The sequence below is a fragment of the Podarcis bocagei genome (assembly GCF_964188305.1).
Source record: "Podarcis bocagei genome assembly, chromosome: 2".
NCBI lineage: Eukaryota > Metazoa > Chordata > Lepidosauria > Squamata > Lacertidae > Podarcis > Podarcis bocagei.
In genome coordinates this window covers 111,449,664-111,560,166 of record NC_138126.1, presented here as the reverse complement: position 1 = coordinate 111,560,166, position 110,503 = coordinate 111,449,664, and the positions used below count along the sequence as shown (strand labels likewise).

The 110,503-nt window shown below is 44.6% G+C and overlaps 3 protein-coding genes and 1 long non-coding RNA gene across 5 annotated transcripts; 1 reads left to right on the top strand and 3 right to left on the bottom strand.

Moving 5' to 3' along the window:
- Positions 1–10,175: 10,175 nt before the first annotated feature.
- GDF11 (growth differentiation factor 11) lies at positions 10,176–59,861 on the bottom strand. 2 transcript variants are annotated; one of them, XR_014004712.1, is made up of 4 exons: positions 46,097–53,472; positions 23,611–23,984; positions 19,215–21,827; positions 10,176–19,167 (listed from the first exon to the last, which is right to left on the bottom strand). XR_014004712.1 is itself a non-coding variant. In XM_081181479.1 (4 exons), the coding sequence occupies exons 2-4, from the start codon at positions 46,497–46,499 to the stop codon at positions 21,447–21,449; spliced, it is 1,158 nt and encodes a 385-aa protein (XP_081037605.1). In that variant the 5' UTR covers positions 46,500–50,289; positions 58,981–59,861; the 3' UTR covers positions 10,176–21,446. The 2 variants fall into 2 exon arrangements, 1 of the variants encoding a protein (XP_081037605.1); XM_081181479.1 differs by adding an exon at positions 58,981–59,861 and having other exon boundaries at positions 10,176–21,827; positions 46,097–50,289.
- A 6,264-nt stretch (positions 59,862–66,125) lies between these two features.
- On the bottom strand, positions 66,126–68,611 carry LOC308580271. The gene is made up of 2 exons (XR_014004770.1): positions 68,394–68,611; positions 66,126–68,069 (listed from the first exon to the last, which is right to left on the bottom strand). It is a non-coding gene; the product is annotated as an uncharacterized lncRNA (long non-coding RNA).
- Positions 68,612–69,361: 750 nt separating this feature from the next.
- Positions 69,362–80,746, bottom strand: DNAJC14 (DnaJ heat shock protein family (Hsp40) member C14). The gene is made up of 7 exons (XM_081181341.1): positions 80,588–80,746; positions 78,803–80,285; positions 76,961–77,067; positions 73,673–73,792; positions 73,025–73,185; positions 72,127–72,223; positions 69,362–70,863 (listed from the first exon to the last, which is right to left on the bottom strand). The coding sequence occupies exons 2-7, from the start codon at positions 80,213–80,215 to the stop codon at positions 70,626–70,628; spliced, it is 2,136 nt and encodes a 711-aa protein (XP_081037467.1). The 5' UTR covers positions 80,216–80,285; positions 80,588–80,746; the 3' UTR covers positions 69,362–70,625.
- Positions 80,747–91,799: 11,053 nt separating this feature from the next.
- On the top strand, positions 91,800–110,291 carry LOC308580169 (transmembrane protein 198-like). Its single transcript, XM_081181496.1, has 5 exons — positions 91,800–91,998; positions 99,705–99,942; positions 103,115–103,690; positions 107,491–107,639; positions 108,691–110,291. The coding sequence occupies exons 2-5, from the start codon at positions 99,762–99,764 to the stop codon at positions 108,835–108,837; spliced, it is 1,053 nt and encodes a 350-aa protein (XP_081037622.1). The 5' UTR covers positions 91,800–91,998; positions 99,705–99,761; the 3' UTR covers positions 108,838–110,291.
- Positions 110,292–110,503: the final 212 nt, after the last annotated feature.

The following is a 110,503-nucleotide window of genomic DNA, read 5'->3' as shown; positions in this document are numbered from 1 at the left end:
TTTTGTTGATGTTTAGGGTGCCACGAGATTCTTAGGTTTTGCTGCAAGAAACTAACATGGCTACCCATCTGGAAATAGTTACTAGTTAAGTTCCTAAAGAAAGGTCCAGATAATATTTATATAATTGTACAGTCTTATCTAGCAAAGCTTAATTGTTGTGGTTGGGACGGATCTTGTCCTTGCTATATCGTTTGCAGAGAAATAAATCTCAAAGAGGCATTTATCTTTGTGCATCCACCTTCATATTTATTCTTAGCTCAACAAAAACAAAACTAGGGCCCGGAGTGATCACATCTTATTTTTTCTTTTTCACATTAATTCATTCAAATAATTACTCCCTCCTAGTTCTGTACTCAATTGCTAATTCCCACTCCACACAAGGGTGCTGTAAGGAGGGGTGCTATTGACTCTTAACTATTCATTAACCACTCTAGTGGTAGAGTATAAAAGGACAGTTACGGCATTAATCTACATTAATTAATTTTGGGTGTGCACTCCTAATAATTTGTCTAAGGGACATACACCAGTTTTGAGGCAAAAAAGGCAATGGCCTCGATTCTCACACTGAATTGGCTTTGGTGTGCAGTATTCATATTGTCTACTTTGTGTTTCACAGAAGTATTAAAATGCCTGTAAATCATGGCAGCAGCTGCTAGAAAACAAACATCCTGTTTTGGTCAGGTATCGCCAAATGGAAATCTAGTTGCCTACATTAACTCAAACACTTGTGTAGATAGAATCCAAGAAATATTCAGCCTGGAGCAAATTCTGGTAACTGCTGCAATCTTGCCACGCATTTAAGGATAGTATTGCTACTGTAACGGTTCATTCTTCCGTAAGTTTCATTCTTGTTCATTAAAAAAAAAGGAGGAAAGTGAAGGCCTGGGAATTAAATGCAGGCCTCTCTGTACAGCCCTTGGGACTCTCTGCAATCTGCACCCTATTTTCCAATGCGACACCCATCAGTGGCCTTGATGCATACCCTCTTCAACTGTTCTTGCCTGGCAGGAAGTTATTCTTGAACTGACTATGCACCCTTACTTGTCTGAATAGATGGGGGTGTAGAAACCTCTGACTTTTGCATGGCTGGAATGTAGTCTACTGTACAAAGGGAAGAGCTGTGTCCCTTGCTGTACCCATCTTATTTGCCCCTGGCTCTGTCCATAAATAGTGTGCTGCCTCGAGAAGGCTGCTCAGGAGGGATTGTGGCCCTTGGGCTGCGAAAGCTTCTCCACTCTGCTGATTTAAAGAGTTTTTGTCCCACTCTCCAGCCAAAAATAGCTCCCAGAGCAGTTTATGAATATCAATATTAAGACAGTCCCAGGGCTGATGCTTACAATCTGAAAGAATGTAAAAGGAAAATTGGGAGAGAGAAGGAAAAAAGCAAACTCATGCACTAGTTCTTTAGTTACACAGTTCTTATAACAACCAGCTGGAACAGAAAACAGTACAAGGAGATGATGAGCCAAAAATTACTTATCTCTCAGCTGGGCCAATTTAATGGCTCTGCTTCCAACCTCTACCTCTGTCTACTGTGTTCCATCTTTGGACAGAATTGCTTTTGTCAGGTAGCAGTTGATGGAGGGAAGAACCTAATAGCTGCTTCTAATCCAGTGGTTAGGATTATTATTGGCCTACAACTCCCTAGCTAGCAGAACCAGTGGTCCGGGATGATGGGAATTGTAGTCTCAAAACAGCTGGAGGGCCGACTTTGAGGAAGCCTGTGCTAACATTTGTTAATTCTGCTGTAACTGCTGCTTCTAAATCAGAGGAGGCAATTTTACTGTTTCTCCATTACAGGACATAGATGAATGAATATACAAGCATCTTTTTCTATCCCTTTATTATACTGAACCAAAGGCCCATTGGTGGCAGTTGTTTTCTTTAATTGAGAACGAAATGGGAGGTATTCAGCTAAGTTTTACTCAGAGTAGGGCAATAGTAAAAAGGTAAAGGGACCCCTGACCATTAGGTCCAGTCGTGACCGACACTGGGGCTGCGGCGCTCATCTCGCTTTACCGGCTGAGGGAGCCGGCGTACAGCTTCCGGGGCATGTGGCCAGCATGACTAAGCCGCTTCTGGCAAACCAGAGCAGCACACGGAAACGCCGTTTACCTTCCCGCCTATTTATCTACTTGCACTTTGACGTGCTTTCAAACTGCTAGGTTGGCAGGAGCAGGGACCAAGCAATGGGAGCTCACCCCGTTGGGGGGATTCGAACCGCCAACCTTCTGATCAGCAAGTCCTAGGCTCTGTGGTTTAACCCACAGCGCCACCCGCGTCCCAATAGTCATGTTCATTAATTTCAAAGTTAGGTCCATTAATTTCAGTGGATCTACTCTGAGTAAAATTTAGTTGAAACAGAACAGCTGCAGTCCAGGTTAACTATTGGAAATAAAAGATAAATGTAAATATGCACAGAAAACATGACTAGCTGATTTAAAGGATGGTTTGAGATCTTATTATAGGTCCATCTACACTTTGCCCATGCCCCCCATTTCAGTGCTTTAAATAAAAATACTTTTTGGAATACGTTGCTTATCAGTCATATCTACTGTCCTATAATAGTAGTATAGTCATAACTCCTGTTCCCCACCTCCTTTACTTACCTAGCCACCTTCTGTACCCTTCAAGGGTAACTGTCCCTCCGTATTTATTCTCCCTGCCTTGTGCCCCACTCCTGCATTGGGAGAAGGGTTTTATTAGAGAGGACACTATCTTTTTGAGGGTATGCATTTCCCCTTCTTCAGCAAAGGGGTGGGTGGGGGTGAAATCATTCTAATCAAACTGTGTTTAAAACACTACCTAATTTATTTTTCCTCTCTAAGCTGGGGGCTGCTCGTGACTAATTTGAGCTGAATAGGCAGATAGAAAAAGCATCAGGCATACAATGAGCGGCAGAAAGTGTGGGAAAACTAGCGAAAGAAAGGGATGGCCGAGCCTTGCAGCGTGAGAGCTAAGGAAGGCCGTGTAGCACCCAAATTCAGCATGAAGTCACTTTTCAACAGTAGACGCTTGGGCTCTAAATGCAAGTAGGACTATAGGTCAGGGAGGGGGAAAATGGAAATTTGTGTTAAGTTTGCACAATGTAAACGGGAGAAGGGATCTTGTGTGTGCGTGCGTGCGTGCATCCCTTCACAAAGAAATACAAACACATGTTCTTCCCAATTGCAATGTCCTCTTCTCCCCAGTGGCCTCTTGCCCCTGAGCCCTCTGTGGGTGGGTTTGAAAATCTTTCTCCTGTTTAAATTCAGGAAAATAAGAAAACAAAGGGAGAGGGGGAGCCTGGAAGTGTGTGCCAGTGAGGAGTTAATAAAGAGAAATGTGTCGTCCTCCCTGCCCCCAGTCCCGCTGCTCTTTTAAATATTTATAGAGACACAGCGAAATTTTATTTCTAGAGGCGGGGAAATCAAGTGACCTCTCACCTGAAGCTCTGACCTCTTGAAACTCAGATTATTTCCCCTCTGCCAGGGGAGGAGTTAGAGAGGATTGGTCAGTTTCATGCCAGCTGTGAGATGAACTGTTTCCTTGTGCTCAGAGTTGTCATTTCTCTTTAATGTCAGCCACTTTCCACATTGCCTCTACTGATCCCAAGAAACAGAATGGTTGCTTTAGTTTAAAATGGTCTGGTTATTTCCACATCAAATTTCTCCTGGAATAGGCACTAGTATTGTTAATTACACCATGCTCGCATCTCTACCGATGCATTTAACAAATTGGGGTAAATACTATAAGTACTCTATAGAAGCAATGTCGTTTGGTTTTACTACACCTGGTACCATATCATTTAAGGTGTCCAGAAGATGCATTATGTGATCTATCCGTGATAGAAAGGCCTTTGGTTTTGGGTAGCTGACACATACAAGTTTTCGGGGTATCAATATCAAATTCTATCCTTTTCCCTGGACCAAGGTTTGCCAGGCAACTGAGTTACCCTGTAATATGTCACAATCAATGTTATGGATCATATCTTCTCTAATATCTATACTTCCAGATGTTTTCCTTCCAGGGTTCAGGGGTGCTCCTTCTATTGCTTAATTTGTTTTGATACCCCGCTCCTGGATTTATTCCTCAGATAGTAACTGGATCTCTGTTGTGTTTAGTCCCTGCTTCGGGATTTCTTCCTCAGATATTAACTGGATCTCTGTTGTGTTTGGTCCCACTTTGCTTTCTTCTTTGTTTGTGGGGCAAGTTCGTTTGGGCCAGTTGTGGATGTTGTTGGAATCAATTTATACAGTTTCTGCCACTGTTTTTTTCTAACACAACGGTGGGGTAAATAGTGTTTTTGTATTATCACTCATTAACAAGGTGATAAGGGGATGTCATCCACAAATGTACGTTAGCTTTGGGAATGAATATTAGACAACGGAGGAAAATATCCAGCGCTCTGCAAGAATTAAGGCAGAGTTCATAAGTGTGCTGGATATGACCATATATGTTACTTTTGAGAGTTGGAAGGGGTCCTGTGGGTCAACTAGTCCAACCCCATGCATTGCAGGGATCTCAAGTAGATCATGAAAATGATACAAGTCTCACCCTGAAGTCAACAAAACACTGGTTAGTACACATAATCATGCCTACCATGAGACCACAATGAGGGCCATTTTGCAGCCTGTGTTTGCCTTCCTTAGCAGCTGCCCAGCAGAGCTACTTCAAATGATCAAGAGATGACTGGTTCCCATTGCGGTGGAGGGACCTCTGGAACATTTGAAGACCCCCTGTGCCAGCTGACTGCACATTTTGAGGATAACGTCCCTTGACTTCAGAGTGACTTTGACTCTGCCGTTGTTGCAGTTTCAACCAGGTCCTAAGCTGAATCCCTGGCGTCTCCACCTCCATCGTTCTGCCCGGACACTGAGGTCCAGCGCCGAGGGCCTTCTGGCAGTCCCCTCGCTGCGAGAATCCAAGTTGCAGGGAACCAGGCAGAGGGCTTTCTCAGTAGTGGCACCCGCCCTGTGGAACACCCTCCCACCAGATGTCAAAGAGAAAAATAACTACCAAACTTTTAGAAGACATCTGAAGGCAGCCCTGTTTAGGGAAGCCTTTAATGTTTAATAGGTTATTGTATTTTAGTGTTTTGTTGGAAGCCGCCCAGAGTGGCTGGGGAAACCCAGCCAGATGGGCGGGGTATAAATAATAAATTATTATTATTATTATCATCATCATCATCTCCAGTTTTAAAAAGGATCAGCTGGCAGATCCTAAATTGTGGGCCACAAATTCAGGTGCTTCTGTGCTGCTGTTTGAAGGCATTTATTAAATTTATATACCGCCCTTCCTCCCAAAGGAGTCCAGGACATACCTCGAATGGGAAGCAGATGGCTTCAGAGACCCCCCCCCCCTTTTCTGTGCGTGCTTCCTGGCCACATTATCTCCCATGAGCAAGTCAGGTGGAAGCCAGTCATGCTTTCTTGCTCCGTGTTTTAATTACTGTGGGCATTTGTACGAGGGCAGACTTGTTATGCGGCAGCAAAGTGGAAGGCTAGAAAGCCTATATTATGTCATAGCTGGCACAAGTTTTGACCCTGGTTTGTGGGTGGCCGTCAGCACGAGGCATAGCCATCACTATCACTGTTCTCATTTGTCCAGTCTTTCCTCAGATTGTGCTCCTATCTATCCCCCATATCCATACAGACACTCTCTCCCTTTAAATTAGGTCAGCTAGTCACCAAGCAGAAGCAGGTGATACAGACATGACCAGAACAATAGCAATTGCTCATTAAACTTTCAACATCTCCCTTCACAACAAACATGCACACCCAAGCAGAAACTTTTCGGTCCTGATAGTCTTGCTATCACCACATTAGATGCTTTCTTCCAAGTGAGGAGCATAAAATTAGTTCCAGAGGCATGATTGTATAAGTTCAGGTCCTATCTGGAAAGCCACTCTTGGCTATATTACTTTCTTCTGAGGAAGGTGTTGCATTGTGGAAAGCATGATGGGAAGAAAGCACCTAGTGTTGACAATTTGTACTGGGAGTAGCAGGATTGGTGCTTAAAGTTATAGGCAGATGCAATCCATCCATTTGTGCATCTAAATAATGTGTATAAAACATCTCGGAATTAAGAAATAATTTTTCCTGGCCAAACTGTCAGAGCAGCCTCACCTCCAATGTGTTCCCCAGTGTGCTTAAACCCATATGCAACCCCTAAAAGTGGCAATGGGTCCAAGCACGGCAGAAGTTGGTTCTTGGGAATATTTCAGGGGAAAATGGCACTGGCTTGATATATAGAGAGCATCAAGTTTCAGTCAGTAGGTTTTCCAAACCTTTCATTTATTTGCTACTAAACAAGACATCTTGTCATGAGACTTAACCTATATGTATACAATCTGAGCTAAAAGTTGCGGGTGTTGCTGTTGGCACTCTTATATTCCTGAGTAGTGTGTATTTGTTTTTTGAGTCAAGTATTTTCGGATTTACTTCCAACATTCACCTTCATCAAGAAACCTGCCCCTCCAAGTTCTGCCCATCATTTTAGAGGAGTCTTTTTTGTGCATTTGATTTTAGCTGCAGTGTTTCCATGATACTAGAGGGGGGGAATTAAATCCCCCCTCTTTTCTCTTGCTGAAGGTTGTGAATTCTCCTTTTTTTCAATCAATTCCAATGGAATCTGCAGGGTCCATGTGTGCCGCTCACCCATAACAATACATTCCAATAGGGTGTTCCCATTTTATCAGCCCTTCAAGCTGCTGAATTCTTAGGAAATGCAGAGCTTTAGCCAGTTGTTTCCTACCCACAGTAAAGAAATCACTGGCAAGTAAGCTGCACAAACTGAAAATGCAAGTGCGGTTGACAGAGATTCACATTAAAAATATGTGAGATCTTAAATAAAAGGTTTCCATTATTGAGTTAGAAAGAAAAGCACACAACTAATGGAATAGAGACAAAATTTAGGATAGAGATGAAACATTGGAGAGTTAGTTTTAAAATATTTTTGTTAAGATTGGTGAACCTTTAGGAGTGGACTTGTACAACATCTAACATACATTAATAAATGAGAAGATGGGGAAACTGCAGAAAAAGCACAAAAAGGTGCCTCTAAGGGAGCATGGACTAGGAAGCTGCCAAGAGTCCATATGTTAGTGGTTCACGAAAACTTAAACATTGCCTTACTTGATCAGATGAAAGACCTGTATATTCAGCATTCTGACTCCAATGGCAGTCAGGCAGTTGCCTTAGGAAGATTCATAAGCAGGGCATGGTGGTGATAGCATATATTGTTGCTTGTCCCAGCATCTGGTAATTAGAAGATGCTATCTCTGAACACATGGGTAATAAATAATAGATAAATCTGTCCTCTGTGAATTTGCACTTATCCTCTACAAACATATTTGAACCAAACAATTACTTACAGGAGCTAGTACCGTGTTGTGTACTGGATTATTATTTATATGTTGCAGCTGGAAGGAACATTTGTAAAATTCACATGGAGATTGTCTTGGAAATTCCTTCCTCTGAGGACTAGTTTTAGCAGTGTTATTTAATGTCTGTGGAATATCTTTTGGAAAGGCTCTGTAGATTGTATACATTGGTTTGGATGTAATCTGCATGTGTGTTCTAAAGTGTCCTGGAAATTCTGTGGATGCAAAATATCACATGAAGAAGGCTCTCCAGAATATCTGATTGAGGAAGAGCAAGCATTTTGAACTAAGTTGTTTGAGGAAACCTAAGAGTGGGACGTGGGTGGTGCTGTGGTCTAAACCACTGAGCCTAGGGCTTGCCGGTTGGAAGGTCAGCGGTTCAAATCCCCGCGACAGGGTGTGGTCCCGCTTCTCGGTCCCTGCTCTGCCAACCAAGCAGTTTGAAAGCACGTGCAAGTAGATAAATAGGTATTGCTCCAGCAGGAAGGTAAACGGCGTTTCCGTGTGCCTCTCTGGTTCGCCAGAAGTGGCTTAGTCATGCTGGCCACATGACCTGTACGCCGGCTCCCTCGGCCAATAAAACAAGATGAGCGCCGCAACCCCAGAGTCATCTGCGAGTGGACCCAATGGTCAGGGGTCCCTTTACCTTTTACCTAAGAGTCAGCTTAATGAAGTTGGCTGATTTGAGCTGCTTAGAGATTGGGACATATTTATTTGGTCATACACAGGTGCTTAATGAAATAAACCTGTGTTTTCAGAGCCTTCCTTATCTTGAACTGCCACAACTACTTCCCTCTATCCTGTTTTACCAAGCAACTTCAGTTCGCCAAGCCCTTTCACCCAGACAACACATGTAGCCAGCAAGCTAGAGTTGCTCTGATCGGTTTCATGTCCATATGTGTATATATTCACACCACTTCCTCTGATTGGGGCAATGTAATTAGCTCTTACATTCTCAGCATACCTGTCACCTCCTAATGAGGGCTCCATAAAACAGCATCCCATGATCCAGTTTCCTGCAGCACTTCTGGCCAGTTGTAAATCTCAGCTTTTACAATTTTGGGACAGCAAAACAGATGGAATAACTTTTTTGTTTGTGAGTCTGCCTTTCGGGACAGTATTTTATTTCCTTTGTATAATCTGCATTCTTTACATAAAATAAATGAGTAAAGATAAATAATAAAAGTAAAATTATCAGTGCTTTACTAGATCCTGCACAGCACTCAGACATGCACAGTTCTGTCCAGGACCTTGCCTTCATGGTTACAGGGATAAAGGTAAAATGCTGAAGGAGAGAAGAAGGGTGTGGATTATTGCACCAAATAGGATACATCCTTCCTCTATGTATGTCATTGTGAAGAATCACGTAGCGTTAGGGCTAAGGCAGTGATTATTAGATGTGTATATTTCCTGATCCAAGGACATAAACCCACCACACTTGCCAAACATGTTTTGTTTGACTTGGATTGGGATCTTCCTGATTTGGACAGAACAGTCAGAAGAGTGCAGTTCTATTCAGTCCTGTGTTTAGCAAAGTGTTGGGGTTAGGCAAAGGTTCGTTTGCCTAGTAAGAATCATTCAAATGTCACATTGAAAGGTATTTGAAAGGCATTGGGGGGGCGGAGTTCTTTTTGTTCTGGTGCCTTCCTTTAGGGTTACACAGGCTGGATCAAAATGAATGGGAAGGATAAGTTAACACTGGCGTGATCGGTAGTGACTTTAAGTGTGAAGCATTAAGGGTTATTTGGGAGAGCTGTTTTTCCCTGTTTGTTTATTTTTATACTGCCGCCCCCCCCCCCCATTTTTGACAATGTTGTCTGGTTCTTTATTGAGATGGCACCAGGTCAGCAACTGGAATGCCCATCTTCCATTTCAATCTGAACTTTTCAGTGTGTCAGTCTTTCTTGAGAACGCTACACTCTGCTTTCTTTTCTAGGAACAGCTACAACCCTGTGTTTTATTAATAATGCTTGCTTTAGCTTGCACTGTGCTGTCTCTGTCTAGAATGCAGGACTTGATTATTTTGGGGTCTGGTTGTGCATTCTCCATGTGAAAGTGATGGCTTATTAGTGATTGTACATTCTGTGGGAAGAAAGGACAGGTGGACTTGCTGACATTCTAACCATCTCCACAACTTGGATGAGAGAACTAAATGAATTGCTGCCGCTCTTTCCCAAGTTTCAGTGTTTGTCACAAAACATGAGAAAATGGTGCCAGATGAACGAGCGCTAACTAAATCTCATCAGTGGAGCAATTTACCATCAATAAATTTAGATGCTGTGGCGGTAGAAGCATTTTCAAAGGTGACTGCTTTAAATCACTTAGTGGTTGTATTAAACACCTTAAATCACTTATAATAGTGATCGTATTAAACAGCTGGTGCCAGCAAGGATAATCTGCATATAAATACAGGCTTTCCACAGCATCCTTTTTTGGATTGCATCTCTTGCACACAACCCACTACTTAGGGCTGCACATAACCTTGATTGCCACTCTTAGAGCTGACAGCCTTGACAATCATCCATTTGTACAGGGGAATGGACTGAAGTCAGCTCCCCTTTTCTCTCCCAGCAGGTGATCAGCGCACTCTCAGAGTTTGACACCACCATCTGTCCAGCAGGCCCATGCACGGCAATCCTTGTGCATGATAGCCTATGTATAGCTCATTGCTCTGGACTAGAGTATGTGATTTAGAGCTGTAGAACGGATGCAAAGTAGATCTAAAAAAATAATAGTCATGGGCTAAATGGTATTAGAATATTATTTTAATAAGGCATTGACCCATTTTGATTTTTGCGACACATGCCAGATAAGCACTTAGGAATGATGGAAATGCTATTTAAGTTATATACATATAGTGCTTAAATGGTAGGTTAGGTTTTTTTCCCCTGTGACAGCCTTACCCAATGTGGTGTCCTCTGGATGTTTTGGCATACAGCTCTTTTGATTCCAGACTACTGGATAGTTGTTGTCCAAACCATCAGGAGAGTACATTAGGGAAGGATGACCTAGAGAATCAAAACTAATTCAGTTTCAGTTTAGGTTCCAATCCTCAGTGGGTTTTTCTTTTAGAGTTTATCAACAAAAATGAGAAACTCTGATTTCCATCCTCCGTCCACCTTTAATGTGATCAGAGTTCCTTTCTCTCTCACAATGCAATCCTGTGCATGTTTACTTGGAAATGTCCTGTTGTGTTTTTGTCATAAGTGTGTTCAGGATTGCAGCCTTAATCTGGGAACAAGGACTAGGAGGAAACAATTGCGAAAGGCTTCTTTGGAATATTTCTCAGTTATATAGTTTGATGATTCAGTGTTAGGGCATGTAAGAAAAAAATGAGAGGCATTAGGGAACATTTTTTGATCCTGTCCAAGAATTCGCTAGGGGCTAGGAATCATAAGGCTGTTTTTAAAAAATAAGGTTAGGTCCCCTGTGTTCTGACTGCAAGCGTGCTTTAGCATAATCAGATTGCTCCAGCGATATGAATGGTATGGTGCCCAGTAAGATGGTGTTGGAGAGTAAACAAGGGAAACTGAGAGCTAAGACCTTTGGACTCTTTGTTTCTTGCTGTTAAAAAAAAACTTAATGGGGAGAAACAAGTTGCCAGGAATATGGAATAATGGAATATGGAATAGCGAAGGTTTCAAAATAAGGTGTGTCTCCTTCTTCCAGCATCCTTGTAGCTACCGGCATATCAAGAATCATATCAACGCCAGCTCTCCAAGGGAAGTATAACGTATGGTTCTGGGAACCCAGATACATAGTTCCAGCCTTGCACATGTGTTCAAACTTTCTATTCTAATATTTTCCTTCTTAGGAATAGAACCAAAGATATCCCAAAGTATAATAACTCAGCCTCAAATTGTACATAATGGCTTTGCTGGACACTCAAATACAGGGATTTTTGAGCTATAAACTTTTTAAGATTTAAAACTCTGCCAGTGCATTAAAAGAAGAAAATGCTTTTTGCTATATATATTTATTGTACAAAAAAAATCTTAAAAAGGACAAAGAGAAATTGGAACAGAAGCAATGGTTATGATATACTGGACAGACTAAAGCCAGTTACAGAACAAATTTAGTTCATACAACACAGAAGAGAAATATAGCCAAGGCAATCCATATTTGTGTTTGCTTTCCTCTAATTTTCTTTTTCTAAGATGTATGTGAAATAACAGCTGTTACAAGATCCAGTTGTTCTGACCCCAGTTCCTCATAAATGAGTGCCATCTTAATTTAATTTTTGTGTTTTCAGTCAGTAACCCCTATGGGGCAGGAGAGATTAGAAAATATGTGCAATGGTGGATTTTTGGCAAAGCGAACAGCTAGGAGCTTGTTCAACTGAGAGAGGAATACTGTTTTCATGGTAAAAGGTCTGTGACATAATTCTTAACTAACTCTAAATTTGTTAAGTGAAACAGACCATAACTGTGTCAATTTGATAAATGGCAATGAAACCATGTAAAAAAACAGCATCAAAAATAGGGTATGATATGGCATGATTTTTGAAGGCAGCAAAATGCCAGCAGAATTAGATTGGTTTCTTTTTTCCAATAAATAGTTACAGTGGTACCTTGGTTTACGAACTTAATCCGTTCCGGAAGCCCGTTCTTAAACCCAAAGCATTCTTAAACCAAGGCGTGCTTTCCCATAGCAGCGGGGGACTCAATTTACAAATGGAACACACTCAACAGGAAGCGAAACATGTTCTGCTTCCAAGGCAAAGTTCACAAACCAAAACACCTACTTCCGGGTTTGCAGCTTTCTTAATCCAAGTTGTTCATAAACTAAGCTGTTCTTAAACCAAGGTACCACTGTACTGAAAAATTTACAGAGTAGTCCTAACACTCAGATCCACTGGCTGGAGGGGATAGGATTAGGCAGAGGTGCCTCTTTATCAGCAAAGAAGCACTCTACTTATAGGCAGATCACCATTCCCATGGAATGCAGCATGGACATTGCAGAGTGGGGATGGGTTGGGGTGAATTTGAGTCTACTAGGTTAAAGTCCCCTTCATTCTCTTGAGAGAGGCCCAACGATCAGGTTCTTTCCACCTATGTCATCCTAAAGCTGGTATAAATAATTTCCCCCCACTGGAATCAATGGGCGGGGTTTAAAAAAAAATCTACCACTTCACACCCCACCCCACTTAGAGTAACTGTCAGTCATTTCTGTGCCTTTACGTTTTCCTCATTTCTGGATTCTGTAATTAAGTCTCATACTACTGGTATAAAAGATATCCCTGTTCCACAGATGATACCGAGATAAAGCTAATTTGCCTCAAAGTTACACCAAAATTGGTGCTGAAGCTCACAGAAGAGTTAAATAGTTTTAAGAGCAAGCCCTTTAGTACTAAGTATTATGCCATCCATTCTCCTGTTGACACATTCTTGACTCGCAGGCAACAGCAAAAAACTGTCTTTCTAGGACTCCTCTTTTCCCCATAAATGAGGCACAATCTGTAATTGTGCTAAAAGTCTAACTTCAGCCTCTTCTCCCAGACTTAATTATTTGGCATGGGTTCTTCTCGCTCGTCCATGACAACTTGGGGGAAACTAAAGCTAGCTGGACATTGGTTGACTAATTCTAAACTATTAAAGATCTTCAGAAAGATTTGATAGCAAGAAGAAGTACATAAATGGCCGGTAGGTGTTTATTTAACTAAGAAATCAGCTAGTGAGTTAGTTTGCCCTATGAGCATTGTATTCAGTGGCATGGCAGTAACAAGACACTTTGTGGCTTGGAAGTCAGATATAACAATGTGTGGTTGCTGAGATTGCAGAACTACGCAGTGTATTGCCTTCGGCAGGAAAGGATTCGACACCAAGATTCATATGCACTAATCTTCACACACAGCCATTACAAAAAGAGAAAGCACAGACATAAAAGTATCTCTTCTTGAGCTCTAGGGTGTGTCACAAAAGGGAAATCCCATCCTAGTCTCTTTAAATTTTCTTTAACCTTCTATAGTGCAAATGGTACCTTAGCCCAAAGCAGTCTTTCAATACAGACAATTTTTACAGTGAACATTCAGCATTTTTAAGTCCAGATGCTTTGCTTCACTCCTGCAAAGTCTCTGAGGCCTCCTCAAATGTCCTGATAGGATGGCCTCTTGCTTCCAAAGTGAACTGGTATCCCTTTTGTAGAGAAAGGCAGCCATTCAAGATGTTGGTGGATAGGTGTGAATGGGACACAAACTGCCCCAATACAACAGAAGTCCCTGTTGATTAACACCAGCCATGGACCTAAAACCAACTTGCACCTCTTGGGGAAACTAAAATGACTATATGGCACGATGCAGGCTATAGTGGCATTAGCTTTCCTCTCAGAATCCCAGTTTCCCCTCATTGGCAGTCAGTCTCAAGACAGCCAATGGGTTTCCATCTGGAAAGGTTGAGATGACAGCTATGCACGTCCCACATGTAGGACTGGAGTGAAAAGCTCTGAACTCTTATTTTTTTATATTTTAATTTTTTTATATATTTTTACATTTTTATTTTGTTGTTCAAGTGCTGTGTTTGGTCATGTGATCAAAACAAACAAACAAAAACAATCTTAACCAGTGAATGGCCTTTTGGTCATGTGATTTAAAAAATACTTTGCCTGTGTCACTTGTCATCCTCAAACTCGTTTCTTCATTTCATACCCACAGGCACATGCGCTCACATGCTCACACTCGCGCTCACACTCACTCATACACCCCTATGACATTTATGCACAGTAACATCAACAAAAAAGTTAATAATAATAATATACTTGTAGGACTGATATTTACATGCATACATCCAAAAATAGCCATGCCTGTTTGCCTTTTGTGAGTCAAATTACCCAAAGCAAAATACTATCCCATCAAAGGAGCCACTAGTAGCAGGTGAATTGGAATTATCTTTCTAGTTTAGCACCATTGGGCAGTAGAAGGGTAGGGTGGAGAATCAAACCACCCAAATCCCAGAAAGAAAACATCCACGTTTCAGGTGAGACCTGCCCATCTATTTTGTGTACCGTACTTAATGGGTAGGCTGCATTAGTGTTTAACAGGAAAAGAACGGTAAAATGGACTGTATCATTGCAGTCCTAAGCGCACTTACCCCAAGGTAAGCATTGCTGAACATAGCAGGGCTTATTTCTGAAAAAGCGTTCGTGGGATCAGGTTGCATGCCTCTCAAAACAATCCTTAATGGCATTTGTTCTACTGGGACTTTTATCTCCACATGTGAGATTCAGGAATAGATTCTCCATCACTCTTAAGTTTTCTTCACTAACCAGAAACTCTCTTATCAGGAATGGGAGCCTTTGGCCCTCCAGGTGTTGATGGACTACAGCTCCCATCATCCTTTACCATGCTTTCTGGGGCTGTTAAGAACCAGGAGTCCAACTATATGTGGAGGGCCCTGGGGTCCCTATGTCTGCTCTATATTAATGAGGTACGCATTAACCAAAACACAATGAACTGGTAAAAATTAATAGAGAGGTTATGAAAAAAAGTTCTCCAGTTATCAGCCATTCCCTCAACAATCCCTTCTGACCATAGTCTCTGTGATGTACAAATGCATCTAATGAGCTACTTGTAGGCATATCCCAATACAGTGATTCCATCCCAATACAATTAATTGCATATTCTGTGTTAACTCTAAACTTCAGCTAATCATTTTGAATGTCTGCTGTTATAACAAGTTTAAAAAATGTGTCCTGTTTCTCTACTGACTATGCAAGCAAGTCACAGCAATGAACTGTTTTTTGGAAAACTACACTGCATTCAAAAATAGACATTTGGAGATGTCCCACTGGAAGAAGCCCAACTCCTAGGGATCCAATTTGACCACGATCATCTCAGTTTTCCACAATGATGTGTCTATATCCTTCCACCCCCTACAGCTGAGCAAAGCCACCAACAGGAAATTATATTTAATGAAAAATAGTTTTGTCGTACACTTCCCCCCTCTGCGTCTCGCAACAGGGAAGAGTTGTGTAGTGCAAAGTATGTGGCCCTGTGCCATAGCAGTTCAACTAAGAACAACTTCTTAAAGCAAGATTAAAATTAAGTATCTGATAACATAACAGCAAAATAAACCCTGGCTGGTCTTGGCAGATTTCAAACTGGGTTCTAGGAAGAAGCATTTTTGTGGAACATTTGTTGCGACGGTCCTCTCTGAATGGAGATTTTGTGTAATAATATCTGCTAGATATTAGATAGCTGAGTGAGGTAATATGCCACATCAGTGAGGATTATCACATTGATTCATGCTTTTCCTATCACAGATTAACAGTCATCTGCATGTTATTGTCAAATTCCTTTTTCAATTCAAACATTCTGATTTCAGTCCCAGAAACAAAACTCAAGCCTGCTTATTGATTTTAAAACAAACTGCACAACTATCTTCCTACTCTGTTTTTATAGAATAGTGCCAGATATAACAGTCTGAGAGTATGACACTGCTAACCTGAAATCTCACTTCTATACACTTCCCTCTTTTCAGCTTCCAACCACGATTCCTTCTAAAACAATAACAGAACACATAACTCTGTTTTATGCATGACATAAAACCAGTGATGTGCCACTGCAACTGAATCTGAACTCATGTTCTACTTCTTTTTATACTTCCAGAAGCAGAGAGGCAAGGGGCTGGAAGACAAGAGTTGTAACAGGATACTAGCTAGAATTGCCTCCTGTATACTGTAAGACCAGTTCAAGATCCCCTTTGCTTTCTAAGCATGCATAGATACTGTACACTTATGCACTTTAGAAAGCAAACATGAAAGTTGCATCCTTTGGACAAAAAGTAACACTGCGTTTCTCAAACCCCTAGTCCTTTATCAAAGCCAGTGTTATACATGTGTGTGTTATATATCTGTAACTTGGCTCTCTAGGAAGCACACCCTCATTAAATTAGTAAAGCATGCTGTTGCCAGTCTGAATTGGATTTTCATGGTTCAGGTACATCAAGTCTGTTGGACTGAGGAGGCTGCAGGCACAGTCCTCCTGAATCTGTTAAGAATATGGGTTCTGCAACACTGTCCTGATTGTCAAATTGACCTTGTTGCCAGAGTGGGTAATGATAACAGTGGTGTTTGCATACCTAAGTGCTGGCTGGGGAGGAACAATAGAGATCCAGTAAGAAAAGCAACTGTATTTCAACTAACGTTAGAAGAGGAATAATGTCAAATGTTCTTTGTATTAAGGAATGGACTAGATGGGGAAAGAGACCAGTGCCTGATTATTTCTTTTCCTTTAAAAGTCATCTTCCTTTTCTGTACCTCTTCGCCAATCTCTAGTGGAGGGCCTTAGCTCCTTAACTCACAAGCTGATCAATATGCTATCTATCTATCTCCCTCCCTCCCTCTCTCTCTCTCTCTCTCTCTCTCTATATATATATATATATATATATATATCCTGCTGTTATGCAAAGAAGAAGTGTCATCCCTTAAAGATCACTTGGTAAAGTCAATGGCATCAATCAAGGAATCCCATCTCGCATCTTTTCTTTGAACCACCTGCTCCTATGCGCTTTCCCAGTTCAAGGAGAGATCCTACAAAGCTAATATTTTCCAAAGGGAAAAGCAGAGGCATGAAGTAGAGGTAACTGTGCTTGATTAAAGTATTGCTGAACAAGTGACTTCTTTAGTACATCTGGCAAAGGCCCACAGCAATGGAATCCTTCAGAGAAAAAACAAGAACAAATGAAATCGATCATCGTTTTCCATTGCATCAAAAGGACTGGTGACATTTCTTCAAATACCAGATTCTCTTCAGACTTCCAGAGAAAGCTGTTCCGATCAATCACAACAATTAGAGATTTATGTCTTTTGATTTCTCAGGAACTGGAGAGAAAAAAGAATGGCATTGCTCTACATCACCATGTAGCAACTGCTCAGATTCCCCATTAATAAAAAATACCAATTCCACTCATGTCAAATTGCTGGGATATATTTTTGTTAGATAAATCTCACAGTAAAAAAACATGTAGTAAGTACACTTCTCTTCCCTCAGCTTTTTATTCTAAATACAGTATATTTTAATATGAAACTAGCAAGATATGTCCTTCATATTTCTGATATTCTCTTTTGTGATGCTTGGTGGCACACTATGAAGGAAACTATAATTTAGTTTCTGTTGTTTTTAATCTAATGATCCAACCCAAAATACAAGCTGCAGAAAAAGGAAATGAAGGTAACAAATATAACATATTGAGAACTTAAATGCTTTGCAGTCACCTTAAAGAATCCAAGTGACCCCAAACCGTTGAGGATTCCTGGCTTAAATCCTGTCATGGGCTTCCATCTGCAGAGCTGCTGTCCTGTATATACTTAAGCTAGCTAGTTCATTTGCACAAAGTTAAGTTAATGTAATTTAGCATAAGAAAAGGTAAGTTTGAGTGCTTTGAAAAAGAGTGAAGCGCTTCAGTCTATAAGTGCTAGAGAGGGGTAGTGTAGCGCAAAAAAGAGCTGATCTCTGTGCAACCTTGAGCAAGGGACTGTTCCCTTTTTTGGATTTTAGGGTTTAAACCCATGAGAAGTGCTAAGATTTTGCTTAGCTAGGGCAGCATTGAACTCCCTAGCAACAGGGTAAGAGGCAGGGTAGGGAGTTAAGATTTTCCACAGCGTCTCATCCTATGCACCTTCATCCAAGCCTTCATTCAAAGTTTGCCCAACATTCTGGTACCCTGTAACTTCAGATCAGGAAGGCAAAGATTCCATAGTATGTATCGACCTACAAAAGGACCAAAATTTGTCCATACAAGAATTGAACTGGGTGGTGATGTACACAGCTTCTTTAATACAATAAGTGCTAGATTTTGAAAGGTGGTAATCTGTAGGATGAATTAGTTCCTGGTGGTCTAATCTGATTCTTTATCCATCCAAAAAAAAAGCAACTTCAGGAGAAGTCGAGTGACATAGTTTAGCTGCTTTCATGCAATAGAACAGCTGTAATTCTGGCAAACAAGTTGATGGGTGGCTCAAAAGAGTCTTGCTAAAAAATTTGAACAAACACTTGGCTCCAGGGTCTGCTACAGACTCCCCTCCAGTCCATCACCCCCACACCCAGGTTCCAGACCCATGACAGAAATTTCTGAAGGGTTGCATCATGCCACACAGCAGCTCGCTAGACAGCCCAAGCAGAGAAGTGGAGAAACAAGCCCTAAAGCAGCAGGAACAGCTGAACTCTGGAGAAACAGGGATTCTGATTTCATACTGTCATGAAAATAGCAGAAGGGAAGCAAAGACGCCACAATGGTATGAGTAGTCTGAGCCTGACTGTTCCAGTTTGGCGCAATAAGGCATTGTCTACTTCAGAGAGAATTCTCATTTGCTCTTTCCCCTTCCTTCATTAAGCAACTGCAAATTCTGCACCTCAGATTTATTGGAGAAATTATGAACAGCCTGCAGAAGCAAACTCTTGCATGAATAGAATTCATACTTTGACCTCACAAATTGAGGTGCGTAAGTCTACTTTCCAAATGCCATAAATAACCTGGGGCCACCTACTCACTATAAGAGCTTTCCTACACCTAACATTTTCCCTATTTGAATATAGAAATACTTCTGCAAGAAAAAAAGTTCACTATATATGCCATTTCATCTGCCTAAGTGCTTCAGCTTTTGAGAACAATATTTCAATGGCTCCTTCAATCTATAATTTGGCTGCTTAATTGAACAAGTGAGTCCCCCCAAACAGACTACATTCAAACTTTAGTCCCATCACAGATGGAAAATTTACAGGGAATGGTTGAATTGTGGTGACTATCAGACAGCAACAATTTCTAATTCACATAGGATGTGAACCACTAACTAATGGGTTGCTCTGTTGGCTCCAAATTGCAGTATAGCATTAGTCACTTGGGTTGAAAATCCACACTGGAATCAATACCTTGACTCCACATTTAGAGCCATTATAGGTAACACCACAATTACCAAGACCTTATACTCCCCTAAGAGCTTCTCCTATTTAAACTTTTATATCCTCCTTTGATTCTAAGAATCGTAAGCCATGGATATGAAATCCATTATAACCCAACATCTTCCCAAGGCTGTCGACTCGAAGGAGGCCAGTGACAATATCTGCAACCAATTTGGCATTATCAAGTAACTTACATCTGTCTGGGGACATCAGTGTAGAGGCTTCAGCAGGCATTCTATCTGACCCTTCTATGCCAGTTTCTAAACCTAGAAATCAAGCTCAAATATGGCATTTGCTAAATGCCCAGTGTTTGGCCAGTGTTTCATTATCTGAAGAGCAATGATCTGTTCAATATACTGTTGAAAAAAAGTAACACCAACTCTAGATTAAATACATTCTGTGGCATAAAAACAATTAGAGACCATTGCATCTCTTTTTGTGAGTTAATGTATAATTTCCCTATGTTATCCTGGGCTTTGTTGCCTCAAATAGTAGGAAGCAGAATTGCACTGTGTTTCTTGGTTAGGGAAAGGAAGGTCACACTGTAGTTTCATGGAAGGCTATAGACAGGTTAAGGATCTACATAAGTGCATTTTAAAATAAAAAGAGCATTGATACAACAGTGAAGGTGAAGAGGAGCCAGACACAGCAACGCACTCATGCGACTGCTGTGTTATTAAAAACTGCCTAACACCAACAAGCCATTTTTCCCAGACATGGGGAACTTGCAGCCCCTAAGATGCTATTAGACTTCACATCCCATCAGCCTCAGCTGACATGACCAATTGTCAAGGATGATAGGAGTGGTGGCCCAACATCATCTTGGAGGGACATGGGCTCCCCATTCCTGCTCTAGCCATTAGAAACAATTCTTGCAAGTAGCCAAATCATATGTGTGTGTCTAGTTCAGTTAGCAAAGAAAACCATTAGTTCTATATATACATTGGGTGGGTGGGTGGGGGCCTTCATCACTGAAACATTAAACAAAAGTTATGCTTAAAGGAAAGCTCCAATGCAGAGAATGATTCAATAAATAAAGGAAATATTTCTCCTCTACTGCATCTTTGACAGACTCCTACCCTGCAAGTGAAAACCCTTGGTGGTATAAGTCAAATTATGCCAGAGGAGTAAAAGGGGACAGAGATCCTTTGTCCTCACAAAAACAAGACTCTTTTCCCCACTACTTCAAAAATGAACTTAGGTTAAGTACATGTTAAGCTAACAGCAACTTTGAATTCAATGAGTTGAGTTTACAGTTTCCTAAGGACACTAACACTGAAGGATATCAACTTTGAAGTGGATAGTGTCAATCTGCATGAGGGATACTGAAACTAAGGAGGTGGACTTACACCCAAGGCAGATGGAATTAAATTTTTCCTCTGATTGGACAGCTCCTCCAACACCCATCTAAGTCTATGGACTACACTTCTACTTCATCACCTTGGAACTATGCATCAGAGAAAAACATGGCAAGTGGACTCTGGTTTCTGTTTCTTGGGCATCTCCTAACTTTTAAGGGAGTCTGTCTCACAAAAGGCAGGCAGGTCAGCAACCCTCAAAGTCCCACATCATATTCACCCTCCCACCCACCCCCCCAAAATGCCAAATATTCCCCAAGCTGGCTGGTCCCTTTCTCTGTCTTTCTTCATCTTAATACAAAATATTTACCTCTTTTTCCCCTCTTTATCTCTATAGCTCCATACAACATTTTATTTAACTTAACAATCACAATCTAGGAAGCTTTCACTGTTTGTAAACGGGTTGAAGAGCCTCTCTCTTTCTGATGAACTTTTCCCACTTTGTAATCATTTTACTCTCAGATTGAGAGAGAAAGGGGGTTGGGAAGAAAAACAATACCAGTAAAAGTAAAGCTTGAGCAATGATGGGTCAAACAAAGGGTTTTGGAAGAGAAGAGGTCATTTCAGATCTGCCTCAGCGAGGAAAGTATTGATCCAAGCCAACTCATTCACTCTCCAGTAACGTGACGTCTGTTTTGATTATTGCACAGTGCATGATGTCACTTCAGAGATTTTCAATACAATTCTATCCATCTTGTTCTTTTCCCACAATTATTTTCTCTTCAGAAATGTTTTAAAATGATCAGGAATGGATTCATCAGTGTCAGGATGCATCATCGAAGCAGGAATCCAGGGAAATCATGAGGAAGGAGTGACAGGACAGGCAGAGGGTTTAAGAGCATCCACACCTGTCAACAACCATGCCAGGGATTTTGCCATAGATTATCTGCTGTTTGTCATTGAAGTACAGCATGTTGATGGGGGACATCTTGGTGGGTGTGCAGCAAGGCCCGGCTGAGCCCCGGGGATTGGCCTGCTGCACCAGATGGGTATGAGGATATTTCTGCATGAACATATACTCGCACTGGCCGGAACAATAGTTGGCTTTGTACCGCTTGGGGGCGATAATCCAATCCCAGCCGAAGGCCTCAAAATCAACAGTCAGTGGGTAGCGGCAGCAACGGGACTCAGTGGAGTGCTCGTCGCAGTCTAGTCCCAGGTTCCTCCGGGACCGTTTGTTGTTCTCCAGCACGCGTAGCTCCATGAAAGGGTGCTGGGGGTGGGAACGGAAGGGAGAAAACAAAAGAGTTATGTGTTTATGTGCAGTGTCTATTTACCCACATCACAAAGACAGAGATAACTAGCCCTATAGCAGGAGCCCAGCTCACAAGGATAGTTTTGAAGCACACCATTTCCATTAATTATCATCAGCCCACAACCCATCTTTCCAGCCCCATCTGTCCTCTTGCTCTGTATATCTTTTAAAACCACATATTTATCTCCCTAGCCATATCCCAGCTCTGTCCAGCTCGAGTCCTTATCTGTCCTTCCAAGACAAGCCATCTTTTCTCCAATCCTAACAATACTTATCACAGCGTACAGTAATTTATCCAATTCCCAGTAGGAGCCTAGAGTATTGCTTTCCCCTTTAGAAAGCCAGGCACAGACTGACCGTGTGCAGCTCCCTCCCTCCCTCCCTCTCTCTCTCTCTCTCTCTCTCTCTCTCTCTCTCTCTCTCTCTGTGTGTGTCTATATGTTCCTTTAAAAAAAAAAGTCAACAAGAGAGAATGCAATATATGGGCTGCTGACCCATCACCTGCTGCGAGAAAGAAAAAAAATGAGGTGCACAATCTGACAAGAGAGACCAAGAGATCAATTTGTAGGTAGTGGGTGAAGATATGAAATAAAGGGAGCTCCATAAGGAATATGTGCATGTCTTTATGTGATTTTTCAAACCATCTGCATATAGCAAGGTTTCAGTTAATCAGGTGTGTTTTCGCAGAGTAATTATACCTAACAGAATAAGCTTCAAGGGACAAGTAAGAGATTAAAGATAATAAAAGGGGAGGGGAAAATAAACCAAGAAGATATATTTTTATGAAATTAAAATGGGGGGAAAACAACTTTCAACGTTATTTGAATCTCAGTAAATTGCGTCTGTTTACATGGAAGACTAGCTGAAGGCTAACAGAATAAGATTGAATCATGAATGTATGTATCCAATAATCTGTAACATGCAATCTCCTTCAGAAAATCAGTGAATTAAGATGCCACTTCAAAATGTGATATCCTGCCAAGATTATCAAATATTTTGCTGCATTCTGGATATTTTACAGGCGGTGGTCTGAGTGTTAGTGAGACTTCAGAGCTAGCACAAATAGGAATTCTGATGTCTTGAGTTACATAATGTTCAGCCTTTGTGAAGTACAGAAGGTAGATGGTGGTTTTATCTGTTGGAGAGCAGTGAGAGTTGTGCATGGTTATTCCAGACCTGTTGATGGGCTATTTACACAAGTGGAGGCCAGTAATATCAAAACGTACAACGATTTTGCTGTTTATTTAAAGGCCAGCTAAGTGAGTGAGAGAAGCTCGCAAGTAAGACTTAATACTATGATTTGGCATGAAAGCACACCCTACACTACGTGCAGTACAATAGTATTACAGCCCTCAATGAACTTGTAGGAGGCAGGAGGAGATACAACCAAGAGGGCAAACCAATAGGTATGGAAGGGAAAGCACTTCCTTTCTCCCAGTAAAGCTTCCCAACATGTAGCTCACTGGTGACCCTATACGTATGCAACAGAACAGTGAATCAGGGGCACTGGGGCCATCACTAGTTCTGAAAGACTGCTTCTTCTACTAATCTCCCACTTACTCACTTCAGCACAGCTTACTGTAATGCTACAACAGGGAACTGAGGCATGTTCTCAGTTCCTGACGTCAGCAAACACCTGCAGCTTGGGTGAGCTTTGTGGGAAAGGTATTTCTTTGGCCGCCAGCTCTACGTTAGAAGCTAAGATGGAGAGAGAAGAAAAGCAATGCTCCTATTTACCCACCAGGCCTTCAGCACCAGGCCCAAGAGAGGTGACGGCCAGGTCATTGCCATTGGGATCAAAAGCGTTGATCTCGATACCCCAGTTGTTCTGAGGCTGCTTGAACCAGTTCTGCAGTACATGCTTGAAGTCAATGCTCTGCCAGTGGCCAATGCGGGAATTCAGGTCAATCTTGAGTGAGCGGATACGAATATGGCGGCTCCCATCCTCCGTCACTGGTTTGAGACGCAGGATCTGTAGGTAGACCGTGGAGGTATGCTGAACAGGCCGCAGGTACACCCACAGCTGTGCCTTTACTACCTTGGTGAACATGATCTTGGGGCTGAAGTTGAAGAAACAGCAGTGCGGGTTGCCTTCAATCTGTACCACAGGGTCCGCTGGGAAAGACAGAGAGAGAAGCAGTGAGCAGAATGTCTTCACAACCCATTTCCCAGTGCTGTGGTCAGGGGATTCTGCCTAAGGAGCCATTCACACAGCTGTTTATCACATGTGTGTATGAAAGTACTTTCTTGTTGATTGAATACAGTGCCTGTCAGTGGAGGTAGTCTTGTACACAAATAAGATGCCCTCAACTGGTTGTGTAAATCAGCCTCAGGTACAGTGAATATTAATCTCTCCAGTCAGGTAGTCATTTTCCAAGATACAACTCTCTATAGATCTGAAGCTAAAAAATAAAAACAATTAAGAGACCCCCTTCTTGTGTATCCTAACAAATAAGGGAAGAATAAAGAGGTACAGTGGTACCTCGGGTTACATACGCTTCAGGTTACATACACTTCAGGTTACAGACTCTGCTAACCCAGAAATAGTGCTTCAGGTTAAGAACTTTGCTTTAGGATGAGAACAGAAATCGTGCTCCGGCAGTGCGGCAGCAGCGGGAGACCCCATTAGCTAAAGTGGTGCTTCAGGTTAAGAACAGTTTCAGGTTAAGAACAGGCCTCCGGAACGAATTAAGTACTTAACCTCAGGTACCACTGTACACTGATTATCAGTTGGAAAATTGGCAGCCATGAAAATGGGACACTAAAATCAGGGGGGGTAGCGTCAAAAGGGCTTGGGTGAGAAGGGTCACGATACAGGCAGCAACCATTTCGTGTAGGGGTTCTGTCAGCAGAGCACACAAAAGTATGCCTCACCCCATTACGCCCCCCTTCCACCTTCTTCTGGGTCCAAAAGGACCCACACATTGGTGATTACGTGTCAGTTGGATGCATCTAAAATGGCACTACCTTATGTAAAAAAGGTTATGCAGCCTAGTAAAGTCAGTAGCCTTCCAAAGGACAGAAACTACTTTTTCTAGTGACTTCTCCTTTGCAGCCATTCCCACATCATTACTGAGGATTCCCCCAGCCCTTCAAAACTTATTTTAAGGGGGAGTTACAAACAACTCTTTACAATTGAACCCTTTCCAATAAAATATTAATACCAAGAATTAAAATATTAATACCAAGAATAAAATGTGCATCACAGGAAACCAAATCCAAGAGGGCGTGAACATGGTCAATGAGAAGAACCAAAGAAGTTATCAAAGTCTTCCTTCAGAAAATGGAAATCACATCCAAATGAGAACAAAGAGGAACACAGACTTTGTCAAAATAAATGTAAGCAGACAAGAAAAGGTGCAAAAAAAGGAAAGAATTCAATGAGCATCCCTCAAAAAATTAAGACCAGTGATAAAAAATTATATAACTGCATTAGAAGCAAGCCATACTAAAGCCTGATTTGGCACCACCATTTTTCTCAAGGCTAAGTTGATCCACCAGTTAACATCCAGCACTGTTCCAACATCGTAAACTTCTTGCCCTTTCTCCCTTCAGCATTCCTTTCTTAAGGCTGACTTCAACTAACCTTTACTCAGAGTAGGCCCACTGAAATTAGTGGAGCTAAGTTATTCATGGCCATTAACTTGAATGAGTCTGCTCTGAATAAAAGTTAGTTTAAAACAACCCTTTGTAGCCACTACCAGCTACAGGTGTGATGTGCCAGAATGTTTGTGGGGGTTTAAAAATAAATAAATCACATGACCATAGAAAGCTAACTTATACCAAGTCAGATCGTTGGTCCATCTCACTCAGTATTGTCAACAGTATTTCACAGGGAGACACCAGGGATTCAACCTGGGATCTTTTGCACGCATAGCATATGCTCTACGACAGAGCTACAGCCCTTTAATACTTTTTAAATAAATGTCCACTCCTAAGTCTAAGGCTTCATTTTGGAACCAGATTTTTCTTCTACCTCTTTACTGTTTTCATAGGGTGGCATTCAACTGATGAACCCCGTCAGCAGAAGTCCTATGTAAGGACTTCCATTTGCACAATGGGGCTTTCTCCCCCATTGCTCCCCCCCCCTCCTAAAAATGGCTTGCAGAGTCAGGAGCACCCCTAGAACAGCAAGGAGAGGAGATTGTTCTCTGGCAAACTGAAATGCTTGCCCTGATCAAACAATTCCTTATCACAAAACTGAAATCCTTCAATAGTCAGCCCACCACTCACTCAGCCCATGACTGATATGGCGGCTGCTGCTTCTTCTTCTTCTTCTTCTTCTTCTTCTTCTTCTTCTTATTATTATTATTATTATTATTATTATTATTATTATTATTTAGATTTCTACAGCTCCCTTCGTTATAAGATCTCAAGGCGTTTTACAGAATAACATGATAAAAACAAGTAAATAAGTAAAACAAAACAGCAAACAATAACCCCCTCTCTCCCACATACACATTTAAAAGCCTATAGAATATTAATCAGCCAAAGGTCTGGTTAAAGAGGAACGTTTTTGCCTGGCACCTAAAAATATATAATGAAGGTGCCCTGGGAGAGCATTCCACAAATGGGGTGCCACTACAGAGATGGCCCGTTCTCGTGTTGTCACCCTCCTGTGGGTGACACACAGCAAGAAGGGCCTCGGATGAAATAGGTCACCTGTTAAGGGCTAGCCCTCACAAAGCACCTTATACAAGCAAATAATAAAATATAAAACAACCATTTCAAACTAACTGCTGAGGGCTTTGGCCCAACTGGCCAGAATTTGCCTCCTTTCAGCTCCATACTCCTTTATGAGTCAGGCCCCTCAGGGCTAATACGGCTCAGGCATGGGGGCTGTCTTGCAGGATTTCCCTCACCTTTTAGCCTCAGTACGGCTGCTAGCCAGCGGAACCTTTCTGCGTCACTGCATTTGCCTGCCTTCCTTTAGTGGCTCACTCACCGTGGCAGTCATAGGCACAATGGAGAGGGGTGGCCAGCTCCCAGTCCCTCTCCTCTCCTCACCAAACAGGTGCAGTGTCACAGCACAGCAAGAGACATCTGCTATGACCCCAAGGTCTCTCTCCTGGTCAGCTAAGCCCCCATGAGTGCATATTTGAAATTAAGATTTCTTGTGCTAATATGCATCACCTTACATTTGTTTACACTAACTGACTGACTGACTGACTTACATGAATGACCAATAGTTTAAAAGCTTATCTAGCTTCTGATGCAAAGTAGAGTAAACCTTGAATCCAAGAAATATACAAGGTTTTGTGTATTTTGCCTCCTAAAGGGATCGTGTTTCATTTCACTAGAGATGCTGCAGCCTTTTGGGTTCCTCATTCTACAGTATCCTGCAAAAGAATACACAGGGCAACTATCAGGACCATCACGTGATCCTTAGCATAGTTAACGATTGTGTTTAAGTGGGTTAAACCACAGAGCCTAGGACTTGCCGATCAGAAGGTCGGCGGTTCGAATCCCCACGACGGGGTGAGCTCCCGTTGCTCAGTCCCTGCTCTTGCCAACCTAGCATGTCAAAAGTGCAAGTAGATAAATAGGTACCGCTCCGGCGGGAAGGTAAACGGCGTTTCCGTGCGCTGCTCTGGTTTGCCAGAAGCGGCTTAGTCATGCTGGCCACATGACCCGGAAGCTGTACGCCGGCTCCCTCGGCCAATAAAACGAGATGAGCGCCGCAACCCCAGAGTCGGCCACGACTGGACCTAATGGTCAGGGGTCCCTTTATCTTTACCTTTACTTATTTGAACACAGGCTGATTCCTGTACAGTGGTGCCCCGCAAGACAAATGCCTCGCAAGACGGAAAACCTGCTAGACGAAAGGGTTTTCCGTTTTTGAGCTGCTTCGCAAGACGATTTTCCCTATGGGCTTGCTTTGCAAGACGAAAACGTCTTGCAAGTGTTCCGATTTTTTTTCGCTTTCCCCCCCTTTTTTCTAAGTCGCTAAGCCGCTAATAGCCTTTTAGCCGCTAATCCGCTAAGCCTTTAATAGCCGCTAAACCGCTAATAGCCGCTAAACCGCTAATAGTGCTAAGCCGCTAAGCCGCTAATAGGGTTGCTTCGCAAGACGAAAAAACCGCTAGATGAAGAGACTCGCGGAATGGATTAATTTCGTCTTGCGAGGCACCACTGTACCTTTTTTTGTGAGTGTGAGTTGTTTTTTCCAGTTTTTTAGTCTCAACCTTTCTTCTGATTTCATTGTACCCATTTTAGCACACTATAGTGTTTTGGTTAGCTCCAAGCTCAGCTGGAAGAATGAGATACCAGATTGTCATTTGGAAACCGTCTTTCTCCGACTGAAGCTTAGGCACCACTGCAACACGTCCCTTTTTAACCTTCATTTTCCTCGATGGGTAAATTGGTAGTCTGATGTTGAGGGAGTGTTTAATTGATGTTAGATAACCTGCTTCTTCAATATTTTCATCCTTCAAACATAAAATGAATAGTGTATGAATTGTTAGATTCTTTCAAAATAGAGACTTTGTATGGGCTCCAGTAAAAAGAGATGGTTCCTATTCCAGACTATCAGAACTACAGTGGTGCCCCACAAGAAGATTGCCTCGCAAGACGGAAAACTCGCTAGATGAAAGAGTTTTCCATTTTGGAGGTGCTTCGCAAGACGAATTTCCTATGGGCTTGCTTCGCAAGACGACAATGTCTTGCGAGTTCCTGCAGGGTTTTTTTCCTCCCCCCCCCCTTTTTCTAAACCGCTAAGCCACTTATCAGCTGATCCGATCAGCAGATAAGCCGCTAAAAACCGCTAATAGCGCTAATTTGTCAATGGGCTTGCTTCGCAAGACGAAAAAACCGCTAGATGAAGAGAATCACAGAACGGATTCTTTTCGTCTTGCGAGGCACCACTGTATTTCAGTGCTGAGCCAAGGACAGCAGTCATAATAGTGTGCGTCTATATACCCAGTCCTCTGTCCGCTTCAGTAACGCAATGTGTGACAGGGCAAGAGACTGGAAAGAAGACAGCCTGTCTTTGACTTGTGTGTATGTCTATAGATGGAATTATATAAGAACTAGATAATATAAATGGGCCCAGTAGTGACTGCTAGCCATGCTAGCAAGAATTTCAGGACCCATGTTAGCCATAGTGTCTCTCTAGCGGCTAGCTGCTGGGGTGAATTTCACTACTGCTGCCTGCTAATAAGCTTTTCCATGAATCTGGTGAGTCACTGACGGAAGACAAAAATGTTAACTTGGATGCACAACTGATCTGACCCAGTGATGCCTTGGGATGAAGGCAGAGAAATTGTGTGTCCAATGGGCCACAGTTATGTGGCCTCTAAAACGAGGTCTAACTCTAGCATAAGACTCATGTGTTACTTAGAAAATTCATCCAAATCTATTCTCAGTCCATGTCTATCCATAGTAATACTTTGTTGCTTGTCCTAAACAAGTCATACAAAAAAGGACAACTGGTTCCATACCATAGGATGTAGCCAATGCAGTGCTGAGTCACTAGTTTCACCAATAAAAGGATTTCTCGTGTAACAGAATGTTCTCCTTTCCTCCCCCTATGTGCCCCCTAAATCTGTTCTAAGTATTTCCCCAACCTTCTGGAGCAGATTTGGGGATGGAGTGGGGAAGGAGATTTGTGGGGGGGGGTGTTCTCAATTGCACTAGCACTTAGTTGAATACCACCCCATGTCTCTAATGAATGCCACATCTGAATGCTTAAACAAGGCTTATAAGACAGCAGGTTATTATTTCAGCCCCGATACTGATCACTTCTACCCTCCAGTAATCAAATAATCCTGGATTTCTTTAACAAGCTTTGGTCCCAGCACAGATTCTTGCTATTTGTGGAATATAAATTTGTATTTTTTCTTGCTGTTTCTGAATCTATTATTAGTGATTGATCCAAGAGAAGCTTTGCTATATTGACAGTGTTATTTCATTGCCTTTTGTTATTTGGAGATTGCTTTCATTATGCTATGGTGTTATGCGGATGCCTTCAGCACAGTCAGCTCTGAAGGTGCTTTTACAGTTTCCTCCCTTTGAACACTCTTAAGTCTTCAGCACTGGCATGTCCTTTCCCATTTTGGCACATCCCTATTTTCAGAACGTCAGCATTTATATAATGGTTATCAGATGGTTTAGCTGTTGTCGTCTATGGCCTATAGTCCATTCCGTTGATAGTCAAGAGTTTCCTATCCTCTTTAGTTTGTTTGTTCTAATCTAGTCACTCATTCAGTCCACTTCAACTCACACTCCTTTCTCCCTTGCAATGACATACTGTGATTGCTCCTGTTAAACTTAAACTTTCCACCCGTCCTTTCGTCCATAGTCCTAGGTAGTTTTATCACAGAACACATTTGGCTTTCCTTTCAACCACCTACCTCTGAGACAGAATTGGACATTTGAGAAGAACCAGGTTTATCAGCAAACATAGGGTTGCCAGATCCTGTCTTTAAAAGTTTGAGTGCAACAGGAGAGTTGCTCTGCCAGTCTCCTTTGCCCACAATCTCCTGCCTGCTGTAGTAGGGAAAACTTCAGTTTATTCTAGAGTAAGTGGGGAAGGAAAGTGCCAATCTGGCAGCACTTTTTGAAAGTTAACCAGGTTTCTTTCTAAGCACGCATCATTGCAGGTTAGGCTAGGATAGAGACAAATTGCTCGCCCCAACTTCAGTATGAATAGATAAAAAGTGAACTGGTGAGATGCAGAGACCTCCCCCAAAGCAGTACAGCACATACAATAGATGTTCCTGTACATCCTGAATGAACAGGCCAGGTACAGTATTTACAGCAGATAGCATTTCCCTTACCCGTCCACCCACACCCAGTTCAACATGTGGGTATTTAGGGGAGCAGCACAAATACACACAAACATTCAAGAGAACAGGCAACAGAATAAGAGGGTAGCACACAGTCAAATCAGAGAAGGGTAGCTCAAATAATAGGCAGAAGATGGAATTTACTGTGAGAGAGGAATCTTTCACCTTTAAAAAGCTTATTTATGAATATAGCTGCATGGTTCCTTACAAAACAGCTAAAATAGGAAGTGATCTTTTCTCTATGCTTTTGTTTAGCTAAAAGTTAAACATGCTTCTTCAGTTGATAGTGATGGCTTCATTCACTGCTTGAGCGGTGATGGCTGGTGCTTCTACTAAGCACACCCTACTTACGGTATTTGGGAATGAACTGGAACAATAGTTTGGCAGATTTGATCATAGGCGGATTACAAGTCTGAGAAGAAGGAACTCTTGAGGGAACCACATTTGTCTTTTAGGAGAACTGATGGTGCTTTAAAGTAGGGGCAGAAAAACTTTTTCAGCCCAAGGGTCACATGCCGGGGCAGATGAGGCCAGTGAAAACAGTAGGTGGAGCAACAAAGAAAATAATGCCTTTGTAGAGTAAACTAATTTCTACATACGCTCACATCCCCTTGACTTCCTTCCATCGAGACCAGGGTTTCTCAAAGTTGGGTCTCCAGCTGTTTTTGGACTACAATTCCCATCATTCCCTGGTCCTGCTAGCTAGGGATGATGGGAGTTGTAGTCCAAAAACAACAGGAGACCCAACTTTGGGAAACCCTGGTCTAGGCAAAAAAGAGGCATTATTAGAGTTCAGTGATACACTTCAGTCAGGCAAAACAAACCAAGCCTGAGGCATGTTCTAAACACCAAAGAAAGAGCCCTGGAGAGCCACCTTCCCTGCTTTGAAGCAGGGCTAGAACACTCTACTGCTTGGAAAAGTGTGAAGGACTAAACTTGCTCTTGGGGAAAGAGAATATACATACTCTGTATGGGCAGGTACAGAGTCATCTGTTATTATATAAGCTGCCCTGAGCTTTACAAGAGTAGTAGGATATACATAGATGTTATACATTGAAGTACATGCATCTGTAATACCCTATATAGCAGGGGTCAGCAAACTTTTTCAGCAGGAGGCCGGTCCACTGTCCCTCAGACCTTGTGGGGGGACAGATTATATGGGGGGGGGGGTGAACAAATTCCTATGCCCTACAAATAACCCAGAGATGCATTTTAAATAAAAGCACACATTCTACTCATGTAAAAACACGCTGATTCCTGGACTGTCTGCGGGCCGGATTTAGAAGGCGATTGGGCCGGATCCGGCCCCCAGACCTTAGTTTGCCTACCCATGCTATATAGGGTTAGTGCGATACACAGGCCACTCCAGCAGAAGTCGGTGCATTATCAGATAGGATAATTCCCTCACTACATAAAGAATTGAATTGACGCTTCCGTTGAATTCCTACAACAAGCAAACCAATATGTATGTCGCAAGTCAAGCAGCGAAGCTCAGGGGGGTGGGGAATACTCTCGCCTACCCTCCACTCAGAAAGAATGGCTAGGAAGAATAATAGAGGATGATCGCCATCTAAACAGGCAAACTGGGGATTGGGAGAGAGTCGTTTTGCCATTCGCATAGGCTAAGGGGTGCGAGAAGGAGGCACTTCCCCCTCTTCCCAGCTCCAGCCAGCAGCTCCCAGTGGCCGACCCCCTCCCACTCCTCTCTGTTCACAGACATCTGGGTTACATTGAGCTAGGAGTGCCCCTTTGCCCCTGCCTGGTGCACCCCGCTCCGTTTAATCACCCCCAGCTGCATGTGCCATGAACTGCAGGCCCTGCTAACACGCCAAGGTCATGACACGGAGTGGCTGCCTCACCCTGCGCAGCCAACCAGGAGCAAAGGCTTCTGCTAACAAATGCCCAAGGCAATTTGCTGTGCACAAGTCCCAAATTAATGCTGTGCTCCCTTGGGAACTCCTCTCTCTACCCCAGGCTCTGCCAGTTCTTAAAGTGACAGAAAACCTCTCCCCCTCCCCTCTGTGTTTTCGGCCTAGCTATGCAGAACCCTCCGCACAATCGCAGACGTTGCGCAGACCAAGGTGGGAAGGGCAATTATGAGATTGGGGCTGGGAAAGCGCACAATCTAGCCTTCAAAGCAAAGGCATGCTGGCTTATTATGTCCAGGTCCCCCAAGTTTGATGTGAAATTCTGTCGTTTGTTATGTGGAAGCCTCCAGTTAAGTCAAACTTGTCTGTGAGCATAAGTCAATAGCCACTCTCTGTTCCAGTGGTTCATCTTCTCTGTCTTCTCATTGGCAATTAATGTGCCCCACCCAAAATTTACCAGGCCGCTGTCCATGGTTCTGTGCCCTGACAGTAGCCATTCCCCACCTGCCAATAGGGAAGAGAGGGGAAAGATTATGCAATAGGGCAGTGCTACTTTCCACTATGGGTAAACAGTCAGAACTGGGTGCTCTGCTTCTTCTCACTTTTCTCTATGCCTTCATTACATCCAAGTTCATAATAACCTTCACCTATTTTTAGTCATTTATGAAAGCTTTCTTACTCAACTCACTCCAAGTGGGACTGTAGAATTGTCTTCAGCTCTCATTTGTGGTCTCCACCCCATCCATTCCTGTTTCAGGAGACCTGCAATCTGTTTAAATGTTGTGACCTGATCCTGCAAGCACTCAGACACTGACTGCTTTACAGACAGAAATTGAGAAGAGAATGTTTATGTCTCTGGTAGCTACTTATCAGATGAGAAGCACCTGTTTGTTGTTTTATTTCGGTAAATTTAGACCCCATCCTTCCGTTGTAATGCAGTATTCAGAGTTGTTAACATTGAAGTTGATAACAGCGGTGAAAATTAATTTATAAAACCTCTAATCCAATAGATTAAAGAGGTGGATAAGACAGGCACTGCAAAGGAAAACAATTTAAGACAAAATATCAGCCTATTAAGAATCATCCAACTCACCAAATCAAATGCGTGCCAGAATAAAAAAATCTTAACTAGATGGCAAAAAGCCAAGAAAAAGGGGCCCAAATGAACCTTCCAAGACAGAATTCCCTAATCTGGATGTAACCACAAAAATGCCCCTTCTGCATCCTTACCAGTCATGCCTTCAACCGTAATCAATTGGGATATGGAAAAGAAGAGACTTCTAACACTTCCTGTGTCCTCTATGTATCCTGGACCCCCATCATTTAGAACTTTGTTGCTGAACATGACTAGATACTGCTCTTATGATATACACATTTCTTTTCCAACCCTTCTTCACTCTTTCCCAAAATACACATGCCACAGCCAGAGCAATGGAAACCATTGAACACCATGCTTCCACAGAAACTTTTTTTATAAAGTTTCATTTATCCAGTTACCATTCACAGGCAATTTGAAGCTATTATTCTTATTATTAGCATTATTATTTGTTCTTTGTTTAAAAGTTTCAGTACCAGAGCAGGGAGCACTTCTATAGAGTCTGGCTGCTCTGTGAGTGGAAACACCGGAGGATATTATGATTTTCAGCATCCTGGTCATATATATGGTCTCTACCAATCAGAGATGGGCTACAAGAGGCAAATAGGATCAGTATAGAGCCCCACATCTTGTTTCTGCTGCTGCACAAGTGAGGCAAGATTGAATATACAATAATTTCCAAAGAGCTCTTCAAGTCTATTCATCCTAACATGCACACTCTGAATTCTACGAACCCAAGCAATGGTCCTTATTTCCAATGAAGAACTTGCCTCCTCTACAGGCATTCTGTTCCATTGGCTAGTTCTTCTGGTAAATATTTGGCTGTTGTTTTTAAGTGGAGTTCATTTTGATTCAACGGTTGGTTTCTATTTTTCCTCCCTCTTCTATATACCAACTTTCCTTGGTAGCTAAATAGATAGAACTTAACATATCCATCCAGCTTACTTTAGGTTCTATTGCTAATCATTCCCGCTTGTCTCTCTGTGTAGCATTGTTCTAAGTATCTGAATAGGAAACATAGTTCTAAGAATTTATTGGAATCTCTCTGTTCTGTGTATGCTATGAACATGTATTCTTTGTCCAGTCCTTAGGCACCTAGCATAATTTTAAAGCACCGGTCCTGCTGCACTGAGTTAAATCGATATTTAGAATATTTAGGTCCCAGTGCCACATTTCTAAATGGCAGGGCTATTGGGGTTTTTTTTAAAAAAAAAATCCTGGTACATTCATTGCCTCCAGAACCAGGTTAAGAATACAGGGTGTCTCTTCTAAAACATATGATGAGGTTTCACGTATCTTTAACCCTTAATGAACCATGTGTTCACCTTTGAGAGCATTCAAAACACACAAAGCCTCTCACTTCCTGATCTGTCCTGTCCTGCTTCTGAATTGTTCTACAATGTCCTGCTTTTCACACTAAAAATTCCCATATTATTAATTAATTCCCATATTATTAATTTCTCTATAGATGGGAACATTACCACCACTCCCTTTTTTCTGACGGATGATCAATTACTATGCTTTGAGACGGAAGAATGGGCATACTTCAGGTTCCATCATGGGAAACATCCATGAATTTTCACCACAGAAAGAGTTCTAGTTTGGCTGGGGCCCTACTCTGTCAATTACTCAATTTAACAGGTAATCAAGCCCTACCCACTGCTGCCCAGGTGGTCATCCAAGGATGAGGTAGTACTTGGTGCTACAGCAACACACTAGGAAGCCATAGTCACCTTGCTGACATGACACACATACTTGTAAAATCCTATACAATCATTCCTTAATGGATAGTCACTAATATAGTCTACCATACACTAGACTAGAGTAACTGAGTGATCTGGACTGCACTAATCAGCTTACTATATGCAACTGTTGTGGAGTCATTGTAATACAATGGTACCTCGGGTTAAGAACTTAATTCGTTCCGGAGGTCCATTATTAACCTGAAACTGTTCTTAACCTGAGGTACCTCTTTAGCTAATGGGGCCTCCCGCTGCCACTGGCGCGCGATTTCCGTTCTCATCCTGAGGTAATTTCTTAACCCGAGGTACTATTTCTGGGTTAGCAGAGTCTGTAACCTGAAGTGTCTGTAACCTGAAGCGTCTGTAACCCAAGGTACCACTGCACTGCTAGTATTCTAGTGGTATCAACTGCTGTCAATTCTTCTAATGCAGGCTTCCTCAACCTCGGTCCTCCAGATGTTTTGAGACTACAATTCCCATTATCCCTGACCACTGGTCCTGCTAGCCAGGGATCATGGGAGCTGTAGGCCAAAAACATCTGGAAGGCCGAGGATGAGGAAGCCTGTTCTAATTCTTCCAGTTACCGGTGAAGGCTATTGTAATTCCTAGTTAACTGTTATTCTGCATTCGAGAGCATTTCCACAGCTCTCTCTGATTTTCTGTGCTTCATTAGTGAAAAGGGAATAACTACCTTAAATATTGACACACAAGAGTGTTTAAGACCACCCTTAGAATTCCACTAGCAGTAATAATGAAACCTCAATATAGTTATATCCATTCTGGGGGGAAATTAAGTAATGGTACTTTACAACTCCATTGATTTCAGTGCAACCTGGGCAGGAACTCCATGTAAATCCAATTCAAAACATTATATGCTGCTGCGCCACTAACCTGGAAGAATTTGGTACATATTTGCACACACACACAAAACGCTATTAGGCATTCTTAGCACTGAAATACAATTTTGTATATTATCTTGTAAATAACCTGTAACTAATGTATCTTATTTACCCTCCTAAAATATCAGCACAGCAGTTAGTTTTTGTCTGATTTTGACATATTTCCCTTATTCAGCAACTTCTTTTAAATGTCTGAAGTCACAACTCAGCCCATCCCTTACAGTTCCCAATCCCCTGTTATACCAGCGCTGAGTGTTCCTGGCTTTCTTGCTGCAAAATCCCAACTTTACATTTTCCAGCAAAACTGCCACTTTGAAAATGATCCCTGTGCCCAGAAAGTAGTGATGACTGCAAGTAGATTTGAAGTCACTGTTGTGTTAGACTTACTCCAAGCTGTCAGAATGCAGTACTAAGGGGGGGGGGGAGCATTTGGTGGATTTCACACTGTCACACACCCCCAGTCTCCCTTCAAGGTACTTCATTAACTTCCCCTCCCCACCACCAATGCCCAAACGAAAGGTCATCAGGGGTCATGGGTAGCCAATAAATGGTTTAGAACCCAATTATCCTTCCCTAGTTTCTTGTCTATGGGTGGGGGAAATGTAAGCTTTAGATTAAAAAAGGGGGGAGGACAGGACAGAAGGAGTGAGGAGAGGGGAACCAGAAAGGTTTATGGCCCCACTGCCTATAAAGCCTTCCCTTCCTTCTGTTCAGGAACCATAAAAATACTCACACACACAATTGCTCCATGAAAGAGTGTCAGGAGCAAAAATCATAACTGCCATCAAGGAAAAAGGGAGTGAGGATGAATGATAAAGATTCTAGGAGATGGAATCTGTGGGTCCAATGGATTGGCTCCAGCCAATCCAGTAAGCCTACAAGCAAGGGGAATTATTCCAGATGGCCAATTAAAATCAGATTGGACTACCCTTGTCAATTTCAATCTGGGTGGTGTGTGCACGCTGGCTTTATTTTTGCAGGGGGGGGGTGTTGGAGGGAGCAAGTTGTTAAAGGGAAAGAGTTGGTTGTGGGGAGCAGCAGCAAACGTTTAACACAGAAAAAAGCCCCAGCGTGTCGCCGATTTTATGGGCAGTAAAATTTCAAAGCCATCCAAGTCTATTAATGCTGGAGAAGGAAATTTCTCAATGAGCTGTAGAATTGGCCAGGAGGGAAGTCCTTCTCCCTACTGCGATTCCTCACACTTGTGCCCCCCACACCCTCCCATCCAACACCCCTTCCTTCCGCTCAGCCTTCACACACTCCAGACCATACTCTGCCTCCCCTCCCAGTTGGCATCAGCTCGAGTGAACATTTTGAGTCATAGATTTTTACAGAATTCCTCCTTTGGTAGAAACAGTGGCGTCATACTTATAGTTCCAAAACATGTGCACATTCAGTGCATCCTGCTGTACATTCTCACCCTTCAGTCTCACAATGTAAAAGTATTCTTTGGGGGGGGCAGAGATTTTCTGCTGATGTGGAAGCATAGAAAATTCCACATACAGGCAGCTGTGAGTTCCAGTTCCAACATTAATTATTCCCTACTCATCCTGATACAAAGATATGGATCAGTAATATGGTAGCAATACTTTGCCCACCTCTCACATCTCCTCCGAGAATCCTGGATCTGTTAACTTTAAACTTACTTTCAGAGCCCACTATCTTGTTGCAAGCACTGACGGCCATCCTCTTTACATGACTGCATAAGTGTTCCTCTATTCCAAATACCTTTCTTCTAAACCTCTGCATGTCTTCCTTACGAGGCTCCTAGAGCAGTTGCGTGTTTTTTAAATCTGGTGGCCATTTTGTCTCTTGTTCAGAGGCCAGGTTTTCTTTTTCAGCCATGCAATCTCCCGAGTTGATTTCAAGTCCAGCGGTTCGGTGTGAATCACCCCTTCTGAGAATTTAATGGCTTTCAGTGTTCTGATTCCCTTAACCACCTCAGTAGTGTTCTGGAGGCAGCCTGACATAGCAGCCAAGTCCAATGTAGAGGCTTGACCCACCATTTTAGATCTCTCACTTCTAAAAACAACCACTTTCTGGATAGCCAGTATGTGCCATTTATGCAAATAACTCGCCGAATAGTGCTCAGGATTTGTAAATAAATCTCTATATATTGTGGGGTCAAATCAGTCCAATTTGAGAGCCAGCAGTGGGTGGCGCTTTTTGCTGGGAGCCTCACAACCACAATGCTTTCATCCAGTGCTATTTTTCTAGAAAAAGAATTGCCAAAACTCACCGTGAACACCTCCCATGTCCAATCATAGCTCCTCTTACATAATCAAGTTTCTCTATCACTCCCAAAGAGTGCAAGAGGACAGTTAGAACATCAGAACCCTTACTATATTCTTTGACACTATACTTATTTCAGTGAAGCAGAAAAAGATTGTGTTTGTAGAGTTGTTAACACAGGCACTTATTTGGTAACACAGGAAAATAAGCCTAATTGGTCTAAGCCCCAGTAAGCCAGTGATTGATAACTGAAGTCTATGAGCCACATCCAATTGGATTGTGCCAACTGGCCCACTGGTTTTGATAAGCCTCCTCACACAGACCTGAGCCCTTCAGTATAATAAAATAATACCATGGTCTGGAAATGCTGTTGTTTGCCATATTGTAGTGAGATGCAAGGCAATGCATGATATAGTGCCTAGGAATCATAAAGATATTCCAGGAAGGATTTTGCCCATTGCTTCTAACCTTCTTCAAGCTACAGCCTCTATGTGGCTTTAATGCAGTGGCGTAGCATGGGGGGTGCAGGGGGGCCCGGCCGCACCGGGCGCAACATCTGGGGGTTAGGGTTAGGGGGCGCAAATCCACGGGTTAGGGGGCGCAAATTACTTGCCTTGCCCCGGGTGCTGACAACCCACGCTACACCACTGCTTTAATGTCAGGTTTCATGTCATGAATCTTGTTGCCGTAAGCTCAGAATAATAATAATAATAATAATAATAATAATAATAATAATAATAATAATAATAATAAAAAATTTTATTTATATCCCACCCTCCCCAGCCGAAGCTGGGCTCAGGGTGGCTAACAACAATCAAATAATCAAAGAAATACATCCAGCCTACCTAAGAACCACTGAGTGCCTACCTCCCACACATAATTTTGCCTTTGACTTAGTTCCAGCAGTTTCACTAGCTGTCCTAACTTTTGGGACTATAACTTGAGCAGAAGCAGGTTCAGCTTCTAATAAACACCAACCAAATTATTTTTTATGCCAGTTCTGTGCTGCTGCCCAAACAGTAAAAGGGTTAGGATGCTCTGGTCCTTCTAGGATCTAGGTGCTTAAGTAACTGTTGATTAGCAAGAAGATTTGTCTTGTCAAGCAATATGCCTAAATAATCAAGAGTTAACCATTTCCATCTCAGCAGCAGCAAATACCCAGCATCCAGCACAGATCGGTAATGAGATCGCTCTCTAACAGGAAATTGTTTTGTTGAAGCCTCTCTTGTCACTCTCACCTTTTGAGTTAGCATCCAAACACATATCCTTTCCTCTCTATACTTGATTGAGTCCCAATTTCCGCTAGACACAAGCTCATGATGACCCCGCCCACTATGTTTCCATGACTGACTAATGAATCCTGATTCTCCATCCAGTATATACTTATCCAATGTTAGACCTCTGTGTGGATGGCCTCCAGGTTCTTTGTCCTGCATAAAAAACTGTATGGACAAGAAGATACCATCAGACTTTTGATATCGCAGGCTTCCTGGAAATTGCTGTTCCAAAGGGAAAGGCTCATCAAAAAGGATCATGTATCCCAGTTGTGATGGCAGCACCTTGTGTATTCAAGAAAACAAAGATGCTTTCCTTGAACAGCAGCAAACTGGTAAATAATTATTTAACCTCACACAGTCTTGAAGAAGCAAGATAGGGATCTGGTAATTGTGGCAATGCAGAAAGAGAACCAAGTGACAAACCAAAAAATGTACACAGAAACAAATAGATATATATGGATTAAAAGAAAGAATAATTTTAATAATCCATATTATTTACACTGTCAGAAGTAAGCCTTGATGCACTCTAGAACATAATCTACCCTCTGCATTGTGTTCTGCATAGGGCTGTGGCATGTCCTGAATGCACGTATGCAAACCGCACATGCACACAGATACAAAATAAAAGGGAAACTGTCCCCATTGAGATACCGCTCCAGAAGCCACACAATACTTCAGAAGAATCTATGATCCAGTTGCAAGCAACAACAAGGACGATGGAAGGAAGGAACAGACTAACTTTTTCTAAATTGGCATGTCTAAAAACAAGATGGAATCACAGAGGCCATAAGGACAAAAAAAGCATAGTTATAAAATGTTATTTGTGAAGGGATCCCTTATGTACTAAGCCTTCAGCAGTAGAACATGAAACCCTGAAGAATACGATACCCCATACTGAATAGTCAATTCAACTCAGACAAGACATATCTCTCTCCAACTCTTTTTTTAAAAACTATATATGAAAGGAAAAAACAAACTGATCTGGAAGATCTTTTGGACATTGGGGGGAAGCAAGTCACTGTTAGAATAGAGCAGGCTTCCTCAACCTCTGCCCTCCAGATGTTTTTGGCCTACAACTCCCATGATCCCTAGCTAGCAGAACCAGTGGTCAGGGATGATGGGAATTGTAGTCTCAAAACATCTGGAGGGCCGAGGCTGAGGAAGCCTGCTATTGAATAGAGTAATATCTATGAACAAGGATGTGGTGGTAGTGGTGGTAGAATGTTCCTCCTAAAAGTCAGACAGCTAAGGATTTAAATCAGGATTGCTTTGGGTCAACATCGCCTCACAATATTGCAAGCAGGTTATTTATTATTCATGGTTATTTATTTCATTTCTATCCCACCCTTCATCACAAAATGATCCCAAGGCAGATTACATCAAAGCAACAAATAAAACCAGTATTACAGAGTCATAAAAATCATTCCAACTATTCAGCATAGTTAAACCCCTAAGTTCACAGCACCCCACACGTATTTACACCCTTGAGCTTGGACAGGTAATTCCACCCACAGAAAAGAAGGACCAAGCTCACTGTATCACCACTGTGTGATATGAGACCTTGTACACCCAAGATTTGTCCTAAACTATAGCAAACAAGGACGCGGGTGGCGCTGTGGGTTCACCCACAGAGCCTAGGACTTGCCGATCAGAAGGTCGGCGGTTCGAATCCCCGCGATGGAGTGAGCTCCCGTTGCTCGGTCCCTGCTCCTGCCAACCTAGCAGTTCGAAAGCACGTCAAAGTGCAAGTAGATAAATAGGTATCGCTCCGGTGGGAAGGTAAACGGCGTTTCCGTGCGCTGCTCTGGTTCGCCAGAAGCGGCTTAGTCATGCTGGCCACATGACCCGGAAGCTGTACGCCGGCTCCCTCGGCCAATAAAGCGAGATGAGCGCAGCAACCCTAGAGTCGGTCACGACTGGACCTAATGGTCAGGGGTCCCTTTACCTTTATACCAAACAAGCACAGCAAACAGTTGCTTGCTTTGCTCTTTCCATCCTTCCACAAGGAGGCATGTGAAGCTATTCTGCCCTTGATGGAGGCAGAAGTTCCATCCTTGGGTACATATCACACCCTACCAGACTTCTCCAGAAAAAATAATAACTGCATATGCCTTTGCAAGGGTCAGGGTTAGATCAAGATGGACCAAACAGGCCTTCTTTCTAATACTACCTCAAATCCTATTCCAGTTTTCAGTGTCATTAAGAAATATGTAGGGAAACTAAACGAGATCAAGGCTGGAGTCAGAGGAATTTTCAAGGTAGACTGGCAGCTCTATTTATGTAGGAGACTGCATGAACAACTCTCTCTAACTATGGTTGAGTCGATGATGCACTACTTACTTTATATGAGGCCATTCCCACACTTCAAACATGAGATGGCATTACTCTAAATTTAGTGATTAATATGGACGAAGTGTATTGCAAGTACTTCATTATGTTTGGTAGTACTCCTTACCTGTCAATTCTTGCTCACCACCATCAGGTTACCTAAGCTTTTGCCACATAGTGATTTCACTAATGATTCCTTAGCCTGAATATCTGGCTAATAGCCAGTGAAGTAATTATGATTATCCTCTGGCAGATATTGATTTCGAAGAAGAAACATTACATGTCTCTTTGAACTTTATTGAGCTAATATAATCAGCACAAATTGCTACAGAAGCTTAAAACCAGCTTATTTAGTGCTGGGTCATTTTTGCTGCGATATTTCTGCTGGTTGTTGTAAAATACGTTTGGGTTAAGGAAGTCAGAGGAAAAGAATATTACACTAATCAATAGTAACCACAATTCTTCTGTTTAACCTTCTAATCTCAGGTACACTCCAACTTCTCTCAGCTCTCAGTTCACCAGAAATTGGGATTTAAGAGTTAGTTCTGATGATCCAGCCATGAATGTTTATGGCAAGGGCAGACAATGGATTTAGAGACATTTAACAGTTCTGAGATGATTTCCCTACCATAATCAAAGCCTGTTTTTATGTATCTGCCTTTCTGGAATTAAAATTATTAATTAGGTAAGGATTATAAGTCGGCTTGCATATTAAAATGCTAACAAACATATTACAAATGTAACAAGAAGTTGATGAGGTTGTGCATACTGTATAGGTAATTCTTCCATGTGGTTCATGGCTGGAGTCAAATAGGTCTGTTCTGGTTCTTGCAATTTAAGGGTCAAAAACCCCTCACATCTATATAAGAATTTACAAGATGGGTGTACAGTGTGCTCTAATTCAGGTGTTGCTACTATTTAGCATTCAGTGAGCACCACTAGCATTCTGAGTGCTGGAAAATTGGCTGAGTTACAATGACTTTTAGCATCCAGAAAAGTATTGCCGTGCGGTTACCATTCAGAATCTCAGCTCTCCCTTGGTGCTGTCATTGCATTCTACACTGACATGCAGCCTCATTGAAAACTAGAACTAGAGAGGACCAGAGTATGACTCAAGATGGTCAAGTTTCAATGAAAGCAATAGAAAATTAAGTAATTTGCAATTAACTTGTTCCATTGGTTTCAATGGAGCTTTGTGATATCAAGCTTTAGCTGGATAGGAGCTGATAGTTCACACATGTGATTATCTTTTTTTAAAAAAATCAATGTAATATAAGGAAATTGTAAGTTCTGTTCCTCGGGATCCATGATGACTCCTTCACACAGGAGAATAATTGCTTGACTTGCAGTTAACAAATGAAGGACATGTGTGTTTGAATTGGCTACAAGAGAGATATGCTAAATCAAGTTTTAAGCAGTTGTGGAGCCAGTTGTATGTAGTGTTTTCACATAGGACCACCTGTCATATGAAGAATGGTTGGGCATTACACTCCAGGATATTGATGTCTTGTAGCTAGGTAGCTAGTCTTGTCTATACTTGCTCTTCTCTTCAGGCTCCCATGCACCCCACAACTTTTGAAAGACTGAGTGAGTGAAGCTTAGATTTTGTTACCCCTAAAGGTACCGCTTCTGAGGTTCCAAGGACTCACTCTTCAGATAGAATGCACCTGCTGTTTGCTGCACCGCAGCAAGTCAGCTGTGGTACAAAAAAAGTACCTGCTGCTATCCAATCAGTAATATCTGCTTAGCCATATGTTTAGGATTTGGCCCTCTCCCCTACCTGTGGCTATATACAATGGCTGAATGTGCTTTACTGTGCTAGGCTGCTGGCGCTAAGCAAATGGTCCTGGGCTGTCACCCTCATTGAGCCTCACAGTAAGCTAAGAGCTGGTTTAAAATAAATACAGTGGTACCTTGGGTTAAGTACTTAATTCGTTCCGGAGGTCCGTTCTTAACCTGAAACTGTTCTTAACCTGAAGCTAATGGGGCCTCCTGCTGCCGCTGTGCCACCGGAGCACGATTTCTGTTCTCATCCTGAAGCAAAGTTATTAACCTGAGGTAATATTTATGGGTTAGCGGAGTCTGTAACCTGAAGCGTATGTAACCTGAAGCGTATGTAACCCGAGGTACCACTGTATAATTATTCCGGGGTGGAGGGGAGCCACAAAATTTAACATTTGTTTAAAAATACCTGAAGGAATAGCACAAGATCTCTTGTGCCCATTTTGTGTCCCTGTTCAGTTGGCACTGGGAGCAAATGTCCCTACCGCTCCAAGAGAACGGTGTGGCTCCTGTCACACAGAGATTTTAACAGAAAGCTTGACATTCTATCTTCCACCCACAGGCCACACTACCCATGTCACTTATTATGTTCTAGAGAAGGCGCATATTTCAAAGTGAATAAATAAGAGGCCTTCTTTCCAAATAACTGCATGCCCAGAACAAAAAAAAAAAAAATCTGACAGTACTCACTCCAGAGTTGGTTTCAAACACCAAGTCCTGACACATGCGGTGATGCCCCAAGTTTTGAAATATGCCTGGAACACCAGATGTTCCCAGAGGTTGAATATTGCTGTTGGGTTTTCACATTCAGCCCACTTACAAATAAACTTGGCAAGAGGACACAGCAGCAAGAAATATTGCACAGCACTTAGGCCCAAGCTGTCACCACCCCCTGGCGACTCTGTTTTCCCAAAACACTAAGAAACATTTATTTTTAACTGGGGTTTTTTGCACAAAAGGGGGGGAAATGCCATCCATGTGAGTCTACAATAAGTGAGAGAAGTACAAAGGGCCATGGATCTTGGCAGACCTGGAAAGGGAACAGGGAGGGAGTGTGTGTGCATGCTCAGGGAGGCAGCTGGATATTCCAAAGCCTCGGGCTGGGCAAACTTCTCGAGCTGTTTGCAGCTGGCGAAAGGCAACCTCACAAAAGGGATTACGCCTTCACTTGGCAGGGGGAGAAAAAGGAGCCACACTCTCTCCAGAGCTGAGAAATGCCGTTTCCGCCTTTCTACTTGCGAGAGAGCTGGAGTGGCAGACCGCTTTCAGAATCATGACACCTTTGGCAGCAGCGCTTCGGGGCCAGAGCCTCTCCATGACCTCTCCTAGGTTTATTTGGCTTTGGCAAGGGGGGGGGGAGAGTACTTTTCATGCAACGCCAACCTATGCGCGCGCGCGCGCGCACCCCCACCGCCTTCTTTTCCAAAGCCCCAGCTCGGAAATCCACAGAAGATCCGCAAAGAGCACAGCGACAAAGCTCACCGCTAAGACGAGTTTGCACAATAATACTCCAAACGCAAAAGGCTCGATGGAGCCACTCTACACAAAGCAGACCTTTCCTTCTTCAGACGCAGCCGGTTGGCAAAGAACTTTGCACAACTTAAAAGCGACGGTGGGGCTTTTTTAGGGGGCGATAACCTCATTGCATTTCCCCTTTTATTTTTTTATTTTTTTATTTTTATTTTTAGCAAATAGAGGAAAGGGAGCCGAAGGTATCTTTGAGGGCAGGGAGATGATACCTTTTAATGTGCACCAACACACGAACAACCAACCATTCAGGTCAGTCCCCTCCCGGCCATTGCTCTCGACTTGTTCAGCATGGAATAAAGCAGCTCTCTCTCATGGAGAGAGTCTGAGAAATCTTGCCAGCGCTGTGGAGGAGGAGGAGGCTGAAGATGCCTCCTGAACACCTGGTCAGCGCGCATCCCCCTCCACATACAGAAGAGCAACCAATCTGGGCTCCGGGGTCCCTGAGGATAGCAGCGCTGCCTGTTCTCTCAGAGTGATTTATTCCTCGCTGAAATAAACAATAAGCTCCGGGACTAGCAGAGGCGATGTGGGGTGGCCGGGCGAGAAGCCTGCTTTCTTCCTTGGCTCGGCTCCCCCACCCCACCCCACCCACCCCCCAAAAAACACCCCAGAGACCGCTAAAGTTGCGTTTCCCATGCACCCAAAGACCCCCTTAGCGCGGCCGTGCCTCCTTAACAAAGAACTTACTTTCTTGTGCCATGCTGATGACAGTCTCGGTGGTGGCATGGTACTCGTCTTCCTCCAGATAGTCGTCGTGCTGGAAGGAGTCCCCCTGGAAGTCGTGCAAGTCCAAGATCTGCTGCAGCGGAGGCGCTTTGGGCAACAACTGGTTGACCACCTCCCGGGTGATGTTGGGCGCCTCTTTGAGCCTCAGCTTGCTGAGGATCTGCGACTTGATGCTCTCCAGCCTCATCTCCTTGCTGTGCTTCCGCCACAGACACACCGGGCAGCCCTGGTCCTCTGCCTCTGTCACCAAGGGGACTCCCACCGTGGGCGCTTTATCCGCCCCTCGCTCCGCCGGCTCCCCCGCGCAGAACTCCAAGGACAGCACCAGGCAGCAGAAGAGCACACGAGACCTGGGCACCCGCATGGTGGGCGAGCTGCGCGGTGCACCCTCCCGCCCCCCGCCCGCACCAAACCCCGGTCCTTTCTCTTGCAAACAAACAAAAAAATCGCCCTGCTTTGGCCGTGCAGGGGGGATGGGGAGGGATGGCGAGCCGCAGCTGCTGGGTGCTGGTTGTTGTTGGTGCTGCTGCTGCTGCTCTTCTGATGGCTAGAAGTTCTTTGGGTTGGAGATGGTGGGTGACTTGCTGGTTGGGGGAAAGGAAAGGCCGGGGTGGGGGGGGAGAGGGGAAAAAAAAGAGGACTCTCCTTTTATATCCCAACTGAACTGTGTCGTAAAAAGCCTTGATTGGCTGCGGAGGCAACAAAAGATCTCCTGGCAAAAGGGCTGTCACCAAAGGGGGAAAAGCGAGCGAGGAGTTCTGCGCGCTCGTCTCGTGTAAGCGCGGACCAGTCCAGTCTCGCTCGCCTCTGTGTGTCAAACCTTTTAAGCGCTGGCAGCTCTCTTTGAAAGCCGGAGGGGAGGGGGCGCCCTGGGGGGCGTGGGGCGTGGGGAAGAGGGATCTGACAGCCCCTTAAAGACACAAAGTCCCCTTTGCGCAGCCACCTTCCCCCCTTCTGGTTACCTTCCCCGGGAGGCAAATTGCGAGGTGGTTTTAATAATGCATCTGGCAGGGGAGGGGCTGCTGGGAGCGGCCAGCGGGGAGGGGGCGGCTCGGGCGCCTTTGGGAGTCGAGCAAGGGCTGCTGAGCCGCATCGGGTTCAGAGATGGCCATTTAAGCAACGAGGGGACTTGAGAGGAGAGGCATTGCTGCCGACCCTCTCTCCCTTTCCTCCTCCTACTCGCCCGTGGTTCCGATCCTCGCCTGGCACTTCCTTATAGTTGCCCACTTTGGACAGGTTAAGCTCTCCTTTTCATCCGGAGAGAGTTTCTCTCTCTCTCTCTCTCTCTCTCTCTCTCTCTCTCTCCACACATCCCTTTCATTCTCATTTCTGGGACGTTTGACAGTTTCTAAGTGCCCCCGGACCATCTAAATCCCCGATCGATGTGACGGTTTCTAGATCCCTCCTTTCTCTCCCTGGGTCGCGGGCGCTCTGACAGTCCTTAAGTGCCCCCCTCCCCACTCCGGCGCAGCAAGACCCGCGCGCCTCCGCTGCAAAAGAGAGAGAGAGAGAGATTCGTTTTCTGCCAAGCGAGCAGTTTTCTTTCTGCCTTTCTCCCCGGCTCTGGCGTCGCAGCTGTCACCCACTCAATAACCCTCCGCTGCCCTTTCGCGTTAATGCACTGCAGCTCCTTGCTTTGCATGCTGGAGCGCTGCTGCCTCTTTCCCTTTCACAAGTTACAATCGCGTCTCCAAGCAGGGCGCTGCTAACCGGGGCTGCGCCTGGGGGTCGGTGGGTGGGTAGCTGGGGGAGGCTGTTTTTTGGCAGGTCCCGAGCCCGGCTCCAACCAGGAGCCACGTGCGGTTTTGTTGCCTTTTTTCCCGCGGTGTTGTTTTTGGCCGTCTGATAAAAGGCGAGCGGGGGAGGTGCGTTTCTTTCTTTCTCTCTCTCTCTCTTTCTTTCCGAGGGCAAGCGCTGCACCTTCCGCCCCAGGGTTCATCGACTGCCTTTCCAGGGCTCTAGAGACCCCTCGCTTGTGTCAGCGAATCTCCCGAGCGAGCATCTTTCTCTCTCTCTCTCTCTTTCTCCGCGCCCCCCCCCTTTTGCAGGCAGCCCACCCCGCCCTGCTCCGCTCTGCTGGGCACAGTCAAAGCCTCCAGGGTCAAGGGAGCGTAGCAGGGGGGAGCTGGCCAGGTGAGACGCCTATTAATGAGGTGGGCGGTATAGCCGAGGACAGCGAGCGAGAGAGCCCACGGCCTGGGAGCGAGCGAGAAAGGAGGAGGAGGAAGGAGGCCAAGGACAGCGAGCGAAAGGCGATCCTCCCTCTTCCTGGGGGAAAAAAGAGGGAAATAAAGTGGGGAAAGGAAGTTCTATTTAACGTTTCCAACAGATGCGGGCCACCCGCTTAAACAGCGCCTGTTCTCCTTTACTAAACGACTCTTTTCCTTTTCCCCTTCAGAAAAAAAAAGACTGGTTCGCGGTTCCAAGAGAAAGCTATTGCACTCAAGGCAATCCTCCTAAACCCCCACTGTCCCTGAAATGCGCTTTCCCTTAATGAGCCGGAAAGCGATTCTTGTTTGAATGATTCGTTTCCGTGTCCGCGCCCCGCCCCAGGGTGAATTCAGACGGCCGTTTAGCCAAGCGGTAACTTTAGCGCTTTCCCAGTAGTGATGTTTTCCCAGTAGTGTTGTATGGAAGTGAGAGCTGGACCTTAAAGAAGGCTGATCGCCGAAGAATTGATGCTTTTGAATTATGGTGCTGGAGGAGACTCTTGAGAGTCCCATGGACTGCAAGAAGATCAAACCTCTCCATTCTTAAGGAAATCAGCCCTGAGTGCTCACTGGAAGGACAGATCCTGAAGCTGAGGCTCCAGTACTTTGGCCACCTCATGAGAAGAGAAGACTCCCTGGAAAAGACCCTGATGCTGGGAAAGATTGAGGGCACAAGGAGAAGGGGACGACAGAGGACGAGATGGTTGGACAGTGTTCTCGAAGCTACCAGCATGAGTTTGACCAAGCTGCGGGCGGCAGTGGAAGACAGGAGTGCCTGGCGTGCTCTGGTCCATGGGGTCACGAAGAGTTGGACATGACTAAACAGCTAAACAACAACAACAACTTTAGCACTGTGGGGTTCGGATAACCAAGTGGTAAGATGGTCATCTTTATGGTCTTGCCAGGTGATGAGCAAGCATCTGCACCTGGTCAGGAATCCGAGGAAGCGGGGAGCCTAAGTCTCCAAGGGAGTCAGAATCTCCTCTTTCTCAGAGTAACACAGACTCACATCTTACCAAGTGTTAACCGGCAATTGCCAGTGAATGGATCATTCCTGGTGTCTGAAGGACCTGGCAAAAATAGTCAATTTTACAACCTCGGGAGGTTTGGGGCTGTTTACAAGAATGTGTGCATCAGGTGTATTTGTTTTGGTAAGGGATGGGAAGTACATTTAGGCCCTTCCTTTCTTCCCACCCCACAAAAAGGTATTTAATAGTCACAGCTTGACACTCAGTCTATGCAGTTTAAGAGTCTACTTTCAACAATAACCAAAAAGGTACATGACAAAAATGGACTGAATTCCCCTTCTGTAGTTTACAAACTGCTCAGTCTTCTTTCTTTTTTAAAAGGGAGGAAAGCAGGAAAGGAAAGTGACTCCAGAGATCCTCACTTTAAGCAGGAGCACAGTTTCATGTCTCTAATACGCATTAGTCACTCGGTGCATAGAATTAATGTGTCCAATATGTAGACCCTGGGCTTTTTTCAGCCTCTCCTGTGGGCGCCATTGCCATTCAAAGAGAAGGAGGCAGGCATTCATGGTGAGTTCTGGCACCTCTTTTTTCTAGAAAAATAGTGACAAAACACACTGCTTAACACATGTTCAAATGTAATCTGAAATAAAGGAACAATGGCGTGCATCACTTGCACAAGTAGCATTATAGAGCTTTCCCAAAGTATTGCAGCTTGAGATTGGAAGCTGCAGTCCTATACAAATTTACCTGGATGTGATTCATTTATAATTTCTCTGGACAAAAGAAGCAGATTATAATTTCATCTGTAGAAGTCTGTAACAGTTGTAAACTGAAGGAACTGTAGCAGCACAGGAGAGGAGCATACATGCATTCCTTAAGGAGCATGTCCTGAGAATTCAAAGTACAGTGGTACCTCGGGCTAAGTACTTAATTCATTCCAGAGGTCCGTTCTTAACCTGAAACTGTTCTTAACCTGAAACACCACTTTAGCTAATGAGGCCTCCCGCTGCTGCCGCACCGCTGGAGAACGAGTTCCGTTCTCATCCTGAAGCAAAGTTCTTAACCTGAAGCACTATTTCTGAGTTAGTGGAGTCTGTAACCTGAAGCGTATATAACCCGAGGTACCACTGTAACCATTTTGAATATGGAGAATGTCTTAGTTTTATAGAACCAGCATACAGTAACCAGGTGAAACAGAGGGGAAAGCTCTTGCACCTCTAATAGCTGTGTAGAAGAAAAGGGCATTTCAGCAGGTGGATAGCTTACATAAAGAAATAGGCAACACGGATTAGAATTTGCATCATCAAAGGAGAGCTGTTAAAGGTTTATCCCTTGTCAACAATTCTCATCATGCAATTTTGGAGCTTCAGGTTACATCCTGTGACTATGTCCCCTGAAATTGTTAAGCCTCATGTTCTTCATGATTCACTTCCAACTCACTTCTGGCCATGGCAACATGTTTATTTTATATAAAGGAATCTAATATGCCATACTTTACCTGGAAGGGTCATAAGTCAGCGGCAGTTCACCTACTTTGCAAGCAGAAGTTCCCATATTTAGTAGCATCTCCAAGTAGGACTGGGAAAATATTCCTGTCTGAAACCCTGGAGAGTGAGTTACTGCCAATTAGTGTGGACAATAATTGCCCAATGGTCTGGCTCACTTTATTTTAATGCTTTTTGGCCCTGACAAGCTACTATTGCTCACCCACCTGTTTGTGCCTAACTGGATTCTTTGTTTATCCTTCCATGTTGCCATTGGGATCTTCAACCTTTACTCAAAACTGGGTACTCATTTGCACAGAGAATGGGGGACCTACTGAACCAAACTCCAAATCCCATTGAGCCCTAGTCAGCATGGCCAGAGATCGGAGGTGATGGGAGTTGTAGTCCAACAAACATCTGGAGGGCCACAAGTTTCCCATCCCTAGGTAAAGGTAAAGGCTAAAGGGACCCCTGACCATTAGATCCAGTCATGACCGACTCTGGGGTTGCAGCGCTCATCTCGCTTTATTGGCTGAGGGAGCCGGCGTACAGCTTCCAGGTCATGTGGCCAGCATGACGAAGCCGCTTCTGGCGAACCAGAGCAGCGCACGGAAACGCCGTTTGTCTTCCCACCGGGGTGGTACCTATTTATCTACTTGCACTTTGAGGTGCTTTCAAACTGCTAGGCTGGCAGGAGCAAGGACCGAGCAACGGGAGCTCACCCCATCGTGGGGATTCGAACCGCCGACCTTCTGATCAGCAAGTCCTAGGCTCTGTGGTTTAACCCACAGCGCCACCCGCGTCCCTTCCCCATCCCTACATTTGACTAAATGGCTTTCCTTTGAGTTGTATGAGCAGAACATCTTGCATATACACCAAGAAGAAGAGTTTGGATTTGATATCCTGCTTTATTACTACCCAAAGGAGTCTCAAAGCGGCTAACATTCTCCTTTTCCTTCCTCCCCCACAACAAACACTGTGAGGTGAGTGGGGCTGAGAGACTTCAAAGAAGTGTGACTGGCCCAAGATCACCCAGCAGCTGCATGTGGAGGAGCGGAGACGCGAACTCGGTTCACCAGATTACGAGACTACTGCTCTTAACCACTACACTACACTGGCTCCCAGTGTGCATAAAGCACAAGGGATGGCTCAAAAGACAGAAATAGTTCCCCCTGCATATAATGTGCACTTTATAGGATCCACTGACACACACAATACGTAAGTTTAATCAAGAGGGGTTGCCTTTCTTCAAGCCAATACAATCTTAAGCAGCGAGTTGAAAAGCACCTATGCTGGTTTCCAGGTGTTTTCAGATCAAAAAGCTCTGGACAAATACATACTTGTGTACAGTAATCCAAGAGTGCCCATAAAGTCTTAATGATATTTAGAAATGCCATTTTGTCTCTGACTATAACACCACTGCTTAATAGGCCATCTATGAAGTTATTTAATTCTGCTCTGGTTGATTGCCATTTACATCAATACTGCTGACGTTTTATTGGAGACTTAATAGACTATCCTAGAAGCCCAATGACATGCTTTATGTTCCTCTGCTTTAATATGTGTCCATTTTACTTTATGTGAAGGCTATAAATCAGCTGCCTTTAATGGGTTTTTCTTAAAAAAAAATAAATCAGCCAGATTATACTAGCCTGATACTCAGAGATTTAAAGAAATAAAAAAGCTGTTGTGCAGCCTTTCAGCCCCACAAGTCCGTGGGAGTCTTTCCGCTCCCCAAACTGGCACAAGATAGCTTGCACATGTTCTCTTTGGATGTCAGGGCCCTGACCCCAGCAACAGAATGGGCCACGGATGTGCTAAATTCAACTGTGCGTGATGATATGTTGCCTGCTGACCTTAAAGAGGTGCTAGTACACCCACCCTGGGCCCAATGGACTATAACAACTATGGACCCAGCACCAGCACCCATTTCTTACAAGGTGATTGTGGCTTTTGCCCTCCTAGGTGACATCATGCTGGGTCATAAGGAAAGGGTTAAATGAGTGTGAAGTGATTGGCAAGTGGGAACCCAAGGGGAGGAATTAGAGTTAGTGTTGTTAAGGAGTCAGTCAGGTGTTAGAGAGAGGGAGGATAAGTCTGTGGGTTGGGATAGTTTGATGTGAGAGAGTGAGAGAATCTGTTAAGAGGAGTCAGATAGACAGTTGGGATAATCTGTCAGAAGTTATTAGGAAGGTATAGGCTGGTAAAGAAACTAAGATTAAGAAACTGACAAGAAAAATTATCTGAAACCATAAACTTGTTAAGGCTTGTAAAATAAACTTGTTTATTTGGTTTAATCTTAACAACTGTCTGGACTCCGTGTGTACCCGAGAGAAACGGGTTGGTGGCAGTGGGGAAGCAATCACAGTGGTAGCATAGGGATCAATAGACCGTCAAACGTCCGGGGACCCTGTGTGATCGCCACAGCGAAGAAGAAGAAAGCAGTTGTGGAGCAACTGAAGGTATTCTTGGGTGGACTTCTGGATATACTCCAATCTGGGTTCAGACCCAGTGTTGGATTGCCCTGGTGGATGACCTTTATCATGAGAGAGACACCCTATTGCTTCTGCTTTACCATTCAGTGGCTTTTGACCATGATATTCTCTTGAACTGGCGCTGTGAGATCGGTATTGGTGGCACTGTATTACAGCACCTCTGTTCTTACCTTCAGCGCCATGTTCACAGAGTAGCACTGGGCAGTGGCGTAGCGTGGGTTGTCAGCACCCGGGGCAAGGCAAGTAATTTGCGCCCCCTAACCCGTGGATTTGCGCCCCCTAACCCTAACCCCCAGATGTTGCGGCCGGTGCGGCCGGCCCCCCCTGCACCCCCACGCTACGCCACTGGCACTGGGTGAGTGCTTGTTGGCCTCCTGGCACTCGGTTCCACAAAATTTGATTCTCTCTTCAGTGCTATTTAAAACCAATATGAAGCTGTTGGGAGCAGTCATTGGGAGTTTTGGAGCAAGGTGTTATTAGTACTCTCTTAGGACTGGCAGGCCAATTTCTCCAGAACATCTGAATCAGGAAAGGATGTGAAAGGTCTGGGCTGGTGTCTGTCTGGTTCACCAGCTACAATTGTTCCTGGACAGGGATAGCGTGACCACTATAGACCATGCATTGGTAATCCTTGAGACTGGATTACTGCAATGCACATTGTGTGAGGCTGCCCTTGGGTCTGGTCTGGAAGCTCTAGCTGGTTCAGAATATGGTAGCTGATGGGGCACATGACTTACAACATGTGACACCATTGTTAAAACATTTGTACTGGCTGCCCATCTAATATCAAGACAAGTTCAGGATTCTTGTATCAATGTATGAAGCCCTTAAAAATTAGACCAAAGGGACCTTAGGGACCACTGAGCCCTTATATTCCAGCTCAGTCATTGAGATGATCTGCAGAAGCGTTGCTAATCACCCCCTAAGTTGGTGAGGTTGATCTGACAGCAATAAGAAACCCAACCTCTGTAATGGTTAGCTGATGATCTCTGATTTTAAATGTTCACATGGTTTTTGTTGTATATAGATATCCTTGTAAACTGCTATGATTTTTTCCAAAAAATGATATAGCCGTATATAAAGATTTTTTATAAATTTACAAATAAACTCTAAGGCATAAGAAAGCTCTTTCTCAGGTCTTTGCTGCCTGAAGAACAGCAGCCATACTGTATCAAGCCCAGAGCCATTAAAAGAGAATTAGAAAAGGAATGCCACCTTCATATACATAGAACCCTAAAGATTGATGAGCCCATCTCAGTTCTTTGCCATCCGGCTCCGCAAACTATCAAGCTCAGTTATAAAAAGGTCAGATATAGTATGCTTTATATCTCCTTTGGCTAACAGAGTGTGTCAGCTGAGCACAGGAGAAGGCTTCACCATTGATTTACGTTAATGTCCATTGTGTTGAAAACTGCTCAGTCACAACAACCATGGAATCTCTTGTCCCAAATAATAAAGGATCACAAAATATAAACACTACAACCCCCGTAACCCAGCTTCTCAGTTATCCCATTTATTGTGCGTTTCAAATGCTTAGTTCCAAATCCTAATGTCTCTGGATAGGTCCTTTCATTGGAGCTGCTGTTATAAACCCCTATTAATATTGGTATTTCTCATTAAAAGGAAGCAAACTCCATGGTAAGTCACATTTGCAGAGTACCTGAGATAGATTGGAGGAAACTGTTGCACACAACCCCATTTCTAATACTGTTTGCACCTGCAAAAGCTTTGGGCAGGCATACTGCTTCATTTCCAATTAGTGTTATGTCTTGTAATTTCCTACTGAAACCCTGTACCTTTTTATTCTGCAAATCTTCCAGTTTATTTTTTGTCCTGCTTTAGGTTGCACTATAGAGCAAAACACTCCTCCAAACACTAATGCAATAACATTGAGTAAACCTCAGCATGGGTAGGCAAACTAAGGCCCGGGGGCCAGATCTGGCCCAATCACCTTCTAAATCCGGCCTGCAGATGGTCTGGGAATCAGTGTGTTTTTACATGAGTAGAACATGTCTTTTTATTTAAAATGCACCTCTGGGTTATTTGTGGGGCCTGCCTGGTGTTTTTACATGAGTAGAATGTGTGCTTTTATTTAAAATGCATCTCTGGGTTATTTGTGGGGCATAGGAATTTGTTCATTTTCCCCCTCCAAAATATAGTCCGCCCCCCCCCCCAAGGTCTGAGGGACAGTGGACCAGCCCCCTGCTGAAAAAGTTTGCTGACCCCTGCTCTAGCATAAAAGAATCTCTACTTGTATGTACTTCCATATATTGTTGTGGGAGAAAGCAAGCCCACCTGCACTTAACAGTAGCAGGGCTGTTCTATACTGAGAAAAAACTAAATGGAGGGGAATGTAATTTTGGCTATGTAGATATGGGGAGGGGTCTGCTCTTATAAGTAGCTGTTGACAAGGATGTACATCCCTCTCCGCATCTGGTTGCTATCTGGTGCTGACAGGTTTTCACTTATTACTCTGATTTTGTTGAACCGTGTATCTATTTCCAAGTCCATTTTAAAGGACTGTGCTGCTGTTGGACTGTGTGAGTCTGCCTACTCTCTACGACTGGAGACAAAGGCCAACCATAGTTAAATTCAGGACTGGTCCAAGACAATTTGCTGCCTGAAGTGAAGGACAAGATGCCCTTCCAGAGAGGGATGCCAACTGGATTAGTAGTTGTGTCATACTTCAGTATTGGCTGTCTTCACCATACCTGAGGACAGTAGGCTAGCTTAGGGGTGAGGAGACAGAACAAAATGTATAGCACCTTAACCCTCCCCCCACAACATTTCACTGCTCCATTTCCCCACAACTTGCCACCTGAGGCAGCCACCTCATTCTACCTAAAAGTAGCGCTACCCCTGGAGAATTTTGGCAGACAGATACACGAGACTGGGCCTTTAGTGTGGTGGCACCAGGATTGTAGAACTCGCTACCATTACAGATCTGTCACATTCTCTCCTTGTGTAGTCTTAGACATTTACTGAACGTTGTTCAGGTCAGCTTAGCAAGTTTGATAGCCTTTAATTTGCTGCTCTTGTGTTTTAAGCTTCTATCATTGTTTAAACTGAGCTGTTTTTTAATGTGTACATGTGTGTTTTATTGACACATTTTAATTGTTTTAATCCTATGTGATGGCTGTGATGTATTTATCTTTTTGCAAGCGGCTTTGCATACTTGTGTAGAAAAGCAGAATTAAAATAAAAAAACCAAACAATTAAACACAGTTATATTCATCCAAATCCCACCAATTAACTGGAGGTATTTTGTGACCGGCGGTCTTTACCCTGAGCTACTAGTAGGCATGATTTGTTGACCATAATTACAGCTGGACTGCAGGTCAAGAGGAGCAGGGGTCACTACAAAATTATTCGGGGAAAAGGAGGAGGGAACAAATACAGAATTGGGGAGATTTACAATAGTGACAAATAATGAGGAGTTTGTTGTAATTTGTTCTGTCCAAACCAACTTTTGATGAAGGGGTGGTATTTCTTTAAAACGTCTGCAGTCTCTGTCATTTACTTTTCTAACAAGCAGCTTTGAAAGGGTTAGGAAACAATGAAGCCCTTAAGTCTAGGTAAGCAAGTCACAACCCTGAAGCTTGAGGAATGGGAACTAACTCAGCACAGGAGGGATGTACAGGCTTCCAAACAGTCAGGAGGATCAGCTACAAAGAGCTACAAAGCACAGGCCTGCCCACCACTTGTCTATGCAATAAATGTCTTGCTAAACTAGCCACTGGAAATTGCAATATATTTTGATAAACAACACACACACACAGAAATTCTTTCCAAGCCCTGCATCACCATACCAGAACATCTCTCTCTCTCTCTCTCTCTCTCTCTCTCTCTCTCTCTCTGTGTGTGTCTTGTCTGTCTGTCTGTCTATCTCTCACACAACACAAACTATGGAATTCGCTGCCACATGATGTGGTGGTGGCCACAGTCTTAAAGGTAAAGGTGAAGGGACCGCTGACCATTAGGTCCAGTCGTGGCTGACTCTGGGGTTGTGACGCTCATCTCGCTTTATTGGCCAAGGGAGCCGGCATACAGCTTCCGGTTCATGTGGCCAGCATGACTAAGCCGCTTCTGGCGAACCAGAGCAGCGCACAGAAACGCCATTTACTTTCCCATCGGAGCGGTACTTATTTATCTACTTGCACTTTGAGGTGCTTTCAAACTGCTAGGTTGGCAGGAGCAGGGACCGAGCAACGGGAGCTCACCCCGTCGCGGGGATTTGAACCGCCAACCTTCTGATCAGCAAGTCCTAGGCTCTGTGGTTTAACCCACAGTGCCACCCTCGCCCCTTGGCCACAGTCTTAGAAGCCGTTAAAAGATTTTACATGTTCGTAGAATTGTAGAGTTGGCATGGAAGGGATTCCAAGGTGAATCTAGTCCTGCCACCTGACATGCAAGAATCTCAGCTAAAGCATTCATGACAGGTGGCCATCTAACCTCTGCTTAAAAACCTCCAAGGAGGGAGAGTCCACAACTTCCAGAAGGAAACCATTCCACCATCAAACAGCTGTTACTGCCAGAAAGTTTTTTCCTGATGTTCAGTTGGAATCTCCTTTCTTGTAACTTGAAGCCATTGGTTCCAAATCCTACCCTTCAGAGTAGGAGAAAACGAGCTTGTTCCCTCTTCCATGTGACAGCCCTTGAGATATTTGAAGATGGCTATCCTATCTCCTCTCAGACTCCTCTTTTCCAGGCTAAACATACCCAGCTCCTTCAGCCTCATGGAGGAGGAATCTACTAGTCCCGATGGCTGGATATGGAAGTGGCTCCTAGTCCCGATGGCTGGATATGGAACCTCTAGATTCAGAAGTACTATTGCTTGGGAGCAAAAGTGGGAGAGGGCTATTGTGCTCATGTCCTGCTTGCAGGCCTCTCATAAGACAGCTGGTTGGCTACTTTGGGAATGAGGATGCTGGGCTATATTGACTTTTGGGTTGATCCAGTAGGGCTTTTTCTTGCGTTCTTATGGAGATATTGAGCTGTCAAGACTTGCAACAGAGTAAGGCTAACTGTTTGAGGCTGTACTTGAGCTGGGGATGGGGGAATGATAGGGAAGCCAAGAAGTGCAGCAAGAGATGTTAGTGTTGACCCTACTAGTGATGGTTGTTGAACAGCAAAATGTCTCAGGGGCTGACTTCTAGTCTATCATGCTATCTATCAGGGATGCCTATCTCTGCCTTATATTTTCTCTGCATAACGTGAAAAGCTCTCTTTCCACACATGCTTTAGAACCTATGGGGGATCATGATCCATGTAAAATACTGGCGCATAGGAATTTGTATTAGAGTGATATTTACCAGTATTATTATATTCCTATCTGCATTAGAAATTTCCCTGTGCAGTTGGCGTAACATAAACAATACAAAAACAATTAAGAAACCAATAAAACAAATCTGAACAATTGTAGTACTATACACAGATTTGAAAGGCAGGAATATTTTATGATATCTTTTGATAAGGGGAAGAAAAAACTTAAAATGGTTTGATGGGAAGCTGCTGCCCTATAGATATTTCCTTGTGTTACAAATAATACATACCTTGTGTTACAAATAATACTTGTGTTACAAATAATAATATAAATAATAATAGTACAGTGGTACCTCTGGTTAAGAACTTAATTCGTTCTTAATTCGAACCTGAAACTGTTCTTAACCTGAAACTGTTCTTAACCTGAGGTACCACTTTCGCTAATGGGGCCTCCTGCTGCCGCTGCATGATTTCTGTTCTCATCCTGAGGTAAAGTTATCAACCTGAGGTACTACTTCCTAGTTAGCGGAGTCTGTAACCTGAAGTGTTTGTAACCCAAGGTACCACTGTACACTGTTAGTGATGGAAAGAGTCTGGCCCATCACAAAGAACACAGCATAATATGCAACCGAGGGCTAGCTGATATACATGCTAAATTGGCCTAATCCCGAAAGGCATCTTAATAGATGAGCATCACATACACACAAGGAGGGAATGTGAGCTATGTGTCATGGAGAGGAGAGAACAACCCTATAGTGATGACAGAGGGAAGGTTAACAGGACAGATAATCTGAATTAGTACGTACCCCAAAAGGCTAGCACCAGCCATTCCTGGCTGAAGCTCATTAAATGAAATGTTTATCAAAGGTAATAGATACTAGTAGCCTGAATTGGTAGGGAGAATTCCAGAAGAAGAAAACAGCAGAGTATTGATTTAGGACCGGAGGGAATAGGAATTCCTTGATTGACTCACCTAGACAATGACAAGCCCTAAGGCTCCTGCCCCTGTGGCTTAACAATCCAGCTTTGAAGGGCAAAACTCCCAGGTTGAAAGCCAGCGGCACAAAACCGCCATTGCGGCACCAGTTTACAGGGATATTGGTCGAGTTTACAGTTCTGCAGTGATGGTGAGAAGCCAGGCTTCTGGGTCCTGACCTTGGTTATACCTCAAGCAACACTGTGGTCAGATATTTTTCTAGGTGTAAGAAAAGGAAAATCTGGATTGTGGGGTAGCACCACAAAAAATACGTAGACTATTTTTAGATCACTCTGAAAAGTGAAGGGCATGGGGTTGTCGGACATAGAGCTCTTGGTATGGAGAGTAAAAAAGGTAAAGGGACCCCTGACCATTAGGTCCAGTCGTGGCCGACTCTGGGGTTGCGGCGCTCATCTCGCTTTATTGGCCGAGGGAGCCAGCGTACAGCTTCCGGGTCATGTGGCCAGCATGACTAAGCCGTTTCTGGCGAACCAGAGCAGTGCATGGAAACGCCGTTTACCTTCCCGCCAGAGCAGTACCTATTTATCTACTTGCACTTTGAGGTGCTTTCGTTTTTTTTTTTTTAATAAATTTTTATTGGTTTTACAACATTTTTAAGAAAAACAAACAAACACAAAAACAAAACAAACATACAAAATGGTTTCAAAGATATTTTCATAAACCTCTTTTCTTGGACTTCCCCATACCCCCCCTCTCTGCATCCCAATGTCCATATTTGAGCTAGCAACTCCCAATTGTTACTTTCTAATCTCTGTCGTCTTAGTCCTCCTTTATTGTCTAACCTTGTATCCCTGTACCCTATTACTTCTAGCAACCACAACATTTTAACATTCATTCAGTTTATAGTAGTCCTTATAGTAGTCCTTAAGATAGCTTTTAAATTTTTTCCATTCTTCTTCCACCATCTCTTTGCGTTGGTCACGGATTCTGCCTGTCATCTCAGCCAATGTCATAAAGTCCATCACTTTCATCTGCCATTCTTCCAGAGTAGGTAAATCTTGTGTCTTCCAATACTTTGCGATGAGTATTCTTGCTGCTGTTGTGGCATACATAAAGAAATTTCTATCTTTCTTTGTCACCAATTGGCCGACAATGCCCAAGAGAAAGGCCTCTGGTTTTTTAGAAAATGTACATTTAAGTACCTTTTTCATTTCATTATAGAGGTGCTTTCGAACTGCTAGGCTGGCAGGAGCAGGGACCGAGCAACGGGAGCTCACCCCGTCGCGGGGATTCGAACCACCAACCTTCTAATTGGCAAGCCCAAGGCTCAGTGGTTTAGACCACAGCGCCACCCGCGTCCCTGTGGTATGGAGGGTAGATTTAGATAAAAATAATGGGGCCAGGCATGCTCTCTGCATAGTGTTGCCCTGGATGGATCTGGGATCTGTAATGGGAACTGGGATTTCTGATTGCTTTCACGTATGAAGAGGGCGAGGGAGCAGCAGGGCAAAGAGAGATAGGAGAATGCAGCAAGCACAGCTATTTCCCAAGGAGCTGGTGGTCAGTACCACAATAGGTAGAAGTCAATATGGATGCAGTGACTCTGGTATGGAAATGAATGATCAAAGACGGTCATAGAGCTGGTGAGAAGAAATATGGTTAAACACCCCAAAAATGCTTTGTTTTTAAAAAAAGACACACACATTCAGACAAATGCATCAATTGAATAATGCCTGCCTACATGTTTGATAAGGGACGCGGGTGGCGCTGTGGGTTAAACCACAGAGCCTAGGACTTGCCGATCCCTCGGCCAATAAAGCGAGATGAGCGCTGCAACCCCAGAGTTGGCCACGACTGGACCTAATGGCCAGGGGTCCCTTTACCTTTACCTTACATATTTGATAACCATTTATTGTCATTATCTAAGAGCGTTAAGGCATAAGCTCTCTAAGCAGTTCCATTTATTGTTCAACAACATCACATGTTCATTTGCACCAATTCTTTTTTTAATGAATATTTATTGAATTTTTTAACAAATAATACAAATCTCATTCATCATGTTATATACAATTATTCTCCCTCCCCTCCTCTGGACTTCCCTCAACTCCCCCTCTGCCGAGTTATTTGGTTTTATTTATTGTATCCTGCTTTTCCTACACAAAAATAAAATCCCTTATCATTTCTCTAAAATATCTGTTACTCAAATGAAATTGTGATAACCATTTACCATCATTATCTGAGAGTGTTAAGGCATAAGCTCTGCAAGCAGTCACATTTATTGTTCGCCAACATCACGTTACCAATTCTAGTCTTCATTTTTTACAATTTTATTTTACCAGTTTACCTGGGAAACAAAACATGATGAAAGGCCAATCGTGTACAGTAAGCCTGCAACTTGCACACATTTAACTTGCGCACATTCAGCTTTATGCACTTGGCAAAAAAGAAAAAAGGAAAAAAGTAGAAAAGGAAAAAAGACTTTTGCAATCCTACCCCCCGCCAGATTGCACCAAATGAGTTTTGACTATGCGCGATTTTGGCACAAGGCTTGATCTCCGGAACGTAACCCCCATGTAAATTGTGGGCTTGCTGTACTGGACTCGCTCCGTTTCAGGATCTCCATGTGAAAAATCAATGTTACATTGGCCACATCAGGTATGAAGGCTAATTTGAATAAGCAATTCGTTTTTGCGTCTTAGCACTGCAATTTCCCATTCCCAGTGCCTTCAAGAATGACAATTCTCTGATTCACTTTTCGTTCCAGAAATACATGGATTGCACCAACGATGAGGTGTTGGGGACAGATAGGAGGAATAGATATTGTCATCGTTCCTTGCTTGTGACTGCCCTGTGGCATCTGACTGGCGACTGGTGGGAGACAAAACGCGAAACTATCATAACCGTTGGTCAGAGCCAGCATGGTCACCCTGCTTTTCTTGTTTCTGTGCCAACCACAAGGGCTTATGGGGAAACCCTTTGCAGCAGCAGTTCTAGAGAACTTCCTTTAACTCATAAGGCCGCCCTGCCCCACCCATCTTTTTAAAAAAATTATTTCTGCTTCATCTAACTTATTCTAGTTGAGCTGTAGTGCAGCTTTAGGACTGCCACCTTAAAGCTTCAACAGAAATCTTAATGTAGGCCTAACATGATAAAAGGAAATGGTACTGGGGGGGGGGATCATGATGTACCGTATATTGAGGGGGGGGGAGAATACTATAAAGAAAGATGTCCTGTGAGGTGTGTAGCCATTTGGTGCCACACTAGCAGACAGTGGCAACGGAATGGAGTAGCCTAATAAAAGGTCAGGGCTAGCTGGAACCCGGAATCAGAGAACTTTGCACTACAGCTTTTTGTTGCAGGTCCTGCTTGGATTTTATATTCTCTGCACATCCTAGGTCCATAGGATATGATATGTGTTAACTTGTTTACTGAATAAAGGTAAAGGTAAAGGGACCCCTGACCATTAGGTCCAGTCGTGACAGACTCTGGGGTTGCGGCGCTCATCTTGCTTTATTGGCCGAGGGAGCTGGCATACAGCTTCCAGGTCATGTGGCCAGCATGACTAAGCCGCTTCTGGCGAACCAGAGCAGTGCACGGAAACGTCGTTTACCTTCCCGCCAGAGTGGTACCTATATATCTACTTGCATTTAGACATGCTTTCGAACTTCTAGGTTGGCAGGAGCAGGGACCGAGCAATGGGAGCTTACCCCGTCGTGGGGATTCAAACTGCCGACCTTCTGATCGGAAAGCCCTAGGCTCTGAGGTTTAACCCACAGCGCCACCCGCGTAGCTACTGGTATCTTTTACAAGTATGTCTCATATCTCCGTAAATCTGTCTGTCCAGTTTTCCTCCTAAGCCAATTTGTCAGCATGTGGGTGGGAAAAGTACCATTGCTGGAAAGCAGGCGGGGAACGGAACCTGCAACATTTCACTCCCACCTACACAAATGCCTCTTCCACTAAGGAATGACGCAAGGGGACAATCACCACTTTCTCCTGCGTTTTAGGAAGGCGCTCGGGTCTTTTGACGCCGGCAGCAATTGCCTTGATCCCAACCCTCTATCCCAACTCTGTTTGCATACCTACAAATCAAATATTTGCATGCCTGGTGTTATTTCACACTAAGGAAAGGGAAAGAAGACTATCATCTGCAGGTCTGGAAGCAAGGGTCTGGATCGTGCATAAATCAAAGTGTTGGTGCTGACCTTTAAAGCCCTAAACGGCCTCAGTCCTGTATACCTGAAGGAGCGTCTCCACCCCCATCGTTCAGCTTGGACGCTGAGGTCCAGCACCGAGGGCCGTCTGGCGGTTCCTTCATTGCAAGAAGCAAAGCTACAGGGAAGCAGACAGAGGGCCTTCTTGGTAGTGGCACCCGCCCTGTGGAACACCCTCCCATCAGATGTCAAGGCAATAAGCAACTATCTGATGTTTAGAAGACATCCCTGTTTAGGGAAGTTTGTAATGTCTAATGCTGTATTGTGTTATTAATATTCGGTTGGGAGCCGCCCAGAGTGCCGGGGAAAACCCAGCCAGATGAGTGGGGTAGAAATAAAAAAATATTATTATTATTATATATTATTATAAATGCAGATTGGAAGGTGAACAATAATTGGCGCATGTACTCTCTGCATGTTCTCTCTGTTGCGAAGGCTTTTTGCCAGCTGTATACAATATCCACCAAAAGAGGCCAGCTGTTAGCATGAGGAGGCTTGGGCCCACACTGGTTTGTGAACAGATCTGCCACTTCCACACTTCAGCTCTCACAGAAAGGGTGGTAGCTAAGGCTTCCTTGGGGCAGCCTTGGGCTGGGAGCTATTACATTCCTTGCCTACCCAGTGAAGTTTTAGCAACAGCCAAGGCCCTCCTACTGTATCCAACAGGCCAAGTGGGTCATAGTAGTAGCAGGTATTTGGGGATATATGAGACACTGACAGGCAGCCTACCTTAGAATGGTACTTACTTTGAACAAGGGGGGCAAAGAGCCTAAAAACCTACTTGTAATACCTGCCTCCTAATCCCAGCAAGGGAGAAAATTAAAGGTATTCAGTGATTCATGTTATACATTATACCAGGCTTCCTCAAACTTGGCCCTTCACATGTTTTGAGACTACAATTCCCATCATCCCTGACCACTGGTCCTGCTAGCTAAGGATCATGGGAGTTGTAGGCCAAAGACATCTGGAGGGCCGAGGTTGAGGAAGCCTGCATTATACAGTATACGTTCAAGCAGCCTACATACTTGTAAGGAATAAGATTCCATTGGGATGTAATTTACAATATGAGAAGCCTGAGCGGCAGGTCCCAGCAGAATGATTGGAGCAACTCTACGGATAGTAGGTCAGCTGGCTTTAAAAGTGCTAGCAGGAGTTGGGAGAGACCCTCATACAACTACAGCAACAGTCTATCTCCTCGTGCGCTGCAAAGAAATTTAAGCAACGAAAGTGGGTGAAGTGACAGAATTCAGCCCTGGTGGGTCAAATCCAGCTGCGCCCTAGAATTAAGCAAGTGTTTCAATCGTGGCTTTATGTACTACATCCCCCAGAATGTCTTTGAACACGCTTGTTTCCATCACCATCTTTTCCAAATCTTTGTGATTAAGAGTGAAAGCGCTAATAGTAAGAACGGAAAGGACCTTCTTCTCAGCAAAGTATAAATATGCCATTTGATCTCCGCCTTGATGAAACTGGTGGGAACACTGAGCTCTTCCTCTTCTGCTGGTTTCTGTCACTGCTCTTCAGCCTTGACTCTCCAGGTGTTACTGGACTAAAACTTCTATCCTCCCCAGTCAGTTTAGCCAGTTATAGGGGTGATGGAAGATGTAGTCCAGAGTTGCCCAAACTTGGGTCTCCAGCAGTTTTTGGACTATGACTCCCATCATCCCTAGCTAGCAAGACCAGTGGTCAGGGATGATGGGACTTTTAGTCCAAAAACAGCTGGAGACCCAAGTTTGGGAAACCCTGATGTACAGTGGTACCTCGGGTTAAGTACTTAATTCGTTCCAGAGGTCCGTTCTTAACCTGAACCTGTTCTTAACCTGAAGCACCACTTTAGCTAATGGGGCCTCCTGCTGCTGCCGTGCCGCTAGAGCACGATTTCTGTTCTCATCCTGAAGCAAAGTTCTTAACCTGAGGTACTATTTCTGGGTTAGCAGAGTCTGTAACCTGAAGCGTATGTAACCTGAAGCATATGTAGCCCAAGGTACCACTGTAGTCCAACATCTGAGGACCCAAGGACTGATGAACACAGTTCTATATGCTGCCTGCACCCTGGCTTTGCTGGAACAGACAAAATCCACTTCTAATTATCTTCACCCAGTCTAATTTTTCCTCAGCACTTAGAGCTCAGCTGAATTTATTAAAAGAGAAGCTAAAAAATGTTCAAGTCTTTAGGGCAAATATCTAGAACCTGGTATCCTCCAGATGCTTTGAACGACAGCTCCAATCAAACCTAGTCAGCACGGCCAACGGTCAAGGATGATGGGCAGTGTAGTCCATCCAGCAACACCTCGGGGGGGGGGGGCGCCACAGGTTCCCACTCCCCTGCTGAAAATCACAATCCAAAACTACCCGGTTGTATGCATATGTCAATAGTATATTGGTTGTCACTTATTGGGCCTGAAGCAAGAAAAAGGTGAAGTCCAGAAAACTTTATTCGCTCACCCCATACCACTGAATATAGGCTCATTCCAAACAATAAAAACCTTGGAGGAATATTTCTTGTTCCTTCCTGCACCACCCTGCTGTGACTATCAACTACTTTTAAATTTTTTTAAGCGGAGTCTTGGTCTATCTCAAACCTCACGTTAAGGGTGGCCAAATTCTGTGCGATTGCCATAAAACTTAGGGAACAAGCTGTGCTATCATAACGATTAAGGTTTTAAATGATAATTTTAGGTTATATGTTAGTGACTTATATATATTTTTAATTGTTGCTATATCTGTATTGTCCCTGTCATACCTAATTGCAAATTCAAATATATCCCTATCGTGTTTTATGACTTCCTTGATATTGTATGTGGGCTGGAACTGGTCTGTGACCAAAATAATAAAATTCAATTCTATCTCGAAGCTGCTAATTATAATTTCACTGCACTTCTCAACGTATGTTTCTGGCTCTTGGTTGTCACCTCCACACCCATGATGGCAGACCTAAATAGAAACAAATAGCTCCACAGATGTGTCCCCTGCAAAATTTTTCTGAAGTCTAATAGCACATGCACTTGCTGCAGAGACAGTTCAGTGCATTACACACTCTGACAATGTCCTTTTGAATACAGGAAATTCTCCATTGATGCTGCCACATTGATCCCATTGGTCTGTTTTAGTTCTGTTTAGCTTCCATGTGTGTCTTGGTAAGTTTTGTTGGGGACTTCATAAAAGGGGGTCCGTGATGAGGCAGGATATTCACTAAAACATACAAATAAAGGAGTCTCTTGCAGGATTCAGGGGTCAGCTTTGAGATACCTTTGTGTAGTTTCATTTTCCTATAATAGGTTTTAGAGCACCACCTTCTGGAGAATGTCAGTGGTTGCATGCTGCAACCACCTGTTTACAGAGCTACCAACTGACAAAACAAGAAGTACTGAAATGTAGAATCTCAGTTCAATTTTCTCTTTTAAAAATCCAAAACAGGTTGGACTCAACCAAGAGAAAGCAACATCAAAAGCCAGCCACTAAGCTGATGCAATCAGCATCCAGAAACTGCATTTTTTAAAAACAGATTTACAATGTAAATCTATGTATCTCTGCCCAGTAGTTAAGTTCACTGACTCCAGTTAAACTCACTTCCAGGTAAGTACTACAGAACTGCAGCCTTAGTCTGCACTGGACTGGGTTGCTTCTAGTTTAAGATAATGTATGGCTTGTACAAAAGAAAACCAAGCCAAGATGAAAAGATAACCCAAAAGGGGAAAGGATCAGGCAGAGAAATAATAGCTCAGGTGAGGCCCTGACAAACACATAGCAAGTCCTGTTTTGGAGGCCTAGGATAGCAATTGAGTCCCTTTAGACCAAGGAAAGGAATAGCAGGAAGACAAGGGGAGCCACTGAGCCACCCTGACCCCTAGGGGCAGAGAACATCACGGGCCAAGCCTTCTCCAAGAAGTTGCAGGATGTGACCTGGTACTTTAGCATAAACTAACAGCTTGCATTAGAGATCATCCTGTTTTTCTCCTCTCCCTTGGGCCTTGCAAGAATTCACCCCACGCATTTTCGTTTGAATGCCGTGAGTCCAGTCAAACAGAAATGAGCAAGGGCTGCAGGTCAGTTGGCAGAGACATGTAGACAAGAGAGACTTGCAGAGAAGTGGCAAAGGTAATGAGATACAGCAATAGCAGGGTGTGGTGAAGATATTGGGCTTAATGTTAAAGCACATGCTAGCGCTAGCACTTTCTCTCCTTTGCCGGTAAGCCAACAGGCTGCTAAAAAGCTCTGTCACAGGGAGAAAAATTAGCTGCCCATTTTATCAGCATGAGGCAGTGATTTGGGGACTTGCTTGCACTTTTCCCTCAGCTGCTTGGAGCTCAACCCACAAGCCCTAAGGAGGAGGAGAGAATCACGGGATAACTGCTTCTCTACTACAGTGGTGCCTCACAAGACAAAAAGAATCCGTTCTGTGATTCTCTTCGTCTAGCGGTTTTTTCGTCTTGCGAAGCAAGCCCATTGACGGATTAGCGGATTAGCGCTATTAGCGGCTTTTAGCGGCTTATCTACTGATCGGATCAGCTGATAAGCGGCTTAGAGGCTTAGAAAAAGGGGGGGGGAACAGCAGGAACTCGCAAGACATTGTCGTCTTGCGAAGCAAGCCCATAGGAAATTCGTTTTGCGAAGCACCTCCAAAACGGAAAACTCTTTCGTCTAGCGAGTTTTCCGTCTTGCGAGGCATTCGTCTTGCGGGGCACCCCTGTACTTATCAAAGTAGTAGTGGATTTGCTGTACTCCTCCCCTGCAAGCAAGGACATAAGGTAGCAAAATGCCACTACTTAATCATTATTTAATGGAAGAGTAGGGTATAACTCTCGCTCTCAGGTGTTAATCTTTTCAGCCTCCTTAATTAGGCCTATAGAACTGAAGTTATTATTATTCTTTATTAAATTTATATACCGCCCTTTACAAACTTTCTAACAAATAATAATAATAATAATAATAATAATAATAATAATAATAATAATAATAATTTATTATTTATACCCCGCCCATCTGGCTGGGTTTCCCCAGCCACTCTGGGCGGCTTCCAAAAGAATATTAAAATACTATGATACATCAAACATTAAAAGCTTCCCTAAACAGGGCTGCCTTCAGATGTCTTCTAAAAGTCTGGTAGTTGTTGTTCTCTTTGACATCTGGTGGGAGGGCGTTCCACAGGGAGGGCGCCACTACCGAGAAGGCCCTCTGCCTGGTTCCCTGTAACTTGGCTTCTCACAGTGAGGGAACCGCCAGAAGGCCCTCGGTGCTGGACCTCAGTGTCCGGGTAGAACGATGGAGGTGGAGACGCTCCTTCAGGTATACTGGACCGAGGCCGTTTAGGGCTTTAAAGGTCAGCACCAACACTTTGAATTGTGCTCGGAAACGTACTGGGAGCCAATTCCTGGATTTACACATAAGTCCTTAGACACATACTGCAATTAGTCCACTGGCAGTGTCTGTAACCTCCTAAATTTTAATAAACTGGATCTAGAGCTTATAAGTACAGCTATATGCACAGCTTCATCTGTCAGTTAATGTCATTAGTTTCCACCATAAGACAAATCCAGGGATAACATTAATCCTCTCCTTTAAATGATGGGGGGGGGGGGAGCGAAGCAAGAAATTCCGAAAATGTGTAGCTGCATTGTGAAAGGAAAAGGTAATAAGGACTCTCCAAGGCCAAGACTCTCCAAGGCATTTATATTTATAGAAAGGGGAATACACATGGTATTAAATATATGTATGTACATACAAATCTGAACTTTTTTAAAAAAGTAACCTTCAATAAAACAAGTTTGGACAGTTAAGAGCCAACTGTCCATGCTAAATCTTGGGGGTTTAATCCACCAGTTTCTTAACTGATTTGATCACAGTCCTTGGACAGCAAACAGCATGTATTTCCCAGGATCAGGGAAGAGCAAACCAAGCACTTTAGAAAGACAGGAACCTGGTTCTGTCCAAGAGTCACTTTGCATCCAAAGCCAGATGTGACCATTTGCTTTATGGGGTGCTGCAGAACACCTCCTTTCAGTAGTCTTGCAACAGAACCGCGGAACATTTTTTGACTCAACGTAGAAGCAAAAAGACCATTTGGTATAATCCTGAGTATCTGCATCATATTTGGGCAGCTCCTGGAACAACTAAAGTCTATCTTCATCTTCTCCTAACTTTGGGGCCTAGATAAATCTTTTGCATGGTAAGCACTGAATTAATATTTTCTAGCAAGGATATTTACCGGAGGAGGGGGGCGATTCCCTTGACCCTCTTCTTGTATAGTTTGTAGGACACCCAGCATGGGGGTAAGAATTTAATTCCCAATTTTGCACAGCAATAAGATATATGCTTCTTTTCTACATGTTGCCTTAATATTACCATCAGCCAAACCAAGTCTTTCCTGGGCAACTAGGCACCCTCTAAGGCTCACCTTTCCTCCAAGTCTCAGGTGACTTAGGAGGTGTCTGATAGTGTGACAACTGGAGTACAGCAGACGTTACAGTCCAAGCGTCCTTGTGGACCAAAAGTAGAAGAATCAGCTAACGTTATTGGTGGTAGTCATACTCCTGCTGAAGGGGGAAACGCTGGACAATTACAGGAGCATCTCGTTGAGAAAGTCACCTTAAAGGAGATCCCATGGCTCTAGGCAGGCTGCTCCATCCCCACACCTGTCCATGCCACATCTGCATGATGACACTTCCAGGAAGCCGTCCGTCGGAGCTCTTTGGTATCACGGGATCAGTGTCGACAATTGCAGTGGAAAGACGAGGGTCGTTTTCCAGCTGGAAGTTACCGGGTTATGGATGAGTCCAGAGGAGCCTGAATCATCTGGAATTTGACACTAACCAGAACACACTTTTTTCCCTTTTGAAACAGCCCTTTTGCTACCTGATGTAGAAAGCCTGGCATCCAAGCAGGCCTGGGAGATTTCACTCCCCACTCTCGCGGAGTCCTCAGCGCTGAAAAGGGCGCCGCACTTTCTTCCGCCGTTTCTGCTTCGAATCTCCTTTCTGGGAGGTACTGTCCACCTTTGATGGAGGGGCAGGAGGGGTTGGCACACTCCCCGGGGATGGCGGTTGGGGTGTGCTGAAAAAGTTCCCGTTCGGCATTTGTCCGTGGTTCCCTTGGAAGATGCGGTTGAAGAAATCCTGCAGTTCTGCAGCTGAAGCAGGGCTGCCGTCTGAAGCAGCTCTTTCGAAGGGGATGGGGAGAGCAGAGGAAAGGGAAGAACAAATGATACCATCAGATCCAGCACTGACTGCCACAGACCAAGAAGCTCGGCTTAACAGTAAAAGCAGGAGGTGGAAGGTACGCTTCGGAGCTCTCAACTATGTCAGAACCCTCTTCACCACATGCAAAAGGTGCCAAATTTCTATATGGTTTCAATGGGAGCAGTTTCAGCACAGGTTATGAGGACTCTAGGGTCATGAATGTGGTCTCTGGGTATTAAATACTCTACATTCAAGTTGCTGTACTAAAGTGTATCAGCCTGTTGAAAAAGGCCAGAACTAGCACTGCTCATACACAGGAGTTGGAGGCAAGTTATCTGGAACACTTTATAACTGTGACTAACCCATAAAGGTAAAGGTAAAGGGACCCCTGACCATTAGGTCCAGTCGTGGCCGACTCTGGGGTTGCGGCGCTCATCTCGCTTTATTGGCCGAGGGAGCTGGCATACAGCTTCCGGGTCATGTGGTCACCATGTCTAAGCCGCTTCTGGCGAACCAGAGCAGCGCATGGAAACGCCGTTTAACTTCCCGCCGGAGCGGTACCTATTTATCTACTTGCACTTTGACGTGCTTTCGAACTGCTAGGTTGGCAGGAGCAGAGACCGAGCAACAGGAGCTCACCCCATCGCAGGGATTCGAACCGCCAACCTTCTGATCGGCAAGTCCTAGGCTCTGTGGTTTAACCCACAGCGCCACCTGCGTCCCGCGTGACTAACCCATAGAAACTGGCAATTGCAATGAAAAATGTGTTCCAAATTTCCAATGAATTTGGGGGCGGGGGGCAGGGAAGTAGTCCTAGACTCACGAGCTGCAGACAGAAAGAAAACTGAACACCTGTTAGCTAAATACTTAGAACTAAGATAAGTTGTTCCCTGCCTGTGCATACAGGCTGTTTTAACACAACCATCACTGGCAAGCCATGTTGTATAAGGACATCAGAACCCAGATCATCTCCATGCAGAAGAGCTCTGATTGTGCCCAGCACTCCCCCGTGTATTTATATAGGAGCTGGACCACTTGTGGCCTCTTGTATGTATGGAGCAGATCCACTCCCCACATTGTACTGAATAGGAATCCTCACTCACAGAATATAGTACACAGGTCTCTGGATGGGGTTCAGAGCCTGGTATCACTTTAAAAGTTAAGGAAGGACTCATCCATGTGCAGACGAGAGGACAGAACATTTTTTAAGGGGAAAGAATAAACAACATCATTCATCACTGACCTCTGCCGTCCTCCTGAGCCCCTTGATCCAAAAGATATGTGATATGGAACACGGTGTGTGTCTGGGGAGATTCCTACTCGCTGACAGCCAGCCCATTCTGCACATTAAAAAGGAAAGAAGTAAACTATGAAATGGTGAGAGGTATTTGCCTCTCAGAGAAAGCAGGAATGCCATTAGAATCCGAGCTCCTGCCTTTAAACAGTAACCGCAATCCCAGCAGCAGCATGATTTATCATTCACAGGGCACCCCATCCAACTATTTAAAAATCCTTCTCAAGGGGTCCTTCTTTGGGGGTCAAAGTTGTCACTGTGTTTTGAAAGAGAGGTGTGTTTGCTTGCAGTAAGCATGCTTGCTGCACAAAACGCAGAGCTGCCCAGATTTAACTTAAGGTTCAAAATCTACCACGCTGAACAGAATAGAAGGTGCCTATAAAGACCTTATCATCTATTCCATGAATGGCAAGTATCCAATGGGAGGAAAGGGGAATACAGTGGTGCCCCGCAAGACGAATGCCTCGCAAGACGGAAAACTTGCTAGACGAAAGAGTTTTCCGTTTTGGAGGTGCTTCGCAAAACAAATTTCCTATGGGCTTGCTTCGCAAGATGACAATGTCTTGCGAGTTCCTGCTGGGTTTTTTTCCTTTCTCCCCTTTTTCTAAGCTGCTAAGCCGCTTATCAGCTGATCCAATCAGCAGATAAGCCGCTAAAAGCACTAATAACGCTAATCCGCTAATCCTTCAATGGGCTTGCTTCGCAAGACGAAAAAACCGCTAGACGAAGAGAATCACAGAACGGATTCTTTTCGTCTTGCGAGGCACCACTGTATAGTTTTAAAAGCCCATTTAACCACCTTCCTTCCACTTCTATTCCCACTTCTCCAGAAGTGTGGAGCCGTTACCTGTGATGTCATAAACCTTTCCATCCATCATGGCAAAATAGGTGATCTTCAGCCCCAGCATACTGGATTCGGCCCAGAAGTCTCCCTCCTCGGCCGCATGAAGCTTGCTACATTCTGCACAGTAGCGAGCATTCAGTGGGTCACGATCCATCTCAAACCGCCTGCAGCAACAAAGAGTTTATCAGAGACCAGAGAGTATGGGGGGGGGTGCGCCTGATTTTCTAGAGTTTGGAACCTTTAAAACTCTCCTCCCCATCCAATGTTTCTTCATTTCAGAGGGGGCTGAGATTCTGTATCCAAAAATGGTTAGAAGAATCAGTAGCCCTAAGAAGAGGGAATGGTAGCTAAGCCATGAATGAGAGCATCACCTCTCCAAGCTGTTGGAAACCTTCCCAGCTGTTTTTCTTATGCTTTAACTTCTCCAGCTACTGTCCACATTCCCAAGCTTTTCAATGGATGCTTAGAACCATTTTTCTTATCAAATAAAAATAGTATACAGTCCCTCTGCCACATGGCTTTGCTGCAGCAATGCCCAGCAAGAATTGAGATACTGCACACTCTGGAAAGCAGACATGCTCTCGCTATCATTGCACCCAGCCTGAAATAATGGTGGGACCATTAAGGAGATAACGGCAGCTGACCACTTACCTGTGCTTCCCCTGACACTTGTTACACATCATTGTATTCATGGCTTCTTTTAGGTCATCCTGAAGCTTAGAAAGGAACTCATTCATGGATTTGGTCAGCTCTGTCTCTGCCATGCGCTTGCTTGAAAAGAGCAACAAGGGAAGTCAGAAGCCAATGGCGGTAGCATCAGTACAAGAAAGAAACCTGGACAATGACAGACTAAGGCTGCGATACTAAGCACTTAAAGCAACAGAACTTTCTTCTAGGTGACAACAACTAGGACCAGGCAGTAAGTAATACAGTGGTACCTCGGGTGACATATGCTTCAAGTTACATACACTTCAGGTTACAGACTCTGCTAACCCAGAAATAGTACCTCGGGTTAAGAACTTTGCTTCAGAATGAGAACAGAAATCGGGCTCCGGCGGCAGCAGGAGGCCCCATTAGCTAAAGTGGCGCTTCAGGTTAAGAACAGTTTCAGGCTAAGAACAGACCTCCAAAACGAATTAAGTTCTTATCCCGAGGTACCACTGTATATTGAGAAGCAGAGTGGCTAATAAGCCTGATCTTTATTCAAGGAACTGAGTACGGAAAGAGGACAAGAGAACGGGTTGCGGCTCATCTTTGCAACAGGGACTCCTTTGCCAAACGGCATTTAGGAATCTTCCGGTTATAGGTTTTTGCTTGGAAGGCTGTTATTACTCAGCGATATGGGAAAATGCACTCTGTACATGCTCCATGACTTGCCTGTCCCAATTATTTATTTCATTCCCCCCGCCACCCGGCCTGAGTTCTGGTACAGTGGTACCACTGTAAGTGCTATATGCTGAAGCAGTATTAGCCCCGCTCTCCCAGCCACTTGTCTAACTTATATGCCACTCTGTCTCTGCATTTACACTGGTGACTTCAAAGCTAGGTACTCCTAAATATAACTGATGCAGATACATTCTGCTTCTCATATTGGGAAATCTTCCAGTGTTTTAAACAAGCAGGAACACTTTCATAACATGTCAAAGCATTATGGGATATACAGGGAACTTGAAAGGAGTTAACTATAGTGTGCTCAGTAAACAAAATGTTCCCCGATGTATTCCCAGATACTCCCTGGCAGTGTAGCATGGGCTTCAGTTAGATCACACAGCAAACACATGATCGTTATTTCAGCCTTGCATTTGATGCAACTCCGCCTAACTCCAAAGATGTGTGTATCCTTTGCTGTATCCAGTTTCTCATGAGGTGACAGGAATGGCTAGGAGTTTAATTTAAATCGTGCTGCTATTCCTGAGAGTGTGTCTGCATCCTCCAACAGAACACACTAGACTCTGGAGGACTCTGTGCCAGACCAAGGTGCAAGGACAATTGCACAAGAATTGACAATAACGTAAGTAAGGCTTTCTCAACCTCGGCCCTCTGGATGTTTTTGGCCTACAACTCCCATGATCCCTAGCTAGCAGGACCAGTGATCAGGGATGATGGGAATTGTAGTCTCAAAATATTTGGAGGGCCGAGGTTGAGGAAGCCTGATATAAATAGACCTGAGACTGTTCCTTGCTAGGTAGCAGGTAACTTCAGATCTTAACAGTTAAAAAAAAAACCTTACCGATTAATCTACTCACAGTTGAAAGATTAGCCTGCTAAACAATTGATTACGTCTATATACAGGGAAAACAGTTGTAAAAAAAGGACACTTCATGTTTTGATGATGCACCTGTATATCAAAGCATGCAACATTTTAGAGGCAGAATCCCCTTTCTGCCTCATATAGTGCAGAGGTGGAAAATGCCTCTTCTAAGACAGTGCCCACCATCCTCATTTTTTACGAAGCCTTATTGTTGCTACTGTTGTTACTTTTAAAAGATCTATTGCCCAATTAACTGGAAGTAACTTTTTTTTTCCTGATTCCACCTTCCACTTGGGTCAACTAAATGAAATCTAGACCTTCCACACCCTTCCCACTGGAGCTATGTTGCAAATCTAAATCTAAGCCTACTTACTCAGAAGCCTGTCTCACAAAACAGTGGCTCTTTCAAGCCAGCATGCTGAAGCCTGGTTTTTAGAGCGCCAAACTTTTCTATAAGAGCTGGGAGTCAAAGCAGTGCAGCAGCTGCTTGGCCTCAGTCAGTACCTCAAACTCCTCTGGGTCTTCTCCTCAGAAGGCCTTTAGGCCAAGAGCACACTCTGCACCCTTATCTCCAGCACTCTTATCTAGTTATAGATAACGCCCTTGCACAATTGCCAGGGGGAGAGGAGTTCGATTTCTTCTTTCTACTAATTTGGATACATTAATTTACTACAATTCACAGAGGATGGGGGGAGTCTAGTGATAATACACTTCTTTCAATTAGATATAGATATATAGATATATAGATATATAGATATATAGATATATAGATATATAGATATATAGATATATAGATATATAGATATATAGATTAGATATAGGGACGCGAGTGGTGCTGTGGGTTAAACCACAGAGCCTAGGACTTGCCGATCAGAAGGTCGGCGGTTCGAATCCCCGCGACAGGGTGAGCTCTCGTTGCTTGGTCCCTGCTCCTGCCAACCTAGCAGTTCAAAAGCACGTCAAAGTGCAAGTAGATGAATAGGTACCACTCCGGCGGGAAGGTAAACAGTGTTTCCATGCGCTGCTCTGGTTCGCCAGAAGTGGCTTGGTCATGCTGGCACATTGTAGAAATGAAAAATCACGGGAGACGAGAGAGGAAACTACGCCGGCTCCCTCGGCCAATAAAGTGAGATGAGCGCCGCAACCCCAGAGTCGGCCACGACTGGACCTAATGGTCAGGGGTCCCTTTATCTTCAATTAGATAAAGGATAAGGTGCCACCACAGTATTGGCCTTTACCTCTAAGGGAGAGCAGAAGCAGAGATCAACACAAGCAGCAGTTAGAGGTACAAGCTAATTTTCAAAACCATTTATCCTGAGCATCTGTATCCAGCTGTGAATACTTGTGCTCCTGTGCATATTAATAGTGTGTTAGAGATGCACTTCCTCCTAAACAACCCCATGATGGGCACTCAGGAGGGCCTGATTGGCTATTTGTAGGAGAGTTAATAATTTAAGGGAACCATACCCCACCTTTCCATTTTCTTTACAGGGCAGCGTTTTGCATACATCTGGAACATTTAAATAACTCTTGGTCACAAGATGAGGCCAATGATCAGGGCCTCATTTGCAATGCATCTTCCTGCCCATTAAATATGGCCTTACTTTGAGAGCAGCACACTCCCAGTCCACAGGTAATGTGGACTCGATTCCAAAACATTGTGGCCAAATGGATTTCAGTCCACTCACATTTCATATTCCTTCCTCCTCTCTGGATTGCTGACAATATCCCAGGCTGCCCGCAGTACCTTGAAGGCCTCTTCTGCTCGTGGATGCTTATTCTTGTCTGGGTGAACCTGTGCAACACCCCACCCCATCCCAAAAACAAACAGAAAGTCAGAAAATGCCTATATTGTGGCATCAATAGCATTTAGTTTTTTCAGCCCATGGGAAAAGCACATCATATACAAGAACGCAGTAATCCTTTTTATTTATATGTATATTTTTAATTTGTATTTTCCCAGAGTTTCAGTACATACATGCATATCCTACATATTTTTATCCATCTATTCCCTTTAGACTTCCCACCCCACCGTGGCTTCCTGTTTTTCCTTTTTATGCTGCATATCCTTAGCCAGGAAATTTCCACCCATTATTGTTCTGTTTGTTAACCTAGTTTGTAATTACTGCTCCATAATAATAATAAATAATAATAATAGTAATTTATTACTTATACCCCGCCTATCTGGCTCGGTTTCCCCAGCCACTCTGGGAGGCTTCCAAAAGGATATTAAGAACACAATAAAACATCAAACATTAAAAACTTCCCTAAACAGGACTGCCTTCAGATGTCTTCTGAAAGTCAGATAGTTGTTTATTTCCTTGACATCTGCTTATATGTCAATTCCTACATGCAGATTTATTTGGTTGCTGTACCTCTTTAGATAATCTATACATAATTCCCATTCCTCCCTCAGCTGTGTTTCTCCCTGACCTCTAATTTTTGTTGTCATGCTGGCCAATTCTATATACTCTGCCAATTTCTTTATTCATTAACTCAGTAATTCTAATAGGGACCTTGTAATGTAAACCGGCATTATCATCCACATATCCCATACAGATCGACAGAATAAGAGTGGCAGAAACTTGAACCAGGACTTCCAATTAATACAGGCATGTTTTCTTAATACTGGCATGTTTTCTGTTCAAAAGCTCAGACTGGAGAGACATGCTTCCTCCAATGTAGCCATACCCAATCATAACAAGGAATGAACGAGATACAACTGCTTTTGATTAAAACCAATCCTTGTCACAAATGAGACCAGCCCCTGTGGTCAGTGAGGCAGATTAGCAGTTCCCAGTGAAGACAGGGCCTGAAGTCTGAGTCCACTCCATGTCTGCCCATGGCCCCACATCAACATTGCACTACTGCAGTTCAGTTGCCCTTTTAACTCATTTTGGGATGGGCGAAAGGGAGCAGATTTGCATCCTTAAAGCTTCAGGCTGGTAATTTTCCAGCCCTAGGAACTAGGCGGAAAGTTTACCACCTGAAGGCATTAAGTCAAGACAGGTTTAACCTGGCTTCCCAGCATACTGCTGCTTGATACCTGGAGCAGAAAAACTAGCAGAGTGATTACTCATCACAATGACCTGGACAAGCAAGCTGCTGACAGTGATCATGCCAGCCTGATAAAAGAAAGGATTAGCAAAACTTTGTCCCTCCAAGTAGCACAGTAATCTTGGAGGCCCTAGAGTGTGCAGCAGGGCATGGTAGATGAGGCAAGAGGAAGCAAGAGGACTGCTAAACCTACAAGCGAGAGACACTGTTGAACAAACTGGCTGGATAATATCCTCTGAACCTCCCCCTCCACACAAACCCACATTAAACTGCTAACTGTGCCAACCAGATGCAGAGGCGGCCTCTGCCTGCACCTTGAAGAAAACCAGCAGTAGCTTTGCAAATCCACGTAGTGAACACAGCGGTATTCGTGAATTGCAAGCACATGCCAACCCAAGGCAGCAGAGAAATATGATGGCACCTTTCTCAAGACACCCAATCGTCTTCCTCCAGCTCAAAAGGAATGTGCTCACCAGTACTGCCAAGTGCCGATAGGCTCTCTTCAGCTCAGCATCCGATGCAGTTGCCTCCAAGCGCAAGACCTGGAAAGGGTTCAGCTCTTCTTCGGGGGTATGTGCCATAGCCAGCAAGCGTGCCACCTCTTCCCCAGGCTGGTATGGCTCAGATCCTCCAGGAGACCCATTATAAGCAGTGTCCCCTGGCTGGCTGGTCCTTAATCCTTTGGGCATCCAAAGGAGGGTTTGCCACTTAAGCAGCAGGCCGGCTGCCCACTTGCAAGTCCTGCTTTCTTTAAAGAGGGCCCAAATTTGGGGCAGGTCAACGGCTGAGAGAATCCAGGCTCCGTGACTGGTGTGGGCCAATCTACCCAAGACACTGAAGAGGGCTGATTTAGAGACCCGCCAGCAGAGTCTCAGGCTACCCAGGAGAAGCATGAGCACCAGAAAGAGTATAGCACATAGCATCTTAAGCAGGCGGTAAGCCACACTAAGCCACGAGCCCAGCCACCACGTCACTTTCCTGCAGCCCAGCCTTGCATGCTGGATCCAAGTCCGCATGCTGGTTCGGATGCTATCCAGATCATGAGCGCTTAAGGAGCAGCACGAGTACAGGAGCTTCCCACCAGCTTCCACACCCTCGCCACACCTGTGGGTGACCTGCACAATCAGGCTGATAAAGAGTTTGAAGCAGGAGACGCAGAAGGAAGCTAAGCCCTCCAGATGTTTGAGCAGCTGGACTTGGACGTCATGGTGCCGCCCACCGTCACTCCTCTTCCTGGCCTGCCTGTGCTTTCCCCCAGATAGTGCAAAACGCCCTTCGCCCTTGGCTGCAGAATGGTGCTTTTGCTGCCGGGCAAACTTCCTTCCACCAGGAGCCCGAGGACAGTCTGGGACCTCCTCCTTGGCCTTGGATGCCGCATCATCTTCAACGTCTTCCTCCTGACCTTGTGGTAACTTGGAAGGGCCTTTCTCCTTGGAGGCCGAAAGCCAGTGCTGGCAAGTGAAACCACACAAGCCATTCCCCTTCTCTGAATAAGTTTCGGAGAGACTGGGAATATCTCCTTGACAATTACAAGAGCCAGCTTCACTGTAGCCAGGAAAGTGCAAGTTGCCGTTATCTTGATCACTCCTTTTCTTCCAAGTGGTTTCGGTTCCTCTAGCACCCTCCTCCTCCTCGCCCCAAATTCCAGCAGACTCTGGAGCTTCCAAAACCAGCCCCTCTTTGCCGGGGCAACCTTCGCAACTGCAGCCCTCTTGGGAGACCTGGCCGGCGGCTAGCAGGTCGCTTCCTGCATCAGCACCGCCTGAGACGGAGCTGCTCTCCTTCGCCATACAAGGGCTGCCAGTACCCGGAACAGTCCTGCCCAAATCAGGGCAAGCTGGCTTGCGTCCAGACAGATCTCCAGTCTCACACCCAGCGTCCTCCATGGCGTTGGGCTTCCAGGGTTACTCTGGCCTCGACGAGCGGTTAAGTTACAGCCATCGTCGATCCCTCCGCCTGCAAAAAAGAATAATAATAGTAACAGGAGAGATTCAAAATCCAGACGAGACTTCTCAAAACCGCAGCACCAACCCGCCCCCCCAACGTCCCCCCACCCCACCCCAACCCCCAATAATGGTTAACAGGAAGCGAGATCCCTACCACCCACATCTAGGACTAGGGTGGGGGCAGAGAAAAGTGGGGGCCGCTCCATGCTTGGGGGGCGCGGGAAAGGACTCAAAACGTGGCCCCCCAAACGAAGGGGGACAGGAGACACGAAAGAAAGCGGGGAGGGCAGAATGGGGGGGGGGAAAGCTTACCTGGTCCTGTTACCCTGGCAACGAGAGGGGGCGCTACTTCCCCCTCCTCCTGCCCCCTCAATCCCTCTCTCCGCGAGCCTCCACTTCCGCCCGCCTATGTGTGACATCTCGTTACCCGCCTTCTGCGTCCGGGTCAAGTGCGTGGGTGGGTAAGGGGGCGGGGCGCGTGGTAGCGTCATCGCCCGTCCCGGCCGCGGCGTTCGTTTTCTTAAAGGGCCCGAGCGCAAAATTCCGCTCAGCGCCGTCTTGCGGCAGCGCCTCCCTCCGACTCTTCCCGGATCAGAGTGAGGCGAGTTCGCCTGGCGCGGTTGCCTCGGACCGGTCAGGGGGCGGGAGGTGCTTGGGCCGCCGGTCGGCTGGCTGGCTGGCTTCTCTAATGGCAAAGGTGATTCAGCCTTATCCCGGGCGCGCAAACTTCGTGCTCGTCGGATCGGCTCTGTTTTATTTTCTAGGAGCCACCAGATCCCTGCCAGCCACGCCCAGATCCAGAAGAGATCCAGTTAAGAGTGAAAGAACAACTGTGCCTCTGAGCACATTATGAGTCTAGGAATTTGTTTCACGCGCAAAAGTCCGCGCCTGGATGGGTTTCTTCACTCTACATGGCAAATTTAAAGGGGGGGGGGAGGATATTCTTCTTGTTGCTGTTTAGCAGCTGGGTGTCAGAAACCATTCCCAATCTTTTAATAAGTCACACCAGGCTTCAACCAGTCGATCTAGCTTCTGCTTACCCCTGATTTTTTTAAAATCTTGTTTGCATTGGTCTGCCTCGAGAGACTTGCCAGGGCGGTGTGTATGGAGGTTCTTGGCTAGCCAGACTTTTAAAATATTTATATTTTACTAAGGTGATGTGATTTCAGTTAAAATAAATAAAGTGATACAGGGGGAAGAAAAGAAGGAAGTGACAGGGAGAAAAACAACAGCAAAGATACGTATAGAATGTATATGCCAAAAAAAGCAATATACAGTATTCTTGAATAAATTGGTATAGTGTTATTGTCCTAGTGCTTGTGTAAATGTTAATAGCCTACTACATTTTGTATACTCATTCCAAGTGTTATCATATTTTTCCTTACAGAATCAGTGGCTGTAAGCAGTCCGTTCATAAATTGCCAGTGATGTCATATCATCAGTCCATTGATTGAAGGGTATCATATCTTTATTTTTCCAATTCCTCAATATCAATCTCTTGGCCACCATCAGAACACGGAAAATCCATTTCCGTTGTCCCATTGATAATTTCCATACTGCAGGTTTATAGTTCAATAAAACATTCTCCGCTGAAATATTTAACTTTTTTCTGCACAGTCAGCCCTTTCTTCCAAAACTTGTTAAGTAAAGAACACTGTACAGTGGTGCCTCGCAAGACGAAAAGAATCCGTTCTGTGATTCTCTTCGTCTAGCGGTTTTTTCGTCTTGCGAAGCAAGCTCATTGACGGATTAGCGCTATTAGCGGCTTTTAGCGGCTTATCAGCTTATCGGATCAGCTGATAAGCGGCTTAGTGGCTTAGAAAAAGGGGGGAAAGGAAAAAAACCCGCAGGAACTCGCAAGACATTTTCGTCTTGCGAAGCAAGCCCATAGGAGATTCGTTTTGCGAAGCACCTCCAAAACGGAAAACTCTTTCGTCTAGCGAGTTTTCCGTCTTGCGAGGCATTCGTCTTGCGGGGCACCACTGTACAAACGTGTTTCAGAGAGGCATTGTTCTGGGTTACCCAGATGACAAGACCCCTCCCCCCTTCTCAGCCTTGCTGATGTGATCTGAAGAAAAGCAGAGCAATATATTTGGAACCACCTTGAATTTATCTGCCATCTCCAATACAGTACAGCAAGAAATCAATAGTGCTTGCTTCTGAACAAGCATACATACACTGGATCTAGCTGCAAGTTTTATTTCAGTCTCGTCAGTGCTGAATGAGTTAAAAGTAGAAGTGACCAAGACTCAACTGTCAGAACCATGCACTTAATCCTAGGAGGACAGTAGTGAGGGCAAAACACTGCAAAGGGTATAGGCATTTTTTAGACAGGGAAACCTCCAGATAATACTAAAGCAGAATAGGTCACTGGGTCAGCATTTAAAGTACTGCTGAATGAGCTGACCTTCCTTGCCAAATATAGTGGTTCCATGACAAATGGATCAATGTGGAAAGAGTTCCCTGAGGGTAGAAGTTTGAATGCCACTGTGATAAATCAAAGCGAAGCATTTTTAAAATTAAGACCTGAAAAGCCTGAGGTATTGGATCAAAACGTGAGTTACTAAATCAATGTTCCCTGCAAGACATAGCTCCATTGTTAGCAAGATAATTTCCATTTTGTGGATTGAAACAAGTGGGCTTCAGTCTGCAAAATCTTGTGCTGCAATAAATCTGTTTGTCTTTAGGGTGCCGCAAGACTCCTTTTCGATTTCATGATAAGAAAGGCATTCACTGATAGTGATCAGAAGTTTAAAATGGAGCAGACAAAGTCCCTGAAGCAAAGCAATAGGAAGCATTGTAATGTTTTTTGCTTTTATAGCACACCATTTGAAATATGATTTGAGTGGCGCTGTGGTCTAAACCACTGAGCCTAGTGAGCTCCCGTTGCTCTGTCCCAGCTCCTGCCAACCTAGCAGTTCGAAAGCACGTCAAAGTGCAAGTAGATAAATAGGTACCACTCCAGCGGGAAAGTAAACGGCGTTTCCGTGCACTGCTCTGGTTTTCTCAGAAGTGGCTTAGTTATGCTGGCCACATGACCCGGAAAGCTGTCTGCGGACAAACGCCAGCTCCCTCGGCCAGTAAAGTGAGATGAGCGCTGCAACCCCAGAGTCATTCGTGACTGGACTTAACTGTCAGGGGTCCTTTACCTTTACCTTTATACATCTATAGCTACCCCCGTTTTCATGATTTGGACTTTACAGTGGATGAAGAAATGGAGACTCCCAAGATTAAAATACAGAACTAGGCAGGGCAATTCTATAGCCTCAAAACTAGAGTGGTACTTTTGCTACCTGAAGATCAGCACAACTTACAGTAACCATGTCTATTCAAGAAGTCTTCTTGAATTTAATAGGGCTAACTCTTAGGTAAATGGAGTTAGGATTGCAGTATGCTGTACTTGCCCAGCAGAAAAATTGAGAAGGAAAACACCACAACAAAAAGCAGAGAATGGGAACATGCTTCCGCAGGCTTCCAAAACTCATGCAAAGGCCTGGGCTGCAAGAGTTCTCTCCTGACTATATACTGAGGTCATCTAACAAAGCCATGCAAAGATTGGTTATGGAACTCCCTTCCCCTGGATATGTGCCCAGAACCTGAATATCAACTGGAAGCACTTGAGAATATTTTCATTTGGGCTGGCTTTTACCCAAGCCTGAGTCCTAAAAGACCATGCAGTCTTCCGAGGGAAATTGGTGCTTCAGGAAAAACATTATCTCATTCAAAGCTGCAAATGCACTGTAAAGGGTTTTCAAATCAAGTTCCAGTTTTCACCAGCAGAGGACAATTCATCCCCTTTCAACTCCCCTCTCTCACAAGTGGCAACAGCTGGTAGATATGCATTGTTGCAAAGGAAATTGGCGTGGGCATGTCCTGGCTGGCATCGTGGCATCTGGGGAATGAGTTGGACCTGTAACCTGAGGAAGCACAAACTCACTGAGAATGCAGATCCAGTGATTTGGGAGTCTGTGGGAGCAGCTTGGAAATTTGGCTGCCTTCGTAGAGCAAGGAACAATATTTTCCGCTCTTTTGGACACAAAATCTTCCCTACTACATTTCTGCTTGGGGTTTCATTAGATTCAGCCAGGTGTGTTTCCTCAATCCCCCAGACAACCCGCTTCCTTCCACATGTTGGAGTTTCACAGCAGAATCTAGGACATAGCTGGATTAATTATTAGTTGGAATAAGCTATAGAATTGGGTCCTTACTCTAACTAAACTATCTAAGGATACTTGACATAGCAGGTGGGTAGCATAAGACTACACTTCCCAAGAAGAAGGTACCATACATGAAAAGTGTTTAACAGTATACTCAGTATATTAAAAAAGGTAAAAGTAAAGGACCCCAGGACAGTTAAGTTCAGTCAAAGGCGACTATCGGGTTGCAGCGCTCATCTTGCTTTCAGGCCAAGGAAGCTGGCATTTGTCCACAGACAGCTTTCTGGGCCATGTGGACAGCATGACTAAACCGCTTCTGGTGCAGCGGAACACTGTGACGGAAAGCAGAGCGCACAGAAACGCTATTTACCTTCCCGCCACAGTGGTATCTATTTATCTACTTGCATTGGCGTGCTTTCAAACTGCTAGGTTGGCAGAAGCTGGGACACAGCAACGGGAGCTCATCCCGTCGCAGGGATTTGAACCACCAACCTTCTGATCGGCAAGCCCAAGAGGCTTAGTAGTTTAGACCACAGTGCCACCCGCTCCCCTTTGTCAGCATAGTAAACACATGCAATATACCGGTAGTCATACACATACCCATTCAGTTCAATGTGACTTCTAGTTAAGAGGGCATAAGATTGCAGCCTAAAACATTGCTAATCTTATGATTTAACAGAGTAATCCTAGCTATGTCTACTCAGAAGTAAATCTGATTGAATTTAATGAGACTTTCTCTCAGGTAAGTAGGATTAGGTTTGCAGCCTTAGCCTAAAATCAGAATGGCAGAGACCGGGCTGATTGGAAAATTATTTTGGAGGAAGCGGACTTGCTTATGTAAACATAAGATGGATGAATTTCTGGCCAGTTACTGATTTGAGAATGGCAGTGAAATGTACCAAGAACTTGGGTTGCAGAAGGACATCACAGTTTCTTAACTATAAATGTGTCCTTTCCACATTTTGGAAGAGGAACACACCACAAGTCCAGATTCTGATGCAATGGCAAACCAGTCTTACTGTGCCCATGTGTATTTCTTCAAGGTGGCAGGAAAATAGAGGAGGAGTGAAAAGGAAGTGAGTTTTGCTCTGAATACCCGCTTGCTCATTCACGCTAAACTGTGGTTTGGCTTAGCACTACATGGGAACTGGGCCACTGAGAAACTCAGCCTTTGGGGGGAAACTAGAGGATGGCAAATCATGATCAGATCTCTCTTTACATTTTTTGTAAAAAGATGCCACAATTTGGTCTGTTGACAGCAGTGCTGGGGCGATTCAAGCTCGCAGCCTATATTTCTGATGAAAAATGAACACACACAAACCAGATTTAGGGAATACTTTTATGTCCCATAAATTTAGTCAGGTGTGGTGTGCTGGGTCGCACACACACAGCCACCCAGAAACAACTTGATCATCATCCAAGCCTGGCTCCCTTGTTTAATATGTTGTGGCGGTCCATTTCCCCTTTGCAGATGGTGTGTAGAACCCCTTTTACATGTGGTTCAGAAGCTGAGCTACAGTTATGAAGACTTGTTAGAACCTAGAAGTGAGGAAGTTTCTACTTAGGCATGACTTTTGTCCACCCCCCAATATATATATATATAATGATGATGGGTTTTTAACCAAGTGAAATGCTCAAGGCTATACACGAAGTTAAAGGGACGCGGGTGGCGCTGTGGGTAAAACCTCAGTGCCTAGGACTTGCCGATCGCATGGTCGGCAGTTCGAATCCCTGCGGCGGGGTGAGCTCCCGTCTTTCGGTCCCAGCTCCTGCCCACCTAGCAGTTCGAAAGCACCCCTAAGTGCAAGTAGATAAATAGGTACTGCTTTATAGCGGGAAGGTAAACGGCATTTCCGTGTGCTGCGCTGGTGCTGGCTCGTCAGAGCAGCTTCGTCACGCTGGCCACGTGACCCGGAAGTGTCTTCGGACAGCGCTGGCCCCCGGCCTCTTAAGCGAGATGAGCACGCAACCCCAGAGTCGGACACGACTGGCCTGTACGGGCAGGGGTACCTTTACCTTTACCTATACATGAAGTTAGCAGCCAAGTTCCACCAAATGCCAAACTTTGCCCAGATCCAACAGCCGTAGAATCCACATGCCTTTATTCAGGTTTTGGACTTCTGATTATAGACAGGGGGGAAAGCCCACAGTGATTGCTTCTAAACCCACTCCTCTGCCCTGACCCACTAAACCCCATTCTCTCCGATCTGCGGATTAAAAAAAAAAAAAAAGGTTATCCTGCTCCCATTCTCCCTTCTTTGTGATGACTCAATAGACTCCTCTTTCTTCTCCCCCAGAGCGCTGGCAAGAACTCAAAGCCCTCTGGCTCCCAGCCTCCTCTCCATTCTAACCCACCAGCAGCAAACAGAACAGTAGCAGGGAGCTGGTCATGGGTGACCCAGCCACTCCTCCCAGGATCATGCGCCTAGTATTACGAGTACCGGGCCCTATGGGCCTTGGGTGCTGAGAGTTGCCTCCGACACAAAGCCTCCTCTGTTTGCTCCAGCCAGGGCCTGAGAGAATCCAGTGTGCCTCCGAGGAAGGCGGGGGCAGAGGGCACATTGTTTGGAGACTTGCAGGAGATCGCAACATTTGGACATTATTACCCATCTCCCAAGGGGGTAGGGGAAGCAATGCCCTGCCAATGAAAAATCAGCACCAAAGAGGCCCTGATTCTGTCTGCGGTAGAGGAAAAAACAGAGAAACTTGTGGCACCTTAAAGATCAACACATTTATTACGGACTCGAATCCGCAAGAAGCTCATGCCCTAATAACTATGTTAATCTTGCAGATGCTGATCAGAAGATTCTTTGTCGGTTTTGCCGCAAAAGATTAATATGGCTGCTGTCCCCTGTGGAAATTAAAAGAATGAGGCCTTGGTGGTTTAGGGGAGACTCTGTAAGAGTCTGGAGCGCCTAAAGGGAATGAGAGACTCAAGAAACTCAATATGGAGGTCGGATGGCCGAAGTATTGGGAAATTTTGGAACAGGATGGAGATAAGTTGAAATTACAAAGTCATGAGAAATTGAAACATAAAGTACAAAATTGGTTTCAGTATCATCAAATAATGGAGTTTTTCAAACAGGACAGGAAAATTGGCTTTCAGATGGAAAAATCAAAACTAGAGACTGAATTGTTAGAACCCAATACTAAGAATTTATCCAGAATGTATAACTTGTTGCTGAAATGGAATACACAGGATGAAACAGTCAAATCGGTTATGATTAAGTGGGCACAGGATGTTGGTCATAACATTATGTCAGCTGACTGGGAATGGTTATGGAACACCGGTATTAAATTCACGGCATGTAATGCCTTAAAGGAAAACATTATGAAAATGGTCTATAGGTGGTACATGACCCCAGTCAAGCTGGCAAAAATTTATCATTTGCCCGATAACAAATGTTGGAAATGTAAAGAGACTGAAGGTACCTTCTATCACCTTTGGTGGACATGCCCGAAGATTAAGGCTTTCTGGGAAATGATCTATAATGAAATGAAAAAGGTACTTAAATGTACTTTTCCCAAAAAACCAGAGGCCTTTCTCTTGGGCATCGTCGGCCAATTGGTGTCAAAGAGGTATAGAACTTTCTTTATGTACGCTACAACAGCAGCAAGAATACTTATCGCAAAGTATTGGAAGACACAAGATCTACCCACTCTGGAAGAATGGCAGATGAAAGTGATGGACTATATGACATTGGCCGAGATGACAGGCAGAATCCGTGACCAAGGAAAAGAGACGGTGGAAGAAGAATGGAGAAAATTCAAAAGTTATCTTAAGGACTATTATAAACTTAATGAATGTTAAAGTGTTGTGGTTCTCAGAAACAAAGGGATACAGTGATATAAGGTCAGAATATAGAGATGACTAAGATGACAGAGGTTGGAAAGTAATAATTGGGAGTTGCTATAAAATTATGGACATTGGGATGCAGAAAGGGGGGGTATGGGGAAGTCCTAGAAAAGAGGTTTATGAAAATATGCTATGAAATTATACATGTTTGTCTTTTTAAGTGTTTGTTTGTTTTTTAAAATTTTGTAAAACCAATAAAAATTTTATAAAAAAAATAATAAAGGGAATGAGAGACTAGTAGATCAGCGTGACTGGAAGCTGATAAGGAAAGCAGCAAAGATTAGTGATTGGAGGTGGTGTTGTGGTACACAAAGTGGTTCAGCCTCTACCTTTTATTGGGAGAAAGCTGTGCAACTCAGAAGCACCCTACTCTCACCAGAGCAATTCCATACTGAAAAGCATCCTTTACTTTTTTGGGTTCTTTGCTCTAAGGCTTCCTCTTTTGTCCAGTCAGATTCCCTTTCCATTCAACATGAGACCAACTTGGGAGCCACTTTTGAGAAGTTTTCTGGGCATGGCTTTGAAAGGAGAACAGAGAAAACAGGAGACTGGTACAGGGGTGAATCAAATTTATATACTATGGGAGCTCTGGCTTGGAAGAAATGAACTTTCCAAAGACCTGAATATATTTTTTTTTACTCATTTCTTTATTGCTTTGATGTTGGGATACTTCAAAGGCAACTCTCCAACCCAAGCTTCTGTTGGCTTCTGCCTATATTCTGTACAATACCCAGAATTGGACTGGATCCTAATGCTCTGCTCCACAAATTTCCCCAAAGAGCAAAAAGTCCCATGGACAGTATGACTGGCTTAGTTTCCTTGGATATGAGCACTCCGGCGACTTCTGATGTCTTTGTATTCTTTGCTTTATTCACAAATATACAAGCATAGCCTGCTGGAAGCAAGACTCTCCAGAGGGTAACCATGTTAGTCTGTTGCAGCAAAAACAACCAAGAGTAGATTATTTGTTGTTTCTGGATGCAAACAGACTCCTACCGGCAGCAACCAAAATGCAGATAAGTGTCTCAGGTTCCCAGAGAGTTTGTTTTAGCTCCCCAAGGCTGCAACAGCTTAAACTCTTTGCTCTCAGCCAGTCAAAGGATGACACTGTCTCTAAATCAGTGTCCTTGAACCATAGGCTGTTGGACTACATCTCCCATCTCTCTTGACCGTTGGCTAAGCTGGCTCTGGATGATGGGAGCTGTAATCTAACAACATTGGGCGGCCTAAGGTTGAAGAACACTGGTCTAAGCCGTGGCCCTTTCCCCTTCTACTTGGTGCACAAGTGTCACGTTTCCAAAACATCTTGGGTATTGCATCCCAATGACTGGAGGGAGATTTCCAGCTATCAAGGAACATTACTGTTATTTTCCTAAAGCCTATGGGCACACAAAGATTGCTTCAAGGCAGTCACCAAGACAGCCCCAACACCTGTAACTTTGCCGTACAAGGGGGTTCCTGCTTTGCCTTGGCAGGACTCAACTGCATTGAGCCTGGCTCAACCAAGGATGAGAAAATCTTGCTGGCAGGTGACATGAGGCCACTGGCAGCATCTCAGAGGCTGCAGCAATATTACCAGTCTCTCTCTCTCTCTCCTCCCTAGTCTTGGAAGGAATCAGAGAGGAGAGAAACAACCTCCCAAAAAGACATATGGACCAACAGTTGGGTATTCTTTCCTGGCCGGGTGGGTGAGCTTCTGATCACTGATGGTCAGGACAGGAAGAAGCCAAGCCTCCACTACTCATTACGTTCCTCCTGCAGTGACAAAGAGAAGGGGCTGATGCTAATTCAAAATGTTCTGTTGTTGAGACCATCTGCTCTTGTCCTCCCTAGTTGTCACTGTTGAAAAGGGCAACGCTGTACTGATAGCAGGATCTGGGGCATTCAAAAGGAGGTGGGGCTTACTTGAATTCAAATAGCAGAGCCAGCGAATAGGACCCTAGAATCAGCCCTCCTCCCGCCCCCTGCCCCAATTTCCCACCTAGTTTCTGGCTAGGAGTGGCATCCAGCAGGTTAGACTAAGTAGAGTTTTCCCCCCCCCATGCATTCTATGAAAAGTACCGTATTTTTTGCTCTATAAGACTCACCTTTTCCCTCCTAAAAAGTAAGGGGAAATGTGTGTGCATCTTATGGAGCGAATGCAGGCTGCGCAGCTATCCTAGAAGCCAGAACAGCAAGAGGGATCACTGCTTTCGCTGCGTAGTGATCCCTCTTGCTGTTCTGGCTTCTGGGATTCAGAATATTTTTTTCTTGTTTTCCTCCTCCAAAACCTAGGTGCGTCTTATGTAGCGAAAAATACGGTACTTTTTATTTTTCTTTGTGTTATTTGCTACACATCTGAAAACATTTGTGCAGGAGAAGAGGAGGAGGGGGTCGTTTTCAAATCAAATGTTAACTTTGGCCCATGCTTTAAAAAACAACAACACAACACATCTGTACAAGACCAGATGTGGAAAAACCAACGTTGCAGCTTTGGCATCGCAGGAGAAAAGGCCTCGGGACTCGATATGTTTGGGGGGCTTGTGAGCTAGCGCAGCCGCATAGCTGGCCCATCTCCCAGCCAGGAAGCAGGCTGATTCTCTGCTGGGGGCTCCAGCCCTCTTGAGGAACAGCCCCCCCCCCGGCTGTCCACTCCACACCCCAGCCCATCCTGCTCCAGTTGCTGGCTGGGCTTCAGACACCTGCTTGGCCAGCTAATAAGCCTGCGAGGAAAGTCTTCTGCTGTTTGACATGCCCACTGCCAGCATTCCTGGAGGAGCTAAGGCCAGCGAGCCTAGGACCCAGCAGCGGCAAAGCCTAGGCCTTGGGGCTGGAACACAGCAGCCGGCAGGTCTTCTGTGTCCTGGCTCAGTTGGTTAGAGCATGGTGCCCATCATGCCAAGGTTGCAGGTTCGATCCCCTGCATATTCCTGCACTGCAGGGGTTCGGATGAGATTGGTCCTCAGGGTCTCTTCCAACTCTACAATTCTCCCACCTTTCGAAAGGGCCCAATGGCGGGAAGGAGAGATTGCAAAGCTTCCAACGTCCCCAAGCAGCCCAGCTTTGGGGGGGGGGGTGCAAAGAGAGAGGCTGCTGGAAGCCCCCAGGATTCCTCCCCCTCCCTGCCCTGCAACAGTTGGCCCTATAGAAGCTCCCACAAGGCCGCTCTCCCCGCGCACTGATAAGTCTAAATTGCTCCTTTCTCTGCAGGACAATCAAACCATTCTCTGCAACTGGAAGGAACCAACCCTCTTGCCCCCAAAAAGAGAGGGGTGGGGGGAGTAGACCATTCTTTTCCAGCCGCGGCTTTCCGCGGATTCAAGAGCCCAGTTTCTCTTTCCGCTACCCCTCTTTTTTTTTTTGCCAGAAACATGGAGAAGGAGGCGGCGGTTAGTTTCTCCTTGCTTTCTGGAGACCCCATTCTCTTCTCCCTCGGGTCGCCCAGCTTCTCCGCTGGCCCCGCCCAGCGCTTGATGAGGTCACTCTTCAGCTGTCGTGGGGGGGGGGAGATTATTTTGCCTCGAGTTTTTTGAACTGGAGGAAAGGGGGGCTGAATCGGGGGTGGGGTCTGTGCGGGGGAGGAGATTTGATTTTTTATTTAGGCACCTCTTTTGCATGCTCTTTCAGTTCCCAACAGTTACTCTCCGGAGTGGGTGGAGCTGATAGATGGGATGGTTCTTTTGCAAACCAGTCCCGTCTATATGCGGTGGTGGGAACCCTGCTCTGGACTGGTAAGTTATATCGACCAAGCGGCTTGTGTACTTTTCTTTTTCGGTGATGTGGAATAGAAATCCGGACTCCCTTTATGCTCAGCGTTAAAGCTCCGAGAGCGGTTGTCTCGCGCGTCCGCCCAGCCCCTCCAAAGTCAATATAGTTTTTTTGTTTGTGTCTGTGCGTGCGCGCTTCAAAAATAATGTTTTTGGGGGAAATGTTCTGCATCGTTTCAGAAGGTCTTTGCCAACTTGGAAAGTTGGCTGGAATTCAGATCTGGGTGGCTGGAGGGAGGTGACTGGTCCCTGAACGAGATTTAAGATGGGTAAAGGGGGGGAGGCAGACCAGCAACAGTTCTCTCCTCCCAGTGTCCGGATTATTCTGAGTCCTTCTGAGCTTCCGTAGAATTCATTCCTCAATTTAATATCTGGGAAGCTTTTACCAACGAATTCAGAAAAGAAAAGAACGAGGGCCAAGCAGTGTGAGCCTCCTCCTACCACTGTCCGTGATTTGATTGCTTTATTTTTATTTTTTTTTTTTTTTATGACTCTCTCCAACACTTCTTCAGCAATCCGCAGAACTTTGTTGCGAGCCCTAAATTTTAGGGATTGCTTGCTAAGCCTTCCACCCACCTCCCAGATTCCCAGCTGTGTCCTTTCTTCCCTCCCTCTGAGCTCAAGCAAGCTAATGGTATTCTAAACTGATTCTTGTTCTCTGATCCCAAAGGGAATATTTCCGTTAAACTCAGCACCGTTTTCCTGTCTGGGAGTCAAGCCATGGCTGGGGCGGTTTGGGGAGGGGGGACACACAGGGAGGAGCCAGCAGCACCTCTGTAGCCAATATTGTATATACACATGCAAATAGCCAGGATTTCGGGACCCACTAGTTCAGCTGCCGTCCTCAACGTGGCAAACGTGCATGAGTAAAATATTGCGTGTGAAAATGCTGTGTGTGTGTGTGTGTGTGTGTGTGTGTGTGTGTGTGTGATGGGAGCAAATATATTCAGGGAGTTTGACTAAGTTTTGATCTGAACCAGGGCTCAGGGCTCAGCCCTGAAACTGGGGCAAGGTCATCATATTATACATACAGTAAAGAAAAAATGCTTCTGCATATTTGCAGAGTGTTTCCCCCTTTAAGTACCCTCCGCTCACCCAAATTAATGCCGCCTTCCCTCGCGTCCCCTTAAAGGAGAGATGGGCTATAGCTTCCAGCAGATGAGCTCTGACACCCTTTCTGACACTCATCCTGAAAGTTCAAAAACAAGGCTGCAGCCTATATGTACTTTCCTGGAAATAACTCTTCTCTATAGATGTCTCTAGCATTGTGCTGCTTCTTCTAATTTTCTTGCAGGGGAAGAGATCTCACTTAATAACTGGCACAAGAGTTTCATGCAATTTCCTATGTGAAGTCATTTTGTACCATGTATAACCAAACACCATGCGTACCACCCCTCTGTCAATCGTCGTTTCCCCGCCCGCACAAATTGATAGGCGTCTGTTTATGATAATCACACCTGGCTTTCCCCATGTGGGTTTGGTGTTGTTTTTCTGCAACGAAATGTGTATGACTCAAAGGTACTGTCCTTTGAATTGCATTAAGTTCTCTGCTTTAGCCATCCTGTCACATTTAGGATGATTTTTAAAAAGTGGAATTTTAAAATCACTTCAATGCACATTAAAATAAAAAAATTCCTTCCAGTAGCACCTTAAAGACCAACTAAGTTAGTTCTTGGTATGAGCTTTCGTGTGCATGCACACTTCTTCAGATACACTTCAGATACACTTCAGATACACATCAGATACACTTCAGATGTGTATCTGAAGAAGTGTGCATGCACACGAAAGCTCATACCAAGAACTACCGTATTTTTCGCTCTATAAGACGCACCAGACCACAAGACGCACCTAGTTTTTGGAGGAGGAAAACAAGAAAAAAAATATTCTGTATCTCAGAAGCCAGAACAGCAAGAGGGATCGCTGTGCAGCGAAAGCAGCAATCCCTCTTGCTGTTCTGGCTTCTGGGATAGCTGCGCAGCCTGCATTCGCTCCATAAGACGCACACACATTTCCCCTTACTTTTTAGGAGGGAAAAAGTGAGTCTTATAGAGCAAAAAATACGGTAACTTAGTTGGTCTTTAAGGTGCTACTGGAAGGAATTTTTTTATTTTGACTATGGCAGACCAACACGGCTACCTATCTGTAACAATGCACATTAGTGACTGAGAATACTGAAAGGAGTGGCGAGAATGATAGAATAATGGAATCAAGTGTAATCTTTGGTTGATGGTATAACAGAATTGCAACCTACAATTAATTACTCATGGCTAGCTGAGTCTGCTTCATCACCTTGCGCAGGTGAGAGGCATTCTTTGTGAATACATCTCCTGCTTCTTATGTAACTGTGATCCCTTCCTCTCACGACTACCTTGTAATATTTCATTGCCCTGTTGTAAGAACTGGACTAGACTAAAGGCCCTTGAAGTGGAGTCTTACGTTCTTACAGGTTTTAGGTTTGTTGAATTTGTGTACAGTGGTACCTCGGGTTACAGACGCTTCAGGTTACAGACTCTGCTAACCCAGAAATAGTACCTCAGGTTAAGAACTTTGCTTCAGGATAAGAACAGAAATCACGCAGCAGCGGCGCAGCGGCAACAGGAGGCCCCATTAGCTAAAGTGGTGCTTCAGGTTAAGAACAGCTTCAGGTTAAGAACAGACCTCTGGAACGAATTAAGTACTTAACCTGAGGTACCACTGTATTGCTTTCCACAAAGTCCCCAAGTGATTTATGAGAATAAAATGCACTAATAAAAACAGGTAAACGTATTGAAACATAACATAAAAACATCCAATCATTAGTGCTGCTGAGAAAACAGCAATGTATTCGCTTGGAGCTAAAACAAAGACAAAGTTGGTGCGTGGTGGACCTCCTTGGAGAGAGCATTCTATAGATGGGGAGGCTACTGCAGAAAGACCACTCTCTCGTTCCCATCATCTGGACCTTCCTTGGAGGTGACATACAGAGAAGGGCCTCAGATGACCATTCTGGGATCTGGGCAGGTTCTTATGAGGAAAGCTGAACCTTTATGTACAGGAGTCCTGAACCATATAAAGAAGTGGTCAACCAGATGTCTATTTGAAGCCCACCATCAGGGCAACAGCAATCTTCCCATTTGTGATTTTCAGCAACAAGCAAAGAGAATGAAAGTCCCACTGGGTTGCCTGTAGGAAGCCCAGCGAGCAACAGCACTTTCTGGTTGCTATTCTCCTGGTACTCGGAACAGTGGCGTAGCGTGGGGGGTGCAGGGGGGGGCCGGCCGCACCGGGTGCAACATCTGGGGGTTAGGGTTAGGGGGCGCAAATCCATGGGTTAGGGGGTGCAAATTACTTGCCTTGCCCCGGGTGCTGACAACCCACGCTACGCCACTGACTCGGAAGCACCCTGCAGATATTGCAGACAGCCATTATGAGCAGTAGCCACTTACCCTCCATGAATTTGTCTAATTCTCATTTAGAGCTGCCCAAGCATCTTTCTTCAAGGTCCTGGGTACATATGACAGAATTAGGGACAACATTTGAGGAGCATCACTGTGCAGCTCAGTGTCTGGCTGTCCTGTGCTCCCCACCCAAAGGTCTGCACCCAGGATAAATGTTCCGTTTGTCTCCTGCATTGACTTTGGGTGAAAGTGTGTCCCCCCCTGAGCCCCCATCATTCCTCCTGGCCATCTGTCTCCTTGCCAGCTTTACTGGTTATTTTAGAGGCCACTCCATCAAAGTATTACACAAAGGGAACAGTGGCTGGATGTAGGCAAAGTTGCCAGCTTTTAACTGTAGAACACAACACTCCACAGAAATCAGGAAATTTGTTGTCATGTTCTCAGGGAGACTGGGATGCTCTGACTGATGGGGCATTTCTTGGAGAAAGGGGGCACTTGGCAACCCTACTGACAGGGAAGTCTTGGGGCCTGTCTAGATTTCCTTGCCTTTCACCCAGGGCCTGTATGAAAAATGATGGATACCTTCTCCCTTGAAGCTGGGAAAAGAGCCCAGAAGTTCTGGCATCTAGTTCTGTCTCTTGCTCCAATTCACTAGGCTTCCCCTTCCCCTTCAGAGCTGGGGATAGGACCTAGAAGCCATGGCTGGTGACCAAGTTTAATAGTTGTTGAATTTAGATGTAATTGTTGACTTCCACCTCTTTGTGTCTCTTGACAGCCCCCAAACTACCCCCTTTCATCTCTCCCTGGTGCAAGGGGAAGGGGTTGAAAGTTGTATGCGCAAGCTTTGGCTTGGATTGTATGTGACGGATGCCAGATTGGGGGGGAGAGGGGAGGAATAATCCGTTGCCAATTCCATCTGGGTGTTTTGGGGGGGTGGGAATGGAGATTAGTTATGCTTTCCACCACTTGGGTCATGTGAACAGCTTAACCCTTGGGGAGCGGGAAAGGGGGATAGGAAATGAGGTGAGCAGGGCCTAGTGGACATAATAAGAAGAGCCTACTGGATCAGGCCAATGGCCTATCTAGTCCAGCATCCGGTTCTCACCGTGACCAGCCAGATACCTGTAGGAAACTCACGGGCAGGATTTGAGCACAGGAGACCTCGGCCCACGTGTGATTTCCATCAACTGGTATTCAGAGACATACAGTGGTACCTTGGGTTAAGTACTTAATTCGTTCCGGAGGTCCGTACTTAACCTGAAACTGTTCTTAACCTGAAGCACCACTTTAGCTAATGAGGCCTCCCGCTGCTGCTGCGCTGCCGGAGAACAATTTCTGTTCTCATCCTGAAGCAAAGTACTTAACCTGAAGCACTATTTCTGGGTTAGCGGAGTCTGTAACCTGAAGCGTATGTAACCTGAAGCGTATGTAACCCGAGGTACCACTGTACAGTGGTACCTCAGGTTAAGTACTTAATTTGTTCCAGAGGTCCGTTCTTAACCTGAAGCACCACTTTAGCTAAGGGGGCCTCCTGCTGCTGCTGTGCTGCTGCTGCACGATTTCTGTTCTCATCCTGAAGCAAAGTTCTTAACCCGAGGTACTATTTCTGGGTTAGCGGAGTCTGTAACCTGAAGCATATGTAACCCAAGGTACCACTGTACTGCCTTTGACAGTGTAGGGAAACCCTTCTCAGAGCCAGTGTGGTGTAGTGGTTAAGAGTGGTGTACTCGTAATCTGGTGAACCGGGTTCGATTCCCCGCTCCTCCACATGCAGCTGCTGGGTGACCTTGGGCCAGTCACACTTCTTTGAAGTCTCTCAGCCTCACTCACCTCACAGAGTGTTTGTTGTGGGCGAGGAAGGGAAAGGAGAATGTTAGCCGCTTTGAGACTCCTTCGGGTAGTGATAAAGCGGGATATCAAATCCAAACTCCTCTTCTTCTTTTTCTTCAGCTCTTGCCAACTTTTCACTCTTAATCACTTTAAAGGCTTCTCTGACATCTTGTTTATTTCAAGCACCAACAGAACAAGAGTTTGGACTTGATATCCCGTCTTTCACTCCCTTTAAGGAGTCTCAAAGCAGCTAACAATCAGCCTGGTTCCATCCCAATACAAGTAGAGCCTATTCCTTTTGGCTTCCAGGACCTCACAATTACATTTCCCCATGTCACTGGTGCCAATTTGACAAATGACTGCGGACTACCGCACTATGTGGGTGATGGGCAACATCCACAACCTTCACATCAGGCAATAGGGCTGGGCGATAAAATAATAATAATAATAATAATAATAATAATAATAATAATAATAATAATAATAATACATTTTATTTATACCCCGCCCTCCCTGGCCAGAGCTGGGCTCAGGGCGGCTATCACCAGTAAAATTACAGTAAAAACATAATAGGGGGGGACCAATTTAAAATACAGGTTAAAATGCAATTTAAAATGCAGCCTCATTTTAAAAGTAGCCCATAGATCAAAACCATAAGGGGAGGGAAACATAAGGGTCAGACTGTGTCCAAACCAAAGGCCAGGCAGAACAGCTCTGTCTTGCAGGCCCTGCGGAAAGATGTCAAGTCCCTCAGGGCCCTAGTCTCTTGTGACAGAGCGTTCCACCAAGTCGAGGCCAGTACTGAAAAGGCCCTGGCCCTAGTTGAGACCAGTCTAACCACCTTGCGACTTGGGACCTCCAAAATGTTGTCATTTGTGGACCTTAAGGTCCTCCGTAGGGCATACCAGGAGAGGCAGTCCCTTAGGTATGTGGGTCCTATATCGTCCAGTACTGGTTTGATGTCCATATCACGATATTGGTTTCATAATTTTTGACCTGGTAATATATCATGAATCATGATGTGTGTGTGCACGCTAAAATCACAGTGTGGGAAAACCGTGAAGTCGGCCAATGCCTCTTCATAGCTTCATCCTTGTTTCATACATTGCAGTATATCAGTATATTGCAATGTTTAACTGGTGATAAATCACGAAGCTGAAAACCAGGTATCGCCCAGCCCTACCAGGCAGGCAATTTACTCTACAGTCTGTATGCCCATCACACACCTATTTATGTTCGTAATGACTACCAGGATCCCTCCACTCACTGGAGAAGTACGCTCAACACAAGAAAGCTCCTTTTTCTATCTCTTTACCATAAGTAATCATATACACTTAAATCTATGTCTCAGTCCCCTTACCTGTCTTCCCCCTAAACTGAGAAGCTTAAGTGTTGCTTTCCCCCTTGATTGCTTTGATTTCCTTTTTCTGCACCTTTTCTAGCTCTAGGGACGAGACACTGGGGAACTATTGATCAGTTTCACTCCTGGTTCAGAGCCAGTAACTTAGATTTATTCAATAAGCAAACATGTGGCACTGTGGGTTACACCACAGAGCCTAGGACTTGCCGATCAGAAGGTTGGCGGTTTGAATCCCCGCGACGGGGTGAGCTCCCATTGCTCGGTCCCTGCTTTTGCCAACCTAGCAGTTCAAAAGCACATCAAAGTGCAAGTAGATAAATAGGTACCGCTCCGACGAGAAGGTAAACGGCGTTTCCGTGTGCTGCTCTGGTTTGCCAGAAGTGGCTTAGTCATGCTGGCCACATGACCCAGAAGCTGTACGCCAGCTCCCTCGGCCAATAGAGCGAGATGAGCGCTGCAACCCCAGAGTCGGCCACGACTGGACCTAATGGTCAGGGGTCCCTTTACCATTTATGGTTATATCCTTATGTGTAGTAGGATTACCCTGTTCTTGAGGTTTGGGCTGATGAGTGCTGGGAGGGACAGCAGAAATCTCTCTTCCTCCACCTCCCAAAATAAATTTCTTTAGTGACAGAGGTGCAGTCACAAATGTCATATTATAATCCTAATTTGTATCCCTGAGGAATATTTCTACCTATAAGTACTGGGCAGTTGGCATCTTTTTTATTATGTTTCCTTACACATTTTAGCATCCTATTTTGATGTCCTAATGTGTGTTCCCTTGTTTTGCTGTGCTCTTCTTTCCCGAATCGCATAACTGCCCCTAAACAAAAATACTTGGTGAGGTTTGTGGCTCCGTTTCAGCTGCGCCACCACAGCTCTTTCCCCCCACGCTCTCATCAGACATTCCTTGCACTGCTATCCTCCTCCAGACCCATCTCTCAATCTTCCCCCAGGCTTCCTAAAGGATTTAGATCTCTGATGGCCCCTGCTGTGCTCCTGGAGGAAGAGGAGTTGGTTGGTTATGGGTTTTTCTAAAATTCTCAAGTCAGGGGCATTTGGCACTCTTTAAGCTGAGAGTAAACCTCTCTCCCTCTCTGCAGGCTGCCCCTCCTGCTTGGATGGCTCTTGAAAGCTGAGCTGCATCCCAGCTGACCAGCATGGACCCGACTCCGCTACTTCCAGTTACTCCTGACCCTAGGGGCTTTAATGAGGGGGCAACAGAGCCCAGCGATCCTGCCTCCGATCCCTGCGCCCTCCTTTCCGAAAGGCACTATGAGGTGATTCCCTGTGTGATCTGTGGCCTCTGCTGCGTTTTTGGAGTTGTTTACTGCTGCTTCGGTGAGTAGAAAGGGGAAAGAGACAGTTCTGTCTCTGATTCCATCTCAAACTTCACTTCTCTTTCCTTTTTCCTCTGTTCCCAATGGGTTGTTTACATGCACCAGGGATAGTGGTTGGCGCCATGGCCGGATTTAGGTTTATGAGGCCCTAAGCCCAGGGGTCAGCAACTTTTTTCAGCTGTGGGCTGGTCCACCGTCCCTCAGACCATGTGGTGAGCCGGACTATATTTTTTTGGGGGGGGGGGGAAATGAATGAATTCCTATGCCCCACAAATAACCCAGAGATGCATTTTAAATAAAAGAACACATTCTACTCATGTAAAAACACCAGACAGGCCCCACAAATAACCCAGAGATGCATTTTAAATAAAAGCACACATTCTACTTATGTAAAAACACGCTGATTCCCAGACCGTCCGTGGGCTGGATTGAGAAGGCGATTGGGCTGGATTCAGCCCATGGGCCGTAGGTTGCCTACCCCTGCCCTAAGCTACTGAAGGTAATGGGGCCCTTTCTATGTCCAGCTATCCTTTGTCAACAACAAATTGTTGCTGTTTTTTGTGTTGAATGTATGCTATATATGCCCATTACTTAATCATAGGAGCCTACACAACAATACTGTTGCTGTATGTATGTTTTATTTTATTCTGCCAAGAAAGCAGGAAAACTCTAGGATGTTTCATTGAACGTAATCGTGGTTCTAGGAAATATCCCTGAAACACTGAAAAATTGTCACATTTTCCCATTAAGTGAACTGAGTAATTAAGAATATAAGTCACAACTGGAGACAAAATATTTGGGGTCTTCCGATCTGGGGTAGGTTAGCCAACCTGAACTTTGCAAGGGAGATAGAGAGCAGAGTCTATTGTGGAAGGTTGGTGGCTTATAAATGATGACTTATTTGGAACCTAACTCTGTAGGCTGAACAAAACCATATATTAAGAGTCTTAAATGATCCTGTCACATGTACTGACTGACTTGGGCATTTTAGCCTTCAAAGAGTGAGGAACGACGGGGAGGGAGAGAAGCGGGTTATAATTTTTCATTGCCATTTTCATTTTTTAATGCTGGGGGAATCAGAGTTGTGTTTTCTTTAAAAAGTCAGAAATTCCACCTCTTCTTCCCTGCCACCCTGCAAAAATTCCAACAACCTCTCAGCCCATGTTTTGAATTACAAGAAATAGCCAAGCTAATAAGAACTGTGTGTCCTCCATACTTGACCTATTTCAAAAAGCAACAAACTGTCCTCCAGTAATTGTGATAACAGTGAGTCTGCGTCATAAAACTTTTCTTTCTTGATGTTTACAGAAGGACTATTTCCCTACATCCCCCCCCCCAAAAAAACAAGGTAGCTTTTCTTGCCATGTTTTCAGTTTTGAGAGATTCTAGCTTAACCATAATGAGAATTTAGATGTAACCTTTTTTCAGTAGCCCCTGTCTTGGAATATCCTCTTAACGAAATATACCCTCCCTGTTTTTAAAGATTTCCTCTGCTAAACTTGGTGTGTGCAGAAGCCCCCAGATTCTGTCTAGGACATCTTCCTTTAAAAAATATATTTAAAAAATTAATATTCAGGTTTATACATTTCTCTGATTTTACAATCATTTTGACATTTCAAAACTCGACTTCCTTCCCCCGCTTTCTGCGGTTCCTTCAATTTATTTTTAATATCTTCTGCATATCCAAATTAACTTAATTTGCTCACTTATTCATCTTCTTTAAATATATACTCTTATGAAACTGCAGGTTATTACAATAGTCCTGCCGATGCTTTTATCTGTTTACAGTTTATCTGTAAATATTCAACAAACCATTTCCATTCTTTTATAAAAAGTTTGCTATCTTGATTTCTTATTCTTCCGATAAGTTTCGCCATTTCTGCATATTCCATAAGTTTTTGTATCCATTTTTCCTTTGCTGGGACTTCTGCTTCTTTCTATTTTGGGGCGAGTAACATTCTTGCTGCTGTAGTAATGTATGTACATGAATAAGTTTCTATACAGTTCTGTCCCTATAATTCCCAAAAGAAAAGCTTCTGGTTGTTGTTTTTAAGCAAACGTTGTTTTAAACATGCTTTTCATTTCATTATATATCATTTCCCAGCAAGCCTTAACCCAGGCATGTCCAAAGTCTGTTTCGGGGCCTAATCTGGCCGGCCAGTCGATTTAATCCAGCCCCTATGGCAGTATACGTCCTGGGGTAAAATCCTTTAAAAAAGCACAACAACTTTGGGGTAAAATAACGGATGTTCATTTCATCAAATCTGGCCCTCTTTGAAAAAGTTTGGGCACCCCTGCCTTAACCTTATTACAGGACCACAACTGTGACTTCAAAGAAGAATAGGAACCTTTTTCAGTCTATTTAAAAAGACAACAAAATGAACTGGACTCCTTGGCAGGTTTTGAATAAACATACACAAATTAGTTGGGTTAATATGATGGATAGATAATACAAGGATGTATACAATTTTATAATATGCAGAAAACAATAGGAGATGAGAAATCAGAGAGAGGAGCTGAGGGAAGTCCTGGGGGGGCAGGGAGGGAGGATTTGTTGGTGAGGTGGGAGGGGAAAAAAGGGAGGGGAAAAAACAATGAAGATGATTTGTATTGTTGATTTGCTATGGCCTCGGTCCAGTATACCTGAAGGAGCGTTTCCACCTCCATTGTTCTGCCTGGATACTGAGGTCCAGCGCCGAGTGCCTTCTGGCGGTTCCCTCGCTGCGAGAAACCAAGTTACAGGGAACCAGGTAGAGGGCCTTCTCGGTAGTGGCACCTGCCCTGCGGAATGCCCTCCCACCAGATGTCAAAGAGAAAAATAACTACCAAACTTTTAGAAGACATCTAAAGGCAGCCCTGTTTAGGGAAGCTTTTAATGTTTAATAGGTTATTGTATTTTAGTGTTTTGTTTGAAGCCGCCCAGAGTGGCTGGGGGGACCCAGCCAGATGGGCAGGGTATAAATAATATTATTATTGTTGTTGTTGTTGTTGTTATTTATTATTATTATTATTATTATTATTATTATTATTATTATTATTATTATTATATTTTGAATTTGTTAATATATATTTTTAGAAAAAAATCAAACAACCTTACTACAGGACCACCACTTATGATAAAAAGAACCTTCTTTCTCCCCCCCCGCTAAACTTGGCCCTCTTTCTGTTGCCAGGCTACCGCTGTTTCAAAGCCATCATGTTCCTCTCTGGCCTGCTCTTCGGCTCGGCCGTCATCTTCCTGCTTTGCTACAAAGAGCGCATCTTGGACACGCAGCTGAGCTTGGAAGTCAGCGCGGGCATTGCCCTGGGCATCGGCGTCCTCTGCGGCTTAGTCACGATGCTGGTGCACTCGGTTGGCTTGTTCCTGACGGGGCTCCTCCTCGGCTTGCTCCTGGCGACGGCTGGACTGGTGGCCACGGAGCCTCTGTGCCAGCTGCCTAGCGCCTGGGTGCCCGCCGGCTCGCTGCTGGGATCAGCCCTACTGGGTGCCGTCTTGGCCTTGCGCTGGCAGAAGGCCCTGACGGTGGTCTCCACGGCGGTGTTTGGGGGCGCCGTGCTGACCCTCTGCTTGGACTACGCTGTGGAGAACTTGGCGCTGGGCCACCACGTGTACGACCGCCTCCGCCTGGCTCCCCCTTCCCCGCTGTGCTGGTGTGGCTGGGCTGTGCTGGCCACGTGGCCCGTCCTGGCCTTGATGGGAATGCTGCTGCAGTGGAGAGTGACCGCAGAGGGCTTCTCTCACACAGATGGTGAGTGGATGGCTTTAGGACCATGTCGACGGAGGGGAGAAGGTCCAGTTGTACTGGGCAGGGGGCATTCATGGCAACCTGCCTGGGACCCCACCCCCTCAAAAATTATAGTGTACAGTGGTACCTCGGGTTACATATGCTTCAGGTTACAGACTCCTCTAATCCAGGAATAGTACCTTGGGTTAAGAACTTTGCTTCAGGATGAGAACAGAAATCGTGCAGCGGTGTCTCAGCGGCAACAGGAGGCCCCATTAGCTAAAGTGGTGCTTCAGGTTAAGAACAGTTTCAGGTTAAGAATGGACCTCCGGAATGAGTTAACTACTTAACCCGAGGTACCACTGTATTTACTTTTATTTTTAGGTTTTTAGGCTTGATGTTATGTTATTAATATAGGAGATAGCAAAGTGGGTGAAAAGAGAAACATACCAGAAGCGGAAGTTGGGAGAAGCTCTGGAGGGGAGGGAGGGAGGAATATATAATATATGTTAAGAAATGGAGATGTATGTAATGAATGAAAAAGAAAAATGAATAAAATAAAATCTGGAGGCGGGCCTGTACCTGCCTACCTCCTGCCCGACGAAATGTGGCCCATTTTTGTAAGAGCCTTTAGTAGCAGACAGTGTGCAAGATTCGCCAGGCAGATTTTGCACCCGACCAAGTGAAGATGTTTGGCTGCCAATATGGTACCTGACATCTCCACCTTCTGAGGATCATTGGCTCTGGACTAGTTTCACACACTTAACGCCCCATCCTGTGGAATTCTCTCAGTTATATTTTTATCTGCGCAATCAGAATAAATTTCTGGAACCAAAATGCTTTTTCTGTGCGGCCTCAGCAGGAGCAGTCGCAACAAAGGAAAAAGAGGTTGTATACATGTGGACTCTGTCCCTGGATGAAGTGACTTTTCTCCTTTAAGTTCTCAAAGGTTATTAACCTAGCTCAAGGTTGTCATCTGAACTATCCAGATATTTAACCGAGAATCAATAATAATAATAATAAATTTAATTTATACCCCGCCCTCCCCAGCCAAGACCGGGCTCAGGGCGGCTAACACCAAATATAAAACAATTGATTGAAATACAACTTAAAAACAAGATTAAAATACAACATTAAAATGCCGCCTCATTTCAGCAGAAACTCAAAAACTTTTTGGGGGATGAAAACGTCAAGTCTTCACCAAGGCTAACTATCCAGACTGGTCCAACATGGGCCAGAAAAAAGCCAGGGAAGTCCCCAAGTAGGAGTTCCATCATAGTAGGAAAAAGGAAAAAAGAAAGAGGGGAAGGGGATCAAGTTGATTCCAAGCCAAAGGCCAGGCGGAAAAACTCTGTCTTACAGGCCCTGCGGAAAGAAATCAGATCCTGCAGGGCCCTGGTCTCATGAGAGAGAGTGTTCCACCAGGCCGGAGCCAGTGTTGAAAAGGCCCTGGCTCTGGTTGAGGCTAATCTGACCTCACAGTCAGTCCATCATTTGAAAAGAAAAAAAGAATTTAGAGCCGTCTTGCCCCAAAATGGCAACTAGACATTCCGTTTTGGCGACTGTAACTGTGGTTTAAGGAGCCATTTGGCACCTAGCTCATATATCTGAGTTTCTAACGCTGGTAGTGGAGGGAAAGTTGATGGGCAGCAGAGTGCCAACAGTCATAGAGAGACAGGGAGGTGTGCTGCACAGTTAATCACTTTTTCTTCTGTCCTTCCTTGTCCCCAAAGGCCTCGTGCAAATCATTTCTCAGTCGTATGACACGGAGTGTTGAGAGTGTCAGACAAGGACTAGGGAGATCCAGTTTAAATCCCCAGTTGGCCCAGAAAGCTCACTGGGTGATCTTGGACCAGGCACTTTCTCTTGGCCTGAGGACCATAATTATGGCAGTAAGATTGAAGTTGGGGAAGAGGACGAGAGCCAAGAACAGCCCTCTGAGCTACATGGATGAAGGGTCTGGTAAAAAGTAGTAAATTAATAAATACTACTACTACTAAATAGACGCAGGTGGCGCTGTGGGTTAAACCACAGAGCCTAGGACTTGCTGATCAGAAGGTTGGCGGTTCGAATCCCTGCGACGGGGTGAGCTCCCGTTGTTTGATCCCTGCTCCTGCCAACCTAGCAGTTCGAAAGCACGTCAAAGTGCAAGTAGATAAATAGGTACCGCTCTGGCAGGAAGGTAAACGGCGTTTCCATGCGCTGCTCTGGTTCGCCAGAAGCGGCTTAGTCATGCTGGCCACATGACCCGGAAACTGTACACTGGCTCCCTCGGCCAATAAAGCGAGATGAGCACCGCAACCCCAAAGTTGGCCACGACTGGACCTAATGGTCAGGGGTCCCTTTACCTTTTACTACTACTAAATAATAGCTATACCCATCATTACTTTGCTCAGACTAGAGGAATCTGACAGACATGAAAAAAATTCAGAGTTCTCAAAATTCTGAAGAATGCAACATTATGTGGCATGATAACAACTGTGCAGAACTCTGTTCGCCTCCCAGCACGTAAAAGAGAGAGACTTGTTTGGGACTTTTTTTTCTCCTTCCTCCCCACCTCCACTTGCCTACATTTGATTCTCTGGTCAGGAAAGGAATTCCCCCATAGCTGAAGAGTGAGAGCGTTCATTTTCTTTCTTAGCATAGCCTCTCCTTTTTTTAAAAAAATAGATTTGTAGATATATACACACACATACGCGGGTGGCACTGTGGGTTAAACCACAGAGCCTAGGACTTGCAGATCAGAAGGTCAGCGGTTCGAATCCCGGCGATGGGGTGAGCTCCCGTTGCTCGGTCCCTGCTGCTGCCAACCTAGCAGTTCAAAAGCACGTCAAAGTGCAAGTAGATAAATAGGTACCACTCCGGCGGGAAGGTAAACAGCCTTTCCGTGTGCTGCTCTGGTTCGCCAGAAGCAGCTTAGTCATGCTGGCCACATGAGCCAGAAGCTGTACGCCGGCTCCCTCTGCCAGTAAAGCGAGATGAGCGCCGCAACCCCAGAGTCAGTCATGACTGGACCTAATGGCCAGGGGTCCCTTTACCTTTTACACACACATACACACAGTCATAGGAAAAAGAAAGTGCACCCCTCTTTGAATTCTGTGGTTTTACATATCTGGACATGGTGTAATATGTCATGTGTTGTTGTTCATCTGAGGTTGTATTTACCTAATTTTAAGATCTGCTAAGGAACAAATGTGGGACAAGGAACAAATGCAGGAAGGTAAATGGAGTTTCCGTGCACTGCTCTGGTTTGCCAGAAGTGGCTTAGTCATGCTGGCCACATGACCCGGAAGCTGTACGCTGGCTCCCTCGGCCAATAGAGCGAGATGAGCGCCGCAACCCCAGAGTCGGTCATGACTGGACCTAATGGTCAGGGGTCCCCTTTACCCCTTAAGGAACAAATGATTGTCTTTATATGTAAAACCACAGAATTCAAAGAGGGTGTTCAGTGGTACCTCGGGTTAAGAACTTAATTCGTTCTAGAGGTCTGTTCTTAATCTGAAACTGTTCTTAACCTGAAGCACCACTTTAGCTAATGGGGCCTCCCGCTGCCACTGCGCCACCGCTGCTTGATTTCTGTTCTCATCCTGAAGCAAATTTCTTAACCCAAGGTAATATTTATGGGTTAGCGGAGTCTGTAACCTGAAGCGTATGTAACCTGAGGTATCGCTGTACTTTCTTTTCCCCATGACTGTATATATATATATATATATAGAGAGAGAGAGAGAGAGAGAGAAATACACATACGTATAAATTTGCATTTATAAACTAGCCTTCTTAGGAGTAGTCTCCCTCTGCTTTCTCACACCTCTTCTCTTGCCCAGTGGTCCTGAATCGGCGCCAGAAGCAGCTGCAGCTCTTACGGATCCGGCAGCGTGAAGCCAAGAAGAGGCAGAGCCAGCTTCCTCAGGATGGCTCGTACCGGAATAAGCCCAGCGCTGTCAAGCGCTGTGCAGGAGATGTCCTTGCACCGGTGAGTGGCTGAAAGAGTTCCTGTCACAAATGTTCACGATCTTAACTCTTGGCCCCCGTTTGCAATATGCAGTGTCAAATCCATGATCCCAGCTGTGTCGTCACCTTCAAAATGCTCCTTTGGCCTTTTCCTGGCATCTTCTCAATCCTCTGGAGCAGGTGTGGGGGAACTTTTTCGCCATCTAGCTGTTCCTCAATTCCCCAACAAGCATGGCTAATGGCCGCCAGGGATGATGAGAACTGAAAAGGTTCCCCATTAGGGTGGTTCATAAAAAACTTTTTTTAAAAAAATGCCTGCTCCAAAGGTCTTATCTCACTACACTAGGGATTATATAGCTATATCTGAAATTTCATGCATATGAGTTAATATCTTGACCCTGCTCCACAAAAATAGCTGTTTACTTGGCCGTTTTTCTGTCGTGAAGGCTGAAATTTCAATATTAACTGATATGCATGAAATTACAGATATAGCTACATAAGACCTTTGGAGCAGGCATTTAAAAAAAAAGGTTTTTTTATGAACCACCCTATGCCCCATGCCTACTCTGCAGCCAGCCAATGGGAGTGTGGACCATCACTCCTTTGCACATATCTCCTGTGTCCCTTCCCCCTTTACATAATTGGTGGCATAGCATGGGTTGCCAGGGCCCGGGGCCGCACGAGATGGGAGAGAGGGAAACACATGAACGGTCAACAGCCTAACCGTGTCTGCATCACCCAGGAGATCGCAGCCACAGAGAAAAGAGATGTTCTGTTGTCCGGAGAGGTTGGTTCCTGGTTCGCATGGCGAAGCCGGTTCAGTGGAGCCCAGCGACAGAAGCGTACTGCTGTATTGAGGCAGCACTTGGTGTCAAAATTTTGCGCCCCTAACAATTTTGCAACCGCCCCTGTGGCCCTGCCCCACGCTACGCCACTGTTTATAACTGAGCGTAAGGCAGGTTCTTTGTCAAGATGGATTGGCTCCTAATGGAGGTGTGTGGGGAGGGGTTAATATGTCGTTCCCCTTTCCCAGTTCACGCACTGACATTCCATTCTTTTTCTCCACCCCAAAGAGTTATATTCAGAGCCTGCGCGACCGCCAGCAACTGGGAACTGGTACTTCACTGAGCAACCTGAATGCCAGTGCTCACACCGCTGTGGATCTGGATTACGACTCTGGCTCAACTGTTCCCCTCACCACGCCCCGTGGCTGCCTCTGAAGGAAACGGTTTCTACTTCCGCCTGTGCCTTAAGCAGGGACATAGCACAACTCTGCCCTCACTGGGGGGGGGGGGTCTGAATATTTTTGTCCCGTGCAGTCGCTTGACTGATATGCAAGCACCCTCGGCTAGCCTGCTATATATATATTTTTAAAAATGTTCAAAAGCAGGCAGTTTCCTTTCCCATGAGGGAAACTTGAGGCCAACAATGTGACTGAATCAAAGTAGCAGGAAAGAAGGGATGTTTTTTAATAGAAAAACAACAACCACAACAACACTATTAATTTATTCCCAATTAAGTTAAGTGAAAGAAGCAAGCCATCTTCCTCTGCAGGGTATCTACAGCTGCCTTGCAAGCTATGCTGCAATGAACTGGTTCCCTCTTAAGGTGGCTGTCCTTGACTTTGAAGCTAGTATAGTATCTGTCCTCTGCGGGCTCAGTTAAGCCATAGACATCCCCTCTTTTGGGGGATGAAGGGGTTTATTTGCCCTAGAGGTCTAGAACTAGCAACAGGGTACTTTGATTACCTTTTGGCTTAGATGAACAGCCCTATTTTACCTCTGGGATAAAATAGCTAGGGGGTAACTTGAAATCTTCGCACCACAGGTTGGTGAGGTAAATGGTTCTGCTCTATGGTGCTTTTCACAACAATTTGCTTTTTTTTTTTTTTTTGGTATGTGGGTCAGATGGCAGAATCTTGTGAGTAGAGTCGCCATTCAATTATTCTTTCTCTAGGGCAGTTTGGCTTGCCGATACAACGTGCATAGGGAACATGTGCACCGTCCAAAGTTATTTGAACTACATCTCCCTTCATAGCAAACATGGTCAATGGCCTATCAAGGGATATGGGGAGTTGTAGTTCAGAAACACCTGAAGGCCCGAATGTTTACCACACCAGGGTTATATAAGAAGGGAAAATTGTGCTTTTCTCTCCCCAACCCCCATCAAACTCAAAAGTTACCTTCCCAGATCCTGTTCAGTCATTCATAAAACCTTGATTATGTTATGAGAGGGATAGCAGAGTTCGCAAATATGGCCCCACCTTCCCGCTCAAATGGCTATAAGTGTGTAAGGGAAGAATTCCCCCAAAGGGCTCTAATTATCATCCAAAGTGCCTTTTCTCGTCTATACAGAGCCTTACCTGCAGTGAAGTGGCTTTCAGTTTAACCTGACTGTGGTGCTTTTTGAAAACACGTAGAGAAGGATTAAAAACCATTCTTTTTTAAAAAAAGAGAGAAAGAGAGAGAAAGATTGAACTCTAAACTGTAGGCTAACCACCCAGGTTTCAATTCCTAAACTATTAATCCGAATTCAGTGAGTACACAGTGGGTTTGAATCCTGGTCAAGAGACCTGTTTTGTTATAGCAGATTGTTTCCTGTGGATATTTGTTGTTGTTACTGTTTTTATAACTTCTGCTTATAATACTTAACACTGATACATTTGTGCTATGCAGTCTGTCTCTATAATCACTTGGGCCACACTATAAAGAGGTTGGAGTTGGGTGAAATGGGGGTGGAGAGAAAATGGGGTGCAACAGCGGGTCGGAGCACAGATGTGTACACACATCAGATCCAGCGGATTGGATCCTTTTGAAACTCTACAATTTCCCCAGGGATTTCTAATCACATCTCTCTCCATCATTGACTGAACTGTAGAAATCACCC

Coding starts and splice junctions, on each gene's coding strand:
- LOC308580169 (XM_081181496.1), top strand. CDS start 99,762: ATGGACCCGACTCCGCTACTTCCAGTTACTCCTGACCCTAGGGGCTTT. Junction 99,943..103,114: donor AGTTGTTTACTGCTGCTTCG/GTGAGTAGAAAG, acceptor TTCTGTTGCCAG/GCTACCGCTGTTTCAAAGCC. Junction 107,640..108,690: donor CAGGAGATGTCCTTGCACCG/GTGAGTGGCTGA, acceptor TCCACCCCAAAG/AGTTATATTCAGAGCCTGCG.
- GDF11 (XM_081181479.1), bottom strand. CDS start 46,499: ATGCGGGTGCCCAGGTCTCGTGTGCTCTTCTGCTGCCTGGTGCTGTCC. Junction 23,985..46,096: donor CATCAGCATGGCACAAGAAA/GTAAGTTCTTTG, acceptor TGTCTTTCCCAG/CGGACCCTGTGGTACAGATT. Junction 21,828..23,610: donor GGCCTGGTGCTGAAGGCCTG/GTGGGTAAATAG, acceptor TCCCACCCCCAG/CACCCTTTCATGGAGCTACG.
- DNAJC14 (XM_081181341.1), bottom strand. CDS start 80,215: ATGGAGGACGCTGGGTGTGAGACTGGAGATCTGTCTGGACGCAAGCCA. Junction 73,793..76,960: donor AGGAGGAAGGAATATGAAAT/GTGAGTGGACTG, acceptor GCTCTTTTCAAG/CAAGCGCATGGCAGAGACAG. Junction 73,186..73,672: donor AAGTGTCAGGGGAAGCACAG/GTAAGTGGTCAG, acceptor TTGTTGCTGCAG/GCGGTTTGAGATGGATCGTG.